Genomic DNA, 144,179 nt, shown 5'->3' on the forward strand with positions numbered 1-144,179 from the left:
AACTAACTGAGTGTAGTTTAATCTTTAAAAAACACTTTGAGGCCACATTTGTGTTGTAGAGAGTCAATGTAATAGCTTAAGTAATATTAATTGTCCAACGGAATGAAATTGTTCTCGCAATTTTGCATTCAGTACACTCAGTGCTTAAATTATCACTTAACTATTACTTAGTGATCAGAGCGTTCACCACTTGAAAGTGTTTGATCACTTCGTCAGGACAGATTTCTGTATCGCGTGGCTATCAAGCTAGAATATTGCTTTGAACATTCGCTTCTAATATAGGCGGACTTGATCAAACCCACTGGATGCATTATACGGTTTAGGTAAGTCATGTTTGAACTCACGATGTTAGGCTTTTATCTATGTTTAATTACAATTATTTAAAAGACATATACAGTGACCCCGCGTTTATCAGGACACGTCCGTTCCGGCAGAAATTTCCGGATTAACGAAACTTCCGGATTATCGAACCAGTGCCGTTTCAATAGTTAGATATTTAACTTCTGACATAATCCTTATGTTTATGTACATTTACATACTTATTTCGCATCAAGAATGATATTTTCTTGTTACGCAGACATTTATTAAGTTTAAAAAAATCAAATGTTGTTAAACAATGTAAATACAAAAACGCGTAACCGAATTTTAGTACATGTTCACACATGACGTAAAGCTTTGTGAATGTCACAATCACACAGTAAGCGTTGGTAGATAAGTATTGATTCCATTTTTTGTTGCTGTATATACTTTCCATGAGGACTGCGTGTATCTCGTGTGATACTGCCGCAGTTAAAAAACGTTGCCATCAATGGCACGCGAGCTGTAAGCTGGTGACGTCACAGAGTTACAAATCAAGGGTGTTGAAGGCAAATTAACATAAAACATAAAATGCGATACTGTTTTAATATCTTTATGTATAACCCGTCTCATACAACAGAATGTTGAAATGATTAAAATAGCGATATGGTACGTTCGATGCGTTTTAAATGGATTGTTTAAATAATCCTAGCACAGCTTTTCACGCATAACAAGTTCATTTCGTGGAAAAATCCGTCACTTTTGTTTGGGGACACTCCTTGATGGATCGGTCTTGAAGAACAGTCATCATTCTCCATGCGTCTTAATTAATCGCGTGTTCAGCTCATTAAAGACATTAAAGAAAATCAAACATCTATACAAATGTGTCATTTAAGATGCATTGTTTAATGCCGACATCAATTAAGTTTAAAGTCGGCGTCGAATCATGTTTAGTCATGCCTATTAGCTATCACGCCTAAACATTAAGCCTAAAACAACAATACTTCACGCCTCGGTGATTGCGCTTTTGTTTATACGGCGGTTGGGCGATTAAGCCCCCTTGTTGGGAAGCATCCGGATTAACGAGACATAATAACAGCAAAATACACAGATCGGTGTCGCGAAATCTACGTCCGGATCCGGAATGCGAGATTCCGGACTTAACGGGGTAAAATACAGCATAATGAATCCGTTCCCCTTGACTTTCGTCCGGATCGCGAGATTTCCGGACTATCGAATTCCGGATAACCGCGGGTTCACTGTATACGCCCTGTTTTACCCCTTAAAATACTTATGATTAACGTTGTTGCAATACATCATAGTATTTTGTTTAGTTAGGTTTGCGATAGGAATATCACTACCATGATGGACAGTAGAAAATTAGACAGGGTTGCCGTATGCATTTTCCCCTATTAATGTTTCTCCAGATCCGAAATGGTCCCTCTAAAAGGAAATACAGGATCAGTATGTTACTATGTGTTAAATGACTTAAGCAGTATGAAAAACCTGTTATCCATTACTTCTGAAAATAACGTTATTGTTAAGAAAGCTAGTGCAAATTCTACTTTAGACAGCTCCAGATCGTACTAATAAATTGAATAAATCAAATCCATCATCTGTGTTGATTTACGTGGTGGAAATATACAAAAAAACATGTTCCTTTCTTAAGCTGCATGCAAATTATATAAACCTTATTGTAGCACGGGGTCCTCTATTTATTGCAATGATTGCGGCCTTATACGATACATGTGAGCCTCGCTCTGGGAAAATGAGGCTTAAAGCATGTGCGTAAAGGTTCGTACAGAATAAGTTTGTGCAGTCCGACTTTATTGTTATAAGAGAGATTTTTCTAAACAAAAATCCAAGGTAGGCTGAACTTGTCGTCCATGGTAAGCCTGTTCGGACTGCACATGCTAATGTTGGACGAATCTTTATGCACATGCATTAAGCCCAGTTTTCCCAAAGCGAGACTCAGTATTCTTATCCGCTTTCCGTATAATACAAGTCCGTTTATCCTCTTCACGCAAGTTTGTGAACTTGCCGTGACCTACAGGTTTTCAGATAATTGTAATACATTGGTCTTACGAGTTTACGTTGACATGGTACTATTAAAGGCACACCGCAATCGTGTTCATTTGACTGTTTAAGTTTAAACAGACACTATAAATTATATTTTGTAGTCTTGTTTTACCCGTTTCTCTGTGCTGTGGTTCTGAACTAATAGTATACGGTATTTCGGACAGCCTCAGCGACAACAAAGTGTTGACAGATAATAACGCATACTATAATTAAAAGTATACATATTCCAGCTTAACAGCTATGTATCAACACATGACACAGTGTATAACACTTGTTTTAAGAGGAATGCAACACTAATACAACAACAATTCTTAATATTAAATTGTGCTTGTCCTGTGACAAACAAAAACAAACTGTTTAATACTTTAAAAGACAGTAAGTTAAACGTAGATGAACAGGTTTTTTTAAAGTTACTTTTAAAATAGAAAACATTGGAACTCCATAAACATTTTCATGGAGTTTTTACTGCTTTGTAAACTACTGAACACCATTGGCGAACAATTCTCAAAATGTTTCCACGACGAACGGTCTAATAGCATTCGATATGATGGCAGCAATGTGTGATAACAACAGAGGCATTGGCTACAAGGGGATCTGCCATAGCCAAAATGGAACACCGCTTGCAAAAATGTGATGTCGTAGTTTACCACATGTAGACATTGATACGTTGTTTTTAGAAGATTCCGAATAACGTGTGTGCTCATTGTATGTTCAACAACAACACAACGTTAGGTATTGAAATTGTTAGCAAATAGTGATATGCAGTTTGCATTTAATAATGTTATTTCTTCTAACTCTGTTCACACATACCTGCCTTATATTATGCAAACATTAACCATTTATGCTCATGAAATGTAATTCAGCAATATCACGGGGGCGCCGACATCTGACGGGGTAAGCTCTGCCTTTAATGATTTTGTTTTATTGGAAACAAACTACACCCGACAGGTCATCTTACCAGGGCCTGCCGGCTGGACACACTGCCTTGTCTAGGTAACCCTTCTCGTTTATCATGTCTGTCGACATTTTCAGCCATCTTTTCAGTGCTGCGAAAATAGGTGACATAACAATATACACACTATAAATAACGCAAGTAGATTGATCATTTTATATATTAAATATAAACAATTCACTACGCATGTGAAATTTGCATTGCTGGGTTTACCACGTGACTATGACGATCGATATACTTGTGTTATCTATAGTTAACTGGTAGTTATATGGTAGACATACTCAGTAAAATTGTATACCGAATACACTGAAAATATGAAAACTTAACAATATTTTTCAAATAATGTTATATACCAATCGTGATATTTTAATCAATATAAACTAATACTTGTAAAACAATACGGTAATTTAGAACTTTTCTGTTTCGTCAATCTGGTTGACTGTCCCTTTAAGGGTAATCTGGGTTTTAATTATTGTGTTTAATTCAATATTTTGGTATTTTGTTCAACATATCGTTCGGGCATTATACGGTTTAAGGTAAGTCATGTTTGAACTCACGATGTTAGGCTTTTATCTATGTTTAATTACAATTATTTAAAAGACATATGTACGTGATGTTTTAGCCCTTAAAATACTTATGATTACTGTTTTTGCAATAAATCATAGTATATTGTTTAGTTAGGTTTGCGATAAGAATATCACTACCATAATGAACAATAGAAAATTAGACAGGTGTGCCGTATGCATTTCCCGCTACTAATGTTTTTTTCCAGATCCGAAATGGTCCCTCTAAAAGGAAATACATGATCAGTACTTTACTTTGTTACTTTGTGTTAAATGACTTAAGCAGTATGAACAACCTAACACATCAAACATAACCAAATGCAGTTAACACATAAGGATAAGGTTCACAACAACAAACCTGAACACCCAAAACTGTTATCCTGTACTAGTAACTTCTGAAAATAACGTTATTGTTAAGAAAGCAATATGTGCTTGTGCAAATGCTGCTTTAGCGAACTCCAGGACCGTAATAGTTAATTGAATAAATCAAAACCATCGTCATTGGTTGATTAACGTGGTTCATATATTAAAAAATGTCCCTTTTTTAAGCTGCATCTGCATTATATAAACCTTATTGTAGCACGGAGTACTTTATTTATTGCAATGATTGCGGCCCTATATGATACATGTGAGCCTCGCTCTGGGAAAACGGGGCTTAATGCATGTGCGTAAAGGTTCGTCCAGAATAAGCCTGTGCAGTCCGATTTTTTTATATTTAAGGAAGTTTCTTCTAAACAAAAATCCAAGGTGGATATTGACGTCCATGGTAAGCTTTTTCAGACTGCACGGGTTAATCTGGGATGAATCTTTATGCACATGCATTAAGCCCAATTTTCCCAGATCGAGACACATTATTCTTATTAATTGTCCGTATACTACCAGTACCGTTAACCCCTTCACGCAAGTTTGTGAACTCGCCATGACCTACACGTTATCAGATATTTGAAACAAATTGGTCTCACGAGTTTACGTTGACATGGTACGGCCGATATCGTGTTCATTTGTTTGACTTTAAACATACACTATCTATTGTATTGTGCAGTCTTGTTTAACCAATTCTCTGCGTTGTGGTTCTGAACTAATAGGATACGGTATTATAAGTTATTTCGGAAAGCTTCTGCGACAACATATTGTTAAAAGATAATAACACAGATGATAATTAACATTATGCAAGCGAAATTTTAACAGCCATATATCAACATATGCCACAGTGTATAGCACTTGTAATAAAAGGAATGCAACATTAATACAACAACCATCCTTAATATTAAATTGCGCTTGTCCTGTGATAAACATTAACCAAATGTTTTATACTAATAAAAGATAGTTACACGTTGATGAAGATGTTTGTTTAAATTTAATTGTAAAATAGCGATTAATGGAACTGCATAAACTATTTTATGGAGTTTTTATTTTGTTCTTATCTACTTAGTAAAATAGTGAACACCATAGACATACAACTATTAAAACTGGGATTATCTCATTTGAACGGCCAATGCAAAGCATGGGGATTTTAAACCGTTTTAGGGCTAGCCGAGCTTCACTTTTACTGAAGAATTAATGGCGAAATGAACGCGTGTCTTAAAAGATATCAATCAATGGCCTTTTTCAGATTATGAATGAATTATTTATGAAGTTCAAAAGGTTCTTCAAAAGCTTCACACAGATTTTAGTGTACTTATGTTGAACATGACGGAAATCATTTAGATGCTTTGTATTAAAGATGTTAGTATACAACCAAATATTGTCCGTATATAAACGACATTAAAACTTTGAAAAACAAGATAGTGTACAGTTTTTTTGAAACGATGAATAAATTGAAATCGTCGTCATCATTTGACTTAGATTTATAAGCGCGTTAAATAGAATGAGAAAAGAGTATTTAACTGAATTGCTGAATTTAGTTTCATCAATTGTTATATTTACTTTGTTGTTATTGAACTGCAACCAATCGAAGGGTCATTACTATTGTAGAGTTGATATAATTGGCAGGACCATTGTGACGCACAATTAAAGAGTCTTAAGTGGGCCAATAGACATCATGGAACAAAATGTATCCACCACGAACGGTCTACCGGTAATCACATTCGATATGATGGCAGCAATATGTCATAACAACAGAGGCATTGGCTACCAGGGTGATCTGCCATGGCCAAAATTGAAGTAAGTATACGAATAATTTTGGGGAAAAAATGGGCTGCATGCATTTGCAAAAGTGTCGTCCGATTTTAGCCTGTGTACACATTCCGCTTTTACGGACCTTTCGGTATGAAGGAGTTATCTTCTAAACGAAAACCCAGTTTATGCGGAAAATGTCGTCCCTTGTTAATTTTGACGTGACTTTACACACATGCATTTAGTCAATTTTTCCCAGAACGAAGTTTGATATGTATCACAAATTAAAAACAATATATGAGTAGACATAAACTTAAGTACATAGAGGATATTTGTTGGATTGGGTGGAATATCGATTTTAATTCACAAGTGATCATAGAAAATGATATTTTCACGAGTGGCGCATCCAATCCAACACATTTTCTTTTTATTTTATGCTTACAAATTATTATTTTTATATTTATGCCAATCCGTTCAAACCAATTTCCTGTTGGGCGCCCCAAAATATCATTACCGCTTTTACAATAAGCGTTGCAAATAATTCACAAGAAAACAAACGTTTAACAATAACTTTTTTTGTATTTACAATGCAAAACATATCGAGTGAAAAGAAACAAACACAGATTACATCATTTAAAAAATAAATAATCATATGATGACACAATTTGTTTATGTTATGTCGGCGTATTCATATGCGGAGTCTATTAATAGCCTAAATAACGGTAACAATGTCTTCGCCATGTTTAACAAAATGCACAAGAAAGGAGTATTAAGAATTAAATAGAATTAACGTGAAAAAATTCAACAGTAAGTGTTCGTGCCAATTTTATCACAAACTATTTAATCGCTATCACTGTCTGGAATCATACGGATACGATTGTAGCGTGGTTGATCAGGAAAATCAGGCGAAGCATCCGGTGTTCTTGTTGGGGTCATGGGGATTTCACTTGTTGATTAAACACATCCTTCTGCGACAGACCCATTTCAGAGCTGTGGAAATTGAAAGTAACGTTGCCGTGGAAATTTGAGTTTACAAAGAATCCTCTTCCCATCGGTAAATCACTCATTGACGGGGCTGCAGTTGCAGATATAGGAAGATTCTGCTTTGCTACAGCAGTTTGATTTGAACGCGAGATAATCTTTGAAATTTGTTTTGTCAAAACAAAATTTTGATTGATCCTTGTTTATCCCACTATAGTTATTCAGATTGTTGACATGTGTGTGGCTTGAAATTTGAATGATCTGATGAGCTAGGATGTTTTAATCATTCAATTTCTGGATCAAGTGTTTTTTGGCACTGTAAAAAAATTGTAATTTTATTGATAGTCTTTGCTAATTTGGAAAAGAAATCAAATGGAAACATTGCATATTACAATTAAAATAACGCTTTTGTAATTGCTTCGTGTCCATTTGAAAAACTTCATCCAGAGAAGAATACACATATACAGTGCATGGATCTGGAAAAATGGAGAAAAACATCTCGCTGAAATAATTGAAAATTGATAATTTAAAGGTAAGTGATCATTTTCTTGTTTATTTGGGATATGTACGGTGGCGCTAAGGTGACATCAACGCTCCAAAAAAGAAATTAAGTCGGGGAAACACAAAATTAGTCTATTTTCACGAGTTAATTTTTATTTTGGAGCAGTGATGTCACTTTAGTGCCACCATAGATATGCGATTGAGTTAAATGTAAATTAATTCTACCTGTATGGGGTGATTCGGGGCTCCGTTATCCCAGCATCCGCCTTCATCTCTGACATAATGCCGTACAGCTTGTTTATACCTATTGCTGACCTCCTGAACCAGCCTAGCTGTGTGCTCATGCACGGTGTGAGGAAGAACGGACTGTAATCTCCTCTCATTTCCACTGGCCGTTTGTCTGCATACAGCTTATACAGATGAACGGGGTCTCCGTTGGGCTCTTCGGGGACTGCATAAGCCCTTGGCTTTACTGACCTAACAAAATGAACTTTATTTGTTTATAAAATAGTAACATTTAATTCAAAAGTTTCCACTAAGTTGCTTTAAACCATATACAAAACAAGATATCAATGGCTTTTTTTTTCAATTGATCATTAAGTTAATTTATTAATCATTTATTTAATGATCTGCTGTTATTTATGAATCAGCCAGAATTTGTTAAATACATAAAAGAATTATTTTATCATTAATAAGTAAACGATTTTGTTGATTTAAAATAATTTATAAATACAAGCATGTTACATTTACATTAATTTTGAGTTTATGTATTTCATTTCCAGTCCTCGTGCCGAAATGAGTTGTGCATTTCATCCACAACGAATGAATTAATGCTCTGGGACTAAAATCTCCTAGTGTCTGGGCTAAATACATTGCCTCGATGTGCACTTCTGTAAGTGCCACAGCCTCTCTGGGTTTATTCCCATAGCCTTGTTTTTTTCAATGATTTGTGTTTACTTTTCATCACTTCCCAGACTTTGGCAAATTCTTTGTCAGTCATGAGTGATAATTTACTGTTATTGTGTTTTAAATAGCGGTCAATTGAGCCGATAAGGCCTCGCAGTGTTGTGGGCTCGTACTCACTTCCATCTTTTTGTGTGACGCCCAACAAGAATTCACAAATCAGATTGTTCAACTCATGCGCAGGAATATTTTCAACATTCCTTGAGTCTTGTTTGTAAAGAAGAAATTGGTTGAAGAGTTGTATGTCACTTACTGTTTTCTTTTTGGTGTTCATATTTTCATTTTCATTCAGGAAATAGTCAATATTGACAGCTCGGAACTGCCGTTTCATGGTTGTTGCTGTGGCCGTTACTGCTGCAGTGGCTGTTGAACTTGACGACTGTATTTCAGCAGGAATTGTTTCTGAAGCCCATGTTTGCTTTGTTTCTGTTATGGGTAACAGTGCTGCTGATACTGTTGCTGCTGCTGTTGCTGTTGTTTCTTCTGCTAAACTTGATTTCTCATTAAGATTTTCTGTATTTTCATTAAAATAATCGTCAAAATCAAAAATATCCGAGAAAAATAAATTAATTTCATCGTTTTCCATGTCATTCATTGGTAATTAGTTGCAGTGTAAAGGCTTTAAAAGCAGACGACAAAAATGTTCATGTATGTTCAAGGGAAGATACTCCGTTTGTTGATATAAATATTCATTGAAGAGTTCTCGCTCTTGGTAGAAGAATGAGCGGGTGTCACAATGGGGTAAACAAAATAGTTCCGGAAAAACAGTGAAAATTATCGATAATTTTCACTGATAATTTTCACTGTTTATTTAGTGAAATAATCAGTTTTAATTCACTGATATTTCTCGATAAACCACCGGAAAGCATAAAATAAAAAGAACTTAACAATCCGTATTCAATACACAATAAAATATCGATTTGTAAACAGTTATCTTAACTCTGTTTGCTTACGACATTTTGAATTGCTGTCCATATACAATGTTGTTGTATGACTATTGAATACAGGAAAAAATCAACCTTGCATTGGGAAAACTGGGCTAAATGCATGTGCGTAAAGTGTCATCCCTCTTTATCCTCTACAGTCCCCATTGGCTAAATAGGTACGACACTTTTTGCGGATATGTAATTTACCCGTAATTATTCGCTTCTATCCGAAAATCCAGCTTTTTTTCAGAAAGAGGGATGACAATCTACACTTATACAGGCATATCTGGGACTACACTTTGCTCACACGCGTTAAGACCAGTTTTCCCCCAAAACAAAGCTCATTGTTCTGTACCTACTATGCTAACAAGTTTATGTCTGTTTACAGGGCCGATTTTGAGTATTATTTAAAGACCACATCCACACACAAGAAAGGTAATATTATAAAAATGAGACTCGGTCTGTGAAAACGAGTATTATTGCATGTTCGTTTAAATGTCGCCCCACATTACCATGCAGTCCGCAATGAGGAAAGACACTTTACACCTAAACTGGATTTTCGCTAGGAAAAGACTTTAAACCGAAAGTAGAATATCAGCGGAAAGTTTGCGGACTTTATAGGCTAACACTGTACGCACATGTTAAAAGCTCCATTTTCCAAGAACACGGCCCGTATAGCACAGCGGTTAATTTGATTGATTTAAAGTGTTCCAGACTAAGTTTTCCCGTTTTCCATGATTAACTAAACCCTAGACACATTTTGAGCTATTGTGTAGAATGTTTATCGGCTTGCTATCATTAAAGAAAATATAAAACCTATAAATAATCGATTTATCCGCTCTCGTAGTTTTCTTTTGTATAGCGCAAAATCATGCCCAAACTAAACATGGATTACACAAGATGACTTTCGTTAATGTGTGTAATTCAAATAAAGACATGAGTTATGATATTCCCTTCATGTTCTTTATATCCATTTACATTGTTTTTAATTCAGACTCCAGTTTGATGATTATACATGTACATGGCCGTAAGAGCTGGGCGGGATGTACGGAGCTTCAGGGGAGCTATGGAGGAGTATATCACATCGTCTGTAGTCAGTCACGTGACCCAAGGTGCGTCTACCACATGTTATGCAGCCGATGATATTTCAATGGTCATTCTACAATGTCGTCAGCATCCGTAAACCGTGCTCATAGCAACACATTTGTATGGCATGCGGAAAATGAACATAATGTAAACAAGGTAGAAAGTCACTAAAATACACGTGGAAATAAAACCTGACTTCAAAGCATCATTATTTACAACCAAAGCCAATAAAAAGGAATCATTATTTGATTTAATTACATTTTAAGTTCACAACGGCTAAGAAACAATAGAGCAACATAATTATCACTTTTTTGGCATGAGGCAATAACACAAGTACAAGAATCAGAATCATACTGCAATTTTTTTTGTAATAAGTTGTCTGATAAAGTAACAGATAATCAAATATTTTGTCATATCGCAAGTACACACGTGAATTTCCTCTTGTAGTATTAAGACACACCCGAATCTCCTGGCGGTGGCCGGAAGTGTACCCGAGGCGCTGGAGCACATCGCAGAACTGGACCGGAAGGGGAAGGTGGACAGCGTCTGGATAATGGGTGGTGCAGGCATATACCAGGTAAAAGAATATTATAACTTATTGTTTCTGAAATAAACCTAACACCAAAAAAAAATATGATAATATGATAGTTATAAAGCCTAATGTTCGAGGCAAAATATCTCTTTCAGAACAAACATGAGCATAATGCATGTGCGTATAGTGCTTGATGTGTTTTCCCAGGCTAATTTCGGACTACACCTTCCTATTGTTTTGTATTTTTCATTTAAAGGAAGTATATTCTTAGCGACAATCCAATGTATACATAAAGTAACGTCCCTAATTAGCCTGTACGGACTACGCAAATCTGACACGACACTTCACGCACTAGCCTGTACGGACTACGCAAATCTGACACGACACTTCACGCACTAGCCTGTACGGACTACGCAAATCTGACACGACACTTCACGCACTAGCCTGTATGGACTACGCAAATCTGATACGACACTTCACGCACTAGCCTGTACGGACTACGCAAATCTGACACGACACTTCACGCACTAGCCTGTATGGACTACGCAAATCTGACACGACACTTCACGCACTAGCCTGTACGGACTACGCAAATCTGACACGACACTTCACGCACTAGCCTGTACGGACTACGCACATCTGATAAGACACTTCACGCACATAGTTTAGGTCAGCCTTCCCAAAGCGAGGCTCATTCAGACAAGTGAATTCGGACCATTCGATAACGTGATAAAGTGTTATTTCTAAACATGATTGATCGATGCTCAATATAATATAGCGTCGATTTAGTTTGCCATTTGCATGTGGGCTATTCAAGCTACTGTAAAGCCTTGTGTAAAGCCTTCACCTTCAAAGGGGAATATTAAGTCTAAAATATGTGTACGATTCTATAATACTGATGTTTATTGTACTATTCTATAATACTGATGTTTATTGAACGATTCTATAATACTGATGTTTATTGTACGATTCTATAATACTGATGTTTATTGAACGATTCTATAATACTGATGTTTATTGTACTTAAAAGATGCCTGTCTCGCCTGCAATATGGTCGAGTCTATTTAAATGGTGTTTGGTAGACTTAATTTGCGCCTGACTCATTCGCTCTCTTAGAGGAGTCTAACACTTGTTGTGTGTACTGCAGGAGTGCCTGTCTCACCCGCTCTGTGGACGAGTCTATCTCACTCACGTGTACAAGGATTTTCCGTCAGACACATTTTTCCCACATTTGGATGACAACTTCCGAGAAGTAAAGTAAGGAATTCTTGTCACGCGTTTGGTTGTAACTCCAAGATGTTTACTAACGTTTACCAAGGATGTTAACAATTTTGAGACGTATATGAAGCATTTAAATATAAAACCTGTCTCAGCATGATCTGACATGTTGTGCTTATTAATAAATTATTAGTTATTTTAATGCTATAATTGGTAAAAGACAAAGATTTATAAAAAAAGTCCTTGTTACTTCACAATTACACACGCGCATTTCCGTGCCATACTCGACTATTTCAGAAACGACGTCATTTCCGATACCTATCACGAAGAAAACGGCATTTCCTTCGAATTCAAAGTATACCAGAATTTAAGGAAATGCAAGACTTCTATAGAATTGATACATTGACGCTCACTTAGTTTATTGTACGTGTTAACAATATCCTAATTATTTGTTGAAACTTTATTTTATCCTTACTCAGAAGTAGCAAATAAGCGTAATTTGAAGAGTTTTCACCTAGAAATACGGGCTCTGCAAAGGCTAATCATGGACGACACGGTCCGCTTCGATGGACCATTTGTTTTAAAGGAAGTCTCGTTTAAACGAAAACCGTTTTTATGCGGAAAGAGTCACCCATGATTAGTCTGTTCGGACTATACAGGCTAATCTGGGACGACACTTTATGCGCACACAATGTCATATGTATGATACATTCAGTTCAGTTTTGTCAGAGAAAGGCTTTGATTTTAACGCAAATAAATATAAAATTTCAATTCTGAAGATAAACTATGCTATCAGTGTTAAGACTGTGTGTTTGTACGTCAGTGTGTTTGTATATACCACATTGTATACTGCGAAGTCGTGCGCGCATTGAAAGACTTTTGACTACTTCAATAGCGTACCACTCGATTACAAAATGTTGGTTCTTTTAAAATAGGCAATATTATTAGTTGTGTTTGTTTAAGCACCTATATGTTTATGTTATTATTTCCATATTTGGACTAGTAAAAGTATAAGTATGTTGATTATTACATTGTCGATTGTTGTGTTGGTGTTGTTAATGATGATGATGATTGATGCTTTTTTATTCAACTTACGAGTGATGGCATATACACCATGAACATTAAACGTGTACCACACGAAAACATCATCATTTGCTTTATGAAAATTCATACGAAAAACTACGTCACATTGTCTAGAAAGACAACCAAACACAATCCACTTATAATGTACATGGTAAATAATTGTCCGTGCTTTAAAGTCGTTTTTGTATGAGTTGTCTCAATATATTTTCCTGGAGAGTTATCCGAACATGAAATCGAAATCGTTGGATCTGAATGAGTAATTGAATCCAGAACATATACACACTGTCACAACTTACGAGCGCCTTCTCGTTGGAGATGTATAAATAAACGTTCAGATGCTACTTCCGCGGTGTCGCTAGGGACCGGTCGTTTTTTAAATACACTGATAATTCTACATAATAAGTTGGTAACATTTACATTTTGAACATATTTCGCATAAGTTTATAAAGCGGGCAATGTAGTACGATACAATAAAGATTTGTTTTACCTTTACTTTACAAAAACAAACGTTGCAACCAAAGTGGAAATGTGAGGCTCTTTATAAGTTGCCATATGATTGAGTTTTTATAAGAACATCGAATTTTTTACTCTGCAACTTGCAAATTGCCATCAAATTAAATCGCATACGACATCAAACGATTGCTTTCAACATATTTAAACGGCTGCATTCTCAAAAGCAATGACTTCTTGATGATGTTATATATACTTTTGAATTATTCCAAACGAAATGGAGTAAATGTCAAGACGATGGCGCAAATAAAAGGTGGTGGCGAAAATACGCTATTTTAGCGATTATAAAGTGGCATGTTTTATTTAACGTACTCTTAATTGTTTTTTTTATTTCCAGGACTTATATTTGTAAGTTAAATAAATACTTCTGTTCGTTTGTCAACTTTAGAAGTATTAGTCATGCTTTTGAGAATACCCAGGTGTGTTATTTTCCAAATTATGGGGCCTCGATAACCGAATGATTAAATGGAAAATCAATGAGGGCAAAGTAAATGACTAGTAAAATCATCAAATTTAAACACAGTTTGCATTGTATAACCACGTGCTAACCCTTACTCAAACATGGTGTTATTGCATACTTTTGAATTACATGCATAAAACGAAAGGGCTTTAAGTTTTATCAGCAGGCGAACAAGTTTTATATCTTTTCTAATTTCCTTCAATCTTAACTAACGTAATATAACAAGCAGTCTTCGCTTACAAACGTGCGTTTGATTTGTGTCAACCTGTTGGGCCATTAGTTTCTTGCCATACCAATAGAACATGATGTGTTTATACTAATGTACACGTTAACCAGGAGAGTGTATTCTTCTTTATCGTAGTAAAATCAATTAACGCGACCACGTTATTATTGTACTGTTTGTTAAATTTAATTACACCTTAATTTGAATAACATCGATATCATGTATCAACTCGAAAAGTCACACTGGCACACGTCACATCCGGTGTCGTCTTTCTTGTACGTTGGAGGATCCCCACAATCCAACAGACACTCAAGTGGCCTGCATCCGGGGAATACAGTCGTCATGTTGACACCTAGAATCATGGGCATAATTATTATAGAAAGATATGTTTAAGGTTAATGTTTACAATGTTGTATTTCATTGAATTGAATGCATGTTAGATTTTGTGTTCGTTTTGGAACAAACCATGAACGTTTTTCTCAATAAAAGGACATATTTAATACACACAAGACAATGGTGTTAGCATAAGATGATATTTCCTCGCCTTTAGTATTAATGTATAATATGTCATGAAGGCATACTGTGTCTTAAAGTATATGTTATATATTTGTTGGACATTTATATTTGCTCTCATCTGATTTTGCTTTCATTTTATATAAACACATACTGTTATTTAAGAGCATTTATTGATTCCAAATATACTTTTAGTGATACTTTCATTTTAAAATGATTATTACATTATAAACGCATGCTAAAGGCCCATAATATCATTTTACTAATTCGTATACAACTTATTTAATCTTTAATAAAACAACATATGAAAACAAATTTATAAAATTTCAATGAAACACTCACAGTGTATATATTTTAAACAAATGCACGTTTTTAACAATTATTACTGTTGCAATTCAATTGCCATAAAATTTACACAGATTTGCTCGCGTATCTTGAATGACGTACTTTCTGTGAGTAAGATAGATCGTTGTTCTGGTGATATTCATGTGTTTTTAATATCCATACATGTTTTATCCATAAGTTGCGACACCTTTGAAAAATAACGTAAAATATATGATTTTAAAATGTATTTAACCCATAACGCGTCACATTGACTGTTGACAAACGGTTAATCTAGCTTTCGTGAATTTTCTGTATGGTTATTGCGATAGTGTACTGATCGTCCTGTATTGTGGAGATAATATAGCAATGGCGTTATGGGTGTTCACAAGAATGTCTCTTCAAATAATGCTTGTGGACTTGCACATATATCACTCTACCTTCACACAGGCAGACAGAGCACAAATTTGCGTCCACGTCGATGCAGCTGCGAGTGTCGGGGCAATTGCTCGGGAACGGGGGACACACTGGTCAGACAAAAATACCAAACTGTCACCTAATTTTGGTTGAAAAACGTTCAGACGGTGAAAAAACACTAAAATATATTTCTTTTTCATTTTAAACTCATTTGCATATGATGGATATACACCATAAAGTCTGCGTATATAAAGCTAAATTGTCAACGCATAATGATACTATTATATGAGTTTATGAGAGCATATTTTGATTTAACCACTGCAGGGTGGTAAAATTCATAAATGCGTGTAATATGGGCCTCGTTTGGGGTGCCTGTCCATTATAAGGTTTTGCAGTTCGTACAGGCTCATATTGAAAAAAACTGTTCGCACATGCATTAAGGCAATACGACTCTATTTAACTGCTAGACTATTAGCAATGTATACCTGTGCCAGTAGCAACCGTGGTCGTTGTAGCGGTAGTAGGAGTAGTTGTAGTCGGAGTTGTTGTTAGAGATGTTGTAGGAGTCGTTGTTTCCTTGGAGGTTGTTGGTGATGAAGTAGTTAAGGTTATATTGATCGCTGTTTGTGTTAGAATAGTTGTGGTTGTCGTTATGTCTGTCGTGGTAGGGACAGGGGTGGTGGTTAGTGTTGTTTTTGTTGTAACAACTGAAACAAAAATATGTAATTTAAAGGGTATACTTGTTTGTCATCGTAAAAGATCTGGTTATTATTGTAACGATGTTATGATCACACACAAATGGGAACTGTTCATGTGTAGAAGTTGTACATTTACATTGAAAACAAAGGGATTGAATCTGCTTATGTGCTTATTTTTAAGATGTGTAAGTATAATTTTGAATTGGCTGAACTGCTAGTTGTTAGACTTTTGCGATTGGTTTCAAAGCATTTTAGGCATAATTAGCTTCTTTATTTGTATGTATTATTTATGTGAATTTGTGTATAATGGATTGCGATGTATACCTATAACATGAATACGACAAAATAAACGTTGTAAATGAAAAGTAAATGTCAGTTGTTGTTCCGAAAATTATAATGCGCATCGTTTCGGAAAAAAATGGCTCATCATACAGTAGCCTGTTAAGACCGCAATGGCTAATAAAGCAAGACACTTTTCGCGTTTATAAAATGTTTCGTTTAACGGTCTCTTCTAAACGAACATCCCAATTAGGAAAAGGTGGCGTCCAATATAAAGTAGAAGGATTGCACAGACTGATTTGGGACTTATACTTTTCGGACATGAAAAAATATATAATTATAATTTGGAACATACGTACTAAAGAGTATATATAGAACTTACCCGATGCATCACACAAGAAACAACCAGATCTGTCGATGTGGCATTCTGTCTTTAGGGTCGGCGCTATGGTCAGTGGGGGACAACCATTCATGTTATTGTTTGGTCGATTATGATCACCTGTTTGGTAAATAACACACACTTATGCGTTACTTTATGAACGTTTAATGCTAAAATATCAGTATGTATAAATAACATAAATTGAACTCCTTAAATATTTTAAACGACACATTAATGACTGTTACTAACAAGAGGCATTATACGAAATCGGAAATTTGTCATATAAAACCATCATTAAATGTTCAAAGCTTGGATCACCGTTTTAGATAAATCAATGAAAAGCATTAATAATTCATCATATTGTGCATAAATGCTCATTACATGGATTCACAATTCTGGTCAATTAACATGTTATCACGCGTGAAATGATGTTTGTTTTTTTAATTTGTATTGCAAAACCCGACGCACTACATGTTCCCCTATATATCCATTCCTTTTTTATAGTAAAACTGCTTACTACTTGGATAAACTTACTATTTTACGAATTGTGTTTCATCGCTTGTGCCCTGTATTTTATTAAAGTGCATTTGAGTCCAGTTCTAATAAAGCTGGGATTAATAAATGTGAGAAAGTTGTCACCCCAGATAAGCAATTAACTACACATTCCGGATAAACTGTATTTTCCTTTAGAAGATAATTCCTTTAAATGAAACATTTTGTAAACGCGGAAGGGGCCCCTGATTAGCGGATTAGCGGACTGCAAAGTGCAATCTGGGACGACACATAACACACATTACAGTTTATGTAAATTATCGTGTAAACATTTGCAAACATTTTAACCGGGAAAACACAGGTTTTCGACACGCTTACCTTAATGACATCGTTAATCCAATGTTTATAACAATTAAGTTGACGACTTTAATTCAACGTTTATAACAAAAACGTTGAAACGATATGCACTTCCACTACTATTCTCCCATGTCTTTATCGAAACTACACTATTGTATTGTACTCCACAGGTGGAAGTAACGTACCCTGGATAGTATTTTTTATTTATTTTTTTAGGAGCCCAATATATTCAAATAAATATATAAAATCATGTTTAATGAGAAAAAAATTGACAAAGAGCCATGAAAAAAAAATACCCACCCTCTGATATTGGAATCATAACAAGGTCATTAACTAGAATTTATCATAGACCTGTCTTCGCGGGCCGCAAAAATGTCAAAAGTAGCTTTAATCAAAAGCATCCATTGATCCTCCTTGGGCAATTGGACAACCTTTCAAAAAAGGTTAACTTCAAAAATATCTGTCCAGCCGTTAACTCACAGTCGGTCAAAAACCGAGCAATATTTCGAGTCCGTTTGTCAACCCGAATAAATCTTCTACAGACTTTCAAACAATATTTTAGAGTTTTTGCCCCTTAATCGATAGCTCGCGTCCTATTCCTTTGAAACAACGAAGCGTGTCAAATAATGCATGCATATGCAACCACTTACCCCTAAAAACTAATTCCAAAATGTTATATTTTCTTTGCAACAACTGTTTTAACTCTAAATTTGATTTACTTGAAAACGAAAGTAGCCATCGCTCTTGAACCCGGCTTAGCAGTGAATTACACTGACAGAGCCAGGCACATAAATATCCAATCAACAACAACAACGATGTTTTAGTAAATGTAAATAAATGGAAATTACTTATCATTCTGATTGTATTGGAATAAGTTTTTAGGGGTAAGTGGTTGCATATGCATGCATTATTTGACACGCTTCGTCATTTCAAAGGAATAGGACGCGAGCTATTGATTAAGGGGCAAAAACTCAAAAATATTGTTTCTAATTCTGTAGAAGATTTATTCGGGTTGACAAACGGACTCGAAATATTGCTCGGTTTTCGACCGACTGTGAGTTAACGGCTGGACAGATATTTTTGAAGTTAACTTTTTTTGAAAGGTTGTCCAATTGCCCATAGTAGGATCAAGGGATGCTTTGGATTAAAGCTATTTTTGACATTTTTGCGGCCCGCGAAGACAGGTCTATAATAAAGTCTAGTTAATGACCTTGTTATGTTTCCAATATCAGAGGGTGGGGATTGTTTTTCATGGCTCTTTGTCAATTTTTTTCTCATTAAACTTGATTTTATATATTTATTTGAATATATTGGGCTCCTAAAAATATATATATGAAAAAAACTATCCTGGGTACGTTACTTCCACCTGTGTTGTACTCCTATCGAAATTTATATTTATGCATGATAAACAAACTCTTCGAAATACGTTTTTAATACGTTCGATGTTTTAAACAAATTGTTTACTGTTAAAAATCACCACTTCCGACATGTCATTATATTCCAGAGAGTTTAAATAAAACTATTGTATTTCGTCACAGAAATGATGTCACACGATGTACTACGTAATATATTTCGTAATATAAAATAGGGGTTTCTTATTTTCGGAGCGCGTAATGTGACGTCATTAAATGGGTCTAAGATACTAGTCCGGCAAGTATGTACAAAATCGGAAACAGCGGGTGGCATAATACGGGATTTATTTCAACGATTGATATAGCCTGTTTTTTGTTGAAAGCATTAAACAGGTATATAATAAAACGTGTGTACTATTTAGTCAAATAAACTTATAATCACAAAACAAAGATGGATTTAGTTAATGCTCATTGGACATAAAACAAGGCATACGGGTTAAATTTTCGTATATGCATGACTCATGCTGTGAAGAAGGGATTATTATAAAGTAAAACCATTCATCAACTTAAATTTGCCTTTAGCTTACCTCAATACATATGGCTATATACACACTTGCACATTTAATTTGTAAGCTTACGTTTTATTTACAAATCACATGACGACGTTGTACAAGGTTTTATCAGATGAATGCTACATACCCAAATCACCACTTCCACCTAAAGTACTTGTCCCACTAGGTCCTGTAGTGAAGCCTAGACCCGCACTGGTTAAAGTACCAACCGATCCTGAATAAGGGAACACTGGACCTAATGCATGAACGTAAAATGTTGGCGCAGATTAGCCAGGAACGAACCTGACCTTTTAATGCTTTTTTTGTTTACAATTATTCTCGTCTTCGGAAAAATCAAGTCTAGGCGGAAAGTGTTGTCCCTGATAAGCTCGTGCAAACTACAAAGGCCAATATAGGATGACACTTAATGCTCAAAGCTTAGGTTTCCAAGAATTAGGTGGCATTTATAACATATTATTGATGATTCGTTAGTGTTTGTAATTTATCATGAATTATGTGTGTTCAATTAAAGTCATTTTAATTTATCATTGAAGTTTCACAATGACGGAAAGCAAATTAGTACTCAGAAACCACTCAAACTATTGCGGTATTTCAGTATTATAAAAATACAATAAAGTATATATTTTTGAAGAAAATAGTTCAGTTCATTCATATTCACCCCAGGAAACCCGATACCTTGCGAGTCGTGTAATACCATAGGGGACTGTGGTGTGCATTTCGGCATGAACATAAATAGGGTAAGTAAATTGGAAAAATTAAATTTTTAAAAGTCCAATTTGAAACAACTGTGTATTAACATTGATAACAAAGGTATTGGCCGACATGTAGAAAAAATCCTGACAAATTTTCTTAAAAAATGAGCGAAATGTGGCTCCCTGAAGTATAAGATCGGGCAAAACGGACCATGTTCAGGCATTTAGGGGAGAAAAAACTGTTTTAATTTGCAAGCCACTGCAATAACTAAAGGATTTATACAAACTTTCACATGTCTGCCATAACCTCTCAGCAGGGTTTCTCCAGAAAACTATTTATTGTGGAGAAATTTGCGTTTTTAATGACCATGTTGGGAAAACATGGATACCATCTGGTGAAGACCAGGAAACCTTATGTGTGCAGTGACTTTATAATTCTTTTTCAGCCATTTTGTTACAATTTCTTTGCTTTGTAGAGGCATACAGTAAGTGTATGTGGGCACATATGCATTCAGATGTACTTTTAATGCCTTATTTATGATCAATAGTGCCTTTTCAACATTCTCGAGTTTTATTTCTTTTTACCAACACTATTTTGGAAAATATAAAGAAAGACTTGACTGCTTTGTCGCATTTATTAATTGGTTAGGTACATTAAAATGATGTGTTAATAAGTGTATATGGGGTTTATAATTGTATAATATTTATGTGGCGTGTTCTGAGACTTTTGGTGCTTATTTGACAAGTGTCATAATGAAAAAAACTCATTTGAAATGACGTCGCTAAACTTGCGCTTAATTTTGTTTAGATTGCCTTAAGTTTTCTGTGATTTTACTGTTAAGAGTATTTAAGAAACATAAATTTCGTCACAGACTGTCCTTGGAAAGAATTGTATATCAAACAAATATTTGATTTTGACCTTAAAATTAATTTCAATGAGCTGACTTGTTACTCCCCTTTTAACGAATTTGGCCATTGCTATATATAGCCGCAAACAAGACTTCAACACATGGGGTTGATACCGATTTTATACATTTAACCACACAAAGTACATTTGATTAAAAGAATAACACTTACCTTGTTCACAGACAAGTTTAATCATTGTTATGAATTCGAGAAGGATATTTGCTGGAAAACTGTACAGATAAGTTATTAAATTATTGAACTTTTAGTCATTTGTTAAAACATTATGTTTTTGTTATTTTAAGTGTTTCAATTTTAACGTAATTCCCTATGTGTTCGATAACTGGATTGTCCACCATATTGTCAATAATAACCGCAAGGGGAGTTAGACAGTATAGATGGATAGATATCTGACCTTCTTGAGAAGAAGTTTGATAAGTTATAAAAACCACACCACCAGAAAACACTAAGCATGTCTGCTAAATGCATGTGAAATATTAAGAGGATGAAATGGAAAACTGTGCAAAAGCAACTATTCCTGTCTGTCCCACTTGCAGATGTAATAATGCAAGTTGCCAACAAAAAATGGGACTAATAAAAGCTCATATTACAGCTAGTTGCTGTAACAAATTTACAATCACAAGCAGTCTTTGATTTTGTGCAATGACAATGATAGATTTTAGAGTAACAATAGCTCTCATGATGATATAGTATGTTTGAATGTTGAAGACATTTTACCTATACTCACTTTATTACAGTATGCATTTTTAATAATTTATATTCCATTCCACAATAACAGCTTGTGGGGGTGGGGGGACAACACTAGCATTGTGATACAATGTAATTTAAGCACAAACTGGCGAACGAGTTAGTTATTAAGATAAAACTATCATCTTTACATGTCTAAAGTGGACATTGAATAACCACATTATATATAAGACAAAGGATTCAAGTTTCTGAAATGATGTTGGATGACAGCCAAATAATATCATTGGATGTATTAAAAAGCATTAAAAGTACATTTGTATGCATATGTGCCCACATACACTTACTATAGGCCACTACAAAGCAAAGAAATTGCATTAAAATGGCTAAAAATTAGGTTTTTGTCACAAAAAAGAATTATGAAGTCACTGCACACATATGGTTTCCTGGTCTTCACCAGATGGTATCCATGTTTTCCCAACATGGTCATTAAAAACGCAAATTTCTCCACAATAAATAGTTTTCTGGAGAAACCCTGCTGAGAGGTTATGGTAGACATGTGAAAGTTTGTATAAATCCTTTAATTATTGCAGTGCCTTGCAAATTAAAGCAGTTTTTTCTCCCCTAAATGCCTGAACATGGCCCGTTTTGCCCGATCTTCTACTTCAGGGAACCACATTTCGCTCATTTTTTAAGAAAATTTGTCAGGATTTTTTCTACATGTCGGCAAATACCTTTGTTATCAATGTTAATACACAGTTGTTTCACATTGGACTTTAAAAAATTTAATTTTTCCAATTTACTTACCCTATTTATGTTCATGCCGAAATGCACACCACAGTCCCCTATGGTATTACACGACTCGCAAGGTATCGGGTTTCCTGGGGTGATATTATTTATAAGAGAATTTGACATATATCTTGTTTCTTTAATTATCGTTCGGATATAGACTACTGTGGATTTACCAGATGAACATGAAGCGGGGCATTCATAACATCCGTTGTTGTATTGGGGGCATCTGCAGAACGGGTTGTAGTTGGAACAAAGCCTTCTTACAGGATTACAATCTACCAATTATATAGAATAAGCAACATGGTATAGAAGCATAATTATGTATCGTTTTCCCTACCACGCATTTGAAAAAGCATTGGATTGCAAAAATGTATTCGATAAATATATAAATATATATAACCTTCTATTTATATATGAGCCTCGTTCTGGATAAACTGAAATTAATGCATGCATATTGGGTGTCGTCTCAGATCAGCATGGGCAGTCCGCACAGGATTTTCAGGGATGATTCTTGCAGTTTTTATTGTATTTGTCTCTTAAAGAAGTTCTCTTCTAAGCCTGAATACAGTTCAGGCGAAACGTGTCGCCTTTTATTAGCCTGTGCGGACAACACACGCAAATCATGGGCGACACTTTACACACATGAATTTAACCCCGTTTTCCTAGAACGAGACGAAGTCTGATAGGTAGATCACAAGTCGTTGCAATTAAACTAGATAATTTGATATTATGGTTTTCATGAAACATGTGAAACAGAAAAGAGTGAGAATTGACAAGTGTTTCAAATAATGTGTTATTCATATAACATTTATTTTCATTAACTTAATATTAAGTATGTCGCATCAATCTCAAAATTGCATACCTTTCTGAGACAATGTTTGACCGTATTATAAACCTTTAGGTAATTTATATTATTTTTGTAGATTATTTTTTAATAAGACGCTAAAAATCAAGCTGAATTATTTGAATATATACATGTGCGTTACAAAAAAAGGTATATTAACAAACTTACCCGTGATGGAAAAACAATTGATAAAGGCGAGCATTACGACCGCCGTTTTTTTCATTTTTATGCGTCAATTATATCATAGAATATATTGCATATTTTTAAGACATAAAAACCTCAAACACAAAAATTTGTATACAATCCAAAATTCCGTAATTACATGTAATCTAGATAAAACACATTTTGTAAATCGACACCATGCTTTTAAGTTCGGCTGCTTCAATTCCAATTTCACATGAGCTGTAATTAAATTAGAAAAATGACATGTGCTCAGCTCCCTGTATGTTTGCACTAAAGTTTTAAGGTCATTCTGCTTTGAGATACAAACAATCAATCTAAACATACACTCTCTATATACATCTGCCGATATTTAGTCCACGCTCTTTTGTTGACCTCTGTGTAAAGGTTACAAGTGCAAAACATTGGCATTACCGTGCCATTTAAAAGAGACCTCCATTGGACGTATAGATGTACCTATCAAGCTCTACTGGATTATTATTGACGCTAGGCTTACCATTTTAACGATTCAAAACATCCACGTTGAAGACCTAATATACCAAATACACTATACATTTTATCTTCTTTCTTAACGTGCTGCGCTTTATTTTATTTTTTGTTAAGCTTCGCAACAATACTGTTTAATTACATTTATTGTTAACAAAATAAGCGGTATATTTGTTTAACCTTAATGTTGATAAAGTATTAAAAGTGTGATTTTAACCTCTATGTGTATGCATTACATGCAAGACATTTGATTTGGAGACAAAACAAAGAAATGCAGCTACATACGACTGTGTATGCTGTGAGATGAATTGAGAAATCACTTAAACCAACACGTGTGTGTGTGTTAATATAGTATGTAATTTGATCGAAATATGTCTTTCAATAGATGAAGACTTACGTTACAGTTTTGAATCTTTAGCTGTGGCATTTACAGTTGACTTAAACTATTTTAAAGATGGAAATTAAAAAGTAAAGGCTAGTGTATGGTTATTGTTGACACTGTATAGATTGTCAAGACAAAGTTCTACACGATGTCAATAAGGAATTTATTCGCAAAGCTCCTTTAGGTTTGAAGTAAGTTGTTCGTGCTTTTTGCTACAGCGGCTGACATTGTGATTACAGTTCTTGCCTTAAAGGCCAAGGTATGGTTTGTTTGTTTAGTTAATATGTTATCGCCGACACAATGTACTGCAGTGCATGCACTACTATGCAATACGTTCAAAGAAAAGCATACGATCGTAATTGTATGTTGTTCTGGGTAACTCTGGGGTTCACTGTGATTTCAAAGTTTCGGTCAACGTGTGGGTTTATAAACCGATATATTGCGTTTGTAGCACATTTCTTGTCTCGATGTTTACAAATAAATTATTTTGAACCGAAAGCATTTAAATGAATGATACAACTATTTTTTATTTGTTGACTAGGCAAAAAACCAGGTATATAATGCAATAATATATGACATATTTTGTATAACTAAGAGGTGAATGTTACTGCGCTGTTAGCACTCAAGTACCATATGGATGCACTTAAAATCCCACAGACGTTTCTTATCAATGCAGTCACTAAGTTCACCGCCATATTATCTACTAAACATTGTATCAATGAAGTAATAAAATGCAATGCATTTAATATTATGCAATAAGTTCAAAGAAATAATGTTTCTTATTTCAACCCTTATTTTATGGTATTTTGGCTCATACTAGACTACACTAAGGATGCTTGGCTCACATTCGCTGAACAAATGCTTTTAACTTATGTCTAAACAAAAAAATGTTTTTACATCATATAAATAAATTCGTTTGGTTTTGATTGGGCAAATACCAGGTATGATAGTGCAATTAAGTATGTTGCTTCGCATATCACGTAGACACACTTATACGTGAGACTAATGCTCTCTTGGCACTCTAATAATATGGATGAACTGAACAACCCGAAATTATTTATGAATGCAGTCAGTAAGCTCAGCTCAAACTTATTGGCTCAGTATAAAGCATCGCTAGATGACAAAGTACTATTACAGTTCGAGTGTAATACCTGTCTATTATTTTAAGCGGATACAAAGGTTTACTGAAAGATGTTTACAATTTTACAAGTTTATTGTATTTTAGAATAGTGTTCATGTAAAACGTAACAATATGAGCAAACAGTGCGCAGTGGTAGATACTATCTGAATTTGCCTCGCATTAACTATATTTTCTTCATTTGAAGGTTGATAATATTGACATGTTGTGTTATAGAACAAACACTATTAAAACATTGAGCATAATACAAAAAGTATATTTAAATGCATAGAAAAGCAAACGACGGCATGTTCTACATTACGACAGTTCCCACATGTTTAAACGATATTACATAGTGTTATTACTTTGGGCATTGAAGATTTCAATACAATCATATGTTGTCTCGTGTTTTATGTTTAATCTATATAATGTTTTCTTAGTTCTTCAAGGGCATTACATTCAAGTAAACATTGTAATTAAATTTGTTCACTTCGAGTTACATAAATGACATAGTATTTGTTTCGATTACATTCCAACCAGTTTCAACCATGTAAGATTCAAATCCAGATGTATATTTGATCAATATATAATTAATGGATTTACTTGAATTAAATATGTTGCGACCCATTCGTTATACAAAGAACAGTTTTTATGTCTTACTTTGTATCAGCCTGGTGCGATTAGAAAAGATGTTATAAGCACAAATGTTATGAAAGAAGTTGTAAAGTTGATGGGATAATTTAATTCACATCGGATAGACTAATTAAGACCATGCGGTAATTATTGTACATTCAATGTAAAATCGGAGGGTCTTATATCGTGCTTTGCCGTTAAGAATACATGATGTCGTATTGGCCTTAAACACTTATATAAATGTCTGAATCTTCGACTCATTATTATTCAAATAAATCCTTAATTCTTAACTTCAACATTTGCAACGAATTGCAACATTTATTAATAAAACAGTACGTAGATTTGGTTGCCTGCGCGGCATGAACCGTGATTCTTATTCTTAAGTTACATTCAAACAACCAAGAGAAAAAACTACGAGGGAAATAAATAGCATGGAGAATTGAACCAAATATTGGTGACAGGCGCTCACTTGTCAAGTAGCCATTGTCATCGAAACGAATCCTGTAAACAATCGACCGGTGCCCCAAACACAACAACCAATGGGTCGCCGATAACTTAGTAAATGTTAAATTGTACCCCACAACTATGTTATGATGCCCAGGAAATCATATTCATATCTCTGTACTGTTGTAAGATAGAAGCAAACGTTTACCTTGGTGCAAACAAAACATGTTAGATGTTGAACACAAGTTCAACGTCGAATTAGCAATTACATGACAGCTCAGTTGACTCGAGTTGTTTCTTTCGGTACACCAGAGCGGCATTTTGCACACACAAAAATGAGAAAAGTTCCTCCGGACAACGATAACACGTTTGTATTCTTCATATATTTAAGGTACCATGGAAACTGAAACTGGTGTAGATTTGGAAATATTTGCAGCCCATATATTCGGAAATAAAAATGTGTACACAAACGCTATCGGCTTACTCCGTTGAAAGTACTATTAGTGACGCTTGCCGATACAAGCGAGTAGTTCGTGGTCGAATTACTGTCTCGGAAATGTTACGTTTGTCGATATATACCCCTACCTCGTTTTCAAAAATGGAAGTTGTCAAATACTAGCGTAGAATGCACACTGAACAATTGAATGTCCATAGCGGTATGCCATGTGGGCTAATACTTTGTTAGGGTCTCAACATTAAACAGATGATGTGGAATCATAAAATGAAATGATTTTAAATGTGTCAGACTTGTTGTTTTTTCCTCCATCTTGTTAGTCTTGTGCACAAGTAAACACACGTAGAAGTAAACTATTGTCTTAATCAAGACTCCATCAGTTATGTTTCACTGAAACAATTGACCGCGAAGTTAATATACGGAATATCTATGAGATCTAGGTTAATAATCTTGCACACTATGTATTTGGAAACAATAGTACACATACGAAGTTATAATCGGGTAAATGCATGCTTACAGGCGTGTTTAAGTTCAATATAAAGAGGTGTTTCCAATAAAAAGCACATATTGCAACAAACACGGTTTCATCTTAAGGCCATTAAAAACAAATCATAACTGTTTTTTTTCGAGTATTGTTTCTTATTTCAATGCCTTGTATTGACCGTTCTAAGGCGATTGCCACACTCTTAATAATGTTTCTGTTTTGTTACGATTGCGTTTGTTTTGTCAAGTACATTTGTTTTTTTATCAAACGGTTTGCTTATTGAATCCTTTCCATACATTCAGAACTATATAGTACAGTAAAGGTCTTCTTATGATATTGTAGCTAAAGTTGAAACTGATTTTCTTTGTCACGTTGTAGTATTAATAAGTTGATGTCACCTTTACCAACGTAACGTGTATCATTAATCGGAAAAGTCACTTCACTCTATAAGAAAAAATAACGATAACAATTCTGGTATAACTTTTAAGTTGTTTTTATAGTTAATGTTAATTACATTTCAGTAACGTAGAAATCATGTTTCAACCAGAAAAGTCACACTGGCAGACTTCACATCCGTTTCCGTCTTTCTTGAACTTGGGTGGATTCCCGCATTCCAACAAGCACTGTATTGGCTTACATCCGGTGGATCTAGTTGTCGTGTAGCCAGCTAGAATCATAGGTATGGAATACATTTACATTTTTAATAGTAAATTATCAAGGTATACGACGTATATTAATTTAAACAAATATGAATGATGGTATATGTATTTTATTACAAAAAATCGCTAATTCAAATATCCATCGGCCATTTGTTTGATTCTTTGGTTGGTACATTGAATTTTAATTCTCAGTAAAACAGAAAGAATTCATAAAATGCCAATCACTAAACTTATATAAAAGACACGAATATTTGCATGCTTATATGTGAATAGCATATATAAGCCGATTGTCTCTCACAGTTATTGTAACCGTTTAACATTCCGTTTCATCATACTGGACTGGTATATGTTTAAATTATGTTGACAGTAATGTCCATCCTCTTGACGAAGAATGTTATTTTCATTTTGTCATGTATGCAAGTAAAGTATTCTTAAATAAATACAGCTATTGTTTTTGAGAAATGCACGTTTAAATAATTGCTAAATTTAATTTACATAACGAAGGCATATTATAACCATTAACTAAATCGTACACTGTTTCATTGTAGAATTTTTAATTGTATTAAAGACACAAATATTTAATATATATTTCGAAGAATACTTGAATTTGACGTTTCCCCTGCCCCAAGAATGTCTCATTTTAAAGAGGTGTGGACATTTATATAAGTACAATTTATAGCATTTTTGACAATCTCTGTTTAACGTTTATCATCCTGATGCTTCATGTTAATTTATGGGATTAATAACCTTGGTTAAATGGCACATAACTTCATCACCACAAAATACTGACATACATAATATGCAACTCTTGTACAACTTCATAGTTAATCAAGATCTTTATAAAATCTCGTTTAGACACACATACAATTGTTAGAGTAACAATGTACAGATGTTAAATATAAGAAACACCGCGTGTTTAACAGTTCATGTTGATGCGCAGAAAACTAAGATAATAGTCTCACAAGTTAAACCATTTCCAATGATGTTTAGTACAATGTATTTAAACATGCTTGTGTTCAAGGTTGCATAACACTGGAACGAAGACCGCGATATAAACACGAATAACGTCCTTTAATTGAGCATAGTATTATCAACAGATCAACTAAGTTTAGTGACTCTACGCTAACCATTTGGGACTAATTTACGATACATAGTACACATGTACATTGATGCGAGTATCCGAAATTTGCATACGTTCAGAGGCACATTATTCGACAAGAAATGACAATACACATCCATACAAATTAAGCCTTGAAAGTGTAATACTACCAAAAGCATATTTGTTGATTTGATACGAAGAAAAATAAAACACTATGATACACAATGAAGCGTGTCAAACCAACCGACCGAAATAGTGATTCATGTTCGTTACACAATATCATAGAATATGTTATATGTGTACATTTTAAATCAAGTGTAAGGCAACTCATATATGATAAGTAAAGTGCTGCGAATATAGAGGTCGATTGCCTTTTATAAAGGACCTAAAGAAGGGGACAAGAAATTATTCCAAAGTATCTGTCGCTTGAAGATTTGAAAAAGTTTCTATACACATGTTGCTTAAAATATGGAAAAACAAGTATGAGTGTGACTTTAATCTTACCAGCACATAGGCAGATAGGACAGAAATTGTCATCAACGTCTATGCAGCTTCCTATGTTTGGACAATCGTCCGGAAAATGTGGACACCCTAAACATTATACAGATTGATAATGTTAACCTAAAATGGCTTGAAATGTGTTCCCTTAAATAATCACTGTTGTAAAAAACTTAAATGTTTATAAAACATGATATTTCCGGATAATTAAATGTTAATGTTTTTTTTGTTAAACAAGAAGCAGTCTGCGCTATTTAATAACTTCATAAGAATACATTTCTTGATGTAAACCGTTCATATCAGAAGCTTTTATATTTATTTTATATAACAATGGTTACATAACTGTAAATTCCAAAACAATAAAAAAGAATCGTTATGTTTAACTAATTTGAAATGTATAACACTAACCTTGTTCTGTCACAATCGTGGTTATTGAGGTTGTAGTCGTTGGAATGGCTGTTGTGGCTTTAGTCTTTGGAGTTGTTGTTATAGTAGTTGTAGGTGTGGTTGTTGGAGTGGTGGTTGGAGTGGTTGTAGGACTGGTTGTTGGAGTGTTTGTTAAAGTGGTTGTTGAAGTGGTTGTTGAAATGGTTGTTGGAATGGTTGTTGGAGTGGTTGTTGGAGTTGTTGTTGGAATGGTTTTTGGAGTGGTTGTTCGAGTGGTTGTTGGAGTGGTGGTTGGAGTGGTGGTTTGAGTGGTTGTTGGATTGGTTGTTGAAGTGGTGGTTGGAGTAGTGGTTGGAGTGGTGATTGGGGTGGTGGTTGGAGTGGTGGTTGGAGTGGTGGTTTGAGTGGTGGTTGGAGTGGTGGTTGGAGTGGTGGTTGGAGTGGTGGTTGGAGTGGTGGTTGGAGTGGTGGTTGGAGTGGTGGTTGGAGTGGTGGTTGGAGTGGTGGTTGGAGTGGTGGTTGGAGTGGTGGTTGGAATGTTGGTTGGAGTGGTGGCTGGAGTGGTGGCTGGAGAAGTGGTTGGAGTGGTGGTTGGAGTGGTGGTTGGAGTTGTTGGTGGAGTGGTCGTTGGTGTGGTAGTTGGAGTGGTGGTTGGAGTGGTGGTTGGAGTGGTGGTTGGAGTGGTGGTTGGAGTGGTGGTTGGAGTGGTGACTGGAATGGTGGTTGAAGTGGTGGTTGGAGTGGTTGTTGAAGTGGTGGTTGGAGTGGTTGTTGGAGTGGTTGTTGGAGTGGTTGTTTGAGTGGTTGTTGGAGTGGTGGTTGGAGTGGTGGTTTCAGTGGTGGTTGGAGTTGTGGTTGGAGCGGATGTTGGAGCGGATGTTGGAGCAGTTGTTGGAGCGGTTGTTAGAGCGGTTGTTGGAGCGGCTGTTGGAGTGGTTGTTGGAGTGGTTGTTGGAGTTGTTGGTGGAGTGGTTGGTGGAGTGGTTGGTGGAGTGGTTGGTGGAGTGGTTGGTGGAGTGGTTGGTGGAGTGGTTGGTGGGGTGGTTGGTGAAGTGGTTGCTGGAGTTGTTGGTGGAGTGGTTGGTGGAGTGGATGTTTGAGTGGTTGTTGGAGTCGTTGTTGGAGTCGTTGTTGGAGTGGTTGTTGGTGTGGTTGTTGGAGTGGTCGTTACAACTTAAATAAAGTAAGGATCACAATATATTATTAAAAAAAGGGTTGTACATAAAAGACCTATGATGAAGGTTAACATACAACTTTAATACTACGCAACCAGGTTAGTAAATTATTTGAAACCAAATATAATCATTGATGAGTCAAATTATGTAATATTCTTATTTCGATATTACAATCAGTATTATTAACATCATAGCCTTTGTCGCCGTCATTGCAATTTCAAAATAATATACACAAAAGCAACAGAATCAGTTTACACTTCGTTTATATAAAGTATATTTAGTTAGTTATACACGTCTCACCTGAGTACGATCGCGTTTTGTTTTACTGAATGCTTATAATATATGCTCGTTATAACTTACTTGACCCCATGCATTCCAAGCAGCCATTCCGGTCTATGTGACAGTCTGTCATGAATTCGGGACGGATAGTAAAAGCTGGACACCCGTTATTGTTAAGAATCGGCCTTGAGTGATCACCTGGTGTTGATAAAAAAGATTATTATCATTACTCAGATAATACCCCGTGTTTATTTATTTATAAAACATAATATGTTCCTCGTCGACAGCAATCTTCAATCATCCACACGGTATTTAAGTGACGAACGAATTAATAATCGTATCATATAATGCTTTGCACTTGTTTGTAATAAGAGCAAATCCGCTGTACGGCTTGAATGAGTGAATTATTATTACTCCCTTAGTATATAACAATATTTTAAATTATTTTCTGTATTTCGTTTATTATATCGTTATAAGAAAAATAAATCATTGTCATTACTTCTATTTGAACTTTTTTGTGAGTACAGGCAAAGTCTAAGTTTTTGTTGTGTTTCTCCACTGATTTGAATATGAGTCTAAGTGCCGATATATATTACTAGTAGCTAGATATTCCTAACTGCAGTTTACATCAATTTATGTAAATTTAAGAGAACATCATTGTTCCACTTTAATGTACCAGTACAAAATGAATGTGATATTGTAAATACGAATTAACATAACATTTACATATTATTTATTTAGCAATGACATTAAACTTAAACAATTGTTTTAATTCAATTATTTATTCTAGGTTTCAACATTAATGCACTGAAATCTAGATACTGATGTAATAATGTTAACATACCCGTTGCCGAACAATAGGCGCAATCATTGGCATCAAAGGCTACATTCGATGGAAGGCAGTTTGATACCAAAGGACACACTGGTAACAAAAAATAGACATTTCCACTGTTGTAGTCACTCTTGTTCTGTATTGTTTGTATATGTTCCAAATATTTTGCAAAGTTAACAACATGTGGATGTTTTTAGAATACAACATTCGTAAAGTATGTATTTATAACATACATATACAACGTTACAAATTTAAGAAAAATACACTCACATCGTTGTTTCGATTAGTACTATGGTAGTTTTTATTGTGTATGCGCTCACTTAAAATATTATGTAAACAAATCTAAAATATGAGCGATATACCTAGATCTCCACCGCCTCCTCCTGTTGTTGTTCCTGTACCTCCGGAATTTGTTGATGAGCCACTGGATCCTGTATTCTGTGTTGCGGCACTAGAACCTATATTTGCAATAAATGCATGTGTGCGTCAATGTATCCAGTTTGAAGAAAATGTATTCGATTGTTTTTATCTAGACTGCATTAAAACTAATTGCTACCAAACGCCACACAAATTCAATTACAACAGCTTGGCATCACTATAAAAATTAGTAAGTAAGTAATACGATCTTAAATAGGTCATTTAGTATATTTCGGACATACTGCTTTAAAAGCTTGTCAAAATATCACCTGGTTTCAAACTATAAGAGAAACCCGCACTGATAGACGCATTGTTTGAGGTGAAAGGAGATGTTGTTTGGCTTACTTTAGGAGATGTTGTTTGGAACGCATAGTATCGTTAAAGTAAAGCTGGAAATCGGTTATTCGAATACCAATGTTTCAAAAGTTTAAACATATAGTTTATGATATGTTGTAAATGTATATGATAAAATATAAAGTATCTCGTATAATTTTATGATACGCATGCTCTGTGTGGTACGAACTGTATATATAATAATTCCTTTCAAATACGTTTACATTACAGCGTAATGTTGGAAGCTTAAGTTGTTAACGCTGCGTAGGCGTAACACTTTTGCCGCTGTGTAAGAAGAAAGTTGTATACCGAAAACAAAACAGAGATGTTCTTAGAAGTCTTAGATGGCTTCTATCATGTATGATAATATGCAGTTGATGATGTCAAACGAACATATGGGTTTTAAAAAATCGAAGCGGAATTTTGAGTGATAATAGAAAATAATAAGTCACGCATATTCTTAAATGATGTTATCCGTATAGTGTAACTTGTTCAACCATACAAGACCATGCATACATTGATGGAAAGATGAGGAATACGAGGATATGCCAGTTGTAGTCCATTTTAGCAATACAAACATTTAATATGTAAAGCATTTGAAGTTTCTTAAATTCGATATTGATTATTAACAATCATTACAATTTGTGAGTAAAATCAATTCTATAAAAAAGTGTTTGTATTTATCTTGTTTTTTTGTAGTTGTTTGTTTGCTTATGAATAATGACAAATTATATCAATTACATGTATAATGGTAATTTCGAAAAAGATTCATCGTTTACTAGTATAACCTACTGATTGTTGTCTTAACACTTGTCAATCTTTGATAATTAAACATTCAAACCAAACACGAATAAACGTCTTAAAGAAGGTGTAATATTCCATGAATTTGTTAAATCAAGGCTTCAAACAAAGCTTGCTTTGTTACACCGCGTCAGTGCCCTACTTAGTCACCCAAGGAACAATCTAACTATACTAAATTTAATCAGTTACATCCAGTCCAAAACAAAATACCATTTAAAATTTAAAAGTATTTTGCAATATTTCTTCTGCTATCAGGTGTGCGTTTAGATTTTTGGACGTAATACACGTGTGACGTTAATGTTACAGGGCAACAATCATCGCGGACGTAACGACTCCATGACTGCACACACGTTTTGGTAATCTCCTCTTGTGTTTGACCAGACGTTTAATTACTGGTTACCTCTATATAAGTTTGAAAGTTTAGGTACTTGACGTGATTTTTAAACGAGCCGTTTAGGATATAATTGCTTTATTGATCACCTGCAGGGTTTGCACATACTGCACATACACTCTGTTGTTGGGTTTTTCTTAGCTTTTTAATGAAATTGTATATGTAATATGTATATGTATTACTAAAATACATTTGTTTAAAAACACTCTAAGACAAAGAAACCAGCTAGTTAAAGGGGCTTTTACTCGTTTTGGTCAATTTAAAAAAATAAAGAAAATTGTTTCACATTCGCAAATTGTTGTTTTAGTTATAAAATGTGTGAGGAAACAGTAATACTGAACATTTACCATGGTGTAAAATATCCATTATGTGCATCTTTTGACAATTGTGAAACCTGAAAATTTAAATGCGTTGCAACGCGAAACGATTGAATAATTTGGAGAGTTCTTTTGTCGTTTATTTATTTTGTTTAACTACGAGGATTGCTTATATACAATTAAATACATCCGTCATGGTATGAGCACGGATGGCCGAGTGGTCTAAGCGGTAGACTTTTACTCCAGGACTTCAGGGGTCAGTGGTTTGACCCCAGTTGAGGGTTACTTGTTATTATTTTTTAAATTTTATTTCTTTTTTAACTGGAGCTTTATGGATCCAACGTTCACATTAATCAATATAAAACAATAAAAGACAAACTGCAATACATGCCAAAATCTATGAAAAGGCCCCTCTTAGACCACTAATGTTTTGTCGGTTCGGTAAGATTCAGCTAAATTATTAAGTCTGCGGTATTACAACTACAAAACTAATATTAAGTACTTGTTGTCAAATGTTTAAATATTCAAGTTATTTTAAACTACGTCATTTTATTTTTACAATTCTGCATTCGGTTAAAATGAAAACAAAAACATGTACTGTTGACATAAAACAAAAAAGAAAAAAGTGCATCGTAGTTATTATGCGAATGATTGGAGTAAGAGGTCGAAGTTCCACGTTACATTTTGAAACAAACTAAATAGGTACGTAACTATAATTAGAATTCCTTAAAGAAACCGAATGTTCATGCGTAACAGTTCAATGCAACAAATCAATGCAACAAAGCAATATGCTAAACATAATAATAATTATTATTATTGAATTTGTCATATTTCTGAAAATTCGTGTAAATGAACTGTACACCGTTCCGGTGGTACCACAATGTTAATGCAAACATATTATATATTGAGACAAATAAAGTTTCACTCATTAAACCGCTTATGCTTTCGATTGAATGCCTAGATGTCCACTGCGCTTAGTCATATGTAAAATGCATTTAACTATTTATTTCTGGGCTAACGTAGTCAATGCAATGTAAATGTATTCAACATGAGGAATCACAACACCGTTTGGAAGCTATGCTCTTTGCTAGATAATCTTAGAATACAAACCCAGTTATTTTATTAGCATATTAGCATATACAGATACAGATGTGTGTTTCCTATTTTAGTATAAAACATCTATACTTACTATTGGGTTTATCAACGGACACGTTTACTTAATAAATTCACAATACTTATCGATACCATATAGTTCCAAATTCTTAAAGACTATCGCATATCAAGAAAAAACACAGTTCCTGAACTGGACGTGTTACATGCTCCGTTTGTTGTAAATCTTGTTGTTTGATATATTCTGTCCATCGATCATGTCAACACAAATAGATTGTAGAAAACTTACCATGAAAACAAACAGTCACGTTCAAATTATAGAACAAGATTTATCACCCATATGTATACCGATGTATACATGTATCTCTAGATATACTTATCAACCCTGGATTAACTTATGAGATATGCGAAGCATTTTAATACACCTTTAATGCACTATAGTAAACGTATTTTCAATTTGTCGGATAACGGTTTTTACAGAGAAGACTAACACCGCCCACAGGTTAATGTTTTAATAGTGCGACTGTCCGTTCTGTCGTCACATTGGAACCAATGAAATGCCTGATTATTTATTCACCCCAGGAAACCCGATACCTTGCAGGTCGTGTAATACCATAGGGGACAGTGCTGTGCATTTTGGCATGAACTTACAATGATACTATTGATAATATATAAGGCATTAAAATTACAAGTGAATGCATATATGCCCACATACACTTACTGTAGGCCTCTGCAAAGCAAAGAAATAGAAACATAATTGCTGAAAAGAATTATAAAGTCACTGCCCACATATGGTTTCCTGGTCTTCCCCAGATGGTTTCAATGTTTTCCGAATATGGTCATAAAAAACGCAAATTTCTCCACAATAAATAGTTTTCTGGAGAAACCCTGCTGAGAGGTTATGGCAGACATGTGAAAGCTTGCATAAATCCTTTAATTATTGTAGTGAATTGCAAATTAAAGCAGTTTTTTCTCCCCTAAATGCCTGAAAATGGCCCGTTTTGCTCGATCTTCTACTTTAGGGAGCCACATTTTGCTCATCTTTTAAAGAAAATTTGTCAGGATTTTTTCTACATGTAGGCCAATACCTTTGTAATCAATGTTAATACACAGTTTTTTCAAATTGGACTTAATTTTTTTTTCCAATTTACTTACCCTATGTAAGTTCATGCCAAAATGCACAACACTGTCCCCTATGGTATTACACGACCCGCAAGATATCGGGTTTCCTGGGCTGTTATTTATATTTATGAAAACAAATCTTTGCTACACACATTCCCATTGGAAATACATAAGCATAGCTTATTTGTTTAAACGTGTGTCCCGACGAGGGTGGGTAATCTCAAATGATTTAAACCATTATTATTATATAAGAGAAATATGTATATATTTTACAAATATATATTGATACAATCGAATTCAATCAAGGCGAAGCATAATATAAAAAGAAAGTAAGTTTAAATGCAAATAGGTGGTAAAAAACTGCAGTGTATCAAATCGCACTAGAAACTTGTATTGCAACTATGGTAAAACAATGACACTGTGTTCAGGTTAAACAATTACCTTTGTCGGATTTTAAATGGATACATTCGATTATGTAAATCAATGATCAAATTATACAAAAACTACTTCACCGGTCAAACAAAGAAGTGGTTTGTGTGGTGGAAAGACGTATCGCTTTTCAGCAAAAATGTAAACAATATAAATATTAAACGTAATTTATCGTTAATGAAACTCATCTTTTAGTTAATAAGTATCTGTATCATTTATGTTTTTGTCTCAACATATTTGACCGTTCAGAGTACATTCAATTATAAAATGAAGAAAGTTCAATTCTGAATGTAATTCGTAAAAAGTATAATAACGAAACGAAATAATTACTTCCCCATGCTTTTTTAACAACAAATATTTGTGTTACTCATAATTAATTATAATTACTATTATCACCAAGAGAACATGTTTTAATAAGTCCAGAAATATATTACAATGTTTTACCGTCACTTCATCATTGTGTCACGTACTTAATTATAGGATCAATAAAGTACTAACTATAATACAGAATGATATATATCCGACAGATTATTTTAATTATTAAAACTACTCTGCTTACCTTATTTTAGACTTCGTTGACTTGATTTAGACATTGAATGTTCACAAGAATTGCACTTGTGTTAATGTTTTTGAAAATTAATCAGTCTTTTCTTAAATGTTTTTCTTGTTTACATCATAAATTTTATCAAAAACAGAGATTTATGTTGTAAGCATGAGCAATCATATCGTATTTCAGTACGACTATAGTTTTAAGCTCTAGCAGTTTATGTTTATTACACTGGAAATGGTTACAACTAAACCTTTCAAACGAACACCTTTTTTGAAAGACATGAGATTAGATCTACCTGCACTGGACGTTATCGCCGCATTCGTAGTAGCGATGCTTGTCGCCGGTGCGTTCGTTGATTGAGGTACACCTGATTGTGACGACCCTGACATAACATGATATATGTGTTGAATTGCTGTTTGTATTTAAGTTGAATGTGCTGGCATTTAAGTTAAGTCAGTTGAAAATTGGTCTACACAATACAAGACAATGCATAAACTAAACATAAATCAATACAAAAACAATTTAAAAAACAATGGAGGTTTTAATCTTTTGAATTACGCGACGAGCCACATACTTAGCCCAGAATTAATAACAAAAATACATTCGTAAAAAATGGAAGTCTAATATTCAAAAACGTTATTCTAACATTGCGCTCCTTTATGGTATTTGTTTTCGACAATGCCGCCGAGATAAACTTATCATACTGTATGCATTTCTAATTAATGTTAAATTCTAACATATAATTTATAGGAAAATATACTTTATTGTTACATTATTTGTATATTCTCTATGGATATGACCAACGTCGAAATATAGCTAACTTGAAACTGGCAACAATAAAAATGCACCAGAAACTTTCAATCTAAACCAAGTATTACATGGTCGAATCTTCCAAGACCATCCTTATAGAGTGCATCGGCTTAGATTCGCTTCTGGCGACGCAACTGATAAGTATAACTATATTTTAAAGTATCGAGCATATTCGTGTAAACAAGAGAACTGCGTTTAATATAAATACATATAAAATTCAATTAATTCATTTTAATTATTTGGATTAGGCCAACAGATGTATGGACTAATTTCCTCGAACATGGTTTTACGTGTGTTTCATCTAAAATATATGTATGCTTTCCCAGACACAATTCTGCACCAGGAAGTAGTTATCTTTGTAAATTGTATAACAATATTTTCAAACGTAAGCAATAAATGTTGATACCATAATTACACGTTCAGACCAATTATTTTGTTTTAGTCATAGTATATTATAGCTGCTTCTATTAACCATCACAATGTTATTGAATGGTGCTAGAAATGTCCTGAATAAATACGGTTTTAATAACGTAAGACCCTGACATAACATTAATGTTTTATAATCAGAATACATTTGCTTGAATAGTATATCATTCTGCCAAGCGTAGTTAATAGTGTATACAGAGACGGATTTTGTTCTTAAACAAACACAATGATGTACCACCGACAACAGCGCTACATTTATCCAGTTTGCTCAATCATGTCGTTTTGCTTTATTCATTAAATAAATTCCTGATAGTATTGTCCTCGATAATACTGTTGACAGGATTGTATTGCAATATATGGTTTGTATTTAAATATGTGAACGTTTTACCTGAGTTCATAATGCCCGATCCCATCTGAACAGAACCTCCTCCAAGACTTCCGGGATTGAACCCTCCTGAAAAGAATTATCGTATTTTTAGTGTATGTTAAGCATTTGACGATAACGAAGTATGTTAGAAAACAAAACAGCGATGCAATGGAATCGTTTTTTCAAAATGATTTGTGCCTTTCTTCACGATTTGTTAAATGCATTCAACCCTTCATTAGCGTGAATTATCATTTAATTTTGACGATTGTGTAAATCAATACAAAAACAATTTAAAGTTGGGGTCGCAGGCTTGGAGCGCAAAACATTGGAGGTTTTAATCTTTTGAATTACGCGACGAGCCACATACTTAGCCCAGAATTAATCACAAAAATACATTCGTAAAAAATGGAAGTCTAATATTCAAAAACGTTATTCTAACATTGCGCTCCTTTATGGTATTTGTTTTCGACAATGCCGCCGAGATAAACTTATCATATTGTATGCATTTCTAATTTATGTTCAATTCTAACATATAATTTATAGGAAAATATACTTTATTGTTACATTATTTGTATATTCTCTATTGTTATGACCAACGTCGAAATATAGCTAACTGGAAACTGGCAACAATAAAAATGCACCAGAAACTTTCAATCTAAACCAAGTATTACATGGTCGAATCTTCCAAGACCATCCTTATATGCTGCATCGGCTTAGATTCGCTTCTGGCGACGCAACTGATAAGTATGACTATATTTTAAAGTATCGAGCATATTCGTGTAAATTAGAGAACTGCGTTTAATATAAATACATATAAAATTCAATTAATTCGTTTTAATTATTTTGATTAGGCCAACAGATGTATGGACTAGTTTCCTTGAACATGGTTTTACGTGTGTTTCATCTAAAATATATGTATGCTTGCCCAGACACAATTCTGCACCAGGAAGTATTTATCTTTGTGAATTGTATAACAATATTTTCAAACGTAAGCAATAAATGTTGATACCATAATTACACGTTCAGACCAATTATTTTGTTATAGTCATAGTGTAGTATAGTTGCTTCTATCAACTATCACAATGTTATTGAATGGTGCTAGAAATGTCCTGAATAAATACGGTTTTAATAACGTAAGACCCTGACATAACATCAATGTTTTATAATCAGAATACATTTGCTTGAATAGTATATCATTCTGCCAAGCGTAGTTAATAGTGTATACAGAGACGGATTTTGTTCTTAAACAAACACAATGATGTACCACCGACAACAGCGCTACATTTATCCAGTTTGCTCAATCATGTCGTTTTGCTTTATTCATTAAATAAATTCCTGATAGTATTGTCCTCGATAATACTGTTGACAGGATTGTATTGCAATATATGGTGTGTATTTAAATATGTGAACGTTTTACCTGAGTACATACCGCCCGATCCCATCTGAACAGAACCTCCTCCAAGACTTCCGGGATTGAACCCTCCTGAAAAGAATTATCGTATTTTTAGTGTATGTTAAGCATTTGACGATAACGAAGTATGTTAGAAAACAAAACAGCGATACAATGGTATCGTTTTTTTCAAAATTATTTGTGCCTATCTTCACGATTTGTTAAATGCATTCAACCCATCATTAGCGTGAATTATCATTTAATTTTGACGATTGTGTAAAACAGTTCGTTTTAATGCGTTTCACTTTGGGTTCGGATACATGCTAATAAAGATGTAGATTTTAATCCACGTTTAAAGAATTAAGTATTAATTCAATGAAATCGGAATAAATTACGATACAAATAGTAAATTAAGACATAAATATTTACTGAATGTTACCACAGCGTCGTAACCATGCTATTTACAGAGAGAAAAAAAAACATTACACTGCTTTACCTTTAAATTGATTTGCGGAATATAATAAGTTTTGGCGCATGATGACACATGTGGGCAAGTGGATGACAGTTTTTTGCACGCATGACGTTAAAACGTGTAAACATTTCCCCAAATGTAAGCATGTTTTAACAAGAAAGCATAGTTTTGCACTTTTGTATACAGAATGTTTGTATAAAAATGTTCTTAGAAATGTCAAGAATGAGATTAACATTATATTCATATTGAGTTGATCACGATCTATTCCAAACTATGATTTGATTTATGGTCGGCTGAAGGAGGCACTAGGAACCAAGCGTAATATTGCACGATGCTTACTGTAGATACACCATCGTAGAAACGCAATTTACACTAAAAGACCGCGAGTCAAACGTCTTATGGATGGCATTTAAAGTAAGGCTTCCGATAACGAACGCCGAATCGGCAGTAATTGCGTAACAGGTGTGACGGGTTGAGAGAGAAACCCAATCGACGTATTTCGAGCGCATACTGTTATATTATTAAGCACTTATTTGGCCTTTTTTTTTAATTCCATCGCGCGCCCACATGCATTGTGTTGATCGTTGCGTTTCTGCTGAATTGCATCTGCAAACACTACTAAATGAAACTGTTATACGAGTTATAAAGAAATGCGATATGTGGGGCTAAAGGGTACCTAATAAAACTGTTTGTACAGTCGGCGTATGTGTCGCGTATATAATTTATCGTATTTCGTATGCTTTGAATTCCAATATATAGACAGTTAAAAGTTAACGAAATCGTCAAACAAAGATGTAAACAAAATATAGACATGTATTGCCAGTTTAACCCTTTACCACTTAGATACGTATTTTGACACAAATGTAGTCCCTTAGAAAGTTACATTTAAATACAGACCTTTCATACTTCAGGCTTTATTTCCAGCCCTTAGATAATGGTGAGCAGCAAACAGCATAAAACCTGAACAGACTGCGACTTACTCGCAGGCTGTTCTGGTTTTGTGCTGTTTGTACATAGCCATTTTCACTAAGTTTCTGAGTGGGAAAGGGATAAAAGAGTTTTGAAACATTAATGAATAACTTCTTGCACACACATCTAAAATGTGAGCTTTGCTAAGTTCGATGATAGTACATAAAAGGTGCTGTAAAGCACAAACGTGACCTTTAACACGAATTGCATAAAAAAAGCATTAAACAGCGTTTTAATTGAATGCGGAAATACAAACATTATAATGCGAAAATATTGAACGAGTATCTACCGCAAATATCGCGATTCATTGGGTATAAGCGTAACTAGTGAAACATATTCGTAATTGCAACGGCGCAAGGAGGCTTAACCTTGTTTACAATCCAAACTGTCGCAACAGATTCCAAATATGTGCACTTTGTACATTTGAACAAGATATTGTGATGAGAAGCAACAAATTAAATGGAAAAATATAAATACATTCACACCGAACGGACATACAATGTCCTTTTTGTCACTGGGATATAATGATACCATAAACGATATGATAACTGAGTAGGTCAAACTGAAACAATGTTGCATATATACAATTTTCAGCCAAATGCAAAGTGATGGTAAAAGCACAACTGTTAAATTTTGAATTTGCTTTAAGCCGTTCATCGGGCTCCTACATCTACCCCTCGATCCAATCTATGATTATAAATCACATTTGTTAAGATTGATTTATATGTTTTGGCTATATTAATTTACAGAATTCAACACACTTTTAACAATAGGCATTTATTGCGTGTTTTGCAGAGTATATATAATCAAAATCAAAAGGAATGTTACTTTAACTAAACCTATAAAACCATACGAAGGACATTTTAGTCATGGTGTAGTTGTTTTTTTGTTTTTGTTTTGAAATGGTGCTGCGGCCTGTGCTTAAGGCTTGGTAATACTTGTATTCACGTTTCAAACAAAAGTGGTGGGCTACCTCGAGTTGTTGCATGTCGGCAATAGAGATACTGTTCCACAGCTCGCAGCCAAACAGCGCTTTGGGAATGACTGCGGTCTTGTACAGTTTAATCGCGGTGTTTGGGTTTGCTCCGGACCTTCCGGACACTTTCTGCGAGAGGGAAAGGAACGTGCCTCTTATTGTCTGTTTCACAGCGTCAATGTCGTTAGGGTATTTTCCACTGATCGACTGTATTTAACCTAAATGTTTGTAATTTGCCGCTTCGGGTATTGATGTTGAATCATAAGCGATCTGACGAGTGGGTATTGCTTTGGATCATTTTCGGCCCATGGTAATAACAGCACATTTGGAAGCGTTGTAAGTGAAACGCCACTTGTTTGCGTATGAGTTGCACTTCTCCCCTTTTTCGTTTAAGCCTCTGCGCGAAAGCGACAGGAGTACCACGTCATCAGCTTGGGTTGGGGAACATAATGCCTGGTCGCCGATCTTAAAGCCGTATGTGGATGTCGTGAGTTCGTTTAGCAGGTCGTTTATGTAGACGATGTAAAAGAATGGTGCACATATGCTGCCCTGTCGGGTGTCCTGTTGAATCGGGAAGGGTTCCGAGACAAATCCGCGTGATAGTACGCGACTGGTGCAATTGTGGAGCGACTAAGATAACTCGGAGTAACTTTCCACAGACACCAAGTTGGTGAAATTTGTAAACCAGCCCGTTGATCCAAACTTGTCGAAGGCGGACTGAGCGTCCAGATAACACGCATGGAGGCTGCTTCAACGTTCGCAGCAGTAGTCGCGATACTCTTGTAGCATGTATGATACCATTTTGCAGTTTTTGTTTTTCTGGAACCCGTATTGTAGTTTGTTGAGTTTAGACCATGCTGAGGTGTTTTCTATGCGTTTCATTAGAAGCTTTTCAAATAGTTTTGCGACCACAGGAATAAGTGATATAGCCCGATAGCTGTTGGGGTCGGTCGGTTGCTTCCCCTTTCCTTTATGCAGGGTGACAATAAGACCATGTTTGAAACCGTTAGGTTCTTGGCAGTGGGTCAAGATCGAGTTAAAGACTTTTACAAGACACTCTGTTAAGGTTGGACCGCCATATTTCAGGTGTTCATATGTGATGTTGTCGAGTGATGCGCTTTTGTTGTTTGGTAGTTCCTTGATTATTTGATCCAGTTCAGTTGTGTTTGTTTCGTAGGCAATTTCTGTGTAGTCGTGATCGACGTCTGGAGTTTTGAGGTACTCTTTTACTGATTTTTCAACTAGTTCTTTGTGAAAAGGGTCGAACTTGGGGTTCTCTTCGAATGAGTATAGGCGCTTGAAGTGGAAGTTCCAACCTCGAAGCACCCCATCGATGGTTGTCTCCCGCTTCCCATCGAAATCGAGTTCGCGACCATTTTGTTTGCTTTTTGCGCATTTGGAGTTGACAACTTTCCAGAAAGCTTTTTGATCTATTTCGGCTAAAATGTCTATTCTCTCCATTTCCTCTTCATCGTAACGGTTACTGGCCATGCGAAGGTTTCGTCGAAAGGTTTTCTTCATTGCTTTGTAGTGCGCATATTCTTGTGAACCAGCGCGCCTACCGCTCCAGATCCATGCAAGGCGTGCTAGGCGTAGTTGGTGATGTTTGTTTTTAAGTTCGGAAGACCAAAATGGTTTGAGGAAGCGTTTGTATGTTCGTTTTGAAACGCATTTTTCTTCCGCAGAACTTATACATCGGACTATATGGGAGTACGTCTCATTGACGTCTGTGTAGTCCAACTGAGTCGCGCACAGATGCTCACTTACGGCGTTCGTGTATTCATTGATTTCATAGGAGTTTGACCAACGGTATGTCACCCTTGGTAGTGCTTGAGAAGAACATGCTTCATCTTGGCGTATATCGATAGAGAGGCTAATGAAAACTGGGAGATGGCGAGAAACGTTCAGTGGTGCATCAGGTATGACCCCGCAGCTGTTGACTGTATGTGATAAAAGTTCGTCTAGTAGGACATGGTCAATGCGCGAGGGATTGGCGTCATTGTTAGGGTAAAAAGTAAATGGAGGACCTGTGCATGACACTGTGTCCGTAGCAACATATAAATGGAGAGATTTAGCAAGTTCCGTAACGTACATGTCACGTGAACGGAGATGAGTGGTGACGTCTGATCTGGGAAATCTGGCGTTGAAGTCGCTCATTATCAGGATATAATTAGATTCGGTGTGCACAGTACATATGTCCCATAGTTGGTCCACTGCGCTTTTGAAGCTGCTAATGTCATGATTAGCTGCAGGGAGGTGGACTTGTAATATGAGAATTGAGATAGAGCCGCAGAATATGCGTATGGCTGCAATTATGTCGCTGTATGTGTCTACGATTTCAACCAGGTTATCAAGATCTTTATGCCACATGATCGCTACGCCACCTTTCCCGAAAAAACGACCATTGGCGTAGGCTGGGTTGGCGCATGTAACGGTATTCGCACGATAGTTTTTGTTAATACTGTTTAAAATGTTAGCGTTGTTGTCAAGGAGCCAATGTTCTGAGATGCTACATATAGATATTCGTTTGGTGTTTAATTCTTTCAGTAAATACGGGATGGCCGTCATTAAGCCTGTAGCGTTATATGAAAGTGTGTGTAGATCCATGTTATTTCGTGAAAGAGCTGCTGCGGTTTGTTTCGTGGCGAAAACGACGCACGTATTCCTTGCGCTGAATCCATGGGCGGCATGATATGCCTTCTGGCCAAGTGATGCCAGCGTCAATTTTCTCAGCCTGCTCGGTGTCAACTACAATTTGAGCAACTTTGCAGTCTCCGCGAGATGTTACAAGGAATTTCACAGATCTATATGTTATTCTCATATCATTTGTTCAAAAGTCTTCTAGGCCTTCAAGATCGCTGTCAAAGCTGATGCCCTTCAGAACGTAGGATTTGTGATACTTTCTAGCGACTGTGCTGAAACGACCGCGATGCCGGTTTTTGCTGGAAGCCATCCAGACGCGTCGCAACATAGAGATCATGTTGTGAGGTGTGCTGTAAGTTGTGTGAGTCGGGCTGCTCGATAACGCTCTGGTTGCGCACTGGGCTGCTAGTTACAAGCAGATGCTCTGATTGAGGTAATGTGTCGATGAGTATTTCGCGTTGTTGGCGCGCTGCTGTGGTGTTGTGTTGTTCCATTGAGCAGGGGTGCATGGCTCTGGGAGCTGGTTTCGGGAGCACAGTCTGTTGGATTTCGGTCAAGCATGACATGGTATTTGTGTTGATGCTTATGCCTGCTGTAGTAACTTCGCGTGTTTTTGATTTTTGAACGTGCAGATCAGCCGCACTGTCTTCCGCGACAATCATGTGGGCGTATGTTGTTGAGCACGCGCACGTTGGTTTCATGCCGGAGAGCCTTAGACTATCTTGGATGCTATTACACACTTTTTATGAGCACCGATTCTACTCTTTTGCCGAAATTGTCAGAGGCAATTTTATGTTCACATTGTTTGAGACGTGTATTAACAGATTTCAGTACTGCTTCGTGTTCCGATTTACTTATAGTGTCGCTAGTGGAGCGCGTAATGTCGCCTTGAAGCCTTTGCGTCAAATCGTTTAACAGGATTTTGTTACTGTTATTTATTGAGGTTTCAGCATCCTTTAACTGTTCGATGCAAATAGAGTTGTCGCGTACCGTTGTTTGTAGAGCAGAAATATTATCCGAAAGAGTGTTCCGCGATTTTTCAAGTTTCATTAGTGTTCGCGATATGGCTAGAATTCCATTTGACAGAATCAGATTGTCGGTTTTCGAGTTGCTTACGTCGAGATTCTTGCTAATGATGTTTGAGCATGATTGTAATTCTGACTTTACTGTGTGAAGATCGTTATGTAACGTGTCCATGTTCTCGTTTACTTTGCACATATTTGTTTTCAGTAAAGTAACTTCTGCTTTCAGAAACGCAACAGTCTCTTTAAGATCAATCATGTTCCGATCTTGAGTTTGGTTCCGAGCTGGTGTTGGTTGTGAATTGACTATCATTGCGTGCTGGGAACGGTATAGATCGTCGACGTTAGTAACATTTCCATCTAGGAACTGCTGAAGTAGGCAGCAGTCTTCGGCGTACCTTTTCGAGCGGCGTTCCTTAAGACTTTCGGTCGGGCAATTTTCACATAGACGCGCTCGTCGAGATAAGTCTTGGCGGTATTGCGGCAGAGTGCTGGCATTGTTTTCTGACAGGTCTAGCAGTTTAGATATGTATGCGTCTTTCACCAAACCAAAGAGTTCATTGTTGAGGCGATCAAAGACGACGTCGTCAACTTGAAATGATGATTCAAGGATCTGCGATATGAGTGATTGCGAACTTTCTTCAACGTTTTGACTAAAATGTCTTGTTTGTCCGCATTGAATGTCTGGTGAAGACGGGCCACATACTTAGCCCAGAATTAATCACAAAAATACATTCGTAAAAAATGGAAGTCTAATATTCAAAAACGTTATTCTAACATTGCGCTCCTTTATGGTATTTGTTTTCGACAATGCCGCCGAGATAAACTTATCATATTGTATGCATTTCTAATTTATGTTAAATTCTAACATATAATTTATAGGAAAATATACTTTATTGCTACATTATTTGTATATTCTCTATGGATATGACCAACGTCGAAATATAGCTAACTTGAAACTGGCAACAATAAAAATGCACCAGAAACTTTCAATCTAAACCAAGTATTACATGGTCGAATCTTCCAAGACCATCCTTATAGGCTGCATCGGCTTAGATTCGCTTCTGGCGACGCAACTGATACGTATTACCATATTTTAAAGTATCGAGTAAAGTATATTCGTGTAAATTAGAGAACTGCGTTTAATATAAATACATATACAATTCAATTAATTCGTTTTAATTATTTGGATTAGGCCAACAGATGTATGGACTACTTTCCTCGAACATGGTTTTACGTGTGTTTCATCTAAAATATATGTATGCTTGCCCAGACACAATTCTGCACCAGGAAGTATTTATCTTTGAGAATTGTATAACAATATTTTCAAACGTAAGCAATAAATGTTGATACCATAATTACACGTTCAGACCAATTATTTTGTTTTAGTCATAGTATAGTATAGTTGCTTCTATCAACTTTCACAATGTTATTGAATGGTGCTAGAAATGTCCTGAATAAATACGGTTTTAATAACGTAAGACCCTGACATAACATCAATGTTTTATAATCAGAATACATTTGCTTGAATGGTATATCGTTATGCAAAGCGTAGTTAATAGTGTATACAGAGACGGATTTTGTTCTTAAACAAACACAATGATGTACCACCGACAACAGCGCTATATTTATCCAGTTTGCTCAATCATGTCGTTTTGCTTTATTCATTAAATAAATTCCTGATAGTATTGTCCTCGATAATACTGTTGTATTGCAATATATGGTTTGTATTTAAATATGTGAACGTTTTACCTGAGTTCATACCGCCCGATCCCATCTGAACAGAACCTCCTCCAAGACTTCCGGGATTGAACCCTCCTGAAAAGAATTCTCGTATTTTTAGTGTGTGTTAAGCATTTGACGATAACGAAGTATGTTAGAAAACAAAACAGCGATACAATGGCATCGTTTTTTCAAAATTATTTGTGCCTTTCTTCACGATTTGTTAAATGCATTCAACCCATCATTAGCGTGAATTATTATTTAATTTTGACGATTGTGTAAAACAGTTTGTTTTAATGCTTTTCACTTTGGGTTCGGATACATGCTAATAAAGATGTAGATTTTAATCCACGTTTAAAGAATAAAGTATTAATTCAATGAAATCGGAATAAATTACGATACAAATAGTAAATTAAGACATAAATATTTACTGAATGTTACCACAGCGTCGTAACCATGCTATTTACAGAGAGAAAAAAAACATTACACTGCTTTACCTTTAAATTGATTTGCGGAATATAATAAGTTGGCGCATGATGACACATGTGGGCAAGTGGATGAACGTTTTTTGCACGCATTACGTTAAAACGTGTACACATTTCCCCAAATGTAAGCATGTTTTAACAAGAAAGCATAGTTTTGCACTTTTGTATACAGTATGTTTGTATAAAAATGTTCTTAGAAATGTCAAGAATGAGATTAATATTATATTCATATTGAGTTGATCACGATCTATCCTAAACTATGATTTGATTTATGGTTGGCTTGGTAATAATTGCATTTAGTCAACACATTTTGTTAGCGCATGTATACATTTGGTAAGAACACAACTATAGACTATTATATAAAATGTGATTAATATAGTTTTTTTCGACATGATAACCATACAAACAAGCAAGAAAGGTGCATCACATTTTTAACTGAATGTTCATTAAACATGTACATAATGTTTTCTCTATCATATTTTGATAACTATGCACGTCACCTGAAACGACGGATAAACTTGTAATTGTTATACTTTTATACGCATAAAAAAATTAATCGATTAAATAAAGTATCGTTAATAATAGTATTATTATTAAGTATCCTAAATGGAAACATATTTAATGCTTTATCATCAAACATATTACGCCCATTGAAAAGTGCAATATTAATGTGGCAATAGTATGATTTAAATACCTTAAAAACCTCGAAAGTTCGCTAAACTATGCATGCGCTTACATGCTGATGTCTAATCTCGCATTCGCTCGTAAATGTTCATATATTGTATCTATAAAAGTACATGGAATATATTTTGACAAAAACAATATTAAAAATGAGCATTTTGTATTGCCATAATTCTATGTTGTCAGACCATCGTTGAAATTTTGGCAATCGCTATAAGGAACATGGATAGTTTATGTGCTAACTTTATGTTACGTAATATTTTGTGAAATATTCATTGATTTTGATAATTTATGTAATTTTAAAATATTTAACGCGTAGACACTCTAAACTCTAACTGAATATTGCATCCAATAGTTTGTTTGCACCAATTATATTAAAATGCCCTACAATAATAGAATACGACATTTAACGTTCTAAATATTAAGGATTATGTTTTACATACTTCAATATCGAAAATATAGCGACACTTCTCAACATAATAGAACACAAGAAGCATGCGAAATATTCTTTATTTAATGTATACTTAACAAAGTTGTAATTGTTATTTTAAGATCTGGATAAACCGAAAGCTTTCTTTAACTTGCATTTGAATAACCTGCTTAGACTATACCGGATATTGCTTAAGTTACCTTGGCATGATGCAGGACATTCATAACATCCGTTGTTGTACCGTTGACAAGTGCACATACTATTGTAGCTAGGACATGAACGTCTGACAGGATTAGAATCTACAAAGCCGTAAAGTGTATTTGTTAGTGATATGACACGATGCAATCAGTATATGTTTACAGGTATACAGACGTTTTAAGACGTCCCGAATACCCATTTATAGTTCTCTTCTTATTTGTGAAAAAATACATGTTTCGCCAGTATACGTTATTTTGAGATGTTTAAATGCTTAGAATCTATGCATGTTGGTTAGTTGCATTTGTATTGTTTGTATGACTTACCGAGAAATAAACTTTATTTATAATATACAGTTAGTTATATTTTATATATACTAAAACTAAATCTTACCGATGACATAAAAGCAGCTTACAAACGAAAACGCTATCACGGCTGGAACAGTCATTTAATACGTAAGAAATGTCCACTGTATTTATTTTAAATTCAAGATTCAAGAACTGATGTAACTAATATGTTTTACTTAAATGTCATCTTCCATGTAGATAGATTTAAATAAATAAAATCAAAAAATGATTAATTGTTCTTTTACGCTTCTTGATTAACTTCAAATTACAACTGACTTGCTTTGAATAATTTAATTAAGACTTGTTATAATGTCTGTCAGTTGGTTCTTAAACTGTAAGGTCATTCTGCGTTGAGATAAGTACAATCTATAAATATATCTGTTGGTGATGACCTCGTGCTCTTTTATCAAACGTTGTTTAAAGTTACTAGTGTAGAATTAATGGCAATAATGATACACTCTCATTTTGAAGTCATAATGTCGAACATAGTTCGAACCTACTAAATTAATGATAATGGCAATAATTAATTTCTCAAACAATACAAAACGCACACATTGAATGCACAGTAGTATACAGGCTAAGCTTTGTATTATTTTGTTTACTACAAAGCGTATTACGGGCATAGTTTGCTAAACAATATCAAAGTACTGACAGTACTGGTGTGACGATGTTTTTAAAAAGGACTGATATAAAGCATCTATTTAAGTTTATCTACATCACCACAATTGTGTATGTGGGTACGAACATTTTGGGTAGGAAAAAAAATGGGTACGAAAATTTTGGGTACAAAAATTATGCCCCCCAAAAAATTAGGTACGTAAAAAGATTTGGTTACGTAAAAAATTTTGGAATGAAAAAAATTGTGTACGAAAATAAATTTGGTTACGAGCAAAAATTTGGGTCCGAAAAAAAATGGGTACGAAAAAAAATGTGTACGAAAAATGTAGGGTACGAAAAAAAATGGGGGCACGGGGAAGTTGTACCCGTGGGGAACTTGATCCTTTCAGCGAAACTGGGAGGCGGGTTACATTCTCGATCAAATATAACAAGAAATATCTTTAAAAAGGTATTCGACGTGTATTTTCTGTACCACTCATCTTAAAAAACTGTCTGTTACAGTAAAACGTTTGTGGGTTATAACATTACGTTTCAGCATATAAATTCAAAACTTGACATGCTCTTTAATTATACCATGCTCTTTAATTTCACATGTATATTATACCAAACTTTATATTTCGTTGTTTCTTTTCCTAAGTTAATGATGGTATGTGTACGGACGTGATTTCACAATCCCATGTGCATGAACATATACTTTTTCTCTTTTGTTTATTGCTCTTTTTCTCTAATTCAATAAGCTTAGGCATGTTTGTGTTTTAAGTACGGCAATAATTTCATGATGATTCCCAATCGAAAGTGGGTATGGGCACATAGTCGTAAGAGCACTTGAATACGGGAAGCGCCCATGAACACATGGTAAGGTTAACTAAATCTGCGCGCTATGACCTTATATGTGTTTAAAAACGCAAACAATATCCAACAAACGAATGAATATAGTATGTGCACTGATGTGGCTCTGTAATTTATGTTTGAAAAGTTTATTAAATATGCAAAATGAGAAAACACGCAGAAGAGCGAGTATCACAGGTATGATACGGCTATTATGATGTTTATATACCGTAGTCGCTACAACGTTTACAAATGACAGGTTCGAAATAATTCGTTTTCTTTACACTATTGATCGCGTTGAAAGTTAATTATACACGTTTTAATTCGCAATTTATTTACTGAATCAAGACAAATGTCAAATACAATACAGAAAAAGCATGGTTGTTTCATTGATCTATAAACATATAATGGATTGAATATAACTGATTTAAAATTAACGTTGTCAAACTATTATTAAATCTTTTCCCAGAATATGCTGTCCTATTTATATCCGAGCTTCCTATACCTTCAATAATGATAATCAGCGAGGTATGCCGATTAGAAAAATCGAGCTATCTCAATCGGACTGGCTCGGTCTTTTACATAGGTTGCCATTGTGAAGAATGTTTTCATGATATGATAACTTAGACGATGCTTCGCAGCATCGTCAAAAATGGTAATCCTTATTTGTTTTGTCACACATTCAGTAGTGATGTATCATATATCGTTTTATTTGATTTAAGTAATCTTAGGGTATGTTTATCGTATGTCGCTCTGATGATAAGTGTGACGATATGTTGTGTTCATTTAACATTTGCCGTAATTTACGGGCTGATTTGAGTACATAAGGTGTTTATACCTTGTGATTGATTTTTTTCTTCTTCATTTTATCGATATATTAATGAAAAGCATGTTTAACTTCTTATTCAAACTATTGCAATGTATTGCTTGCATGCATGACGTTACATTAAACAGGATAATAGAATCAATAAGTGGAATCTTACTTGTATAATTATCGAACTTCTAAATAGAGTTCGCACGTTTAAATAAATATATTATGTATAATATATTATATATAGTTTATTTATTTAAACGAGCGGACTCTATTTAGAAGTTCGATAATTATACATGGTTGTGTATGATTAACATTTACATGAGGATGAAGGCCCTATTTTAACTATGAATGAACTTAAAAATCAACAGCACGTTTTTATCAATGATCTCACTTAGTTTCGTTGCAAATGATCGACTCAGTTGAGTTCACCACTGCATGATACAGTAACTATTTGTGGCGATGTGTAACATCTGTTTATTGTTGATAGGCCCAAAGGCAGTTTATCGCAGAAACGTTGAAAGAAGACAGATAGTGCTTTATAGCGGTCCGACAACCATGATAGCACGGACAAGACAAGAATTACGAAGAATAGAAATCAGTTAAAATTGATAAGTTTGTGTTTTATTTATATGTTTGAACCTACTTGAACTAATTAATTAAAAAAATAGATGTATTTAATAACGTTTGATTAAGACGAATATTAAATCGAACGTCAATAATGGATCCGAAAGACTAATGTCTAACAAACTCTTAGATAATTCAGCTTTAATTAGGGTAACATTTACAATGTCTATTGTAAGCTCATATCAATAATGTAACGAAGATATGTTGCAGATGATGCCAAACCTATGCTTTCTTTAGGCAAAAATAAAAGAGAATGCCAGCAGTATATATAAGCATGCTGAAATGTTGATTTTTTGCATTATAACTACGAATACAATCACGCACATTCGTATTTAAACGTATTCATATTTGATTATTTAACACGCTACATTTTCAAAAGTGTAAATGTGTTTCCCCTTGTTGTTTAATCAGATAATATCGTAGTTGTTTACAAGCTCTATACACACTTGCTGTGAAAGTCTTTATGTTTGAAATTAATTTGCAATGTTGTACACAGTTGCATTTTTTGTTATGTACAAAATATTAATCTGACGGATATTGACACTATGGACAAACGCATAAAAAATTGTTTGAATACAATATGAACTTAGCGGTAAGGCAGTCTCAATTTATGTGTTGTTTTAATGTATAATTTATATATATATATATATAAGCATAGGGGAAATATAACATAATTAAGTATTCCGCGATATACAATTAATACATGCATCATGATTATTTGCGAAAGGTGGTTGCGAACAATCGAATGATACATAAAATCAGACTCGAGTTACATCTTAAACGTTTCAGCACTTTGTCATCAAGAGTAACTTTGAATCCGAATATGGGGTCAATAAAGGTGCTTAATTAAGCTTATATTTCTTTTACATGCCGCGTTTGCCAGCGGTTCAACACGTGTTGTACTTCACAATAAGGATTGTATAGCATCTGCCGTTTTGCATGATATCGTGCGATAAATGTTACAAGCACGTCATGTATGTCGCAACAAATCAATATGTAAGATAAAACGTAGGAAACACTTTAATCTAAAGTATTAAGAAGAACTTGTAGATTAGACATTATTTAAGCTTCCGTAGAAACATACTTTAACACACATAATTCATATAGAAATACATCTTGATGTACGTCAAACCTCAATTACATCGCGTTGAAAACCGCCCACAAAAAATGCTTATAACGATAATGAAAATTAATATGTGTCTTGTTCTGATAAAACTGGGCATAATACATGTGCGTAAAGTGTCGTCCCAGATTAGCCTGTGCAGTCCGCACAGGCTAATCAGGGACGTTACTTTCCGCATAAACTTGATTTTCGGTAAGGAGGGACTTCCTTGAAACTAAAATTACCATGAAAGCGGAAAGTGTCGTCCCTGATTAGCCTGTGCGGACTGCACAGGCTAATCTGGGACGACACTTTACGCACTGTCTTGACCAGTTTTCACAGAACAAGACACATATTGTTACAAAACCCGTGTTATCATGCTATACCTCTGTGGGACATTAAGTAAGAAAGTTGCCCAGTACCGATTCATATACAACAATCGCACTACGTTATTTTAAGATGATATATCATAAAATAACGCCCTATAATGTGTCTGGTCTTTCATTATTCTTAATAAGTCTAACACAAATCAATGAACATTATCTTTAAATTAAGCAGACTGTGATTTCACATTTTGCAAAGCAAAGTAATCACACGTCATGGAAATAACTCATTTATCATTTGCTTTATAATTAAATTAAACATTGTTATAAAATTTAGCACTATTATGCAAAAATTCCATAATAGAGCCATTTAATTATAACAGTATGCAAATAACATTGATAACAGAACAAATATAGACTAAACACATCAAATTGCACATTATATAGTTAACTGAGCACATGTACTTAACTGCTTTTACAACATGCGATCAGAGCTTATAACAATCAGATGGCTTTATTCAGAAATTAAATAATTGAACAAACATTAGGTCAATATCCTCATTGCCGAACAAACCACTGCTATATAACAAAATCTATATTTCAAATCGACGTGCACTCAAACCATACTACCCTATAAATTCACACAAACTTATGCGATAGCCTTTGGCCACATTCTGATAACTTCTGATCTGATAGGCGGTTTCCCACTATTTAGATGCATTATACTTAGTTGCAACAAGTTCTAGTGGAAATACTAAATATCAATAAAACATTATTAATATAAGCAATCCTTGCATCATAGTATTCACATTGCTTTATAATCAGTACCGTTTCGTTTTGTGCTCGGTTAGCAAATTATAAATGATGACCAGCGTATAACACTTCGATCTTGCTGCAATTGTGTCAGTTCGTTAACAAATCATAGATTGACCGCATAATGCGTAAAATATATATTTGCGTGTGTTTTTGTTACTATGACTAGAGTATTCATGCTCAATATATTTTGAGTTTAACGCTCTCTTGTTTATTCAAACATAAAAATAAGGAGTGAACACAATACATTTATAGAATAACTAATCAAATTATCATTACCCACTAACGAAATAATAATATCCAAACAATTTTATAAATGTATCATAATTGAATGCGCTGCAAGTTAATGAATTTCTTTTCAAGGATTAAAAAAAAAACTTTATAAAAATAATAATGTACGGCTAATATGTAGTCACGTTAAATCGCTTAATTCAAAAGTTAACATAAGGAGATGTTTTTAATAATGTTCGTTGTTAATGCCAAATAACAGATGGAGACACGTACAAACAGACAGTTGCTCACCGGAAATACGACCTATTTGACTGGTAATGTATCCATATTCTCATGTTACAAGTTCGTGTGTAACCAATCAGAGAAAATTTCATAACGTAAAACACGTCAATCTATTCAAATTGGACCTCGTTTCCGGAAAACAAAATTCCTAGCTTCTCTTTTGTTTTTATTGAACAGGTGCCATGATGAAATTCCTCCTACAGATTAAACGCTGATAACTCACGACGTCAGTAGTATAAACGAAAAATGAAGTTGACTTTAAAAAGGCGATTATTTTCACTTAGATTTTATTCAAGCAAATACTACAACACGTTTGTGCAAAACCAGGCAAATATTCAACGTTGTAAACTGCTTTGATATTAATTGATTAAAAGATGCATGCTGAAATAGTCTCCTTTTAACTTGTGCATTTGTGCGCGTGATGCATGTTAAAAAAAGCAATACCAAAAACATAATTGCGTAGCATTAACGCGAATGCCGTTGGCCGGAAAACTTGTTGCTGCATCGATGAGCTAAAGTACTAATTTAACATTCGTGCATACATCCATTTTATCAGTACGAAAACAAAAACGCCAACTTAAACACTTAAGCTAAGTGTATTGTTTTGCGTCTATCACTCTTTAGTATGTTCCCATTTTCTAACTATGAATGCAAATGAACGCACATTTATAAATTTTATTCTGCCGTCGTAATTAAAGAATCGAAATTTACTGTGTGAGGCACTATTATTATTGTATAAACGCTATCTATAATGCCCTCTGGCGAGGTGCAGAAACTTGGCAAAAGAAGGGCTTGAACGGGAGAAAGCGTATATTAAGTTATTCACGTGTCGTTCAAGCCCTGTTATGTGTTTTTCATACCCAAATACTGGTCAACGCGCAGTTACTTCCCTGAGTCTTCTTTGAGTTCTTCTTAGTGGATTCAATGAAGTTATTATGAACGTTGTTAATAAACACAGCTTTCGCCGACTTTCCAAGCATAAATGGGGAAATGCATAAGCACCAGTTTCCTCATGCATGCAGGGATAAAGAAAATGAATATTTCAATCCACTTTTGAAATTATACCGTCAGCACTCTCTTGACAACAGTTTGATTTTATTGGCAACGTCAATGAAGTTAAGGTTATTTATTCAACACGTTCACATGTTTATGCTGTAAAAGTATGTGTTTATGTACTTCAACGTTCGTGCTGTATGCTTGAAATACTTCAGTGACAATATTTCGCCGAATTTCCAAGCATAAATGGGGAAATTCATAAGCACCAGTTTCCTCATGCTATTAATTTTTAGAAAATTTAGTTAAAACGAAATAAGATAGACCTGCACGAAAGAAACATCTATGAAAACAATGACTTATTCTGACGATATGTTTATCCGTCACGACCAGTAAATTCCAAAATAATTCCTAATGAATTACTTTGCGCGGCTACATTTCAAATTTGCATAAATCCACTGTTTAAACACATTTTAAATAAAAAACTGCCTATCCGAAGGTAAAGCCTCGTCATTTCTTTCTGATGACCGATTGAGGCATATGTAAAACACAACCTTGAACTGCTGCGCCCTCGAAAACGTGTATTATCCCTATATTAACGTCTATTAAATTACGTAAATAGTAGTCATTTCCTAGATAAACCCGTAAAATAAAGAATAACTGATTGAACATGATTGAGTTAAATCATATATTAAAAATTCCTCAAGTTTAAATAACAATAACAAAAATATATTGTGACATAAATACTGAACTTTTATTTTGAAATGAAATATTGAAATGCTCCCTTTTAATATGTCTTCACGCATTGATACTGTATCCAAACATTTCGATGTATCGCCCACGCCAGCATCTCTCTGTTGTGTACAGACACTTTTTATCGGTGTATACATAAATACATTTGCCGGGGGCTACTTAAATAGTATTTGTATATTGCATTCTTATATCCGACGATTCTGTGTAGTAGCTAGACATATAAACTCTAATTTGGCGTATTTTTATGCGAAGGAAGTGTGTTGATTTATGACACCGATGTCATTATTAATTGGCATGACCTGTTGTATTGAGATTGTATTAATGTTTTGTACACCACATACATTGCCTGTAAGCTACACGCTTGATTTACTCCATTTATGATGCGAAAAAACACCTTCATTTAAATGCAGTTTTATTCCGCTCGTATATCATGTCATCAATACGACGACAGACCCTCCTAGCTTGTATAGTCACACACACAAATGTGACATCCAGCATCGTCCTTCTTAAACTTAGGTGGATTCCCACAATCTAGCAGGCACTGGATTGGGATGCAACCAGTCCTAGGAGTTGTATAATTACCCTCTGTAATAGAAACAATAATAAGTTTAGTTATACTTATACCGCGTAAAGATGCATATACCTGTAATTAACTTTAACTAAGTTCCGAAGAGCGTGGTTCCTAGCTAGTAAACAATCATTAAACCACATGATTTAACACTTTTATCTTACCGACTGCCATAAGTATGAGCCCATTATCAAGTTGAAATTGACTTTCTTTATCGTTGCTGTTTGTTTTGGCGTTCTGAGTACATTGTGCGTGGCGAAATAGATGTTTAAAATGTTCTAACTTGTTCGTTGTTTATCTTTGTGTTTCATTATAATCAAATCATTACGAAAGTTCACACAAGCTTGAAACATTACTAAGTTTTCAAGCAACTGTTATGAATGAATTATCAATATTCATCAACGTTAATAATGTACGTTTGGTTAATTAAAATTTAAAAATATCTTTAAAAAATTGTAAAATTAATTAAGAGTTGAATAATATACATCTTGACAACGTGAATTCACCATAAAAAGGAAGTGTGTACTTGTTGAGAAAAGAGGTTTTATCAAAGGAATACTGTTATTTTCGAATAAATAGGATTGTATTTGAAATTGTATGCATCACTAAAATAGATATGTTTTATTGTAAAAATATACATGTGTGATTTTTCTCATTTGTTTTGCTTATATATCAATAAATTCATTTCGATTACGCGAGGTTTCAGCGAGTGCATAAGTCCATACTAGAATTACAAATGGCACAAGCTGCCCTATCATTCGCATGTGTTTTCATGGGAGAAACGTCATTGAAATTGCCTTATAACATACAGGGCAACTCTTCCCTGATATAAAAGCATTGGAAACAAACAGACGATCGTAAATTCGCATTAAGGTTAAATAAAGACTTATTTCACAATCTACATTAAGTATTACTGTAAAACGCCTTTTCTTCATGTCATAAAACACTACAGCGAAATGATGATTGCTAGAACCATAACTTAAAGGGACCGTCCACCAGATTGACGAAAAAATGAAAAGTTATAAAATACCGTATTTTTTTACAATGATTAGTTTATATTGATTAAAATATCACGACTGGTATATTACATTACTTGAAAAAGTTGCTGAGTTTTCATATTTTCAGTATATTCGGTATTAAAATTTTACTGGGTATGTGTACCAGGTAACTACCAGTTAACTATAAATAACGCAAGTAGATTCATCATCATCGTCACGTGGTAAACCCAGGAATGCAAATTGTGCATGCGTAGTGAATTGTATATTTTTTTTTATATCAAATGATCAATCTGCTTGCGTTATTTATAGTGTGTATATCGTTAAGTCACCTATTTTCGCGATGTACTTTCGATTTTATATTGCTAAATTTTATTGCCGAATATACTGAATATATATGAACTTTTTTCCAGTAATGTAGTATGCCAGTCGTGATATTCTAATCAATTTAAACTAATAATTATAAACAATACAGTATTTTAGAACTTTTCGTTTTATCGTCAATCTGGTTGACGATCCCTTTAAGTCGAAGAAAACACATACTTATACACTACCATGTTTATGTACACATTTACTTATGTAACGCTTTTTTGCGAACCATAAATATGTTTTGATGCTGCTTATATCGAGATAGTTATAGAACATGATTAGAATATAATCTTCACACGGAAAACGGGGCTTAATGCATGTGCATAAAGTGTCGCCCCAGATTAGTCCGCACAAGCTAATCAAGGCCGACTCTTTACGAACATGCATTACGTCCCGTTCTCACAGATTAAGGCTCATAGTGCTACTATCGAAGCGGAGATATAATATACCGCGCTTTTGGCAGACACTGTGATCAGCGTTCAACTTTTCGAACATTTGTTTACGTTTAATTGAAAAAAGTACATATTTTAACATACCGCATAAGCAGATTGGACAGAAATTTTCATCTACGTCGATACAGCTTCCAATGGTCGGACAATCGTCAGGAAAATATGGGCAACCTAGAACAATTGTGTTCTATACTTTGTCTGAAAAAATCGATTATTAATTTTGTTGGAGATCAATTTATTTCCTATGAGAGTCTTTACAGGCTGAAATAAATATTTTATTTTACAAATGGCTATTCACAGAACCACTAGTGTGCGAAAAACAATTCCGCAAAAGTAACAGTTATCCGTATCCTCCTTCTAAGCTATATGACACAATTATATATAAAAGTAGTTTTAGTTGTTTTCCTGCCAACGTATATGAAAAATATGATGTACCTGTGTTTGGCTGCGTTGTTGTCGTTGTCGGCGATTCAGCCACTTTGTGAGCGTTAAATGATGCAAAAACAAAACGTCAAATACATATTGCTTATGACCGATTGTAGCAATAATATTATATAACGGTGGAAACTGAAACATACTTTAACGATAGAGACTTTTGGTTTCGTTAGATATACTGTTTATAAAGTAAAGTCGACAGCAACTAAAAGGCTCCGCTTTTACACTTACACGTACATGATACTTAAACAAGATTCACAACCAAGTAAAACATTATTAGATTATGTTGTTATTTTTCTAAACGTTAAGTTGCAAACAATACAATAATACAAACTTGAAGTTGTTGTTCCCGTGGTAGTTTTCGTAGTTGATTGTGTTGAAAACACAGCTGGTAGTGTAGGTGGATTAGCCAATTTAGTAGATTTCGTAGTTTGAGTTGTCGATTGCGTTGATGGTTCTGTAGATTGCGTTGTTTGCTCGGTAGATTGCGTAATTGTTTGGGTCGATTGCGTAGTTAGTTGAGTCGATTGCGTAGTTGGTTTGGTTGATTGCGTGGTTGTTTCGGTCCATTGCGTAGTTGGTTTGGTCGATTGCGTAGTTGGTTGGGTTGATTGCGTAGTTGGTTGGGTCGATTGCGTAGTTGGTTGAGTCGATTGCGTAGTTGGTTGAGTCGATTGCGTAGTTGGTTGGGTCGATTGCGTAGTTGGTTGGGTCGATTGCGTTGTTGGTTGGGTCGATTGCGTTGTTGGTTGGGTCGATTGCGTAGTTGGTTGGGTTGAATGCGTAGTTTGTTGGGTCGATTGCGTAGTTGGTTGGGTTGATTGCGTAGTTGGTTGGGTCGATTGCGTTGCTGGTTGGGACGATTGCGTAGTTGATTGGGTTGAGAGCGTTGTTTGTTGCGTAGATTGAGTTGTTGTCTCTGTAGATTGCGTCGTTGGTGTTACAGTTTAAATACAGGTATATGTGTGATTTGTAAATTATTGTCAAAATTATACGATTTGTCAATAGAAGAGCCGATGATTTTGCGGTATAAAATTAATATCATATTTAAAAGTTTGAATGTTTTAAACAAGATATATACATTTATTTAATTTATTGTTTACCTGCAACGGACATGGCTGTGCTAGAAGAGCCGTGGTTGAAATTATTCCATGGGAGATTCGTAGCATATTGTCCGTCTGAAAACAAAGTAACTTTCTATAATGATGTGTGATATTTTTAAAGGAACATCGCTTATTTTCTCATTTTCTATGGGGATAATATACGTTTTCGAGGGCAGCACTCGGGCAGGAACGGATTTTTCGAGCGCCCGCAGATGATCGTGTCCGAGAAAATGTGTATTTTCGCTATTATTGCATAAACAAATCACACATACCAAAATAAATTAAAATAACATTGAAAACAATATGTTTTGTTCATTCGAAATCGACAAAATAATTTTATTATTTTAATACAGTTCAAGGTTGTGTTTTACATATGCCTCAATCGGTCATCAGAAAGAAATGACGAGGCTTTACCTTCGGATAGACAGTTTTCGATTTAAAATGTGTTTAAACAGTGGATTAATGCAAAGTTGAAATGCAGCCGCGCAAAGTAAGAAATGGGGAATTATTTTGGAATTTGAAGCAGGAGCTTTGAAGGTACAAAAACACTTACATTTACAGCATAGTCTTTTGAAAGTGTTGTTTAAATAACCTTAACTTCATTGACGTTGCCAATAAAATAAAGCTGTTGGCAAAAGAGTACAGATGGTATAATTTGAAAAGTGGATTGAAATAGTCATTGCCATTATCCCTGCATGCATGAGGAAACTGGTGCTTATTCAGTTCCCCATTTATGCTTGGAAAGTCGTCGCAGGCTTGAGAAGGGAAGTAACTGCGCGTGGACCAGATTATGGATATGAAAAACACATAGCAGGGCTTGAACGGCACGTGGATCGCCTTGTTAATACACGATTTCTCCCGCTCACTCCTTTTGCAAAGTTTCTGCACCCCGCCAGAGGGCATTATAGATAGAGTTTATGCAATAAAAACAGATCAATCCACCACAGGTTATCCTGCTACCAATAAATTATGTTTCGAAAAAAGCCCCGTGATAACACATTTATCCTACAGCTTAATGATTTTATAGAAGAAATACGACTCATAAAGAAAAGATAAGGTTTTCTCCACGGTTATTTTTAGATAAGGTTTATCCCACATATATTTTAAGAACATGTACATAGAGACTACTTTTTTGGCCTTTCACCCCTGATTGCGTCATTCAGGTCTTTGGGTACGCAGTTGTTAAACGAGTTAACGAGTGTGTGTGTGTGAGTGCTTACGATGGATTATTTAGAGGATAATACACGGCTGAGATGGACCGGGCAGTGACAATCGGCCCTCAGGGGGCATAACCCTGGTTTGCGACCTGGGGCCGATTATCACTGCCCGGCCCGGCTCAGCCGTGTATTAAAGAGTATAATATATATCTTACTTTTATACTAAATTATAGATGGGCACAGGTTTTGAGTCATATTATAATACTATTTTGGTTCTTCACTAAAATGTATGAGGAACCAGCTTTTCGTACTTTTATTTTCTTTCACTTGATTACGCAATTTATGACGTATCTCGTGTGACGTAATTTAAATGACGAAACTAGCTAGACGCTTTGGATTTAAGGACACCATTAATTCGAACTTGAAGGGTTTTTATTTGACAATTAAACATTTTTAAGCATCGAACGATTATTGTGTGTGTTTACGATGGATTATTATCATATTATGAATGTGAATAACAGTGTTGGGATATAAAACTGGAATGGAACTGGTGAGACTGCATTTTCGATTTCGTTAAAATGTCGAATGTACTCGAATAACACGATGTTTTATTGAAAAATTGATTAAATTTAAGAAAAGTGTCAGTGAATTGTTCTTTAATTTTTTGAAGGAAATCGATATTGAATTAAAGGGTAATTTCTTTGATGAATAAGTCGTTCCTTTGTCAGTCGATCAAAGAATGTCTATCCACAAAGAATTGCCTGCTTACATCCAGTGCTTTAAAACGGAAAAGATGGATTGCGATGAAGAAATGTGTCCAGAATTTTAATTCGTCATGGAAGCAAATTAAACTTTACGAAAATAAACATGTTTTTTACACAACTGCGGTGAGTAGAACAATAACCCGCAGATGCTTTACTTTGTATGTCAGTAAGTTAATAGATTAGTGTGAACAAAGAACTAAATTAAGAAGGGTTGGTTTTAGACTAAAATTAACAATATCGGCGGGGATGAATGCTGAATCATGCTTCACGTAGGTGTCTACACATTTTATAAATTTCAAAATGGCAGCCATTTTTGTTTTTGGTATTTTACAGTGGTGAAACAATAATTGTAGTTTGAACACAACCGTCTGTGTTCTTAGTTCTATTTGACTGGGTTACATTTGTAACGCTGATTAAAATTGAATCGAGGCGTATAGCTATATTTTGTCTCGTTTCTCTTCTTTTGCGTGGAATTCTTAAGGACTATTTCGAGTTCCTTAAACGTGAAAGATCACACTTAATATTACTACTCAATGTTAGATTCAGTATAGTCTATCTAATGTGTTTTTGCTTTTATTTTATCAATTAAAGACTACTATTTTAATTGCATCAGGAATAAATTAAATAAAAAATACATTGTAGGATAAAGAGAATACTATGTTAGTGTGATTGTGTACTTAAATTTATCCAACTCGTCTCAGAAAGGCTTACAAGGCTCAGCAAGCCTCGCCATGTAAACCTTTCTTCACTCCTGGGATAAATTTATGTACACAACCACACTAACATAGTATTCTCTATGTGTTTTAATGCGCGAAGAACACCAAGTCCACAGCAACGCATCATTATAACGGTAGTCAGACTTCCAATTATATAGTTTGTAAAAGCAATACATTGTTCGTTGTTCACTACACTTGTTGTTAATAAGCTTTAAATGCGTTCTAAGTGTCGTATGATGATATGTCCGCTGTGTTTATGAACGAATAAAGATTTGCCGTGTGTGTACATGTTAAGAATATTGTCGGATTATTGAGTATTATACTGCTCATGTTAAATAATATATTAAGGTCAAACGTACCCGATACGCACTGATCTGGGCATTCATAGCAACCGTTTGCGTACGCCGGGCATCTGCAGAAAGCGTTGAAATAAGGACAGGAACGTCTTAAAGGCGTTGAATCTGGTTACGAAAATTGATTTTAGACAATACCAATTTATGCAAAAGTGTCATGTGATACGACAATTTTAATACAATTAGTACATTTTATAATGCCGTGTCATTAACATTCGGAATACGAAACTAGTCATACATAACACAATGTATCTTAAGAATAGTTTAATAATGTCCTTAATTAAATATATTGTTCAATGTAAAATTGTTGTACTGATAGATCGATTGATTCTATATTACAAATGCATGTACAACAATAATAAACGACAATAAACTAAACATATTGTTATTTGAATACAGTAATCGACGGTTAACCATACCGTGAATCGGTAGAACACACGCTAGCATCACAGTTGTAACTATGGCCATATTCATTTTTGACGAATCCCCTGTTGAGATCACTGTCAAAAAGTCTAATCGAATGTATATGTGAACAATTCTGTGCAATACGTAAATGTATTGCAAGATTTTCTTTAATAATTGTGCCACACAAGTCTTATCAATAAGCGTTAACCTTTAAACGGTCTATTGCCCCATTGAAGAAATATATACTTGTATATGGGTCCGTAAATGAGAACAAGATGGCGCTTTATTATAGATATAACACGTGTTAGAGAACTAGCTGCCTTAAAGTTATACAGTGTATACTGAAATGACGTCTTTTAGGAGCAGCTTAGCTCAGTTTGAATTGGGTTTGTTGCAACAATGTATGCAGCGGCAACATTGAACGCACATTTTACAATTACAAATGAGAAATGCAACTATACTAAATTTCTTTATTTTAAGCAGTTGCGCTTTAATTGGTCAGTGTCGGCTCGGGTTCTGCTTACATGTACCCCAGTTACTCTAATGTATACTTACATGTACCTTGCAGGGGTGGCGAAATCAAATGTCCGATTTGCCCGAGTCGTACATTTGCTCGTCTGGGCAACTGATTTGTTTCAATTAAGTTGTCCGTGGACAACAAGTTTGTTAAAAGTCGGGTCCAGGTATACAAAAAAATACATTGTATTAAAGCCGTAATTAAATTTTACAAAACCGGATGTTGACATGCGATTACATTGTCAATGCTATTTGCGGAGCAATCAAGCTAAAATTCGGGCACTCTCCTGCGCAGTGATCTCCCTTATTCTATAAGAGACCAGGAGCATGCCGCATTTTAAACATTCGGCCCGACTGTTAGACAGTGTACAGACTGGTTTCTTTATTTTTACAATCAGACGGAAAAAGTATCAAAGTAAGATAATCAAAACACGGTCTACCTTGTTATTTAAGACGACTTTAATGGTAAAAATGAAACATTTAGTTTTTTTGAATCTTCAACAACGGAGCAGAAACCCGCAGCTTTGAGCAGTCCACCTCCCAAAAAAACTCAGAAAGATTATGATAAAAAAATATGATCTAAGTATACGCACCAGAACTTTTCAAGAAACTTGGCTCACAGATTTTCAATGGTTACCAGTTGATGAAAATCAAATTGCTACCAGTAGCGGCGCAGAGCCTCAGTCTGATGAGGTCGACATATTGGATTAGTTTAATTTGTTAAGATTACGATGTTCTTATGTTCAACACATGTTTTAACACTAGTTTTTCAAGATTAAAAGTTTTAGAAAGTCTTTATATTGTTTATAATATACTGCTATAATGAATGTACTATTAAAATACAACTATAAACAAAACAAGCAAATCATACTCATTTTGGTATATTCCACATTGTTTTACATTAATCAATAAATGCGTTTATAATTTATATAAACATTAACGGACAAGTGTAGTTCAGCAACGGACAAGTTAAATATCCTAAATGGTTGTCCGTGGACTAGTATAGTTTTTTAAGATTTCGCCACCCCTGCCTTGGGTACGGTAAATATACTCATTAGTACCCGGGCATTTCAACGCTTAATCGGTTTTTGTCGGCTATTTTGTAAACATTAATTATGTTCACATTTATGTCATCTTTTTGTTAAATGGCCTTTATATTATCGGAACTCATACTTAAACAGCGTGTTGATGCAGATATTTTAAAAGAGAAGTTTGTTTAAGGTAAACAATATCGTTTTATCGGATTTGGGGTAGATATACAACTTGGGTACAGTCTTATATCACAGGGTACATTGAAGTTTATTATACCTCACTTTTATTGACAATGCTAAACTCCCATAGGCCATCGTGACATAGAAATACTGTCAGACCCAGCGGGAATAAATTTACTGTCCAAAATATACTGTATCCCGCTGCCATAGCAATCACGTGCCACCAGCGGGAAAAAATTTACTGTACAAAAAATACTGTATCCCGCTGCCTTAGCAACCACGTGCGGACTGTTCGAAAATTATACTGTCCCATTCGCACATGCGCAGTACGCAGTTTTGCCTTTCCGCTGTAAACATACGACAAAATGGCAAGTAAACGTTTTTCAACGATAAGCGTGGAAGTTTTGAAGGCATTGGATCGTGACAAGGACTCTAAAAACACTAAACGTGTAGTTAAACATGGTATGAACTTGTACGACGAATATCTTCGTTCAAATTACATGGATCTAAGTGATCTCGTGGAAAATCCAGCGGAACTTAACAACCAGTTATTGGGTTACGCTTTTTCTATGCATCTGTACGTCAAAAAAAAGGCGAGGAACTAAAGAATAAAACTTTGGACAGTCTGAAGTAGGAAATATCCAAGCATCTCTTAAGCACGTATAACATTAATTTGAAAGACCAGCAATTTTCATCAAGTAATGAAGCCTACAAGTCAAAAGTTAAGCAGCTTAAGCGAAGTGGACATGGGAGTGTCGACCACAAACCTGTAATATCTGACAGCGATCTGGAAAAATTAAGTGGCAACAGTGTACCGTTTAATATTAACATATTAACACTCAATGTGGTTTTCAAAACAGGGTGTGGTTTAACTTAATGCACTTCCTTCTGAGGAGAGGTCAAGAGAATTTAGGGTCGAAAACGATTCAACCGGGAGAAAGTTTATACACCAGGTCATCGCAGAATCAACAAAAAATCACGGGTAGGTTCAATTAAAAAAATATATATTATGCCAATCTTTCAAATGGTAGTAATTTTACTAAAAGCTGGCAGTTACTGCAAAGAATTATAACTATAAAAGTTGGCTGTTAATTTGTTTGACAGAGGAAAAAAACAACATGAATTACATTGAATTTTAGTGGTGAAACCACCTGGGTGAAACCGCATAATCTTTAAGCAAAAATATCTATTTTCGGTTTCGGGCAATTTTAAATGTCAGACCAGTGTTTTCAATTAAATGAATTCATCCTTTTAAGATTGACGATACGCCTGATGATACCACAGGAGAAGGAAAGATCTACGAGCAGCCTGGCAGTACGTTTTGTCCAGTCCGATACTTTGAGAAGTACCTATCTAAACTGAACCCTAAACTCGAAGCATTATAGCAAAGAGGCCAAAGACCGTTAGAATCATTTCAAGAGACCAGTGACATTTGGTATTGTGCTGCATCATTAGGAAAGAATACTTTGACTGTGTTAGCCAGTGAACTTTTATATTTGTTTTCAAAATATAAATAGTTATTCATTGCTTAAATTAACTACAATTATTGAATCTTAAAATTGTTCATGGTTCTTATAAATTGTTCATGTTTGAAAAGTTTGTTCGTTATAATAAAATAAATATTACATGTCTGACAGGGTGACCCCTGTCAGACATGTAATATTTATTTTATTATACCGAACAAGTGATAAGAAATTGACCTTCAAATCCTCCTCGCTTATCGTTGAAAAACGTTTGCTGGCAATATTGCTTGCCATTTTGTCGTCTGTTTACAACGTCATAAATTGCGTAATCAAGTGATAAGAAATTGACTAAGTTAACCAGTATACTTTTATTTTTGTTATTAAAATATAAATGGTTATTCATTGCTGTATTTAAATACAACTATTGAATATTAAAATTGTTCATGGTTCTTATAAATTGTTCATGTTTGAAAAGTTTGTTCGGTATAATAAAATAAATATTACATGTCTGACAGGGTGACAGTAAATTTGTCAACTTTCGGAAAAATACTGTCAACCTCGGCTTCGCCTTGGTTGACAGTATTTCCTCAAGTTGACAAATTTACTGTCAACCTGTCAGCCATGTAAAATTTATATAACATTTACCGTACCCGGGGTACTTGTAAGTATGCTTGAGAATACCCGGGGTACACAGGGTTCTCAATATGAGCCGGCCGCCGGCCAAATCGGCCGTTTGAAATCAGATTTTGTCCGGTTGAAAATCGCTCATATTCGGAAAATTGGCCATTGACTTTTCGAAATGTGCGTGTCTTTTCGGTAATTTTGCTCCTTTTTGCTATAGAGCAAAGACGTCGCTTGATTATCTACCTTCCCGCATTACAACAACAACAACAATGAATAGGAGCAAATTGGAATCGGTCAAAAAGCAATCAAATATTTTGACGTTCTTTTCATCACATGGTGAGTTTTTGTTCCTGATTGCTTGCATTTTTTGTGCTAAAGCAAAGTTTTTGTTGTTGTGAAAGTTTGTTTTAATTCAGTTACGTTTCAAAGTAGAAATGTCACGCAAAATGTGCATGGTAGACGGATGATCAGGCCTTTCTGCCCATTCCTGTAGGGCCGAATTTCGGCCGCATAACCAATCCAAAATCGAAGATTTTTTCTTATCAGAATAAAATGTCCCAATTGGAACCTTGTGCAAAAACCCTGTCAAAAATCGAAAACAATTGACCATAAAAATCCAGTGCAATTACGTATTTGAAAGTCGTATTTTTCCGAATTATGATACACTTTATTTTTTCATTTATCTTTTGTAATAGTTAACAAACTAAAATTCATAAAATGCACACAAAAATGCTCAAATTTAACTGCCTGATTGACCATTAAAATAGCCATAAAATGGCCCAAAATAAAGGAAATCAAGTGCTCAATTTTAATTTTTCCGGGGGAGCATGCCCTCATACACACCTAGAAGGCCTGTTGGTTTCACATATTTGCCTGTTGGCTCAAACGTTATTGAGAACCCTGGGTACACGTAAGAAGTACCCGAGCCGACAATGGCCAATCAAGAAGCATTTGCTAATGATAATTTTTACAATTTATAGTCCCGCTGTTGTTAAAATTAAACGGTTACAGTAACCTAATCAGAATATATTTTAAATACACTCTATGTTTTTGCACAGTTCTTCTCATTTTATTATATAATCAAAATGTCATGCGTTTCATATTATTAAACAATATTTTATAGTTGGCTGTATATTCGCGTCACGAGTAAAAATAATGATGACGCTGTCAGGGGGGCTCAGGTCAATGATCAAAACGTTCATTGAACAACACTATGTTTGACTGATTTTTTATAAGCACACGCTTTAAAATAATGCCTTTCTGTTTGTCTAATACTTATACAAAATAAGTATGTTAAAAGTTATATAGCTTATATTTACTGTAATTGACTCATTGTGGAAACAATAGAATTTTACTCTCTTAACGATTCGGAAGTCGCGAGTTAATGTTGTTCTACAAACAATGTGCAGTAAACGGTGTACTATAACGCTTTCGTTTTTACAAGTATAACTAACAGGACAAAGACCGACTAATTTCAATACATCACCAGTAGATGCTATTTAAATGGTAAAATGTTGGTTGACATTGTACTGCAAGTTAAACGTGAATAATATACATGTTTAATTATAGTTAAACTCCAGAGACGTTACCCTATGGGAAACGCTCATAATAAGTCAAAGGGCTAGGTTCACGAAGGGTTGAAATATGCCCTGTTTCAGAATTAAATGAATTTACTTTTATCTTATAGGGCAAACTATTGTATATAGGAAAACAACATATTTATAATTAGTATCGCTTTATTATGGTTGCTATGGCAACATGATAAATACGTGAGAATATTTGTTATGGTATATAAAAATCAATTGCAAACGTATATATATACATTATACGTCATCATGAAAATTTTAAAATTGTACATGAGTATTGAATACACACAGCATGTTGTAAAAAAGCAACAAATAGTTGTTGGTTGTCATGGTAACGAGTAAGACATTGACATTTTTCTACATTTTTTGTCAAAGAAATCAAAGAATATAAAGTATAATTTAACATGCACAGCATACTTTGCCTAATGCATACCCAATTGATCGGAATATATGCAGGTAAGTTTTAATTAATAATTTCTGAAACTACAATTGCCGTTTCCATGGAAACAATTTAAATGTATATGATATATGCCACTTTTTACAGTAAATATCGATCGGCAAACAACATAAACCGAACAACTTAAAAATATATCTTAATTATTGTATTATTCAATTGTTTAATTACTGCAATAAAAAATGAATCTTTGATGATTAAGATGTTACTATGGTAACGGATTTTTAATTAGAATGCAAACAAATAATGTACATACTAAATACAAGCTTAACATCAAGCATCCGGTCGGCAATTTAAAATAATAAACCAGTTACCCAGTATTACATTATGATAACAATTTGTTATAATTCACAATACTTCGTGGTATTACATATCATAAACAACAGTATTTTATACAAGATTTGACGTCTTCAGCGTTACAAACGCATCAACGTATCAAAATGTTACTGACATAAGCAGACTTGCATATGATAATGTATTATAATGCACAATACCTCATGGTATTACATATCATAAACAACAGTATTTTATACAAGAATTGACGTCTTCAGCGTTACAAACGCATCAACGTATCAAAATGTTACTGACATAAGCAGTCCTGCATATGATAACAATTTGTAATAATGCACAACACTTCATGGTATTAAATATCATAAACAACAGTAATTTATACAAGAATTGACGTCTTCAGCGTTACAAACGCATCAACGTATCAAAATGTTACTGACACAAGCAGTCCTGCATATACCTTAATTACGTCAAATAACGTACAAATGTCTCATCTATGAGTGTATACTTTTCACTTCACAGACAACGGATTTTAGTTATGTAACAAAATGATACAATATTACATTTAAATATTCCTATCATCCCAAAAAGATTAACGTGTTTTATCAGCCGAAAGCTTTTAACAACAGCTGGCAAGGGACTATAAAAGCGAATGTACCGGGTGTTTCACATAAATCTTATAAGTGACACGCACATATGTATCTATTAAGTACGGAATCCGGATAGTTCCATCTATAATCTCGCCCTTCTTTCATCAAGGGCGACACACGAAGCGACGCACGAATTTTTGCGCGACAATCGCGGCGACGCACCATATTATGCGCGACAGTCGCGGTGACGCACGATATATTTAACACGATACATCGCCCTTGTGTAGGTAGCCCATAAGGCTATATGTCGCGTTGAATATCTCGTGCGACGCCGCGACTGTCGCGCAAATTACCCTGCGTCGCCGCGACTGTCGCGCAAATTACCCTGCGTCGCCGCGACTGTCGCGCAAAATATCGGGTATCGCTTCGTGTGTCATGTGTCGCCCTTGATGAAAGATCGATATTATGGCTGGCACTATCCGGATTCCGTACTGAAGGCTGATCTGTTTGTGAAAATGTATATTTTGCCAGGTTTAAACATTTTTATTACCATAAAACTTCTATTACGTATCTTTCCGCTACATAATATATAAAAGCTTAATACAATATGTCCGACTGTTGAAACAATTACAGGTTAAAAGTCGAGATACGCCTTTAGCTAATTCAGATAGTTTTACCAGTAGAAAATACCGACATATTGAGGAGTAAATAAGACCTTAGTCGTCGATATATTCCGTCAAAAATATTCCAAAGACTTAAGACTTATTTACTCCTCAACAGTACTGACATCTGACTCGGAGTCGGAAGTGTCCACAGTTTGTGGCACATGAGACGCGTCATCAATATATTTGCCCCAGTCCTGAATGCCACAATCATTTATTGGCCCGGATAAACCAGACAAATACCAAATGACAGATGCAACGTGCGAACACGTGCCAACAGTACGCGCACCTGCCCGGCATTGACAATACCATGCTTTAACATGGTCTGAGTCATATTGAATCCAGACCTGATAAGTCTTTGATGAAATATGACGGCTTTGAAGACGGACACGAATGAGATCACAAGTTTCTCTGAACACATCGATGGTGCATTCAGAGCCCATATATTCTTGAATGTAAGACGGACAGAGCTTCAACTGGTAGGTGCCTAGCGTCAGGAGTTTAAGCATTGTTTCGTCAAGTTGAGGAAAGTTGGAAACAGATTGACTATTTCAACAGAAGGAACACCATTTTTACGATAATAAAACATTTAAAATGGTAAGTTTAAATGTATGAAAGTAAAATAAAGATTAAAACTTACGTGAATGCTAGTGATCCTTTAAAATTATCGATCTGAGTGTTGACTACATGTTGTCATGGAGCGATGTAAACAATCATGCAAGAGTTGATGCCCTTACTAACAGTAGTTAACAAAATTCGTATATTTACAAAAAAATATTTTATCTTCGCATAAATGAAAAGACACATTACACTGTGCATGGAAAACGTGTTCTAAATATAACCACAGTATCAATCAACAACAAAACACATATAATTTACTTTGTGTTTTAATGTGCAAAACAACGAGGCATTTGGGTTACACTGTAACTTACATCTACCAATATTAAAATTCACAAAAGTTCAAAATTAAATATGAAGGCATATTTCCGACACAAAGTAATTTTTTGATTGCATCTAACTCCGAAATATGAATCAAAACTTAAAATATGAAAGTGTGGGAAACTTGCCTTCATATTCTATTATGTCATTTAATGTCGAAAAATTGTCAAAATTTAGGTTATTTTGCTGAAATATACATGTTTGTGGTCAATTGTAGAGATGTTTAACGCAATTTGTAAGGCAAAAGTGCTTTTGAATGAGACAGATAAGATGTTAAGCTCCACAAATATACCAAATTTATGATGATTTTTGAAACTTATTTTTTTACAATTTCATAGGGCATATAAAGCTGCTTCGTGAACCTAGTCCTTTGTACTTATGTTACATTTATTTTTCCACATTGCATATCGTAAAAACGCACATTACAGCTGTTGTTTTTTCTATACAAATCAAGGAAATTATGGTACTTTTGCTAATCAGATACTTCCTTCAAACGACATATACCATAAAGGCGGAAAGTTTCTTCCCTGATACACCTGTGTGGACCGCACACCCCGTTTTCTCAACTATAGGTTCATTCGTGCATTGTGTCGCGCACATACAGCAGGTAGCAAAGATTATGCACATATTGTAACTGTTTCCGAGCATAGCTGGTAAAAATGTACTCTGAACATTAAGGAAAATAAACTCCTCATAAGTGTTCCACTTCAACTCTCACTGGTCTCCCATTATGCTATTATACCACTGCAGCCACAAGTTATTCAACAGTATTCAACGAAGATTTATTATTCAAGTAATGCTCATATCTGCGTTGGCATATGCTTGCATATATATATATATATATTATATATATATATATATATATATATATATATATATATATATATAGATATATATATATAGATATATATATATCTATATATATATATATATATATATATATATATATATAATATATATATATATATAACTATATATATATATATATAATATATATATATATATATATATATATATATTATTATATGTTATCTAGTTATATAAGTAAAATGTAATAATCCAGATTGTGAATATTATATAATAAAAGTAAAAACAGTGTCTTGGATTTTAATATATATGTGATTTAGCCAACGCGTTCGCATAGCTCATCAGGGCATAATACAATATTTACAACGTCATTTGACGTTGTAATATATTGTATTCTGCCCTGATGAGCTATGCGAAACGCTATGGCTAAATCAAAATATATTTGAAATCCCAGACACGTGTAATTACTTTATTATTATATATATATATATATATTATATATATATATAATATATATATAGTATATATATATATCTATATATATATATATATATATATATATATATATATATATAATATATATATATATATGAAGTTAAACACAACTGTAGTAAACCTTAGAACGATATATTCGGTCCCAACAAATATTTCTGGACATTTAAACAAGTAGCTAGATAGTAAATATGGTTTACAAAACACATCTAAATTTTCAGTTTTTCATATTCAGACCTAAAAATCTATAATATATCTTAAGGTAGCGCACCTCTAATGGGCACATATCCAAATACAATTTAATTAATCATTTTCCTAATCAGCATCATTTCACTGAACAACATGCAAATGTGTAGGTAGGCTTTCCATGCTTTTTAAAAAAATATACCGATTTTTTCAAAACCACCCTCACGCTCGGCTTTTGTCCATTTTATTTTCACCCCTGGGGTATATAAAAGTTCAATAATTCATTCAAATTCCCAAATATGGGCATGCAGTTGGTGTGTACAGATGCAGTAAAGGTGTTTAAAGTTTAAACAAGATTAAATAAGTATTCTTTTACAGACATTTATTTTTTACAAAGTTTTATCTATGGAATAGCGCCATGAAATGTAAGTGATTTCAGCCAAGTAAAAATCTGGTCGGTTAAAAACAAAGTATCATAAAATTTAAAATAGTATCATTTAAGTTATAGTTTAAACTTAATTTTTATAGAAACACTATATACAGCAAAAATGCCAAGAAATAGACAGATTTATCGTTTACTTTTTGAAATAAAAATAAAAATGCAACATGCATCATTCGTATTTTCAGCAGTAAATTACCCAATTTAGCCATAACGTTAATTTAATTTTAAAAATTGAAGGATGTGTATACAATTTTCAACATATTTAACAATAAACATAGCTTATATGCTATATTAAATCAAACTACGTTAGAAAAGAAATAAAACGCGTAGCAAAAAGAATGCGATGTCTACAGGATTCGAACCTGCGCGTGAAGATCCCAAAAGATTTTTAGTCCATCGCCTTACAAACTCGGCCATGACAACTTCATACCAGTGTAACCTTAAATAAGATATCGATAAGTAAACAGGTAAAAAGGCTAGTCGATCTTTGAAGAAATCGCGAAATCGTATTTTTCAGATGATAATTGGATCAAAGTCAATATTTATAGTGAAAATAATGTATTCTAAATGAATTAGGTAAACACATATCAAAATTCGAAGTTTGAAAAAAATAAAATGCATCTCTCGGAAATAACCGATTATTGAAGATCGGCATTGATCGTAAAATAAATCGCGGGAAATCATTAGAGGTGCGCTACCTTAACCGACCCTTAAAGGGAAGATCAGTGTGAAGAGTTTGAGCAGGTGGGGCCGCAATCATAACTGTTTGAGTCTTTTTTGGGAAAAAACTGGATTGAATGGATGAGCGTAGCGTGTCGTTCCAGATTAACATGGGCATTTTGCTAGCACAGGCTAATCAGCATGTAAACTTACTTGTCAAATAAACCTTGATATACTCTTACTGTCAATTTGTATAATTGCTTCAGATTTAATTCGCTTATTTTATTGGTCAGTTAATACTCAGTTAACAAGATGCCTTACACTAATAATTCAATCAGTCTTCGCAGACAATCTCGGTTTTAGGCTACGGATGCCTTAATGTTTATTCGTTATATGTTATTTGTAGCATTGAATGTTACAGCAGTTTAATTAACCCACGATAAACCCGCCATTATCGAATAATATTGAAAGAATTGTTCATGCATTGTTCACTGACTCCACGGATCCTATTATGTGAGGTTCAAACTTTAGCGGCCGTTTTGGCACACGAATGACACGTCATAATGTCCATGTCCAGAAAATAAAATCGAGGCACTGAGCATCTTGTATGTGCGTTAAGGGCCGTTCCAGATTAGTCTATGCAGTTTGCACAGGCTAATCAGGGACATCAATTTTCGAATTACAAGATTTTCGCTACAATAATACTAGTACTTCCTTTAAACGAACTCAACAAAAGTGAACATTGTCATCCCTTATTAGCATCTGCTCACTACAAAGGTTTATCTTGTTTAACACATAATTTAAGTCATGTTTTCACAGAGCAAGGTTCAATTGCTTATGAAAAACCGCCCAAATAGTGGCATTCGCAATACCCAACTGACGACATCCTCCCAGAAGTGCATAATGAATACCTGAGCTCCAAGTGAGTTTAGAAAAATGTTCCTTGGTCTTGTTAAGAAAGATACCTATCCTAATTGTTGGATATTTAGGTATAAAAAAAAACAACATGTTTTTTCTTAAACAACTGTGAAACTGCGCCGTTAATGGAAGTAATTTTTGCTGTCAATATTGTGGTTTACTTTTTTGCATCCTCTTCAAAAACCATTGACCTTCAACAAGATATATATCTGGCTAGCTTTTTGTCAATGTTCTATCCCAATGTCCTGGTTGGACAGGATTTTCTCAAGAGGTAACACAAGTGAGTTGTTCCATGTTAAACGATCTAGAAAAACTTTATCTCTAACCCGCACTCTGGGGAAACGGTTTGTAATGCATGCACGTAAGTGTGATCGGCACACACACATTAATCAGAATAAACAGTTTCCGCCTAAACTGGATTTTTGCTAAGAAACGTACACTGTCAGAAAAGTTGAAAGTGACGTCTCTCATAAACCTTTGTGGACTATACACTGTTGGAAAACATATTTTTTAAACGATTTGAATTAAAATTTTAATAAGGATATTTTTCCAAAACGGAAATTGGCAGTTAACGATATTTTTTCAGTATATTTGTACGTTGTAAAATGAAAAATCACAAAAGGCGAGAAACATGTTTTTCTTGTGAAATCGTCCGTAATCAAATTTTAACACGTGTTTTTGTTCAATTAGCAGAATGTCTTATACATAAGTGTTTGATAGTAGTGTTAATCATATATATGAATATATATATGTACATAGAAAACACCGACAAAGCAGGTCAAAGCCTTTGATTTTATTGTCAATTTGATTTTCGGATGTTTTGCGAAATTTACCATTTGATAGTCTTATATTCGAGACAAAACAGCTGTTGGAAATCACATTTGCTTCAAAAATTGTCTATACTATTGCCAAGTGGTTTGAATCCCCAGTAACGTATATCTAAAAGACAAAAATATCAAACATGCGCATTTCAATCAGAAAAGAAACATTAATTGTGGTAACTTCAAATGTGTAAAATATTTGCATATGTTGACTGGGAGTTCCACTGGACTAATTTGACAATGAGATTAGCGTCGTTCTGGGAAAACTGGTCTAAATGCATGTGCACGAATGTGGTCCGATATTAGCCAAACTTCGCTAGGAAACTACTGGCCGCCTGAACTGCATTTTCGTTATTAAGATGCTTTTCTTAACCGAAAAATAAAAAGCGAAAAGTGTCGTCCCTGATTAGCCTTGGCGGAGTGCGTAGGCTTAACTTGAACGACACTGAACGCACATGTATGAAGCCCCGTTTTGTTCAGAACAAGGCTCAGAATTTATCAATAGAGCCGATATGCCTTTCATAATTGAGTCGTAATCTGAGAAAACCGGGCATAATGCATGTGCATAAAGTGTCGTCCCAGATTATGGACGACACTTTCTGCCCAAATTGGATATTTGCGAAGAAGAGACTTCATTTAAACAAAAAATGTCATAAAAGCGGAAATTGTCGTCCACGATTAGCCTGGGCGGACTGCACAGGCTAATCTTGGATGACACTTTAAGCACATTTTAATTTTATTTTACGAAATAGTTTGCGAAATATTCGTTGATTTTGAGCATTTATGTTATATTAACATGGACTTTGCCACAGCGGTAAATAGAGCTTTAATCATTTTGCTGTGTATGTCGTTGTGTATGGCGTATAGTTGGCTATGTCCTCTATTTTAGAGACGATTAAACGAATTAATTAACCCTTTGCATGCTAGGAAATTTGTCGTCTGCCAAAATGTCGTCTGCTGAATTTCTAACATAAGCATTTCTTCGATTTTTTTTCAAAGAAAACTATAAGAATAGCAAACAGTTTGGATCCTGAGGAGACGCCACGTTTTGTGGCGTCTCGTCTGGATCAAAACTTTTTGCAAAGGCCATTAACATTCGGTTCCAGCGCTGTAAGCGTTAAATAAGAGATTAGCGGATGGTAACTGTATCACGCCCCTTGATGCAAAATGGTACCATGTGACACTGACATTAAATGGTACATAATTTCACCAATTGGTTGATCTTGAGTTTCAGTATCGCTATATTTTAACACATCTCTCCATGTATGAAACAGAAATTGTATTACTGTGCAACTAAGTGGTGTAGACGAACTTCCGAATGAATGAAATCGTAGTGTGAGTTGGTCAATATATATATATATATATATATATATATATATATATATATATATATATATATATATATATATATATATATATATATATATATATATATATTTATCACATGCTATACCCTGTTTCCCATGAAATACAACTATACAAACATAACATTTTTTTTATTACACATGTGTAATTCAACATTTGTAAGCGTTTTCATTGCCTTAGTTTTCGTGTATTGACCAATCGAATTTTGTTATTTTGCTGAAATGACGTTACAACGTCAAATGACGTCACGAAATCTTAACAACATTCGGGGTTTTTAATTATGTTTTTGTAAATATTTATTTAATTTGCTTATTTAAAAGCATGTGATATTTTTTTAGATCTGACACTCGTTGTCATATCATACCATATTGTATTAAACTCGTCCAGGAAATTCGTTAGTAAGCTCGCCAAAGGCTCGCTTAACTAACAAAATTGATGAACTCGTTTAATAAAATATGGTATGATATGACAACTCGTGCCAGATCATATATATATATATGCTCTGTGAAAAGGGGGTTTAATGCATGTGCGTAAAGTGTCATACCAGATTAGCCTGTGCAGTCTGCACATGCTTATGACCGACGACACTTTCCGCCTTTATGATATTTTTTTTACAAGAAAGTCTCTTCTTAGCATAAATACTGTAAGGCGGAAAGAGTTGTCCCCAATTAGCCTGTGCTGACTGCATGGGCTAATCTGGTACGACACTTTCCGCACAGGCGTTAAACCCCTTTTTCACAAAGCACAACTCATATATGTGCTATATGTAGCAGGTTATGTGGGGGATTTGTTTTTGAATTCGACGGAGGAAACACGTTAAACCTACCATTTCTTATATGATAATGGCCTTGAGATAAAATCCAAGGCCAAATGGGTTGTTGACAAACATATGTTCACAGATGCATCGGAAAAAAATAACATACACATACATTTCAGCTGTTGTTTTTAATCAAATAATATTGGGTATTTCGATATATACAGGCTTACATCAACTGGTTTAATAGCGTTTCCATTTCAAGCATGTTTAAAACTAGTTTGATGATTAAACAATTAATGCTAACAAAATCTATTTCGTTTTGAATGTGGATTAAGACAACAGTTAATGTTTTATCTGAATTACAAAAACAATGTCAGGATGTATATATTTCGTAACATATTGGTAAAAAAATAACATTTCTATATCTGTGGAACAATTAAGTATGCAAGCCTCGCTCTAGGAAAGGTTTTCTCATTAACGTTCGTAAAGTATCGTGAACGTTCGTAATGAATCGTTAACGTTCGTAACGTATCGTTAACGTTCGCAAAGTATTGTTAACGTTCGTAAAGTGTCGTTGTAAATTAGCGTGTGAAGTCCGCACAGGCTAAATAGGGACGATACTTTCTATTTAAACTGTATGTTCGGTGAGAAGAGACTTCCTTTAAACGAAAAAAAAGCATAACAGTGTTGTCCCTGATAAGCCTTTGCGAACTGGGACACTTTACACACATTTATGAAACAATGTTTCCCCGGAGAGAAGCTCAACATTTATATAAAACCTGACAGAAATATTTTCTTTGAAACGAGGCCGATAATTTCCGCTTACATGCGACTTTTTGTTTCAAGGAAGTCTCTTTTTCACCAAAAACTAATTATAGGCGGAAATTGACGTCCCTGATTAGCCTGTGCATTTGTATTAAACCCTGTTTTCCCAGAGCGAGGCTTGTTTTAAAATATTGAATTTCTTAGTAATCTTTGTATTCGTAGGTCTCGTACAATTGTGCCGTCGCATCGTCTTCAGGTGTTTCGTTCTGTTTGTAGTATTCTGGTTCGCCGTAGTATGCTGATTGCTGTGTAGTAGAAGGTTCAGTGGTTGTGCTACCTCCTTCACATCGAGCGGTCAGACGGTTGATGATTCTCCGGCACCGACGATTTTTTCTGACATTTCGCGGGATGACCGTGATTCGCGTATCAGTGTCGGGGTCCTATAATTAAAGAGACACATTGTTGAAGAATAATGTTCGGTTTCCCCTTCTTATTTAAAACTATGCGTTATAGATATAATATGGTCCTTGTTCAGAAATAAAATGGGCAAAATGCAATTAAGATTAGCCTTTGCAGTTCGGCTTAACTTAATTTTCGCTTAACATATACATATATTTACTTTAATCGAAAAATACTACACAGGCGGAAAGTGTCGTCGCTGATAAGGCTGTGTGGACAAAGCATTATAATACATTCCCGCGGGGATCAAATCCGGGACATATAGAAGCAAAGGTGAATCTCTAACACTTCACCACAAAGGCCTGTGAATTAAAAACTCAATGTTAAACTTTATGTCGATAATAAACGTCTTTGCTTAATTATCGATGAAAAGGCTTACTCACGTTTTATAATGTTAACAATTAAGATCGATGCTTATAAATAACCACATATATATGTTTAACATGAATACTGTTTTACTTATTGAAACATAATGGAAACATGATTCTTCGAATCCATTCAATTTTTTTTATTTGTCGTTTTGCAACACTCTGAACGAGTCCCGTGAAACACAAGGTCACATGTACATATGCTCATTATTGCGTACCTTAAAACATGTTCATGAATTCGCAATGATTGGTTTAAAACGACTGCATTTAAAATCGTTTTTTCTCTAGTTTTATAATAAAGTAAGACTCTGGAGTTGCTGGATCGAGTTGACCAACTTATTGTACGCACAATGTAAATGCATACATACATTATGAATTGAGTGTGCACTATCATAAGCAAATATTGTTTAAAAATAAAACGAACATCTGCGCCAATATTCAAAATTGGTAATTCATAAAGAACTGTTTATTTTTTTATATTCTCAGAATGTAAATATTTATTAAATTTTCTATGACTTTAACCATTTCGATAGATGATTGTCGAGGAACACATATTGTTTAACTGCTCGATTGTAATATTGTTTAACTACCTCCTAAGTCAAAAGTGATACTTTGCTTGTACAAATGTACCAAAAAACTTGTTTTAACCTTAGGTACTTAAAACGTATTTTTTTTACTACATGCGAGTCAAGATAAAAATACATAATATGGTTATTTTACCCGTATATAATATATGTCAAATTGCTGAATATTTACCTTGACGATGTACCATTTCCCTCTCCTGGTGACCGTTAGATCGCATTTCCGGGCGTATTTCACCAAATTGCGTCTCTTGCAGTCACGTGGGAACACCAGGCCCGTCGACTGGGTGTAATCCGTGTCGTAGAGGGCCTCATCCACCTCATCACCTGTAACAATAGGAACGCTGTTACAAATATACCGACACTAGCAAAGTAAAGTACAAGTGGTTGAGTCGAAACGGAAAGTTGTGAGGCGATTTGTTCAATCAGGAAATGATGTTGATGTAGATTGGAGAGGCAAACTGCTTGATTAGCATATAACGCTGATTCGGAGATTTGATACACTATATTTTGAACCTTGTTATGGGAAAAGGGGGTTTAATGCATCTGCGTAAAGTGTCGTCCAGGATTAGCCTGTGCAGTTCCCGCAATCTAATCTGGGACCACACTCTCCGCCAATACTAGATTGTTGCTAAGCCAATACTTCATTTAAACGAAATAATCAATTTAAGCGGAAAGTGACGTCCAAATTAGACTGTACACATATACCGGCTAAACTTAAACGACACTTGAAGCACATGCATTAAACCGTGTTTTCACATAACGAGGCTAATATATAAATATGCAATATCACAGAGCGAGAATACAACTATGCTAATGTGCCATGCTTTGTGAAAAGGAGGTTTAATCCGTAGAGGCTAATCAGGGACGACACTTTCCACTGTTTGTGTATTTTTCGTTTAAATATAGTCTTTTCTTTGCAAAAATCCAGTTTATTAGGAAAGTGTCTACCATGAATAGCCTGTGCGGACTACACAGGCTTATCTTAGACGATACTTTACGCAGTTGGATTAAACCCCGTTTTAATCGATGATCGATTCCCATGACATATATTTCTGATGGTATTTAATTTAGTTTTAAAATGTCTAAATTGTAAACTCACTATGTTTGTAAATGTTCGTAAAGTTATTTTCTTTACAAACTGATTTTTGGAATGTCTCTTAAAGTAAATGAATTACATTATTAAGTTAACACACAATTGAATATAATTATTATTGATTATATTCGTATTCGTAAAACGACACACGTCAAATTGCTTATTAACCGCTAATATTGTCGAATAGTGATGTACAAAATGTAAATATTTTAAGCATACATTCATGCACTCTAAATATAAGTCCCTGATTTCCTTTAATTGCACGTTGTTCTATTAAGTGTATGCAAACAGCAACACTCGCAAATACGGCGAGCATCGTTATTGTACAATACAGTTGTCATTTCTTTCATACAAATTTATACATTGTTACCAATAAAAAAGTCAAATTACCTTTTTATAAAAATCCTTTAATTAGACGAATAAGATAAGGTTATCTATTATCAATGAATATGTGTTGTTCGGACAATATAATATTCTAAAATTCATACTCATCAAAACTCTGATATATCGGCCAACAAAAACCGGGTTTCAACAAAAACGCTAGTCGTGTAACGTCCGATATACGCTAGTCGTGTAACGTCCGATATACGCTAGTCGTGTAACGTCCGATATACGCTAGTCGTGTAACGTCCGATATACGCCAGTCGTGTAACGTCCGATATACAATAGTCGTGTAACGTCCGATATACGCTAGTCGTGTAACGTCCGATATACGCTAGTCGTGTAACGTCCGATATACGCAAGTCGTGTAACGTCCGATATACGCTAGTCGTGTAACGTCCGATATACGCTAGTCGTGTAACGTCCGATATACGCTAGTCGTGTGACGTCCGATATACGCTAGTCGTGTAACGTCCGATATACGCCAGTCGTGTAACGTCCGATAAACGCTAGTCGTGTGACGTCCGATATACGCTAGTCGTGTAACGTCCGATATACGCTAGTCGTGTAACGTCCGATATACGCTAGTCGTGTAACGTCCGATATACGCTAGTCGTGTGACGTCCGATATACGCTAGTCGTGTAACGTCCGATATACGCCAGTCGTATAACGTCCGATAAACGCTAGTCGTGTGACGTCCGATATACGCTAGTCGTGTAACGTCCGATATACGCTAGTCGTGTAACGTCCGATATACGCTAGTCGTGTAACGTCCGATATACGCTAGTCGTGTAACGTCCGATATACGCAAGTCGTGTAACGTCCGATATACGCTAGTCGTGTAACGTCCGATATACGCTAGTCGTGTAACGTCCGATATACGCTAGTCGTGTAACGTCCGATATACGCTAGTCGTGTAACGTCCGATATACGCTAGTCGTGTAACGTCCGATATACGCTAGTCGTGTAACGTCCGATATACGCTAGTCGTGTAACGCCCGATAAACGGTAGTCGTGTATCGTCCGATATACGCTAGTCGTGTGACGTCCGATATACGCTAGTCGTGTAACGTCCGATATACGCTAGTCGTGTAACGTCCGATATACGCCAGTCGTGTAACGTCCGATAAACGCTAGTCGTGTAACGTCCGATATATGCCAGTCGTGTAACGTCCGATATACGCTTGTCGTTTAACGTCCGATATACGCTTGTCGTTTAACGTCCGATATACGCTTGTCGTTTAACGTCCGATATACGCTTATACATAGTACCGAGCCTCGCTCTGGGAAAACGATGCTTAATGCATTTGCGTAAAGTGTAAAACTACATTAGCCTGTGCAGTTCGCACAGGACAATCTGGGACGAAACTGTCCGCCGTAACTGGAATTCCTCATTTTCTATAAAGAGAGGTTTCTTTTAAACAAAAAATACAATTAAATCGGAAAATGTCGTCTCTGGTGAGCCTGTGTAGTCCGTACAGGCTTATCCGGGCCGACACTACACGCACATAAATTGAATAATGTTTTCCGAGAGCGATACTCAAAATCATTTCATAAATGCAGTTTGCCTTACCTCTGGCATTGATGGCGGCAACGCACACAACGACAAGCAGTGAAAGTATCAACTTATTCATCCTGGCCACTTAGTCGATCTATGAAGTACTGATCTGGCCATAATAAACGCGCGTATTTATATATTCTACATAACCTTGAACTTTAAAGGGGGCGCTTCAGAGATTGGGACAGGAAAAAGTCACTATTAATGTTTGCATTTACAAAACACATTTGTATGAGCCTTGCTCTGTGAAAAGAGGACATAATGAATGTGCGTAACGTATAGTCCCAGATTGGTCTATGCAGTCCGCACAGGCTAATCAGGGACCACACTTTCCGCCTAAACTGGATTTATGCAAGGAAGAGACTTTCTGTAAACGAAAAATATCATAAAAGCGGAAAGTGTCGTCCCTGATTAGCCTGTGCGGACTGCACATGCTAATCTGGGACGACACTTTACGCACATTAATTAAACTCCCTTTTCATAAAATGATTCTTGCTCTCGGAAAGCTGGCTTTATTTGTTTCACTAGTTTTCATGAATGTGCGTTGAGTAACGTTCTAGATTAGCCTGTGTTGTCCGCACAGACTTAACAGGAACAACACTTTCCGCTTTGTAGAATCGTTCATTTAAAGGAAGTCGCTTCTAAATGAAAATCTTGTCTGGACGGAAATGTCATCCATAGCCTTGTGGACTGCACGGACAAATCTGGGACGACAGTTTGCGTTCATGTATTAACACGGTTTTTACAGAGAGAGGCTCATATATGAGTCTTTATTTGATATTCATTTATAAATTATGTTGCTAATTAAAATGTTGTGTACAAAAAGTGTAAAACATTTGTAGAATGCCCCTGCAAACACCAGCTAGACTGTTTTTCTTGACCTATTATAAGAATAGACACTTTAAAAAAAATACCAATTTAACGGACATAAACTACGTCAAGGATGTTTTGATTCAGAATCGTTAATATGATTTCAAGGATATTGCTTCTAAAAAAAAATCACGCCCAAAACTGTGAACTCAAGATCATTTACATATGAATGTTGAATACTCCAAGGCGGGAAATGTTACGCCCATGATACACTTGTATAACTACGTTTATGTTTAGCCTATCTAATTGATAACCTTTGGTTAAATGTATCCGTTTGTGGATATGTTAACGACAGTGGATATTCTATTGTATAAAATCACAAACCGCATTGGATATCTTTATCCAAAATGGTTACAGTTAGTCACAGACAAATGTCCCACAATGCACTTATCATCTGGTTTAGGTCAAACGATTTTTCGAAACGACAACCCCCGCGCAGAGATGTGAAATCTTGCCTGTATATCCGACCATGTGATGATAGCCGAGCCACGTGGTACAATAATTTTCAATTTGTTATTTTGTTATTATTATGAACCTAAACGTATAAACTATTATTAATATAGAAACGAATAATAATACTTCTTTTCATAATAAAATATTAAAACATATCCTACCTTATCTGCGTTGAGATTGACAGAACGAGTCTGATCATACGATAAGGCCGTATAGCAAACGGCCTACAAACGTCAAAGTGAAAAACAATGACCAACCTAATTCTCGTAAAAGGAGATAGCGCTGATTTATGAAGGTGTTTTAAAATTAAATAATAATTTATCAATGAATGGCATAATTCTTTATGGTTTTCTGTGTATTTAAAGGAATGGTTATTATAATGTTGAGTTGGGAGACACTTTTCCTGCTGTATACCATTTACAGATGTTAAATATTTCACCAGTTTTCATCCAAATATGAACGCAAACTATGCGCATACAAGCATATGTGCATATGAATATAAGATGATATTAATATAGAAATACTTTAAATTAAAATTTAAAATCTCATCGAACTTAAGACCACTTCGATACACGTGTTGTACTTAAATTTAGCTTTGGAGATATGCACTGTGCTTGTTTAACACATGAGTTGGATAGTGTACTCGACGATGTGGTATTACGTATGGTTTCTATTAAGCATTCTTTTGTTTTCAGTGACTGTTAGCTGATTTACAGAGTTAACACAAGCACATGCACACGATGGACCCTTTAAAAATATAATATGCGGATAGGTATTTTTTAATGTCAAAGCCATGGGATACATAGCCCATTTAGTTCAGAACACAACTTAGCTGGTGTTTTTTAACGAACATTTTCAGTTAAAAGGATTAACTGAAATAATGATTAGAACTCCCATGAACTTTCCATTTAACAAATGTTAGATTGCTTAACAATCGATCCATTGTGACCTAAAACAATTAACAGTTTGTGTATTTTATGACATTGCAATTCTACGCTGAGCAGTACTTTAAAACTGTTATATTGCTTAATAATCTTATTGTGTTCCCTGAAAATATATGTGAGTGTCTAAAAAGTCATTTCATTTCTTAATTGAAATATTTTGTAATCATATTAAATTGCTTAACGATCATATTATTTGGTCTGAAAATATAAGTGTTTTTTTAGATGCAACTGTATTTCTTTATCGCGCTGTTCTTTAGATATTCGTTATTGCTTATTTAGAATATTATTGTACCCCACACATAGACACGTGTTTTACATGTAATTGGATTTCTTTAATAAGCTGTCATTTAAACGTGCTGTTTTGATATACAATAAGATTTTTTTACCCGGAACATGTAAACGTAAGCTTAAATGCAAAGGTATACTCAACTATCCACCCGTTAACCCGTCGTGACTTCATGTTCAACTGTTTTGAATTGTATCTTGCAAGTTCAATATTTCTTAATTTAACAGATCGATTAAAACTTGTTCTCCATATTAAAATAATAATCAGAAATAAATGGTATCCACTTTAACTCAACTCATTCTTCCATTCAATATAACAAAGCTGTACCCAACTTACCATCGATTTACCCGACACGATTTCCTGTTTAGCTGTTTTGAAGTGTCTCCTGCAAGTTCAATATTTCTGAATGTAATCGATCGATTCAGACAGTGTTCTCCTTATTAACATATACTGCTAGTCAGAAATGATTTTCCCCACCCCCAATGGCTTTATCAAAGCATAAACATATAACAATAACCTGTTTGTGTAGTTTGAATCCTTACAAAAAGACTTAAACATATACAAAACATGATATAGACGAATGACGTGATCATGACGTCAAATATTACGCAAAGCTGTACCCAAATGGACTTATATATAACAATAGAACCGTCTTTCTATTCATACACAGATGCGCCTACAAAGAAAACCATCAGATATACAAAATGTAACGAAATAAATTTGGATCATATTTTGATTCAAATATGTTACCAATATATTGAGGGTATAAATCAAACAATGCAAAATAATAAATAATAGCTTATGTCCCTTTCACGTTTAATAGTAAACAACTGTTCATGTCCGTGTTAATCTAAGTGACCATTCGATGGAACACTTGCGTCCTAAGTGAGGTCAGATGAATGAGGTCAGATGAATGAACTTGAGATTTCATTAAATATAAAGTAGAAGTGGACAAGAGGTCCACGATGCTATCTAAAACAATCTCAGCTTACTGAATAAAACACGGATAATCGCGTTAGTGATAAGACCGTTAATGGGAACTCGTTAAATACGAAGGAGCGATGACCTAGAGATCCGCGATGTTGTCTTTCTAACCTGAACCGGATGTTTTTATATACACTGATTATCTCGTAAATGATCGAATGTATATCAACATTTTCAGGATGTTTTTCTCAAATGTTATTCGACCACTTAATTGTATTGAATTTTGCTACTAGGATTTGACCTTTAGATCAGATTTTTGATAACCCATTATCCATAAAGTCAGTGAGTTCGGTATGCTTTACAGTAATGACCTCTGAAACTTTCAATTTGTCCCTTAACGGTGCTAGAGGACGTAAGCCTTGACGTGGTTATAGGTTACCGGGCTATTATATTTTATAATTACTCAGCCCCGATTTGATCGGGAGCCGCACATGCGTGAGAGGCAGGGCACAGGGAGGAGTAACGGCACATGGTGGAGTTACGGGCACAGGGTGGAGTAACGGGCACAGGGCAGAGTTACGGGCACAGGGCAGAGGTACGGGCACAGGGCAGAGTTACGGGCACAGGGCAGAGGTACGGGCACAGGACGGAGTAACGGCACAGGGCAGAGTTACGGGCACAGGGCAGAGGTACTGGCACAGGGCAGAGTTAAGGGCACAGGGCAGAGTTACGGGCACAGGGCGGAGTTACGGCACTGGGCGGAGTTATGGGCACAGGGCGGTGTAACGGCACAGGGCAGTGTTACGGGCACAGGACGGAGTTGCGGCACTGGGCGGAGTAACGGCACTGGGCGGAGTTATGGGCACAGGGTGGAGTAACGGCAAAGGGCAGTGTTACGGGCACAGGGCGGAGTTACGGGCACAGGGCGGAGTTACGGGCACAGGATGGAGTTAAGGCATTGGGCGGAGTAACGGGCACAGGGCGGAGTAACGGCACAGGGCAGAGATACGGGCACAGGGCGGAGTTACGGGCACAGGGCAGAGTTACGGGCACAGGGCGGTTACGGCACAGGGCGGAATAACAGGCACAGGTTGGAGTAACGACACAGGGCAGAGTTACGGACACAGGGCGGGGTTACGGGCACAGGGCGAAATTACGGGCACAGGGCGAAGTTACGGCACTGGTTGGAGTTACGGGCACAGAGCGGAGTAACGGCACAGGGCGGGGTAACAGGCACCGGGCGCAGTTACGGCAATGGGCGGAGTTACGGGCACAGGGTAGAGTAACGGGCACAGGGTGTAGTAACGGCATTGGGCGGAGGTACGGTCATATGGCTGAGTCACGGAACTGGGCGGAGTTACGGTCACAGGGCGGAGTTACTGACGGGCACAAGGCGGAGTTACGGACACAGGGCGGAGTTACGGACACAGGGCGGAGTTACGGTCACAGGGCGGAGTAACGTCACTGGGCGGAGTTACGGTCACAGGGCGGAAAGAAGGGGCATAGGGTGGAGAGGAGGGGTACATGTTGGAGAGGACGGGTACACTGTCGAGTGAAGGGACACAGGGCGGAGAGGAAGGGCACATGCAGAGAGAGAGGGGGGAATATGTTGGAGAGAAGCGACACAGGGTTGAGAGGAGGGTACATGGCAGGGAGAAGAGGCACATGAAGGAGGGGACTTATTCAACTGAATCTTTTAAATAAAGCGTACTGATTTGTTATATGCTTAATATACGCAATACAAAATGAGCAATACAGTTTATGACTAATCTAAACACTTACTCAACAGACAACCATCGATACCTGGTTTCAACAAGTTGCCACCCATCGAATTGCTGCATAAACAATGGTTACACACAAATCCGTGTCTGATCTTGTATCATCCTTAGCCTCAAACATAATAGACATGAATGACAACAAATGGTCCAACATTAAAATTAGTCCATTGGCACCCTAGAGAAGCCCATAGACAGTCACAAAGTCTGTCGGACATACTCGAGCAAGACAAAATTGTATATTAACCTGACAAAAAAAAAACATATGAGTCGGCTCTATTCAGGCGTCATTTCGTCCATAAAGGGTACTCTTAATTGAAAAACAGCAATTGTGTCTTATGACGCGCAGTATCTGCATCTAACCACGTGTTTGAAGGACAAATATGCCTCCAACAAACACAATACCGTCACTTGGTCTGACTGAAAAACTGATTAATTTAAAAGAAACCCCATTGGTGCATACTTCACCAAATCAGACTTTCACACTTGTTTGTAAACATCGTCTTTTGTTGTATCGAGTCGAATGGAAAATGGTCAGATAAATACGATACTTTCCAAAACAGTGTGATCGACTATTATCCCGATTTGATATACAATGATTTACAACTGATGTAGGGACTACTTATACATATTTGCTATTGAATAATTTTGCTAGATACACAGTATATGCAAACTAAAAGCTGAACTACAAAATAAATGTCTCATGCAATATATAAGTAGATTTTACATGTGTTATCAATCGTTTAATTTAAATTTGTTTAACACTGAAGTAACAGTCTGCTTTTAAGCTAAAGATACCCAAAATTATTGCACCAGTTTTCCATCCAATTTAAAACTATTAATCGGAAACGCTTGTAGTTTTATTTTACTTTAATAATCATAACCCAACTGACCCAAATGCAATACAATTCTAGGTTTTAACGGAAGCTACTTATTAACACAATTAAAAACAATACTTTCATCATTGAACAGACAACCTTTGTCTTTTTTCGATAAAGTGACTCCACTGGCCCCTTATGCCAGCCGTCGCTAGAGAAGCCTGTAACCCATATTGACGAACGTTATCAGTATAAAATCGCCACCTCACTGAAGTTTTTTTAAAGCAAACGTTTTATTTAGTTTTTGCAAAAATGACGTATACTCAACTGGTACGACAAAAAACCTCATGCTAGACCTATATGACAGTAACAGTTAAGAGTTTTTTGACGAACAAGGCTAATCTGAATTTCCGAAATACAATAAGTCTTTGTCCATAACCTGGAATGATGATTCCGAAGACATGTGTGCCGTTTCATTAAAATACATCAAGCAGATAAAGAGGAATGTACATTTTAAACATGTACATTTAAGTTGTATATTTTGAAGTTGATATTTGTTGATCATACCTGGTTAATTTAATTTTTGACATGTATATTCACTGTCAAATTCATATGAGCTTCTATTAGAATAAATTATTTGAGTAGGAATCATGCTGAATTTATAGGCAAGATAGGGAAATTGTCCACGGACGATGTCTGTATAGGAAGTGGCCAAGTGATTTGCATTATATAACCCATTGTGAAATATATCCGAGATATAACGCAACATATTGCACACTGGATATATACAACATACATACGGTAGTATTTCCGTAGTCACAAAATCAACTTTGCTTTTTTCAAAGTGTCTTTTAAAATCACTGATAACTTTCCTCTGTTTTGTGTCTCAAAAAGTTACTCCGTTCTTGCGATTTATTATGGCTATATTTATAAAGACACTTAACATTGAATTTTTATGGTATATAGTCAGAGGTCATTGTGTCAGAGATATTATATTAATTCAGAAAGCTTGTTTAAGTGCGTAAAGACATGCATGTTTGTGCGTATCAATTTATTTCCAAATTAGTCTATGTAATACAAACATTCATATACATAAAATTTACAAAATACAATTGATTGTTATTTTGCTTAGAAAATATGCAGTGAAATTTCTATAAGACCCGAACAAAGTTTTGAAGTTTCTTATTTCTATGAGTTGATGGGACTCAGTCCTTTTGACACGTACTATTACACCTTTTATGACTGTCACAGTAAATAGGAAAACCAAGATTTGATGAACATTGAATAATCTGACTGCAGGCGAGTCAATAACTTGAACAATAACAATAACATTGACTTTCGATTTTTTATTTTATTTTGGTTGTCGATTGTTTGATGAATGTCATAGTTAGTCGTGAACTACTGATCAACGGTTTTAACCCATTTATGCCCAGTGGACTCTCCCATCCTACTAAATTGGATCACTTTATTTCCAAAATTAGGGGTGTCAAGTATATTTATTTCTATATTTAGAATATTCCATAAAGAAATTCATTTAAGCAAACAGCGCAGACCCAGATGAGACGCCGCATTATGCGGCGTCTCATCTGGGTCTACGCTGTTTGCAATGTCCTTTTTTTCAGGACGCTAGGCATGAATGGGTTAAAAGCAACTAGTTAATTTTGTTAAATAAATGGTATAACAAACCAGCATAAGTATTATGATGTCACGCATACGATGTTTAGTGTAGTTAAATTATAAATGGTTTATTGGATCATCTAATTAAATTAATATCATGTGTCATTATATTTAATAATTAGATATTAGCGTGTCCTATTGCGTAACATCTGCCACATTTTCTATCGGCTGCGGAAATTCACAAATAATCGAAAACAAAGCTGGATGCTTCAAAAGAAAAAACTTGGCAGGGTTTAGATGTTTTCCTTATTTTAAATCTGCACAGTGGAAAATCGGTATAGATGAAAGAGGCATTAACAACACAAAAATCATCTTAAAAAAGCAAACGTGAGAGAACAGCACGAAATTTGTTTCGTGTATAACATATTCAATGTGGATTGAACATAATATTTTTACAAATATAAAAACGCGTTTGCAACTGTGCGTGTCTATATCTATATTTATTGGTCTACACATGTATGTGTATCTGCTTGCAAAATGAATTATAGTTATTGTAAAGGCAAATAGTTTGAATAAACTATAATTTGCATTCTAAATAAAACATCAGTTTTGAATACTAGTATTTAATTGTCACGCATAACAAATCCGCTTACTAGACAGTATGCATGAGGTCATAATTTTTAAGTAAAGGAAAGAATTATACCGCCTGATATTAAAGTCGCTGTCAATGAAACAACCGGAAACATGTTGTATGACTTTTATGAGCATAATTAAATCGTGCATTCACCATTGTACTAAGGGCAAAAGTCACATTGCCAGAGATCGCAGAGCCTGCGAGGGTGTTTGCGGTATTTACTTAGTTGTCACAAGAGTTGCGCTAGTAGTTTTTTTGGGTGTTCTGATAATAGATATTGCTTCTTGTGAAATTAATTGTATCGGCGTTAATGTTGTGTTTGCTGTTGTTGAAATGGTTGGCTGTTGCGATCTTAATTTTACTGTTACAATTTTTACTGTTTTTTTGCCACGTTGATTTCGTAGTTATGGACGTACTTCTGGTTGGTCGTGTGGTTGTTTTTGTTGTTGTCGGCGTTATTGTTGGCGCTGTTGTTGGAGTTGTCAATGGTGTTGTTGTTGTTGTAACGACTAGAATTAAAATTAGTGTCACTCAACGATTGGCAAATATATAGAGAATATTTGTTTGAGTCGGTGGAATATAAATATTAATTATAATGAATAATCATAGACAAAATATTTGTATCTATGATCATGATTAAATTAAAATCGATATTCAACCGAATTCTTGTTATTGTACGTTTACAAATTTCCTGTTTGGCGCCCCAAAATGTCATAACATGCATGTTCAAAGGAAGCTAATCCGTATGGTGTTATAAACAATTCATGCAGAGTAGCCGCCCTTGGTAACAGTAGGCGTTACAATTTGGAAACCAAAAATAGTTGCGGTAAAATAATAAAAATTATCAATATGTTTCACTGTCTATGTTCGCTGTTTGAAACAGTGAAATATTAGTTTTAGTTCACTAGTGTTTCTCTCTAAGTAACATGAAAGCATACAATGAAAGATGTTAACACTTATATTATGTCAAACCACTAACCATACTACCGAGGTTAAATCTCCGTTTTATGTAAACGTCTAAAGACAGGACGTGCTACATATAGGTTTAGTCTTATTCATTACCGCTCAAAAATGAAAACAGCGTTACAAATTTAATACACTTTGGCTTAAAAAAGGAATGTCACCTTCTTAGCAAGACTATTCAATTAAATCTGCAGAAGGCGTCTGCTGTTACCACACACAGGCATTCGAAAGAGGTAAACGTACTTGACCCCTGACAAAGCAAGCATCCATTCCGATCTATGTGGCAATCTGTAATCGGAATGCTGACGGGTGGAAAGCCGTTTGTATTTGAAATCGTTATATTAGCGTTTACTATTAAAACAGGATGTAAAACTATGTGTAACGCTGCCTGGTTACCTTCAGCTGACTCTGTATTCAAGCTTAAGAAAAGACAATATCCCTGTAGATTGAAATAAACGTGAGACTGATTGGGATTACAAAAGTAATGACGTCTTTTTAGCAAGAATACTTCTGATGTTACCATACAAAGGGTTTGAACAGTGGTTTATATACTTGATCCTTGACATAGCAAGCATCCATTCCGATCTATGTGGCAATCTGTCATCGGCATGCTGACGGGTGGACAGCCGTTTGTATTGGAAATCGGTATGTTATGGTCTCCTGTTAATACACGATTTTTTTGGTAGGAATGGATGAAACACTGTCTAGTTGCCATGCCGCGGACTGTGTATTCAAGCTTAATGTTTGGTGTTTGCTGATTATTCATTTTTGTTGAACCTCATATATACATCATTTCACATAATGCGAACATTGTCAGTTATATATTATTGTTATCAACGGACATCGCAGCAGTTTTATTGGAATAACAATGAAATGACGGTCTTTCAACAATAATGGGTAGGTAGGATGCTGTATTCGTTTCGTAGTAATTATTTTTTTAGTTGTTAAACTAAAAACTAAAAACTATTGTTTAAAAAAAACCACAATCAATATTCATCTTATCGGCGTATTACAAATATTGGTGTACGACCATCACAAAACATGTATCGATATATGGAGTGATATCATTGTATTTCATGAATTAAAAAAACAACAAGATTGTGTAAGTATTTATTTTTGCAAAGCCGTATTCTTTAAAAGAAAGAAAAATCATCTATCTACCTGAGCTGGAGCATATAGCTCATTCATTGTCATATGCAAGACGGAAATGGGGGGCATACTGCAAAGATACATCAAAGAGTTGTCCGCTGACAGAATGCGGCTTTCTATAAATGAAGTTACAATTCATGTCAAGATATTGTCACAATTTCACAAAAACTGGTTCTTCATTAATATTTCCGGCAATGTTACCATTTTGAATGTTTAACTTTGCATCTCCAGATTCTGCATTCGCAAAAAAATAGCTCCTATCGCATGGTATTAGTATTAAAGCGCCACAAAACACTGTGACGAAGTAGATCGGTATTTTGCGTTGCAAAACAATGACCAATCAGAAAATGTAAAAGCTATCGGAAATGGTTTCAATTTTTTAATTATACATTTTTCGGACATTATTGTGTCCGTCCGGCTAGCTCAGTCAGTATACTGTTAATCACGGGGTGGTTGGTTCGAGTACCTTGAAGGTGATACTTTCCCCCTATTTTTCAATGGATTAACTTAATTCTTTGACAGAACACCCCTTCGGACAATACCTTTCTGTTGACTGTTTTAGCTTAATCCCTGGTTGATATTGACCTTTAGTATCCAATTGCTATATAACATTAGCCGTATCTTACTTGATACTGAATGGATTTTCTTTATACTTTGACACGAACGGAGGCCCGTGTACTTAGACAATGACGATCCATAAAACTTACTGTACTAAATTGAAATTACTGCAATTTTTGTCTTTATCAAATCTATGTCAAATTTGGAACTGGGTAAGTGTATGATATCTTCGCAGTTTAGCGATCAATTCGCAAATACGACAACGACTTGTTTTAAAAAGCAGCATTTACATTTAACCACAATAGCTAAATCATATAATGTTAACAGCCTGTCACCCTTCCTTACTTCCATCTGTTTTCTACAAAAAAGGTGATTGGTTGGTATCATGGTGTGTAGTGTTTTAACGACCACAAAAATTAGAGCAAAATCGCCCCACCAGTACTTTCAGTACTTTGATTTTATTACTTTATTTTTCCTCCGTCGTAAAGTTAGTTTTGTGAACCAATACATAACCTAAACAAACGAGGAGCTATAACTTCCGTCTGTGTACAATTCTCTCCTCGTGTCACGTGACCATCCTACGTCACGTGACTCGCTCAACTGACCAGCACATCGCTGTTGAAGACTATGTGATATAGTTGAAATATTCGAGTATGCAAATATTGCTCTAAGTTATGGAATTTATTGACTCAAATGATGAATCCAGAGCAAAAGAACAACCTTCATAGCTTCTTTATTGTGTGTTCATAATTAAAGCCACAGCTTGGTATTTAATAGAACATAAAGCGTATACAATGTATTGTCTGATAAATCCTTTTTGATAAGAAAGATTCTAGATAATAAGTAAAGACACTGCACTTGAGCCGTTTTTCCAACCCCTCTCGAATTTAAATGTTGATAAAAATGTTGTGTGTTCATGTGGGATGCTGTAATTTGGAATTACCGAAGAAAAATGTTAAATATTTCAATAAATTGTTGTTCATATTTATCTTTGGTCAAAATCGTGTGTAATTAGAGTTTGACAGAGAGAGTGGTGAATTTTGTTGTTTGATTTTTGACCACATTCTAACGGATTTCTTTAAAAGTAAGCAGCTTGGAAAGTAAATATTACGTTCACACAGTCATTCTTACTCAGGCTCTCAAAGAACACACGCAAATCTGCTCAATTCAATACGTAAAATATAACGAATAGGGAAATACTTACACTCAGCTTTTACCCAACATGTATACAGTACCGCAGCCGATGGATGAACCGCAGACGATGCGTTAGTCGATTGCACGGTGTGCTGCACTGACAACAGTTATTTTGAAACGTTTGTTAACATCGTTTCAAAATGAGAAATAATGTGGTACTGCAATCGAAATGTATTATTTTTGTTGAATAGGTTTAATTTTTAGTGTGATTATATACTCTGTATTTTAAATGAAATGTTTCTTTTTTAAATCTCTGGTGCAAGTGTGAGATTTAAGCTCAACACCGATGAAAGGACCTAAAACTTTGTAATAACCGTTAAATCCTTTAAATTTTTTATTGTGTGTGGTGTGTGTGCGTGCGTATGTACGCGTGTGTTTGAACGTGCGTGTGTGTGTACGTGCATGCCCTCGGGTGTGCGTGCGTGCGTACGCATGCGTGCGTGTGTGATATTAATAAAGAAAAATGTGATCTTGAAGTGCATATTGGTTGCAACCATTTGTAAAACATTGATAGAGGACTCATGCTAACACATACTAGATTTTTTTTCTAGACTTATTATCAATGAAAAACTTTGACAATACACATTTTACGGAAATAACATTTATCAAGGAAGTTTTGATTCAAAATCTTTAGGATGAATCGATTGTGTTTAAGGAAGCGCTACTTAAACAATCGAGCAACAAATAAACATTGTAGTGTAATATCCTGAATATGTTGACGTTAAACACGCCAAATTAATTGGAGTTTTTTGTAGTGTTCCGTATTTTGAAACGTCCCTTTTAAAGATCAAGGCCTTGTAAAGAGTAAAAAAAAAACGAGTGCGTATTCAGGCTACGTCAGTCCTTACAGATCCTCTGAATGACAAAGATGAACAAGCTCATACTTTCAGTATTTGTTGTTGTGTGCGTGGCGGTCGTCAGTGCCAAAGGTAAGAAAACTTGTATTTGTGAAATAAGTTGATATGTTTAAGTGTTCATTAGATGGTAAACAACGACTAGAGTTATAATTTAAAAACTTTTTTTGTCGTCCAAACATAAAAGGGATTACAATTCTAATGCGAATAGTTTTAATGGTCGAATATCCGACCGACACATGTTTATTTCTAAGCAAATATAAGATCTTATATTTCTAACTTAAGATGATATTAACAACAGTTTGTGTTGTTTTTTAAAATGTTCCGTTTGACTCGCTATTGCTGATGGAAAGGTGATTTTTGTGATGACGTAATCATCAAAATATTTAAATGAAAAATGCATCATCCATATCTATTTTCTTAAATATTAGTAAATTAATATTAGTTTTAGTCTTAATATAGGAATTTGTAATGTCAAACATATCATAAGTAGAGGCATCCGTGTTGCCATCTAAATACATCCTTAATTTTAAGTGTTCAGTATTTAAAGTACAGTGTATAATATCAGCACCAGTGTCTATTCAGTATACAGCAGGTTGCTTTTTGTAACTCCAGTCCATATCAAATGCCTTTCCTGTTGAAGCAGTTCGCCATTTGGCTCCCCAGTCGATATCAAAATCCTTTCCTAATGGAAAACTTTGCATCCACTAAACTACTTAAATGTTAATCACAACGACATTTATATTTGTTTAACAACGTTCTTTGTATTACAGATTTTAACTCGGAGTATGTCCTCTACAACATCGATGATGACCAGTTGGGCCTGCAGTGACCAAGTGACTGTAGGGGAAGCCCCCTGTTGATTTAAACCAGGAAATGCAACCTTAATGTCATAATAAGTGTGAATGGTTTCAGCGTCGAGGCTAATATTCTGCAATATGGCACACATAATTAGTGGTCACCATATTCATAAAATTTATCCTTATTCTAATAAGAAAAGTAGTAAAAGTTGCGTGAAGTTTTAAGGTACTCAACTTTCACCAACGTGTTTCTTTTGTTATAGGACCCAGCATCTTTAGTGTAAATCACGAGGATTCCGTGGGTAGTCTCCAACAATCAACATTGTCGTGACATCATCGGCGCTTTGACAGCCCGCTGTGAAGGCACAACAACCAACCCGGGACCTACAACTACTGATGCTTCCTCCTACAACGGCGAGGGAGATTACCAGGAGAACGAAACACCTGGAAGAGATGCGCAGAACACATTTGACAACCAATATTAGGCCACCCACGAGTCCAAGAGTCCACAGGAAATCTTTATTTAAACATTATAAAAAAGACGATTTATAAGAAAACCTTCATCCACACGGCATGATTAAATAAAAAAGTGGTTTAATGCATCTTCGTAAAGTGCCGTCCCAGATTAGCCTGTACTTACCGCTTGTATTATAAATTTCGTTTTAAGTCTCTTCTTAGCAAAAATCTAGTTTATGCAGAAAGCGTTGTCCCTGATTAGCCTGTACGGACTGCAAGGCTTATCTGGCACGACAATTTGCGCACATGCATTAAGCCCCTTTTTCGAAGAGCACGGTTCATAATGAGAAGGTGTGTAATATGTATTAGCCACTCAAACAGTCATATTATTTCTGCAGCAAGCTTTGTAAAGGCGTGCATCCGTTGGAATAAAACGTCAAACCATGTAACACTTTATAAACTAAAACTGACATAAGGTCTCGGTAGAATATATATATATGTGTGTGTGTGTGTGTATCGCGCCATGAGAAAACCAGCACAAATGACAGAAATTTCGATTTTTACTTTTTTCATTTTTTGTATCTACGTTCCTTTCAGATTCCATATATGTATAAAATGTCAAACTTTTCCAACGATAACCTAAACGAATTTACATTTTCGTTAACCCATGTAACCCTTAAGTGAGCGTCATTACGTCGTAATTTTGACGCCGCGTCATATATATGTAATTTTATTTTCAAACTCACTTCATACATACTTTATTTGGAAATGTACGTCATAATTATTTATAATTTCAAGGTTGTTGATGATACTGATGACGTAAATGTATTACTGTTTGGTTATATCATATAATGTGTAAATATTAATTTATGTTTTTCTTCACGAAAATAAAAACCGTACGAAGTTTATTTGATAATTTAAATGACATCGGAAAGGGAATGTTTATATATTTTTGTTTAAGAAATAATATTTTTCTATTTGTATAGTTGTATAGATGCGTGTTGTCAAATCACTCGTGCTTCGTACTCGTGATTTAATTCCTACGCATCTTTACTCCTTACTGTGGGTTATTCGACAACAAACCATCATAGAAAAATATTATTTCGATTCTAACACGATTCTGATTGATTTGGTTCAAGCTTTAGGACGTGAACTATATTTTTCAATACTACGCCCTTCTTAGTACTAAGTTCACTATTTAGTGACGTCATTGAATTGTACAAACATATGACGTCATTTTCATTCATAAATATTTTGCACATGACGTCACTTTCATTGAAAACAACAATCGTAAAAACTTAATGACGTCACGTTTATTGATGCTTCTGAAAAGCTGACATGCTATAAATGTTTTCTGAATTACGTTTCCTAACAAATAACATTCTTTGTAGACGTGGTTATGCCACTTATCACCAAATATACAATTTATTGTTTCATTATATTTATATACATGCAACATTTATTACATTTCTTTCAGAGCGGGTTTTAGCACGTGCTTTTTACTGCAATATTTTCTTTATTTATTCGGAACTATTTTCGAAATATTAAGCTCCGCCCATAAGTTATTGCAGAATAAGCCACACTTGATTTCCTTCTTTGTCTATAGAAAACAAGTCGCGTGCCGTGTTAGAATATACAAACAAACGTATAGAATCCATAATACATTACCAATAGCTTGTTAAAAAAACCCTTAGCAAATTTAGAACAGTAAAAATGTCACATCTTGTCTAACACGGCACGCGAAGCCTTCCTGACCCCGAGATGACAATAGAGGTCGCACGTAATCACGAAAGTAGTCGCGCCGTGCTGCAAGTAATCAAGGAGCGAGCAGCTGCACTGGACGGTCGGGGTTCATGAAGGGGAAGCCATGGTTCTTCAATGAACACAAAGAGGTTTCTTCACCTTTGCTGCATTTCTTCGCCATGACAACGCCGGGATAGACAGACGACATTCGGAAGAACTGATTTTTCCTGCAGCGGAAGGACACATTTTATAATAAATTGTATTATTTGTATTTTGCCCAAATCAGTAGGATTGTTATTAAAATATTTACGTATAACATACCAGTACATTTTCTACAATGTAATAATTGCTGCTTACCATATGCCAGGTAGCACATTGAAGTGTTCGCCTATGAACGACTTCCAGTTACGCCAGCACCACGCTGGGTAACGAACTGCAGCGTTAGTGCTACACGACCCGTCCACAACCGCTGCCAACTCGTCTGTAGGTCGCTTCGTCTGTAGGCCTTTTTAACACAGCAAACCCGCTGTCTACGTGACAACGCGCGTGACCTAAAACATAATAATAAGTCTTAAATTATCTATTTTACAAAATAAAAAAAGTGTAATGCAATATTTAAATACGCGTTAATCAATTGATAATTTATATATAGGTCTATCGGTATATTATAAGCAACAATGAAGTGGCAATAATAAATAATAATTGAATTCTATAACATGCACATACTAACACAAAAAATGTAAGAACTTCCACGGTTCAAACCAATGATTAATCAATCAAAAAAGTATTGAGCCTACTACAATACCGACTGCGCTATTCACACTGGCTAGAGTTATGATGTATTGTACTATCTAAATGGATATATGCACTTATATGTAAAATAAGTATAATAAGTAATAACATTTAATAAAAGACTAATTTTAATTGATATTCATACCTGTTTGTTCCCATACATTTTTGATAACAACATGTGTTCGTTCCCAACAAATTTAGTTTTGGAAGTATGATCAATTACCATGTGGTAATTAGACAGTAGAATATGTTTCCTACTTAACCCTTTCCCACTCAGAGGCAAAGTGAAAATGGCTTTGTGCAAATAGCATTTAACCATAACAACATGCGAGTAACTCGCAAGCTGTTCAGGTGTTATGCTGTTTGATGCTCATCAGTATCTAAGGGTTGAAAATGAAGCCTTTAAAACTTGAATATAGTAAGACAGATCTAAACACATTAACGGTATGTCGTACTTAAAACTAACGGGATACATGGCGTGCTAGATATATGCGTATGGTTACACAATGGTTTATGAATTGTCATGGTCACACAGCGATTTCATGCAGCGAAAGGTCAACACCAGTGACTTTCAACGGATTTCATACAGACGATCGTATACGCCACTGACTTGCACTATATACATAAGATCAATTACTGCTTCTTGTGCAGTGTATATACGGTATGTTTACCACATTTTGCAATTAGGAACAATGCAACTCCAAAGACATCATAAGACGCTAACATTGTATTAACACCCGCTAGTCCTTAATTAGCATTTAATGCATTGTCTAATTGCAATTGAGGACACAACAAACTACACACAAGCAATAGGGGACACATCAAACTACCCGCACTACACCGCGATATGAAATTGAAATAATGAATGCTCAAGTTAACCGTTTGTTCGAACATCATCTGGTGCACAATTAGGATCAACTGCAGTGTGGAGCTTTACGGTCGATTCAGAAATATTTTTATTTTAAATGAGGTCATATTAAGCACGGCAAGACTTGTGAAATGTTTTACCAGGGATGTTTAAACTTTATCACAGGTCAACCGCACGTCCATAAACAAAACAATCATGCGTTTTATTGAAATTTCAATTAAATTAAGTATGCAAGGTGTGTTCGGTATACATTTCAAAATGTATGTAAACCTTTAATATGACAGGCGTACCCGCTCTACCGATTTATCATATTTTATAAGTGTCGTTACATTGTGAAATATTCTGTCCTAAAATGTTGAGTCACGAAACATAATTGGACCGTGCTCTGTGAAAAAGGGGTTTAATACATGTTCGTAAAGTGTCGTGCGAGATTAGCCTGTGCAGTCCTCACAGGCTAATCAGGGACGACACTTTCCGTTTTAACTAGAATTTTGATAAGAAGATACTTTCTTGAAACGAAAAATACCTTAAAAGCGGAAAGTTGTCGTCCCTGATTAGCCTGTGCAATCTGGGATGGCACGTTAAGCACATACATTTAACCCCCTTTTCACAGAGCACGGCCCAAATTATTCTTGCTGAAAATGGAGTTGTCCGAAAATTAAGTGCCCTTAAACTAAGAGTTATTACGGTGCGTTGGAAAACATTATTCTTACCTTTAAATTACAGTTATGGAAAAAAAACACGCTAGTGAAACGTTAAATCAGATCAATTTATTATCCTTGTTATTAAAGTGTATACTTTAATGTACGAAACTTATAACCTTAATACGGGACATAACTATCGAGCCTGTTTGTAAACAGCAATTAACTTATGATTGTCATTAGAGATATAATTTTTTTAGAACATTTGAAACGGAACAACGCACTTTTCTCCCATTTTAGCGAATCCTTTTCAATCAGGACGTCGAGAAAGAACATACAGCCAAACGATACAGATAACATCACAACTTAGCATCACTTATATTTAATTTAAGGTCGATGGGTTTTGAAGAGGACAAAGAAAATACTTACATTTATTGACAAGCATCATGTCAAAAAATTGGGCAATTTCACTATTGTTTACATGTACACACTTTGAGGATAAAATTTCTGTGATGCAACCTTAATAAATGTATATTTATAAAATTATGTTTTAGTTTCACCGCACATATGACCAGCTTCTCTTGCAAAGGCATCCACGTTTGCACAAATCAATATGCAATAACCATGTCGTTACCATGCTGCAGTTGATGTACAACACTACACTACACCACGACTGCATTTGACAAAAGTATCGTAGTTTTACTCACATACTCGGAGGCCGTTGCGAGGTGACGGAAATGTACGAAATAAGGCCATTTTACACGAAGTTCATGACAGGTTTATATCATTAAAGGCATTGTCTTTCATTCCTCAATGACGAAATTACGTCATTGTTTGACGTTTACGATATTTAACAATTTCTACGAATCGGATAATCAGAATTGCCGATTTCATCTCCAATGTTAGAATGTAAACAAAAAAACGTTTTCCGAATATTTTATTAGTGGCGTTTGGTTGCAAATAAATACAAAGTTGCGATTTAGCGTTATCTAAACCATACTATGGTAAAATCAATCCCCGCACTTTTGATGGCCATAACAGGGTTCCTTAGCTTCTCTACTAATGTTAGAGCTTAGAAGTAAGTTGCAGAAACTGTGTGCAATTTCAAGGTAGACAAATCTTTTTGTGTACTTGTTAATGTAACCGAGTTACATTTCTTAAGAACCGTCTTCAGGTTACAATCTTGCGGAAATGGAAATATGCTTTCTACCCTTTTGAAATAACTGTTGAATTCACTGTTTAAAACTATTTCAAAAGTTGCAAATCATAATATATTAATTTAAGTAAAGCGCTTGATTATTAGATGAAAATTTTCACGATAAAGGATAATCAAATGTATAAGAAACCTTTTCTGACGAACAAATATAATCCTTATTCGTATTCTTAATATCGGGTGCTTAACAGGGCGGTAATAACGTGAGCCACTCGCTGCGAAAACTGGGCTTAATTCACGTGCAAAAAAGCGTCGTTCCAGCTTAAAGTTTGCAGTCCGCACAGGCTTAAAAGGGGCGACACTTTCGGCCTAAACTGGATTTTCAATATAAAAGGACTTCTTTACCACGCGAAATGTATTGTATCTGATTAGCATGTGTGCAGACTGCACAGGATACTATTGAAGGACGCTTCACACACATTCATTAATCCTCGTTTTCCCAGAACGCGTCTCGATATATATCTAGCTGTTTGAAAGGTAGCCGCCAGTTTCAAACCGTGCCCACGTGGTGCTCGAACATGTGTAATCCCGCTCCAAAGATAATCGTCATAGCTCCCGTACATAAAGACGGTAATATCTTAAGTTTGTGTAGCGCACCATAATGCAGAACGATCCAAATTTATGACTTGTTTGGAATTGGGTTAACTTTGTAGCCTTGAACCCTGGTTGACATTGACCTTTTGTATCCAATTGCTCAAAAACTAACATTTTTCGTATCTTATTTGATACTGAATAGATTTACTTTATACTTTGACACACACGGAGGCAAGAACGATTCATAAACCTTAATGTTCTAAATAGAAATTACTGCAATGCATGTCTTTATCAAATCTATGTCAAGTTTGGAACTGGGTAAGTGTATTACATATTCGCAGTTTAGCTATCAATTGGCAATACGACAATGACTTGTTTTTAAAAGCATTATTTACATTTAACCGAAATAGCTAAATTATATAATGTTGACAGCCTGTCACCCTTCCTTACTTCCATCTGTTTTCTTCAAAAAGTTGATTGGTTAGCATCGCGGTGTGTTTTAACGACCACAACATTTTAGAAAAATCGCCCCACCAGTACTTCGAGTATTTGATTAATATGCGGAACAAAAGCCTTTGCCTATCGCTGCAGTACAAAAACCAAATAATTCAAGTAATTTTACAAAAGCGCACAATATATCATAATACTGAATATGCTATTAGGCGGAAGTCGCTCAGGCATGAAGTATATGCAATACATTATTACCTAATTTAGGGGAAATCAATTGATGTGTGCCTTTGAAATGCATTTACGGGTATTAACACAATTTGCATTCCTGATACTATAAGTTTCTTATTTCTGGATCAACAAACCAAAGAATCTGTAGAACACAGAATACATATTATAATAAATCAACTTGTTGATCTTTAAAAAAAAATGTTAACAAGATCATGGTTTCCTGCGGAATATGATCCACTTTCTTGTGCGGACGGAGCACTGCTGGGCACAGCGAGGCTGCTGGTCGCTGAACTTACAAATAATATAAAACATCCCCATTTGAAAAAAATCACTGCTGGCATTGTTATATTTTCTGCTTATTACCGTTCGATCAACAAAAATTGCTGAATCACAGATAATGTTATAACAATATTTACTAGATTTTACTTCTAAAACAAATTTTGTAAGTCTTAATTACACATTTTGTTACGGTATTAATTAAAAATTTACAAAACCTAAGTATATGCAAGGATAAAGGTTAACTAAAAAGCCGGAAGCATACAGTGATGTTGACTAACAGATAATGCTCTTATCATTTTGAAACCATCTGTCTATAAGATTCCCTGTAACATAAATGAAACATATTTACGATGTTTTGGTCACAGCATAATATCAACAATAAATACACTTACGTCAGGCTATAAGGACAGTATATCATTAATTAACAATATGAAGCATTTAGTGTGAATTTTTAATAAAGCTGTATAAGCCTTGGAAGCACGCCAAACATAAAATATAAACGACATATCCTGTTTTCATATTTAATGACTTTAAAAGAAATTAAGTTCTATTTCATACAAACAAATACAAATTGGTTTCTTTTAATTGTTTTCTGCAAAATTATGTAAAGGTCAAGGTATTAAAGAAACATTGTAAAGTAGCAACACTATTTAACAAATTTTGAAGGTATGTAAGCTATGGAGCAAAAACACACAATTATGACGATGACCGATAATAACGCGTATTTAATATGACATAACATAGCATAACATTACATAACATAATATTTATTTTGACTTAAGCATAACAAGCTTATCGTCATATACAAATACATGATAATTTTACAGAAATGCGTGTTGAATATAAATAATTATAATGTTCAAATTACATACATCAATTAATAAATCATTTATCAATGGAGAGTGAATAATATGACCTCCTCGATAGCAGTATATCCTTTTATCACCTTCCTGGTGACCGAATCGTTTGAAGTAAAATAATATATTTTAAATTACTCCATTTGCAACGGTTTAAGTAGATAGACATGGACTATCATATTCAATATTCTTAATGCAACTAATAGATAGTTGTAGTGTTGACTGTTTTATTTTTGGTATGAAATGTTATGATTTGTTCATCAAATCATTTTAAAACATATAATATGAACATATATTGACCATAGTAACAGTCTGACTGGAAAAGTTATGCTGTGATATTAATAATACTACCTTTACTAATGCGTTCATGGTTTGTGAACGAAGCTGGATAAAGTGCGAGGTTTGTGGTAGTATAAAAATCCAAATTCTAGTCTCTAATTTGATTTGCATATGAATCCAAAATGGTAACCCCAGTAATATAAAGGAAGGTGTTGAATTATATATTTTCATCCCTCTCAAGTAAAGGTCAGGAAGAGTTGACAAATGTGACACTTTTATGATGAAAATATTAACTCACGAGTCCCATCATTCATTTCCAGTGAGTTGCCGGACAGGCAAATGTTAATCACCGATTTAACTAAACTAGGTCAGAAAATATGTTAGTTATCGGTGTATGATTGCGAGGCGGCTGTTATGCAATATCGCGCTCAGATAATCCAAATACATGACACAGCTCGGCCTTCGAGAAAAGTAAGTTCCGATACCGTTTTTATTGAAAGTATTGCTGAGGTTTGTAAGTGTATCAGAACAACGATTTGACTATATTTAATGACCTGATATAAAATATACAATACAGTTTATATTACGTATTGCATTAGTAATACAAGATAAGTATTGATGCAAAGCATCAAAGGGCGTCGGGAATTTCAGTGTTAAAGGCACTCAATGACGTTACATGGAACGATTTTTTCTACTGTAAATATGAATATATTGGCCGATTATTTTAAACACAATTGAAAAAGATACTGGTATAACCATTATCTATAATTTTGTGTTATAACCCCCAAATAACCATTATTTATGATGTTGTGTTATAACCCCTAAATAACCATTATCTATGATTTTGTGTTGTAACCCCCAAATATTTCATAGTTCATTTTATTGACATTGGTTACCTTTTTTTTACTGGCATCCGTGTGCAGTTTTCATTAATGGAACAGAACTGTGAAGGTTTAAAAAAGTCTGCTACATCTTGTAAGCGTAATTTCATATTTTTCTCAACTTCAAGGGGAGAAAATTCTGAACTTATTCTTACGTTGCTCATTTACGATAGGGGTTCAGTACTCATTGGATATGAAAACACTGTAAAAGTTTGAAAACAAATTGAATGAAAACTGTAAATTGCATAAAGAAGCTGCATTTCACAATACTTTGAAATTCAGTAAAAGATCATAATAGATTTATTGCTCTGATATTCCTCATTTTCAATAGGGTTCGAGTAATACTGATATTAAAACACTTAACAAGTTTGGAAAGATTCAGACGAAAGTTGTGAAACCTTTTAAACAAGTGGAAATTGTTTATTTTGTCAAATTGAATAGAAAAAAATCTGGACTTATTGTCCCGATGTTTCTCATTTTAAATGAGATACAAATGCTCATTGATATTAAAACACTGTAAGTTTGGAAAGAATCTGATGATAAATGTTGACATAATCACCCAACCAAGCAGTTTTTCAATTTTATTTTTTAAATTCAAAGAGACATAATTCTGGACTTATGGTCCGAAATTGCTCATATAGAGTTTGGTTTGGGTCCTCATTGATAAAAAACCTGTGCAAGTTTGGGAACACAGATGAACATTTTGGACTTCGAGCAACGATTTCAAAATTTCTCTTCCATTATCGCAACTAATTGTTACAATCAATACTACGTGTTGCGCTTCGCGCTCTATATGTGGTAGGGATAGTACGTAGGGCCGATGATAGACAACCATAAAAATACATGGATAATGGATATGTTGTTTGCATTTATTTGTTAATATAAAAACATGTGTATTTTTTAATAAGATATTTAAGTGATGAAAGACATTTTAATTAACGTTGTCACCACGCGGCATCCATTAATTTTAATACAAATGTCCAATTGTAGTAAAATGAATGTTAAATGTCTACATAAAATAAAGCTTTATTATATTTAGTAACCTGCTTGAAAATAATTGTCAGCCGCCGAACTGTTCCGTTCGTGCCGGTACCCGGCATTGAACCGGGGGCCTTTAGATGATTGTTGCGTAAACATCTTCAGTCTAACGCTCTCCCAACTGAGCTATTCCGGCTGACATCATTTATGTACTGCTATTTTGTGAATTTGTGTATAGCGATCGTTATTATATGTCTATTAATAAACTAATACATTGTACGTTTTCGTACCACTACGCCTTCCAATAAAATTACTTGCGCGATAGGTCGTCAAGTATCGTACTACATTGATTCTCCACTAAATAAGCAAATTAGGACAACCACAAAATAAATATATATTGATCATGTTTTGTTTGTATACAAAACCAGAAAGTTTCGCGTATTTGCCCAGTCCCTGTGATCTTTCCCCTGTGATCAGTTGTGGAACAGTTATTAATTAAAACAATTAGCTTTGCATTTTTGGCGATACATGTTGTAATAAATGTAATAGGCACAAATGCAGTACTTATTTACACTTATTTACACAAAAAATCACCACTATGCAGGATATTCTTAAAACAAAAATATATACATTGATCCGTAAAATAACCTCTTTCCCATAAGCGAAAAAAATGCATTACATACTAGTCGCCGCTCTCCAGAGCGACGCCAACAAGACGCATCGCTTTTCGCTAGTTATTCCAAATGATTAATACTTGTTGACATACAAGAACGTGTGTCACAGGCATCCCTGTTTATCTTATGTTAAGCTATTTTACATATATTGGGTTAAGGCCAGTTTCGCGTATTGCTTCGTGTTGCCACTATGATTAAGGACAAGGTCCATGCTTGTCTCGCCTAATATCAGGTAATGTTCGAGTCATCATAACCCTACGTCGCAGATGTAATGATATCAATAAGTGCTGCGTCTTCTTCTTAATCAAGTTTGTTGTCGCTTATTTATCGAGTAGGTCGAATGCATAAGAGTCTCGTGACGATATCATAGTTATTGAACTATGTTTCGCATCGCATTCGGATTAACCTTACCTTTACTTTACTTTAACAATGTGATGTTGTTGCATGTGTAAAAACTTACATCATGATAGCATACAATAAACGCATCGTCTGGCTGAAGGAATGATTTACATTTACAATCGGTACTGTTATTTACTTAATTCGTGGTCAAAATAGTTGCATTACAAAGTGTGAGTTTGAAATGTTAACAATCTGTTTGTGTGTGAGGTTTTGTTTTCCCTTGGTTTTCCTTTGATTGATTAAAAGAATCGGATTGACGAGTATTGTTTGCCTCTTGTTAGCACTGATATGTAACTTATTGCAATATGAAAATGCGGCCTTAACTGTATTAATTGCATTAAATATAGACACGAAACGAAACAACTGCTACGTGTGCAATACTTTATGATAATGTTTATGAGGATACCTTATATATTCAGGCGGTCTCTTCCCTTACGGTCATGATGCCGTATATGTATTGTTCATGTTGCCATCAATTTCGAAATAAACATGTATAACATTATGTTAAAACCTACATGCATACAAATTCCATTTCAATTCAATTTACTGATGAAAACAAATACAGCGATTGTGTGGCCGTAATGTGATGTTTATCGTAATCTGACTGTTATTTGATCAGTTTTAAAAGACGCGTCTGTATTTATCATTAAAATTGCGTAAAATATCATATCTCTTCTGTACTGTCTTCTAAAATAAGGACGTTGATTTTAATTCTGAAACTTTGTATGGAAATTGATGTTATTGCATATACAAACATTTATTTGTGTGCACCTTGATGCAAGTTCTATTCAAGACGTTGCTATAAGTTATTCAATATTGAAAATGAAGTTTTAAATTATACATGAATACAAACAGTAAAACGTCTGCGGCAATATCAGAAGTAAAGCCTTACTGCAGTTATTTGTGAACTTGTGTCACAATTGTTTGTCATGACGACACAAAGACCCCAAGGAAGTACATTTTAACCGATGAAATTAGCTACACGAGAAATATCACCAAAATGTGTATATTTTGACGTTGAAATCTACCCCATATCATAGAACATGTGAACTGTCCCGCACACCTATTTGAACAAAGGTCCGAAGTTTTAAAATTTCCATTTGCATGGTACTAATTCCTATGGAAAAATGTCTATATACGTTAACGTCTATATACTAGTACAACTAGAAATAATCCGTATAAAAGGTTATTTTACATATTTTTTATAAACAATATGTTTTGAATCAATACGACGAAATTGGTTTATTTCATGTCAACATGGCAGGAAAAAGGTGGACAACTTAAAGTAAAGTTTATAATGTTTTCTTTTTTTGTCTTATAAAGTATAGACTGAGAGTTTTGCCCATCAAGGTAAAGAGCCAATTCATTTATTACACAACAGTCCACGGTAAGATATTTTTATAAATGAATAAACCAACGGGGACCCAAAATGGACAAAGTAAAACCCCAGCAACAGTACCTTTAAAGTAGCGTGTAATGCACGAAATAAACGCCTGTGTTACTCAGCGGATAACGCTCAAAACTTTAAAAAATACTAGATGATCGTAAAGAAAGGAAGTTTGGATTCACAGAGGTTTTGCAAAAATATTGCCAGTTGTTTGTATTCCCCTGTAATAATTATTCTCCTAAATCTTATTGCTTTTATCTCCTATATATGTGGATTTCACTCAGACTTGATCAGTTTAATGATGTTTTTTTCTTGTAATTCAGTATTTACAACACTTGTAATTCAGTATTTACAACACTTGTAATTCAGTATTTACAACACTTGTAATTCAGTATTTACAACACTTGTAATTCAGTATTTACAACACTTGTAATTCAGTATTTACAACACTTGCAATAAGTATCATTCTTCTTATGAAGATGTGCTACACTTCAGTTCTCAGTAATCACTGGAGAGCGCATGCGCAAAAGCAATTTTACAGTTTCATGATATTATATTTTGCCCTAAATATTTTCTGCACAGGACATCGTGCAAACTACTCCCGTGATTTCGCTGAAATGACGCAGAAATGACCAGTATATGCAGATAATTGTATGAAACGGAATTTGTGTTGAAACCAGTTTTCCCTAAGTATGGTCCTTTGTCTATCTATTCAATCCTAAAGTGTGTGTGCTTCACTCTTCGACTAGTTGATATAGTTTGATCAAACTTAAACAGCTGAATAACATTAATGATCAGATTATCATGGTTGCTGCGACCACTTTTGACAGAAATGTTATGTAGAATATAGAGTGGATGTGTCTGTGTAAAAAATGTCTCATCAGCCCATACAATCATGTGACAAATGTATAGTTATTATAAAGGTTCTCACTTGCAATTGTATGATTTATGTAAATAAACATGACTCGACAGTGTTTCCGTGAAGCGGGCGTTTTTAAAAATGTAGTTTTTAAATTATGTACATTTAAAGTAGGCTATATTTTGTATCACGACACTCAACTTATCTCGAAGGCCCATCTATTGAGTAATCTCAAGGTGACCTACTTCGTTTTGCTGCGATGTGTATTTGAACAATGAATATCCATTCAACTAAATTCACAACAGTAAACTAAAGAAGGGTGTTTACACAAAGAGTATTATTCTACAATATTCATTTGCTGATTACACGTGCGTGTACACATGCGTCATATATCCAGTATTAATAGTAGTGTGTTTAAAAATTAGCTATAACAAAAGCATTTAGCAAAGACGCATTACGCAATAAAAGTCTCGATGATTTTTTTTTTACAATAAATTGATATTTTGTATACGGAAAGAAATAAAAAAAGATCGTTTAAGTGCGCAAATACACATCAAGTGTTTCGATTATTTAAATTTAACATTATTCTATGTATTATATACAACACTCCATACAATTTAAAAACTATATATTCATTAACATATCGCGTGGCCTTTTCTGTTTTGACCTTACATTACAGACCCGAAAACAGATTTGACATTTGAAATAAGCAAACGTTGATGGGACAAAACGCTAATGAGCTTATATTCTGCGCATCCCTGTAAAAATGGGCTTTATTAGACTAAAATGCCCGTCACAGTATTTAAACACGAACGATTTCATCGATGTAATCTTACTGTCATTGTGTCAATAACAGTGAACTTTCTGTTGGTATTAGCAGAAGGAGGTCGTTTTTGAGTTGTTATTACTTGACCACTGTGGACTATGGGTGAACTATTGTAACGCAAGTCGTGATGTTAGGCACATAAATACTTTATAAAACTGGAATAATAATTATGATGTAACTCACTAAATGGTTAGTGCTGCTAAATTGTACATGGTTGATTGTATCTTCTAGTTTATTTAATCTCATACACTGTGTGTCATACCATTTTATAATCTGATACGGGCGTTCAGTATTGCGTTACATCTGCCCTACAATCTCTAGGCAGCGGACATTTAAAGATACTCGATAACAGAGCATGATGCGTTGAAAACAAAAACGTGCCTGTGAAATATTGTTTAATTGTTGTATATTGTACACTTCGGAAAATCGGTACAGCTGAAACCCAGAATTACTTACGAATTGAATAGCATTTTTCTGCATTTCATCGGTTTATGAACTGTCGGGAAAATTACGCCTAATTTGCATAAACGCCGACGACGTTTATGCATAAATGAGGTGTATTTTTCCCGACAGTTCCTACACCGATGAAATGCAGAAAAATGCTATTCAATTCTTATAATCACAGCACCACATGATCTTAAGGCTGAAATTTGATTGTGGTAAGGGTCATAAAAGTCCTTTAAATCAAGCGCATGAATCTATTTTCAGTTTCAATTTTATCTCCGTCAAACGGGTATATCGTCGAAGTTTGCGCAATAAATAAAACGTCATTTCGCAATTGACCAATAAAAAACAACGCCACACACCTTGAAATAAAATACACGTTAATCAATACGTATAGATGCAATTTGAAAGTGTGTAAAATTGTCAGTTAATCTATAGCCTAGTTAGCAAGTAATTTATTATTTTTCAAACGGCTTTAAAAACCGAAAGTAGGATTTCTTTACATATACATGTGTACGTCCATTTCGAAAAACGCGATTATTTTAGAGTTTTAAAGCGCAAAAAGATAGATTTCTACCTTGTAACCACCATATATATTCTAATTGGTTAAGATAAAATTAAATCTATAGCCTAGTTAGCAAGTAATTTATTACTTTTCAAACGGCACCGCTTTTAAAACCGAATGTAGGATTTCTAGACGTATACAGCCGTTTCGACAAACGCGATTATTTTTAAGTTGTTAAGCGCAAAAAAGCCGTATTTTTACCTTGTAATCACGAGATATATTCTAGTTGGCATAGATAAAATATCTTTCTTATTTATAATTTAATTTACTATGCCAAATAAGGTGTGTAGCTTTAAGTTTCGCGCAAAACATAACGTCATGTTGGCAACTAGTTTATAACCAGAAAGTAGCACCATGAATATTCATGTATAAATTTGCATACGAAGTGGGTTCATCGGAAAATGAAAAACCGGTGACGTGAACGAATTATCCAATGAGAATGCAGCATTCATATGTATGTGACAGAAGTTGTAATTATTCCACAATTAATGAAGATAAATACATTTCAGAAAAAAACTAATTCAGCAAACTTCAGCACATTATATTTGTCTCGTGTATCAGTATATACGATTTGGATAAAACCTGTGATTTAAGAAATATACACCCGTGTTCAAAAGTTGATTGGTCATTATACTTCTGTTTGTGTTTTCTTTCCCGATAAGTCAACTAAAATATTATTTATTCACGCATGCATGTAAATGATTTTTTAATTAATAATTCTTGCTGTTTAATTTGTCAAAATGTTAAAATAACAAATAATCTCCTTATGAAGCAACACCTTTGTTTACAATTGGTTATTGACATTCATATGATCTATTCCCACTAGACAGTATTTATTATTTACAATTTATATCTTAACGGTGTTATAATATTTATGGCGATTAGCATCGATGACAATATACAACTATTTACAATGAACTAATACACACGAAAACAGAGCAATAACAGAAATGCGATAGTAAAATCCTTTAATTTGCTTAATTAAGTGGTACATGCACCATCGTATTAAGGGCTTAGGTCACATTGGCAGAGATCGCACCCTTTCGTATCTTTCATAAACTTCGGAGGGCTTCCACAGTCCAACAAACATTGCATCTGGGGACAGGCCGTTGTAACAGCGGGAATGTGGATCGTCGTGAATGTCGGAGGTGCCATAACTATTGTACTTCCGTTTGTGGCTGAGCTTCCGTGTGGTGCTGTATTTCCTGGCGTTGCAGTTGAACTACCTGCAGTAATAGAAGCTGTTGTTGCTGCTGAGCTACCTGAAGTAGTAGCAGCTGTTGTTGCGGCCGAACTACCTGAAGTAGTAGACGTTGTTGCTGCTGAAGTAACTGTAGTTGTAGAAGTTGTTGTTGCCGCTGAACTACCGGTAGTAGTAGAAGCTGTTGTTGCTGCTAAACTATTTTTAGTAGTAGTCGTAGAGGTAGATGGTGTTGTGGGTGATGTTGCAGAACTTGCTGAAATGGCCGACTGTTGCGTTGTTGTCTTTGCTGCAGTAATCGTGTAAGTTGTCGGCGAAGTAGATTTCGTAGATATTGGTGTAGGTGTTGTTGGTCTTGTTGTTGTTTGTTTCGTTGTAAATGGAGTAGGGGTAGTGGGTCGTGTTGTTGATTTTATTGTTGTTGACTGAGTACTTGTTTGCGTTGTTGTTGGGCTTGTCAATGGTGTAGTTGTTGTTATGACTTTAATTAATAAATGTATTGGTGAATATATATAATTTTCGCAATTATTTCATACCAAACTACTTAACTCACCACCTATTGTTAAGTCTCAGCTTTAAAATAAGTTTACAAATATATTATAAAAATATAAAATGTCATCATATCAATTGCCACTTAGAAAGGACATTTTCCTTGTAGATTTAAATACATGTAAGACTGATTGGGATTACAAAAGGAATGACGTCTTTTAAGCAAGAATATTTCTGATGTTACCATACAAAGAGTTTGAACAGTGGTTTACGTACTTGATCCTTGACATAGCAAGCATCCATTTCGATCTATGTGGCAATCTTTCATCGGCATGCTGACGGGTGGACAGCCGTTTGTATTGGAAATCGGTCGGTTATGGTTTCCTGTTAATACACAATTGTTTGGTAGAAATGGATGAAACACTGTCTAGTTTCCATGGCGCGGAAAGGGTACGCCTGGATAAGCAATGGTAAGATGTTTGAAGTTTCATTTAATGTTTAAAATCTCGTACGTACATTATTTCACAACATGTCAAAAGTTAATTCCATGCTCAACTTAACAAACACTGCGTTGACTGGTGTATTCATGTCGCATTTATTACATATGGAGATGATAACTAATGTTTTATAAAAACATAAATTGATATTTATCTTATCGTTATATGACAAATACTGATGAAATGACAATTATCAATACACGGATTGGTATTATTGCGTTCCCATAAAGTTTAAATTCAAAATAAATTGCGTGAGTATTCATTTAAGAAAACCTGTATTCTTTAAAAGCAATCATTTGTCTATCTACCTGCGCTGGAGCATATAGCGCAATTATTATCATCATATGTTATCTTCGTGGCATCTGGACAGGACGGCAATGGGGGACATACTGCAAAGATACACCAAAGAATTGAACTCTACATGAGGTAACACATCACGTAAAGATACTGTCACAATTTTACAAACACAGGTTCTTTATAAATGATATTAAAATTTCCGGCAATGATAACAGGTTAACAGTTTAAGCATCATTGTATTTAATTTGATTTGGTATAAAAATACAAGATAACATGCATACAATTATTTAAAAAAGATCACAGCACTGATACCACGATTGGTTCACGGTTCTGATGCTCTTGGTAGAAAGTTCTGTACCAAGCTAAATTATACTTAAGTAGTGTTTGGGAGATAACTTTATATCTCAAAATCAATGCACGTGTTGATATGCGGAACAAAATACTTTCCCTATCGTTGAAGTACAAAAGCACAATCTTTCAAATAATTTTACAAAGGTGCACAATTATTTATAATTAAGAATATTTTATTAGACGGAAATCGTTCAGGCATGGAATCCAGTATATAATAGTTTAGGGACAACTCGATTGATGGGTGCCTTAGGTATGCATTTATGAGCTCTTTTACTTTAAATATGTTATATACGTTGTGTACTGTATTGTACAGGCGAATGGTCACGTGATTCAAGTCGAAAGACAAGCGGCTATTTACACAACTTGCTCTCTTTGTAATGTAAATTTCTAATTCTGTATTCACAAACCAAAGATTTGGTAAAATACGGAAAAGTTATTATTATAAATCTACGTGGTCATATATTGATATGTTATGTATTTTACCAAGGTCAAGGTTTCCTGCGGAAGACGACCCACTTCCTTGTGCGGACGGAGAACTGCTGGGCGCTGGTGTTTGTACAGATGTGGAAGGACTTGTCGGATGGGTAGGACTGTTGGCGCTGTTAGTTGAATAGGACGACGGGATATTAGAAGGGGCTTGAGTCTGCGCAGAACCGGAAGTGCCAGATGTGCTTGGTGGATTGTATTCCGGGATTCATACCGGGATGGAAATCACCGAATGTGCTGTGGGCAATGGTCGTGGCAAGGCTGCTGGTCACTGAACCTACATATAATTGATCACCTGATTATAAGCATCCCCATTTGACATATAATTACTGCTTGTATTGTTTAATTCGCAGCCTATTGACGTTTGATCAACAAACAGTGCTGTATCACAAATGATGTTATAACATTGTGAACAAGATTTTACTTCTATTACATGTTTTGTTAATCTTACTAACACAGTTATTGACGTTCTCAATTAGCAATTTACAAAAAAGGAGCATAAGCAATCATAAGGCTTAACTAAATCATCTTTATATCGGAAACAAACATATGTTGACTAACATATAGTGCTGTTTAACAAGTTGACCCTAGACTGCAACTGTCCCTTGTATTCCAAAAGTTATAGATGTGGTTTAATAATTCTGAATCCATTTGTGCATAAGTTTTAATGTAAAATAAATGAACATTTATAAAAAGATAAACACTATTTATCAACAAATCAATCGAGTTTGCTGCAGACATAATACATAGCAAACACTGCGATTACAGCCGTATATGGAGAACTTTAAAGCATATACAAACAAACACAACAGCATTTCTTATATAATCATACATGATCATCACCAATCTGCACGAAAGAATCTCATACCTGGAGCTGATGGGCAGGAGGCCGGGCATGTATAACAACCATTTACGTACTGAGGACATTTGCAGAATGGGTAAAAGCTGCCACAAGAACGTCGGGCTGGTCGGGCGTCTTTGAAATGAGTGAATGTATTTGTCCGTGCAATTGTGTGATGTTTTGCAGTAATAAAGTAATACAATTAATACTATTGGATAAGACAATGTTGGCATTTACATGAAATACGTAATTTACCAACTGTGTCGCAACAACGAATCATGACCATTTTGTTCTTTTTCAAAAAAAAATATGTTATCCTTATTTTGTAATCACTATGTTCCCAAACAAAATGCCACATTGTAAATACGTGTGCATGTTTATGCTGTTAAAAAAATTAACGCAACACGGGAAGAATATGTTTTTATAGACTTATTTAAAACAAGCGTAATCTTACCTTTTAAGAGAAACATATTTCTATATGAAAAAAATAGGAATACTATGTTTTTAACTATAACCGTTATAGAAACGTGTCACATAGAAATACTAAAACAAAGAAACAATGGATTTAAACTGGTACCAACGAATAAAACCATTCAATGCAACGTATTGGTAAAAAAAAACTATCAAATGCAAATTCAAAGCCAAGAAAATAATCCAAATATTGCGCACCAGTATTAAACATGAAGATTATAGACATAATAAACGTAATTAACACAATGGATTGCGATTTAATTATACGTTTTTAACGCCATCGTTACGCCATGGTTTACGGTATTTCAAAGCAACATATGTACAGTGTTTGAGTTACAACTAAATATAAAGCAACACGTACACTCACAACCGGCGCAAATGGCAGTATATCATAAATTAACAATGTAATCGATTAATGAAGCTTTAATTTTGTCCTTATAATACAGCTTTTACTTACACAATCCATGAAAGCACGCCAAAAATAATATATACACGACAAATCCTGTTTTCATGTTTAATGAGTTTCCGTTTAAAAGATATTAAACACTATTTTATACAAACTAATAAAAATAGGTTTCTTTTTGTTGTTTTCTATTGTTTATTTGTAAAAGTTTAGCTAATAAAGGAACTATATATAGTAAAAACATTAAAAGGAAGTCAAAGGCATGTAATCTATTCAGCAAAAACACAAAGTTATGACAATGACTGATAATAGCTCGAATTAAATATGACCTCCTCGATAGCAGTCTATCCTTTTATCAGCCTTTAGTTGACTACAATTCTTTAAAGTAAAATAATCAAATGCCCTGTTTTTCCACGGTTTAAGTGCATGTACATTTACTATTATATTCAATATTCTTAAAGCAACTCATAATAGTTGTAACGTTGATTGTCTAATGTATGAAAACATCATGTCTGTAGTACTTACCTGCACATAAGTTTGATTGGAATTGTGATGCTCTAATATTTATAATATATATATTCTTTTACGTAATTGTTAAGTGAATGAATCGTGATCAAGTGCGCGGTTGTGTAGTTCTTAAATCCCAATGTTATGCTCTGATTTGATTCGCAATACCGTTTAAAGGCTGAGAATTCAGTGGTACTTATTTTTGTTTGTTGTTTGCGTTGTCATGTTTAAACAAATGGAATGAAGAACAACTATTGCCTGTAAATACCTCGTAGTCATAATAAGAATTATCACGAAATTATGCATTAGGGGCCTCGATTTGTTGATATAATAATTCAACAGTAAATTAAATGTATTTCGCTAATTTACAAAACAACTTATTAAACAGAACATATTTGAGGCGTGCGATTGCAACATATATCACTTGGATCTTTGTCAAAATTGTGTTGCACTTAATTTTATTCTGATTTTTTTTTGTTAGGGGAATTTTGTATATCGAAGCTGCATTCAGCATACATGATCATTACCATATCACTTCCGATATGTTGGTTTTCTTTTAAAACATGTTACTGTCCTTACTTGAATGTGTCTAATTCCAGTAATACCATGCAAAAACCATCTTCGGAATTCGCCGGGTGTCAGCTCTGTGAATTTTGTTTAGATCAATATGATAAACAACGTTTGGTCGTTTACGCATTTCTCTTTGATTTGGTCATTTTCTGACGACTTGATATTATATGACCATACTCGCACATACATAGCAATACAAAATGGTTACCCTAGTTCTATAAAAGTGAAGTGTTTGTTTTTATGATATTATCCCTCTCGAATAAGGGTCAGGAAGATCTGACTAATGTAACACCTTTATGATAAACATATTTACTCACGAGTCCTTTCACGTATTGCCGGCGATTAGCCGGAAATGCAATTCGTAAATATCGATTAAAGAAAACTATGTCTTTAACCATGCAAGTAAGAACACACCCCGCGTTTCCGTTCGACTACTGCTCCGTACACAACGCAAACACCACTACCAAAATAATACATTACAATTATATTGAATTCGTTGATGTATGCTTTCTGTTGTTGTATTTTTGTGTGTTGAACATAACTGGTCATGTGACTTTGAATAAAAATAAATTGTAAATATCATATGTGTTTGATTTTGAAGGTCCCATGGATGTAATAAGTCTTATATTCAATGTAATATACACATAAATAGGATATCGGTAGTGAGATTAAGCGGCAGCTGTTACGCAATACGGTCACGCCTATCCAAATAATTTTCACAGCTCGACATGCGGAACGAAAAAAAAAGTGATAACGTTTTAATAGAAAAATGCAATATTTATTAAGTGTATAAGACAAAAAATCACTATATTTAATAACCCGATGCAAAATATAAACAAAAGATGGCAAAACATACTTATTTTAGCAATATGACTTTGCTTGCATCGCTTTTTTCCACGTATTCTACATCATAAATGCTCGTGCAATAAGGTGTGTCAAAAGCGTTCCTGCTAATCTAATGCTGACCTAATGTGTATATCTCGTGTTCCGCGTATTGTTATTCGTTACGACCATAATTAAGGACAAGGTCGATGTCTGGCTCGAATAGTATCAGTCAATGGTCGCTTTATGATAATTCTTAATCTCAGATGATATCATATCAATAATTGAAGTTTCTGTTTCACAATTATTTTCGTTGTCGCGCAATTATCGACTGTATCGAAAACGTGTATGTCTGGAGACGATATCATATTTATTGATATATACATTGCATCGAAATTGCATATAATATACTTTTATATAGTAAGTTCTTGATCAACATTGTATTAAACTTTCGTAGTTTGGAAAGTAAAACAAACACTTTTTGTTCATCGATTCAAATAAAAAAGTCCGGTTTTCTAATATTGTCTGCCTATTGTTATAAGTAGTAGTAGTAGTAGTAGTAGTAGTAGTAGTAGAAGTAGTAGTAGTAGTAGTAGTAGTAGTTGTTGTTGTAGTAGTAGTAGTAGTAGTAGTAGTAGTAGTAGTAGTAGTAGTAGTAGTAGTAGTAGTAGTAGAAGTAGTAGTAGTAGTAATAGTAGTAGTAGAAGTAGTAGTAGTAGTAGTAGTAGTAGTAGTAGTAGTAGTAGTAGTAGTAGTAGTAGTAGTAGTAATAGTAGTAGTAGTAGTAGTGGAACTAGTTGTAGTATAAGTAGAAGTAATATAAGTAGTAGTAGTAGTAGAAGTAGCAGCAGTAACTGAAGTAGGAGAAGTAGTATTAGTAGTAATCATGATGATCAACATCATAATCATCGTCATGATCATCAACATGATCATGACCATTATCATCATGGTCATGATGATGATCATGGTGATCATGATCATGATCATCATCAGCAGCAGCAAAATTGTTATCATCATGATAAAAACGGCCTTATTTTGAACGCAGGTAACACAAATGAGAGGGGGAATTTCCTTATAAAAAACTAAATTTGTAAGTTGTTGAGATTTTTTAAAATCATATTTCATTTTTTTAATTTGATTACAAATATATTTTATTATGATGCATTTTTTTCTATATTGCTCTTGCATTTTTGAAATGTCGGATGGCGAAAACATGACAACGAGCCAGAACGACAAATATTCCCGCCAAAACCAATACATGCAGGCACTTGTCGTGTTTACCTTGTCTATGTGTTGGCGATTTGTAAATCTGCCAACACTATATAACACAAAATCAGAGTCATCACCACAAACAAATTTATACCAAGAAGAACACAAACATGTCAACTAAATGTTTCGTACTTGTGCCAACCTTGAAGCGTGTTTACTCTGATTGATCAATATGCCGTGTTGGTGGGTTTAGAAGTCGACAACACGCGGTGATGCCAGAATGACTAAATTAAGCGCCGAGACGGCACTATAGACATGTGCCGTTTTTGCCGTTTGCGCTCTTCAAAACTACAAACGTCAAACTTGACATAACACTAGTTATTTGACAGTTAAGTTAAACCTAGTATTATATTGTATAATTAAGTTTTTAAACATTAAAAACATACTCTTGCCTGTTTTTGTCTCATTGGAGCTCAGTGTAGTAGTATTTTTGGAAATAATGGGCCTTCTGCTTCGGTCCGTTTAAGGCATTTGTGGTGACTATAATGCGGTAATTCCATCGTTATAAGTATTCTCTTTTATGGATAAACATTAAATCATTGTCTGCTTACGATGAGAGAAATTAGATGCAAATGCTAATTCCGCGTGATTCTATTGTGCATAGAAATATGGGCTACTTACACAACATCGGAAAGACTAGACACTGTTGTTTCCATGTGCTGATTTATGGTTACGTTACTTACTGCTAGAAAAACAGTGCTTTTACTAAACAAGGCATCACATAAATCATACCACTACATTTCACAAGGTTATTTTCGGTCATTTTATTTCAATTTTTTCAGTCATAAATTGCTTACAAACGAAATGATATTAATGCAAAACATTATGCATACATGATACTTGTTTTACAGAAAAGTTCAATGCTCGCCACACAAAATTTAACCATTCACCAAGACTGTTGATAAAAGGTTTATTTTCTGTATTTTATGATAACCTAGTGTTCTCTTTAAACCGATCCTTTCGGAAGCATTAACATCATAGGTAGCGCGGGCAAGTCTTTCGATGTAGCTTAGCGAATTGGTTTGCCATTTTCGTTGAGTTTTTATATTGAAAGTGTGTGATGCTTTCAGAATTGTATCCATTGGTGTGCATGGAACCAATACATAGATGAATTGATATTATAGTGCATGAACTCTTTTTATTCGTGATTGATTAAATTTGTGATATTATACGGTTTATTTCTTTTTAGACGCACATATTTAGTGAATGTATCTCGACACATTTTAAGATGCAGCAAACTTTATTCGATTGATTATCCATTGTTTCGCACATTCCATTGACGATTATATCCATACGTATATGTGTGATCTGTGTTAAAAAATTCACATGTTCACAAATGTAAGTGTTATCATGTGTGGAATAAAATCAATATGTGTATTTAATAAACGCGATGAAATATAAATAGTTGTATATAACAACTATATCCAAAACTGTAAGTGCTTTATTTTTTATATTCAAATAATATTTACAATAAAAATGTATCTGTTCTATGCGTAAGTATTGAACACGTAAGGAAAGAGTTATACAATCCTAAACGTTATTAATTGCATATGAATGCCTAGTTGGGCAATGCTGAAACGTTTCAAGGTACACACTAAATCAAGTTAATTTTCAAAGAGAAACATTACTAAAGCTTACATGTCGTGTAGCTATGTGACCGTAATTTACCTTGTATTTAAATCAAGTAATAAGTATTGTTGGTTATTGACAAAACGCCTTTGAGCTATTACGTTCATATTAAAAAACTGCCGATAGATAAAAGCAACACTAGCAAACGGTGTTCCAGGAAAACGTATGTTAAACTAATGGAATACGTTTAAGCAAAAACGGAAGCTATACTTACAAACAGTGTTAAATGCTAAAGCATTGTGCTAAAAAAAATGGAATTATGTAGGTATATAAAAATATTCTTACCAAAAATGGAAGCTAATCGTTTTAAAATATTGGACAGATGAATTTATAAAAAAATAATAAAGCCAACTATTGTTAATTAAAAACATCATGTTAACATAGTATAATTATTGTATGCATAAATAGAACCAACACTAAGAAACAGTGCTAGATTACACAAACTACGTTTACACGTGGTATGATTTAAAATATATAAAAAAACACATATCATACAGTTATAAATAAAAAAAGAGTTATTTGTTATATATATAACGACGAAACAATATCAAACAGTGTAAAATGAATAAAACAAAGAAAAACAATATTTTGCTCTGCAATACTTTGGAGCGTTAAGCAAAACAATTGTTTAAAAAAAATGTTCATTTCATGTCAATCATACAGGAGTGTAAATAATGCACGAAGTACTTGCCAATATAATAAAACACAACTATTATTAAGTATACAAACTCAACATCGTGATTTAAGAATAAGGTGCATCAAATAACCGTAAAACTCTGTATCATAAAACAACACATTCAAGGCCTACATACTTCGCTGTCTTTGTCCAGTAAACAACACCATAACATTTAAACATTACCTTCATACTTTAAGGAAACACACTTTTTAAAGTTCCATATAGACGGCGTTTGCAATCCGCATATACCGCGTTCACACATTGTAAATTCGCCTTCGTCACCCATTTATTAGTCGAGTAACACTTACACATTTATTTCAACGTTACGAAAAAGGTCTGTCACGTGATATGAAATATTCGTCCGAAGTATAAGCTTGTAAGAGAGATAGTTGCAGAAAACATAATTCACGAAACTTATCATTTAGTTGTGACCTTGATCTTATGCTTTGAAGCCTTGGAATTTCATGCTGTCTGGTATTTGGAAAATATATTCGAAAATAATTTTCCAAATCCTTCAATGCATTGTAATGTTGCAGCGTGGGAACGAACACTATGACCTTCGACAGTGAATGGTGACGTTGACCTAACACGAATATGGCATTTGTTAGTGGCACATTATTTGGTAATGTGTAACAATAACCCGAGATTATACTTGAATCTTCGAAGACACTTACAAGTAAGAAAGAATAATTACATTATATATGGATTAACATGGATGATTACCAGATTCGTTACTTCGTGTGGCATAGATACCGACCTAGCCCTATGGCAGATTAGTGACCAGCTTCGGTCCATATACTATTTGGGGTTGCCTGGCTGGTCACTCTTCTGCCATAGGGCCCTCACTGAGGTTTTTTATTTCTTATATTATACCGAACATTTTTGTGCAGATAAATGTCAATAGAAATAAAAATAAATTACACAATATACATTCCATCAATATTTATCAGATGCTATTAATAATATGTACCGGTGTAAAACAAAATATTTTTGTAAACAAAGGAAACAATACTCGAAAAATCTTTGCGTTGTAAAACTTGCACAAATGTTACAAATTACTAACATTCTAGTTGGGACTATTAGATGCGCGCGCATCTTTACCGGGCACTATTCAAAATAACGGACCTGTGTAGTTTATATACGCAAAGAAGAAATACTTTTATGTGAGGTATAATATTAACGTTTAAACAAATATACCATTATATATGTAATTATACAAAATGCAGTATGCAAACTTAACATGAATTAATATGTACACATATAAAATGCAAAACAAACCATACAACCCTGAATAAAATATAATTGTTTTAAGTAAACAACTGCAGCTATGAGGACAATTGATATATCAAATGCAGTAAAAGTGTGTATACATTGAGCGTAAGTTGCAGAAATCAGTACTGAGCCTATTGCGTATACGTTTAACATATGCACTGTATGTAATTCAAACCTTGTAACCAAATATTTACTTTCCATAATAAAATACCCGTAATATCACACTACGCGTTATTTCATAAAACTGTCAAAGGTACGAGTTCAAAGTTTTTCGTAGTTTTACCCATATAAATGCACTATTTTGAACGGTCTTTTATAATTACAATAACAATCTACCTACACAATTTTTAAAATGAAATATAGCCTCCCTTGAATTTGTACCCAAGACATAGACAAGCAAAAACTTCTACGCGACCACGGCGCAACGCACGCTCATCAATGAATAGTTCGCGTTATATTAGTAATACATGTATTTTCGGAAACAAATATACATTTATGATTCTATTTTCTAACAATTTTCTTAGTAAGTAGATATGACGTTTATATGTTAATTTTGCATATATGATATTTAAATTGTCTTTTTTCAAAACCCTAAACACGACACTTTAATAAACCATTTCACAAAGATACAAATATCACACGTTAATAATGTAAATATTATCTAAATAAATACTTTCGTTCTTAGTCACAGAGTAACCGTAGTTTAAATTCAGCATTAATAATAAAGTTACAAAGATAAGTTTTTATTACATATTAAACTTTAAAGGCTCTATAAAGGTGAAGATCCGTAATTATTTACCGATTTTAAAATATTATTTTCATATTTTATAAAAAAAGGTTATAAAAAAACAATATATATATAAGCTATTGGACATAACAATAAAAAATGAGTAATACAACTTGTTTTGAGCTCAAAATAAAGTGTCCTCCAAGTCAATTGTGTTTACAAACAAACCGTTTATTTACATCGCTGTTTACTCGGGAAAGGGTAAGTGAAAGTGACTCAGGTCACCAAAAATATATCGATGATTTTTAACGTTTTCCGGCATAACTCACAAAGTAGGTCTCTTCTAAATGGTTAAAACGTTTGTACTGAACTAATAAGTTACTTTCTGCTGGTAAAAAGTTGTTTAAACTAGAATTAAAATTGAATTTTCTTTCGGCTATTTTTAGCATATGTCACCGCTCCGAGGCTACACATCACGTTAGTTGCAAAAATGTAAACATTTCTTCCAATTATGAAACGGTTATATCTTCCATAATTCTTGGCAACGTTGTACCTAAGTTGTGTTATCAGCAGTTTTTATGCAAGAATAACTGAAATCCGGTAAAAATTTGACCAGTTGATATGCATAATAATTGGATTTGTCACCTTTATAGAGCCTTTAAATATCGACAATAAAAGTTGCATCCCTCTTGTATTATTCGAATTGGAATGCCTTTAGAGAGTCATGCCTTGTAAATGTAAAATGACGATGTGGCTCAAAAAGTGCATAATTTATATGCTATAATAAATGTGTTTATAAGCAAAAGAATATGTATATTGAGTCTGGTCCTCTTCAGTCCCATGTAAAGTGTCTACTAGTTTCCGGTGATAATATCGCATTCCTGATCAAAAATCTCTCGTTCCAACAGGTCCATAAGACGATTTCTTGGATCTGTGTCTGGATTTTAAAATATTCGAAGGCATGTTTTAATGCTATTTAACACTAACACAGTAATTTATGGATGATGTTTCTATCAAAGCTTAATTCAACTCAGGAGGACTTTGAGGCCGCAAACAAAAACGCCTATTACCAAACAATATAAATGGTGCACATGTAGACAGTGTTAATGTGTTGTAATGTTCCATTATGCAACTCAATCTTTGAGTATTTTTGTATTTGAACATATAACTATACATATGAACAGTAATTGTGTTTAACATAATATCAATTTAACGAAAAGGACTCATATGCTTACCATTAAAGAGGACGAACGACACTTTGAAGTTCGAGAAGAGTTTCATCATTTTTCTGCGAGACATGATCTCTTTGAACTTTTCCTTGAACGACTCTCCCATTCCCTGTTTCGTGGTTGCGCTGATTCCAGCGTATCCTTTCTCCATTGTTTGGACGCATTGCATCGGGGTGCAATATTCAGCAAGGAAGCATCTCTGAATTTGAACAAAAGTAAATGAAGAAATTTCACTTTGTGTCAAGCTAAACGGTGTTGATATGTTCACGTCTGGTTTATCAGTTATTTTTCCAGTGTTTATATTTGTTGTTGCGTGTAATGTTTAATCGAATGGTACCATTTGATATACAAGGAAACAATGTGGCGTATCAAAAGCGAATATTTAATTCCCTCTGACAAATAGTGGACAATCTATTGTGTACTAAAGTTTGCAAAAGGTGGTAATAATAAAGTCCCCACATATCTAAACACTTAATTAATATAAAATAATCTTAATGGAAAAGAGAACAACTGAGTAAATCATATATACAATTAAATGCTACACTAGTTAACTCAAAAGTACATAACAATATTGTTCATGAGATAATAAAGGGAAAAAGATATTTTTGCTCATCACAAAAAAGAAATATTATTAAGTGCGAAAATATTTTCTGATTTATTAAAACCGGTAATGGTCATACGATAACCATTAAATCTGAAATTAAAAATAAATTTCTTTTGCGTATGGCAATAACTACACACAAGATGATTTTGGGTCAATTAATGATTTTACCGATTTAGAAATTAACGATACAAATGAATTAACCAAATATCAAAGAAAGACAACGGAAACATTTCTAAAAATTGATACTCTCAAATTCATGATCAATGAAATACGTCAACAAAAATAGGGGTGTTGTGCAACTAATAACAATGTTTGCACTTTTAGCAACGTGTATGAGAAGAAGATTACCGTGTCTTTAGAAGAATTCAGAGAATTTTATTTAAAACATGCATTCTTCTTCTATATAATGATGCTTATGCTATACTTAAACCAGATATTAAAAAACAAAATATCTTCATGTATTTGAGAAATAAAATTACCCAACTAAATGTGGCTAAAGGAACAGTCTAAACTATCATATGATACATTAAAAACAATAGATGCCCACATAATAAATGGATTGAGCGGTGCCTTCTAAGATATATTAACGAACTTTCAAAGTATAATGTACGCGTTTAATAAGTCGCTATACTACACGTTTTCACTGTACATCAGAACTCTGTGAACAATATGAATGTCTGATATACTGTTATGTTTATTGTATGTTTCGTTGACTTTAACTTTGATACCAGTTCCTTATTTTTCACTTATATTCTGACACGTGTAATTAATTGTCCAATACCTGTCCTCTCATAAAGAAACGAAATAATACATTATGAATAGCTGTCATCATTAAAAGTTGTATTTTGGTATCAGTGCCAATAAAATAAATTGATCAATGGCATTAAAAAGTGCACGATATTTTGTAACATGAATTTCTTAAAAATGTTTTTTCACCGTTTGTTCATTAATAATGTCAAGAAGTGCTAATGCGACGTCATGTGCTAAATATCGTATTGTTAAAATTGCAAACAAGTAGAAAATGCATCATTTAGAATAATTGTACAGTATAATATGAAGCTGTGTACAGAACATTGTTAACACCATAATCATTAACAATTCAATTAAATAGTAACCATAACGACACAATTGAAACTTTCTGCTTCACGGTAACCGCATGCATACAAATACTATACATACAGCGCTAGATAAGATAATTGTGGATACTGGACCATGCAAAGTAAAAATATATAGAAACAAAATTTGAACATGCATATGTATATACCTTAGAAAGCAAAGGTCCCGTTTAAGTACTTGTACATATTAAGAAGTGAAACTCCAGCTGCTGGAGCAATATTGAATTCTCATTATATACAATTAGTTGGTCCTTTATTTAAGGCAAGTGACCAATTGCAAAAACAGTACAAAACAGCACAATACCAAACAACATACATTACACATTAAAGATTAAAGCTGGGGTCATCGCCTTGGAACGGTCAATGCAAAGCTTGGGGGTTTGAACCGGTTTTAGAGCGCTCAACCTCACACCTTGCCCAGCAATATTCATGATACATTTAAGTGTAAATAAAATTTAACCTCATGGCATTGAAACTCAAAATTAAACAATAATAAAAGGGAATCAAAACGCATTCAATTTAATAACCATTTAATTACTCAATGGTGGAAAAGAGACCAGAGCAACAGAGTAACAACTTTTTGAGGAACGATGAAATGAAATTACGAACAAGTGTCAACTACATTCCTTCTTAATATAAAAAGATATATTGTACAAGCAGTATTTGATTAAAAAATCAACATCTGCGTGGGTAAAGCTGATCATCAAATGTTCTGATGAACTTCAAAACCTATACGCATCTACGGCTTTCAGGGAACTGAATATGAATTTCTTTGTGTGATGCAAGAAATTTAAAGTTTTCAAAACGTGTTCAGATCCCGTGACCTAGTTTTTGACCGGCATGATCCATATTAAAACTTGACCTACACATCATCGAGATAAAACTTGTGACCAAGTTTGGTGACGATCAGATGAAATTTCGAGAAAGACCGACAGACCGACCGACAGTCAGACCGACAAAGTGATTCCTATATAGCCCCCATTACCAATGGTAATGGCGGTATCATAAACAGCGATAATATGATTACTTACTTGATTAACCGGATTTGAATCGTCGTTGTATTTGAATATATTCAAAGCAAATGGTCTACCAATCTGTCCACCAATGCTATTAGTTGTAACATGTATCTTGCCGCTGTCAGTTATTTTGCGTCGCCCACCACTGAAAATAAACTTTTGATTACTTCGTTTGATACATGCAAAAAATTTTAAAATACTTTTCATCCTGCTTCTAATATACTTCTTTAATATTTCAATAGACTACACAGTTTGTGACAACTAGTATATGTGAAACTAAATTAATAATATTTTAATATAGTTATATCTAAATGTCGTACCTTTTGTTGGCAACCACGTCTAGTGTGTTTTCCATATCGCAGGACTTGATCCACACCACAATTAGTTTACGGGTGCAGTCACAGTTTAAGGTCTTTTCGGTTAAATAGTCTTGTATCGTTTTATAAATACCTAAACCAACAGAAAAAGTAAATGTCTGTATTGCATAATAATTGGGTTTAAACATAATGTAACGCAAACATTCATTTGTTTAATCGGAATTCCTTCCTTCCATACATTTATACTAAAAACAAAACATCTTATGCCGGATCGGTACGTATAGACTACGTGTAGACACATTTTAACAATATTGTTCCAGCATTTAAGACAAAGGTTTATGTTAAATTTAACCCTAATAACAATTTAACGTAGGATGCATGGAATCAATTATCTACGCGGCAGATCAAATAAAATCACCGAGTACACTGACACTTACTGCTAGTCGTCAGCACAATCTTCAGGTAGTTCAAGACATAGGCCCAACATAAGCCTGGAATAACATCACCTGCAGGAAGTGCCCTGCCAATATCTACTGGTGCTCCTGTAAATAACCACATATACATGAGTCGCGCTCTGAGGGGTAAAATGCATGTGCGTAGAGCGTCGACAGTTTATGCTGTTATTAAATCGTTCGTTTAGAAAACTTATCCTCTGAGCAAAATTCGAGTTAAGGCGGAAAGAATCGTCCTTGATTAGCATGTGCGTACTGCACTGGCTAATATTTGTCGACACTGTAAGTACATGCATTAAACACCCTTTTCACAGAGCAAGTCTCAAATTATGCACTAGTATATATTATAAAGTAGTTGGACTGCGTGGATAATTGTGTACACATTTTTATTACGAAATAATTATCGTATCAAATGCATATGACATACCATATTAACTGTTGCCTATTTGTATACAAAAACTGTATCTATATATGATGTTCACTGTATACAATACATATGTTCAATTCATGTTTTGTCGGATCCAAGATTTGCAGAGAGGATATATGCGCGTTATAATATCGGCACGATTTAAAAACAAAGCATGATGTTACATTTAATCAAAAGTCCAGTATAGTGGATAGGCTGTATGATGTCTTAAGGTTCATGTAGAGGCTTCAGTTTGAAAAATGTGGGACCCCTAGCATTGAACTCAAATTTGACTAAACGAAGAGTGCAACAGGGTTAGGGTTAGGGTTAATGTTTACATCTTTGCTTTAAAGGATGGTTTTCCTTCAAACTGCTACCAATTTTGTTCAGCAAAATCTCATACCATCGACAAAATCAATCAAAATACAAAGCGATTTTAACACAAAAGTAGACATTTTTTTCAAAAATCTGAATGATGTTTATTCAACGTATTTCGGTGGAAAATTACATAACTAGTTAATAATATCGACATTGATGAGGGCAAGTTACGCTTAAATAGTAAAAAAAAACAACATATCTATAAATATCAAAACTCGAACACATGTCATTTCATGACGATGGGGGTAGCCATTTTTAGATAAATAAAATTGAAAGAAACATGCTAAAAGCTCACTCATCGCCTAATTGACATTCCAAACGGTTGACGATGACAAATGCATTGGATTGAAATCTTTCCGTTGATGTGTGCAAACTGCATGATCAGACCTCATAAACACTCCAAAAAAATAACTTTGTGAGAAGCATTTCACCAATGTTTACAATTGTTGTCGAATCACATGAACTTGTATTATTGCGCCCAAAATAGTACGCTTACAGACTGACAGAAAGATCGATACGAAACTCAAATTCATCACGGTATACTATTTTATTGATAATATATAATAATAATGCGCTTCAACAACCTAAATGTAAAAATAATTCTTTTAAACGGATTTTTTAATAACGAAAGTGAAAACAACAGAAGTCGGATGGATATTATGTGAGATGCACTTCGGCTCCAGAAAAACAATACAAATACACTCAAAAAAAGACGTGTGGGGGAAAATTTTCAGCTGGAAAATATTTGAAATGGGGTAAGTGATTATATCTCTGTGTGATCATTTCTCTTATTAAGCGCGATCTCTTCCTGATTAATGTTAACAGTTGTTTTACTAGTCGCGACCCAACTGTCAAAATAATGATGTGTTTTCTCAGGTATGTGTATACACATCCCAGGTTTCTTATTACTTCACGTGATTACGACCGATTTGTAATGAACGGCCACCGGAAAAACTTTGCGAAACCGAAATTTCGCAAACTTAAGTACCCTTTTTCTTAAAGATTTGCTACTTTGAGACATAGTATGCGATAAAAGTCTTATCGTTGATTAATAATTGGTTATTTTCACTCAAAAAACGCGTTTTCTTCACTATGAAATTTATAAGCAAAGTTGGGGTTCCCATGGGATTTTTGCATTTTCCCATGGGATTTTTGATTTTCCCATGGGATTTTTTCTCCCATGGGATTTTTTTTCTCCCATAATTTGCAAATGGGAGAAAAATCCCATGGGATTTTGAACATTTTAAAAAACGTGTTTTATTTGCGTTTGCAAGTATTTTAACGTTATTTAAGGACTGTATATTGGTTTTATGCCAATTATATATAAAAATATTTAGTAATAAAAAAATCCCATTTTAAAATGGGAGAAAAAAATCCCATGGGATTTTTTTCTTATTTTGGGAGATTTATTCATGAAACTTTCAGAAACATCATATTTTATGAAATGATGAACAACTACGATATTTTAATGCGTTTAGTCGTGTTTAAAAAAAAATAAAAAATCCCATGGGATTTTTAAATCCCATGGGATTTTTAAATCCCATGGGATCTTAAATCCCATGGGATTTTTTCTCCCATGGGATTTTTTTCACCCATGGGATTTTTCAGTTTCGTAAGCCGAATAAGTTTCTTAATGCGAAAAACAACAATAAAGGAAATAATAATTATAATTTTGAATAATAAATTGAATAATATAAATAACATGAATATTTTTAAAATGAGTTACAATTAAAGGTTTATGCTAGTAGAACTTATCATTTCTTGTTCGAGCAGATGGTTGAGTCCAATTGGTGAGTATGCCAGCTTAGAACCAGTATAAATGCATCGCAGACAGACAACGCTGTCATACTGTACACACCGCTGAGTAACAATCTTTATTGCATTTCATTTTGCAACAGAAAATGAACTCCGTAGTATAATTGATCTTATATATGCCCTCTGCTTTTGAAAGCGTGCAACACATTAACATAACAATAAATCCATGCCAAAAACTATGTGCAAATTCCATTCAAAGCTATATACACATTATAAAGGTCAGATGACCCGCGTCATGCGAAAATGGGTCTTATGTCATATGCGGCCGAAGTTGGTCCATCCTAGCTTGTCCAACCGCGCAGTCTGGTCAGGTACTACGCTGACTGATATATAAAGTCAAGCCATGATTCGTGGTCTCATATCCAAACTCGGTAGCTCCTGTGCGAAACTTTCACCGGAAACGACGGCACCGAGACGGGCGCTCGAACTTTGCGGATGCGCGTTATATGTTATATATAATAGCGCGATGTGTTTTTTCTTGCCTCAAATTAGTAAGCCCAATCAGCGTTTTATTGTGTTCTTTGCTTCTACTATTAACAAGAACTTCAACTGATACGAACATGAATTTTATTTTAATATGTTTATTTAATGCTCGGAAAACTCATTGTATATTTAGACTACTACTTATAAAACAAAGTCGGGTTTTCAACATCTGTTTTCGGCATAAAAATTGTTATTCCAAACCAGATTTTACGCACTTTACTGTACAAAATACCGTTAGGGCCACCGTGGTTACTCATTAAAATCCAGAGGGCGAGAATGCGAGAACGCGAAAGTACGATGACGACAGTGCGACAATACGATGGCGACAATGCGTTCGTACGATTGCGAAAACGCGCTAGTACGATGACGACAATGCGACAGTGCGACAATACAATGGCGGCAGTGCGATAGTACGGGGGCGACAATGCGATAGTCATATCGTACTGTCGCCGTGGTATCATCGCAATGTCGCCATCGTTCTATCGCATTGTCGCCATCGTATTGTCGCACTGTCGCCATCGCATTTTCGAATTGCCGCCATCATACTATCGCGTTATCGCATTGGCACCATCGTACTATCGCACTGTCGGCTATCGCCATCGTATTGTCGCACTGTCGTCATCGTATTTTCGCACTGTCGTCATCGTATTATCGCACTATCGAACTGTAGTATTGTCGCCATCGTACTATCTCACTGTCGCCACCGTATTGTCGCACTGTCGTCATCGCACTGTCTGATTGTCGTCATCGTATTATCGCGTTCTCGCATTGTCGCCATCGTACTATCGCATTGTCGCCATCGTATTGTCACCCTGTCATCATCGTATTGTCACATTGTCGCCATCGTACTATCGCGTTCTCGCGTTCTCGCCCTCTGGATTTTAATGTGTAACCACGATGGCACTAACGGTATTCCGTAATACTGCTAAAGCACAGTATGATTAGGTCACTCCCAATGCTCAAATCTCTATGTCTATTTTAGTAACAACACATGTCTATGGAAGGATATTTAGGTAAAAGTTACATCATTCGTGGTGAATATTTACATTATGACTGATGCTTATTCTAATTTGCTTTATGACAATTCCAACATGCTTGTTGTCTATTCGTTTATACTTGATGATTGCTGCAACATTACATCATTCATGAATAATATTTACATTATGCGTGATGTTTATTCTAACATGCTTCATGACAGTTCCAACATGCTTGTTCTCTATCGGTTATACTTGATGATTGTTTCAACATGCTTGGTGACTATCCAATGTTTGTGTGTTCATTATTCCTGAAACCAGTCATAATCGGTTTTGCCACTAAGCGTCATTAACAACGGCAGTTAGCAACAGGCAGTAAGCAGAATGCAAGTTACTAAATTATGACATCAGGTGGCGCGCGTTTATTTTCCGTATGTTGAATAAATTACTTTTCGGAAAAAAGCGAAAACATCCGAATCATTTTGACTAGTAAACTGAATAAGCTGAATTAGTTCCCTTCGTTATATAATCTCCATTAAACTAAATACGTTCATTATTGCCATGAAGACCAGTACGTTTACACAATGAATTGACTGCCGTGAATGTTTTTGATATTTGTAAGATGCAATTGGCACTCAAGAAATTATACATGTATTTTATTCAGAACATAACGGGGCTGATGTGTTGGAATTGTGGCCCTTCCCTAGTCCAAATAATTACAGTAGACGTAATCTACCGATGTGCATTGCATATCGACCTCATATTTATAAAGTAGCCCAAACCCCCATTGCCACAGACCTGTGCGTGAAACTTTCAGATTTCTCTAGTCTATTTACCATGCTATAATTACAATTTCTATAAACACATATTTATCATTTTATGACTATATAATGTCTGTGGTATACAGAGAAACCTGAAAGTTACAAGTACTCGTGTCTAGTACTGTACAACTATTGTACTCCTCGTTGAGAAAACAACTACTTCATCTACATGTATTAAAATATCATAAAACATAATTTTCAATCAAGTTGGAAAAAATCAATAAATAAATGTCATATAAACAGGTTTGTCATGAACGTTGACGTCGCTCTTGGTTACCAGAAAAATTCCCACGCACGGATTTCAACCGTCATTGTTTACAATCAATTAAGTGCATAAGTACTTGAATTTGTATTGTGTTTTTTAAAAGTGTCCAGCTACAGGTGGTTAGCGTGTGGCTATAATACTAGTTAGTGAAAACATATTTTGGAATGATAAGTAATCATATTATAACGAAAAATCAACTTTTCTTAAAAAAAATAAGTTAAATATATATTCAACAAGGTATCCAACTCGAAATCATCCGGAAACGGGATGCATCGTTTTAAACAGCCATTACTTCATCAATTTTGCGATTTTCACGATCTTGGTCTTATTCAACGCAGAAATAAATTTCCTCTCTGGAAATGTATATGTCATGCAATATTTTTACAAATACTGGGTCAACTTTTAAAAAATAACACGATACACAACTCGCGTGACCCAGCTGTGATCGATCAGACAGTATTCATGACTGAAATCTTCACGGGGAAATGGGCATTTTCCCTGCAAAGTTCACGAACCTCGATACCATTATTCAATAAAACGTATGAAAAAAAACATTCTTACCGTGCTTGCCGTAGAATTATGCATCAAAACTAACTGTCCAGCGCATTTTCAAACCTTTGTTTACATACATTTCAACGAACTGACATTTTAAACACAAGAGTGATTTCATTGCTCCAATGCGGAGTTGTGTCTTTACAACTGGAGATTTCATTCATAAATACGGTCTGATCGATAACAACTGGGTCAAGCGAATTATGTATAGCTTTATTTCTTAAAATTTGACCCAGCATGTGTAGAAATATAACAATATATATACATTTCCTAAAAGGAAATTCATTTCTGCGTTGAATAAGACCGGGTCATGAAAATCGCTGCAAAATTATTAAGTAATGGCTGCTCAAAACGATGCACCCCGTTTTCGGATGATTTCGAGTTGGATACCTTGTTATATATAAAACGGTAGTGATTTTTTTTTATATAGAAAATTTGATTTTTCGTTTTAATATGATTATTTATCATTCAAAAAGATGTTTTCACTAATTATTATCATAGCCACACGCTAACCACCTGTGTGTCCAGCACGTGTGCCGGGAGAACAGGGCTTAATGTATTTTTTGTTAAGCTCTATAATATTTATATCCAATCTGTATGAAAAATTGTCGGTGAACATTATTCCGGTGTTAATTTTTTAAAATATTGAGGCATTCGTTAATTATGGATCTAAAACGGAACATTAATCCGCAAAAAAAACACCGGGCATATTGCATATTAGATCGGACACATGAAATTATTTCGAAAGAAAGCAATTAGAGTTTTAAATTCTACATGAGTAAGTCTCGCTGTGCACGATTACGCTCTTACTGCTCGTATGTATTTGACTCTTGGCAAATACCTAGTGTTTTATTTTGCTTAATCTAAATTGTGTCATGCATCTATATGTACTTAAAGCAGCATGACCAACAGCTCTTTCATATGTGAAAGAGATTGACACGAAATACCTACCCATCTATAATAAAGTTTATATGCGCACTTCAATATTATAGTTTTAAAGCATTTTATGTGGTGCAATATAAAAGTACTCTAGTAAATTTGAAATTATGTAATCGATTTCCTCTCAACATACATGCAAAGTTCCAGATAACTTTTTCAGCAAAATCTTGGTTTACACTCTATAATAATCCAGCCTTAAAGTCTATTATTAATTCTTTTTTTTTCAGGTAAATATAATTTTTGGCACATCCGCATTTAGGTTTATAGTCTAAGAAGAGCTAATGACAATTGCCGGGTTACAGCAGACTTTTTGCGATAAAAGGACCAGATAATGGAAAACGTTCGGCTTTTCGACTGTTGTAAAGATGGTCTGTTATTCATAATAACGTTAAAGTGCTGTTGATTTCATAATTGTAATGAGGGCCTAGACGAGTGGGAACTCATTGATAAAATGTTTACATTATATGCATTGATATTGAGTTTTACGCATGATCACACATTTTGAATTCTTATTTTATTTTTCCAATGTGTAACCGTACGCACAGAATTTAAGTCTACTTTTTTACTAAATTTAATTCAATTTTTTACGACTTTAAGCGTCTTATCTGGAGCTCTGCATACATGCATTAGTAGCATATATTGAAATATATCCATAGACTTTCTTTGGTTATTGAAGGTAAATTACTGTACAAAAATTATGGTTAGTCATTAACCAAAAAAAAGTTAAGTCTACAAACACGCGGTTAATTTCGGTTCAGTAGCAAATATCTTACAAAGGTGCGCAACTTCTCCTATAACATAAAATTTCCGTTATACGCCGTAAATTTCCGTGGTCCTCCGTAGCATTTCGGAATGACTGTCAATTGACATCATTGTATCATGCATGATAGTATGTTGCTTTGTGCTTGGGTGAAACTCACATCTTACCATCGCGTTAATTTATTAAACGCATTAATATTTGATTTCATTATGCACTGCGCCTATTGCACAAGTCTCTCTGCACAAACCAACATACACATATGCAGCATGCAATTAACGAACAAGAATGTTGCATCTGTACACATGCATGATACCATTAAGCAGAATGTAAATAGACATTGGACATCAGGCAAGATGTAAGTGTCATCAAGCATGAAAAGGTGTCTACATACTAATTGAAAGTACCATCAAGAATCATGACACAGTCACAAAGAAGGATGTAATTTTTACCTAAATACCCTTCCATATTTGACGGCACTGTGTGTTTGCTTAATTTCACTGAAGAACGTCTACTGGTAAATCTTACAAAAAAAGTGATAAATAAGACTGAGTAGCAATTTTTTTGGCGTTGCTGTTTAACGTCAAATTTGGCCTTTCAACGAACTTCTTAAAAGCCCATTGAATTTTAATGAAGAAGTTTCCCGCTTGTAGGTCCGAATGAATTAAATCAAATTTTGCAATTGGCAATTTGATAGAAATCCCCATAAAACATTGCACATAGCTTTCTGAAATAAACAGGCCACATTGAACGCATTCACGATATCCAACAGCTCTCTTTGCAAAGACCTATCTAGTGTTTCTTGGCCGTGTAAGATCTATAATTAGAACATCGTCACCTAAACATCTACTAATAGAAGAGCATATTTTGAGGAAACAAATTCAATAAGAGTATAAAACGTCCACGATCAATAATGTGTAGTTTGTTAAAGATATCACGGCAGTAAAAACATAGCACTTTAAAGAGACCACAATCTGGTACATTTGGTCAATTTTTGCGTCCGTGGCGGACAATACATTTTTAAAAAGAAAGCGTACAAAAAAGCAAACACAAAGTTCTTCGTAAGCTTGTTTTAATCTTAAAAACACATAATCGACAGTCATTCCAGTCAAATACAATACTAACAGTCAGCACTCTAGAGATCAAAATTGCGGATATAAATATTTAATTCAGGGATATCAAGTGTATCAAGTTCGAATTCCGGAAAAAATAGCCGGTAGTCTGGGGCATTAGGTCCCTTACAGGGATAAAAGGTAAATCCCCGCCCGAGTCGTAGCTAACTGATTTATTGTAGTCTTTCTAGTTGCAATTTCTGGTGAGTACAATGCGGAATATTACGGATATTTGCAACATGTCGAAGATTTTCGGAAAGTAGCGAAGAGGTTTTCGTCAGTTAATATTCATGTCCGTGCCGGCCGCTAACTTATCAGAATCAATAAAAAAGAACCAGGAAAAATCGGTACCGATCGCATATTTCCGGAATTCCGATAAAGCTTCAACATAATTTGTTCTCAAATGATCGCGTACTCGAACGAATCTGTCCCTACGCCTCCAACTCCCTTTAAATCTCATCGGACGTACATTGATCTCAAAATCTATCCTTGACGACTCAAATCATATTTCCTGAATAGTTTGGCCTATTGACGTCCCTGTAATTATAACAATGGTCTTTTGGATAAACACCGCTAAGTTGTTGCAATATAATAACCGTTTAAAATAGTTACCGGTTTTCATTTAATAAAATGATTAAGTCATATTCGAGATTTCAGCGATTGCCAATATTTTGCTTTTGTTTCTCATAAGCATATGGTGCTTGGTATCTGCTATTGACTCCTATGTCGATTGCAAATATTACATAACCCTTACAGCGGCCGAGCGCAGATATCTGCATTTGGCCGCCGCTAAAAAGAAAAATCTTTGCGCATTAATTTAATTCAAATCTCATTATCATAATCAAAATCATCATCATCGTCGTCGTCGTCACTACTACCACCACCACCATCATCATCATCATCATCATCATCATCATCTTCTTCTTCTTCTTCTTCTTCCTCCTCCTCCTCCTCAACATCATTAACAACAACAGCAACACCAACTTAACATCATCATCAAACAACAATAAACATCGGTAGCATACAATGTGCTTCATCAACCATACATAATTATATGCGTTAAAACACCATAATAGAACAGCATGAATGAAGCTGTCTATAACTCTTTTATATTTCCTATACCAATATTTTTTTTCGTTAATTGAAGGACTAGTTGAAATCTTCTATAAAAGCCCTCCCACCCCCCCCCCCCCCAAAAAAAATAAAAAAAAATAAAAAATAATAATAATAACCCTAGCAAGCAACAATAAACATAGGTTAGTTAGTATACACTGTGCTTTAGCAACCATGCATAATGAATGTTTATGACTTCGGACCGTTGTGATCAAATTTAAAAAAGCAAGATGGTATGTATGCGGCACACAACACATAGATAATTATAGTTTTATACCTTAAACGTAGTTCATCAAAATAAAGATAAGTTATTATCTATGTAATACTTAAATTAGGTTTATAATGTATGCATATTTGTCTAAAACTTGTGAAATGTGATTCGTAAGCCGACGACAACATTATCATTCGGACCCTTCTCCCCACCTAGCAATCGAGATTAAACACCTGTGGAGATCCCGATCTTATCAATGAATAAACCGGTTCAATGATGTCAAGTCAAATAAAACATACTATTACTATCCAAATAAATATCTATCAAAAAATGTAAATTGATATACCTACTTAACTAAAACTAAACTTAAACGATTAGCAAGAAAAATAAATAAAGAAGAAGCAGGCAAAGTAGACAAATTAATTGTAACATATGTTTTCTCAGTCTCCCACTGTTGAACAATATAAATAGTATTTATCGCCACCCCAAAAGGGATCTTTATCACACGTTTGGCTCAACTTATATATAATTGTGACAGGACAAACTGTCAACAAATACCTTGTTAATGTTTTATACATAACTCCAATCAAAGGTCAACTTCCAAGGAAACTGCGGCATGTTAAAACTGTTGATTATGACAAAATGTTGTTTAGTACAAATCAGTAAAATAGCGTCTGTTATGTGGCCTATACTAATCCAGTTAAATAAAACTTTAATCGCAGAAAAGTTTAGATTCTTTACACCTTTAAAGGGGCCTTTTCACAGATTTTGGCATTTTTTTAACTTATTCATTAAATGCTTTATATTGATAAATGTAAACATTGGATCATAAAAGCTCCAGTAAAAAATCAAGAAAAAAAAGAAAAAAAAAAGGAAATGTACATTGCCCGGAGCAGGGTTCGAACCAGTGACCCCTGGAGTCCTGGCAGAGTCCTGTAGTATAAACGCTTATGCCTACTGAGCTATTCCGCCGAGTACACATTCTCGACGTATTTTATACCTTATATAAGCAATCTTCGTAGTTTCACAAAATTTAACGACAAAAACAGAACTCTCCAAATTATTCAATCGTTTCGCGTTGCAACGCTTTATAATTTTTAGGTTTTAAAATCATCAAAAGATGCATATAATGGCTATATTAGAGCATGGTAAATGTCCAGTATTACTGTTTCCTCACAAATATCATAACTAAAACGAAAACTTACGAATCTGAAACAACTTTTTTTCAATTTTGTCAATTTACCAAAGCGTGAAAAGATCCCTTTAAGAAAATATATATAACAGTTCTTTCCTGTTTTAACAAAATGATACATTTAAAAATAAATTATGAAGCATCGCCAGCAATATTAGAAAGAGAAGTAGAAGGAGAAATATTATCAATAGTAGCAGTAGCAGCAGCAGCAGCAGTAGCAGCAGCAGCAGTAGCAGTAGCAGAATCAGTAGCAGTAGCAGTAGCAGTAGCAGTAGCAGTAGCACTAGCAGTAGAAGTAGCAGTATCAGTAGCCGTATCAGTAGCAGTAACAGTAGCAGCAGCAACAGCAGCAGGAGCAGCAGCAGCAGCAGTAGCAGTAGCACTATCAGAAGCAACAGCAGCAGCGGCAGTGGCAGCGGCAGTGGCAGTGGCAGTAGCAGTGGCAGTAGCAGTAGCACTATCAGTAGCAGCAGCAGCAGCAGCAGCAGCACTGGCAGCGGCAGTGGCAGCGGCAGTGGCAGTGGCCGCGGCAGTGGCAGCGGCAGTGGCAGCGGCAGTGGCAGTGGCAGCGGCAGCGGCAGCAGTAGCAGTAGCAGTAGCAGTAAGAGTAGCCGAAGCAGTAGCAGTAGCGGCTTTTTGCTTTTTTGTTTTAGAAGTGTTTGTCGTATAAGAAGAACGCAAGGAAGACAAATTAATTGTTACATGTGTTATCTTAGTCTCCGTT

At 34.8% G+C, this 144,179-nt stretch overlaps 6 protein-coding genes and 1 long non-coding RNA gene across 10 annotated transcripts; 1 reads left to right on the plus strand and 6 right to left on the minus strand.

The window, feature by feature from the left end:
* The first annotated feature begins 4,918 nt into the window (after positions 1-4,918).
* On the plus strand, positions 4,919-13,312 carry LOC127852978 (dihydrofolate reductase-like). The gene is made up of 7 exons (XM_052387094.1): positions 4,919-4,982; positions 5,884-6,054; positions 9,766-9,812; positions 10,372-10,489; positions 10,911-11,040; positions 12,143-12,252; positions 12,511-13,312. Exons 2-7 carry the CDS (start codon positions 5,933-5,935, stop codon positions 12,617-12,619), a joined length of 636 nt encoding a protein of 211 aa, XP_052243054.1. The 5' UTR covers positions 4,919-4,982; positions 5,884-5,932; the 3' UTR covers positions 12,620-13,312.
* Positions 13,313-14,259: 947 nt separating this feature from the next.
* On the minus strand, positions 14,260-17,215 carry LOC127852980 (uncharacterized). The gene is made up of 4 exons (XM_052387096.1): positions 17,100-17,215; positions 16,226-16,447; positions 15,764-15,850; positions 14,260-14,841 (listed from the first exon to the last, which is right to left on the minus strand). The coding sequence occupies exons 1-4, from the start codon at positions 17,188-17,190 to the stop codon at positions 14,714-14,716; spliced, it is 528 nt and encodes a 175-aa protein (XP_052243056.1). The 5' UTR covers positions 17,191-17,215; the 3' UTR covers positions 14,260-14,713.
* An 11,247-nt stretch (positions 17,216-28,462) lies between these two features.
* LOC127852970 (mucin-2-like) lies at positions 28,463-51,668 on the minus strand. Of its 4 annotated transcripts, XM_052387068.1 has the most exons (12): positions 51,366-51,668; positions 50,978-51,076; positions 49,212-49,277; positions 41,405-41,470; positions 40,009-40,074; positions 38,680-38,766; positions 33,277-33,372; positions 32,927-33,004; positions 32,164-32,280; positions 30,650-31,801; positions 30,248-30,334; positions 28,463-28,652 (listed from the first exon to the last, which is right to left on the minus strand). In XM_052387068.1, the coding sequence occupies exons 1-12, from the start codon at positions 51,418-51,420 to the stop codon at positions 28,525-28,527; spliced, it is 2,097 nt and encodes a 698-aa protein (XP_052243028.1). In that variant the 5' UTR covers positions 51,421-51,668; the 3' UTR covers positions 28,463-28,524. The 4 variants fall into 4 exon arrangements, with proteins under 4 accessions (XP_052243028.1, XP_052243031.1, XP_052243029.1 ...); XM_052387071.1 differs by lacking the exon at positions 49,212-49,277; XM_052387069.1 differs by lacking the exon at positions 41,405-41,470.
* A 7,431-nt stretch (positions 51,669-59,099) lies between these two features.
* On the minus strand, positions 59,100-66,220 carry LOC127852973 (mucin-13-like). Its single transcript, XM_052387080.1, has 7 exons — positions 66,029-66,220; positions 65,616-65,717; positions 62,620-62,694; positions 61,851-62,435; positions 61,517-61,558; positions 61,169-61,252; positions 59,100-59,285 (listed from the first exon to the last, which is right to left on the minus strand). Exons 1-7 carry the CDS (start codon positions 66,081-66,083, stop codon positions 59,158-59,160), a joined length of 1,071 nt encoding a protein of 356 aa, XP_052243040.1. The 5' UTR covers positions 66,084-66,220; the 3' UTR covers positions 59,100-59,157.
* A 14,813-nt stretch (positions 66,221-81,033) lies between these two features.
* On the minus strand, positions 81,034-86,115 carry LOC127852981 (uncharacterized). The gene is made up of 3 exons (XM_052387097.1): positions 86,020-86,115; positions 83,144-83,295; positions 81,034-82,000 (listed from the first exon to the last, which is right to left on the minus strand). The coding sequence occupies exons 1-3, from the start codon at positions 86,078-86,080 to the stop codon at positions 81,761-81,763; spliced, it is 453 nt and encodes a 150-aa protein (XP_052243057.1). The 5' UTR covers positions 86,081-86,115; the 3' UTR covers positions 81,034-81,760.
* Positions 86,116-116,147: 30,032 nt separating this feature from the next.
* LOC127852985 (uncharacterized) lies at positions 116,148-120,556 on the minus strand. Its single transcript, XR_008036385.1, has 6 exons — positions 120,287-120,556; positions 119,386-119,493; positions 118,515-118,794; positions 117,692-117,772; positions 117,163-117,270; positions 116,148-116,878 (listed from the first exon to the last, which is right to left on the minus strand). It is a non-coding gene; the product is annotated as an uncharacterized LOC127852985 (long non-coding RNA).
* A 6,076-nt stretch (positions 120,557-126,632) lies between these two features.
* Positions 126,633-132,527, minus strand: LOC127852982 (uncharacterized). The gene is made up of 5 exons (XM_052387098.1): positions 132,423-132,527; positions 131,989-132,118; positions 131,684-131,813; positions 128,940-129,132; positions 126,633-128,641 (listed from the first exon to the last, which is right to left on the minus strand). Exons 2-5 carry the CDS (start codon positions 132,021-132,023, stop codon positions 128,559-128,561), a joined length of 441 nt encoding a protein of 146 aa, XP_052243058.1. The 5' UTR covers positions 132,024-132,118; positions 132,423-132,527; the 3' UTR covers positions 126,633-128,558.
* Between the last annotated feature and the right edge of the window lie 11,652 nt (positions 132,528-144,179).

The sequence above is a fragment of the Dreissena polymorpha genome, chromosome 12 (assembly GCF_020536995.1).
Source record: "Dreissena polymorpha isolate Duluth1 chromosome 12, UMN_Dpol_1.0, whole genome shotgun sequence".
In the NCBI taxonomy this organism is placed as follows: domain Eukaryota; kingdom Metazoa; phylum Mollusca; class Bivalvia; order Myida; family Dreissenidae; genus Dreissena; species Dreissena polymorpha.

What these genes read in the sequence shown, in the direction of transcription:
- LOC127852978 (XM_052387094.1), top strand. Translation starts at nt 5,933, where the DNA reads ATGGAACAAAATGTATCCACCACGAACGGTCTACCGGTAATCACATTC. An exon ending in CTGCCATGGCCAAAATTGAA is followed by an intron (nt 6,055 to 9,765) that starts GTAAGTATACGA and finishes GTCTGTTTACAG; the next exon opens with GGCCGATTTTGAGTATTATT. An exon ending in GTGGTGCAGGCATATACCAG is followed by an intron (nt 11,041 to 12,142) that starts GTAAAAGAATAT and finishes TGTGTACTGCAG; the next exon opens with GAGTGCCTGTCTCACCCGCT.
- LOC127852982 (XM_052387098.1), bottom strand. Translation starts at nt 132,023, where the DNA reads ATGGAAAACACACTAGACGTGGTTGCCAACAAAAG. An exon ending in GACGTGGTTGCCAACAAAAG is followed by an intron (nt 131,814 to 131,988) that starts GTACGACATTTA and finishes GTTTATTTTCAG; the next exon opens with TGGTGGGCGACGCAAAATAA. An exon ending in ATTCAAATCCGGTTAATCAA is followed by an intron (nt 129,133 to 131,683) that starts GTAAGTAATCAT and finishes GTTCAAATTCAG; the next exon opens with AGATGCTTCCTTGCTGAATA.
- LOC127852970 (XM_052387068.1), bottom strand. Translation starts at nt 51,420, where the DNA reads ATGACTGTTCCAGCCGTGATAGCGTTTTCGTTTGTAAGCTGCTTTTAT. An exon ending in AAGCTGCTTTTATGTCATCG is followed by an intron (nt 51,077 to 51,365) that starts GTAAGATTTAGT and finishes ACGGCTTTGTAG; the next exon opens with ATTCTAATCCTGTCAGACGT. An exon ending in CTTGGAATGCATGGGGTCAA is followed by an intron (nt 31,802 to 32,163) that starts GTAAGTTATAAC and finishes ACTTTATTTAAG; the next exon opens with TTGTAACGACCACTCCAACA.
- LOC127852973 (XM_052387080.1), bottom strand. Translation starts at nt 66,083, where the DNA reads ATGAATATGGCCATAGTTACAACTGTGATGCTAGCGTGTGTTCTACCG. An exon ending in CCCAGATCAGTGCGTATCGG is followed by an intron (nt 62,695 to 65,615) that starts GTACGTTTGACC and finishes CTTTGTTTTCAG; the next exon opens with ACGGACAATATGCTACGAAT. An exon ending in CACAGCCATGTCCGTTGCAG is followed by an intron (nt 62,436 to 62,619) that starts GTAAACAATAAA and finishes CGCAATCTACAG; the next exon opens with AGACAACAACTCAATCTACG.
- LOC127852981 (XM_052387097.1), bottom strand. Translation starts at nt 86,080, where the DNA reads ATGAATAAGTTGATACTTTCACTGCTTGTCGTTGTGTGCGTTGCCGCC. An exon ending in TGCCGCCATCAATGCCAGAG is followed by an intron (nt 83,296 to 86,019) that starts GTAAGGCAAACT and finishes CTATTGTTACAG; the next exon opens with GTGATGAGGTGGATGAGGCC. An exon ending in GGAAATGGTACATCGTCAAG is followed by an intron (nt 82,001 to 83,143) that starts GTAAATATTCAG and finishes CTTTAATTATAG; the next exon opens with GACCCCGACACTGATACGCG.
- LOC127852980 (XM_052387096.1), bottom strand. Translation starts at nt 17,190, where the DNA reads ATGAATGGTTGTCCCCCACTGACCATAGCGCCGACCCTAAAGACAGAA. An exon ending in TTTCTTGTGTGATGCATCGG is followed by an intron (nt 16,448 to 17,099) that starts GTAAGTTCTATA and finishes TTTTTGTTTCAG; the next exon opens with TTGTTACAACAAAAACAACA. An exon ending in CACGGTTGCTACTGGCACAG is followed by an intron (nt 15,851 to 16,225) that starts GTATACATTGCT and finishes TTGTCTGACCAG; the next exon opens with TGTGTCCCCCGTTCCCGAGC.